At 36.3% G+C, this 144,179-nt stretch overlaps 2 protein-coding genes across 2 annotated transcripts; both read right to left on the bottom strand.

The window, feature by feature from the left end:
- Positions 1-45,557: 45,557 nt before the first annotated feature.
- On the bottom strand, positions 45,558-47,387 carry LOC134796991 (uncharacterized). The gene is made up of 2 exons (XM_063769185.1): positions 46,821-47,387; positions 45,558-45,584 (listed from the first exon to the last, which is right to left on the bottom strand). Exons 1-2 carry the CDS (start codon positions 47,385-47,387, stop codon positions 45,558-45,560), a joined length of 594 nt encoding a protein of 197 aa, XP_063625255.1.
- A 32,654-nt stretch (positions 47,388-80,041) lies between these two features.
- Positions 80,042-133,878, bottom strand: LOC134797165 (B-cell lymphoma/leukemia 11A). The gene is made up of 5 exons (XM_063769419.1): positions 132,941-133,878; positions 103,720-103,893; positions 103,001-103,204; positions 102,630-102,815; positions 80,042-83,781 (listed from the first exon to the last, which is right to left on the bottom strand). Exons 1-5 carry the CDS (start codon positions 132,975-132,977, stop codon positions 81,788-81,790), a joined length of 2,595 nt encoding a protein of 864 aa, XP_063625489.1. The 5' UTR covers positions 132,978-133,878; the 3' UTR covers positions 80,042-81,787.
- Between the last annotated feature and the right edge of the window lie 10,301 nt (positions 133,879-144,179).

The raw sequence follows: 144,179 nt of genomic DNA, 5'->3' as shown, positions 1-144,179 counted from the left end.
GTCCGGGCGCAATACGCGTCTTAAACAAATGCAAGAATGGCCGGTGACCTCTGTCGCGGTGTGGGTAAGGGTCTAAGGGACGAAGGGACGCTTACACTTACAGACGGTATTTGCAAATGCGGCCCTGTAGACCTATTAATCTTATAGAAGTGATCATTCAATTATTCGTGTCCACGAAAATGTGCCTCTTTTTGTATTAACTATGTACTTATATATCAAACTATGATATGTAAACTGATTGAATCTTATTTAGAAACTACACTCTACACTTTGTGATTTAGGTACATACTTGTATTTAATATAAGCAGGAGTGCGTTATTAAAACTAGTGTCAACCTTTTAGCCAAAGTTAGCCAATGGCCTCAGTCACCGCAACCAGGAAAGCGATGAGGAAAGGGCGCAATGAATTATTTTTGAATTAAAATAAGTACAAAAGGAATGTGAACGAATTAATATCTTTATTCACATAGGTAAACAAAGAAAGAAATAAAGAAACATACTAAAACTTAAAACCTACAGATAAAAAATTTGGCCCAGGTCGCCGTCAACGGGCAAGCAAGGCGCCCAGAAGGCTGGCCGTATTTCCCCGCTCTGTGGCGATACTACTACGCTGGGCGAAATAGTGGCCACCCTCGAAATGGATCGGGCACAATATTCACCGAGATTAACACAATGTCGTGTAGGTACACTGCACTAAGTTTGCAGCCAACGCAAATGTGGGCGTACATAAATATGAGTAGGTAACACAGAAAGGTCTATAGTAGCTGTTGGCAAGTCCAACAGAAGAGTAATTCCTTTTCATAGTTATCTATGGTATTGTTCTATACTTGAATTACATTACCATGGGAACGAGAATAATTTATACTTCACATCATTACTACTACCTAAATATGTATCTTGTGCTTTTATATTGAATACAATTATTCTGACTATACAAGACGGCTTTACTTATCTTCGCCTCAACGGTACCAGATCTATCCACCTCACCGCTGAACAGTAGCGGCGCTCTGTCAAAAAGGAGGGGAATAGTGTGAGCGTGCGACAGCTTTCTGGGCCATAGAAAAACAAAAAGGGCACCTCTATCCGATCATAGCGCTGCGTTAGCGCGTTAAGGCCGGCCGGGCACCTCAATACAATAACGCCCGCGCGGTCCGGCCCGACCCGACCGTCCGTAAGTACTCCTACTGGTACAGTCAGCAGCAGAAGTTGCTAAGCGGGCCAGGTGTTCAAAATGATCTAGACGCGACTTTATTGTTAAGAGAATAAGAGCGTGTCGAGGTAATTTTGAACACCTCGCCCGCTTAGCAACTTCTGCTGCTGACTGTACTGTCGCCTCAATGCGATATATTCTATTTAATTTAACAGGAACGTAAAACGAGTGAGATAGGACGTAAAAGGAGTTAGATTTATAGTTATCTCGTTACTTTGTACTGAAGTTAGACTTTTACTATAGATAAGTATTTGCAAATTATTAAATAAAATAAAATATGGCGTTGGACAAAATCTCAATCTCTCTCACTTTCCATATTGAGTATTTATCCTAATGTTATGTAGCATAATTATTTTTTTGCCTAATTATTGTTAGGCCTAAAAATTATATATCCTAACCATCATGTTACCTAATTTCACTTAGCCTATCGTTGCTTGACCTAACACTCGTATGCCCTAATTTTGATTTCCCTATTGCGTTTCGTTTTTACAATGGTCGCAGTTCTAACCTAACCTAACCCACTTTTGTGACAGCAGTTCGTTATTGCGAGGATCACAGTTCTAACCTAACCTAACCCACTTTTGTGGTAACATTTCGTTTTTACAATGGTCGCAGTTCTAACCTAACCTAACCCACTTTTGTGGCAGCAGTTCGATTTTGCGAGGGTCACGGTTCTAACCTAACCTAACCCACTTTTGTGGCAACAGTTCGTTACCATTCATTATGGAAAGTAATTGTTATGATAATTGATCAATAGGAAAAGTAACTGTTATGACGATTGATCATTAGGGTAATAGCCATTAGGTCAAAACAGTTAGAACATGTTATTTTATGCCAAACATTGTTAGGGATTTCGAAGAATATGGTAAAAAACATTAGGGATCTTGATAGTTATGGTACAAATGCTTAGGGCAAATGAGACTTAGGCTAACCATTACATTATGGAAAATAATCGTAATGACAATTGATCGTTAGGGCATGTGCCCATTAGGACAAACCAGTTAGGGCAAGTGACTTTAGGACAAACGTTGTTAGGGATTCAGAATGACACCCACTGGGGACTACTATGTTTGTATGTTATGTAATGGACTTAATTGAAAAAATGACCGAAACTGTTACCTACTTTCGCATTGTAAATGATACTGAAATTTTATCAGCAACATCCATTTTGAATTCGCCACTATTATATTATTCTTGTCTAAAACTAAGCCTCGAGCCTCCAACTTTATATACTTAAATAGGTACTCCATTTTAATTTAGTCAGTTCTTTTTAGCAGGAGATCTAAGGTCCACCACCTTGCATTTTGGAGACAAAGCAAACCGCTTGGAACAGGTGTTCCTGGGGGTGATTTGAGCTGATTAAGCCCGGTTGCCAAGAGGTTCCGCCCAGCAGGTGGGCAGGGGAGGGGGGGAAAAAGTGCCTCCGGCGCGCCTCACTCTAAGCTTTATATCTGCATACATCTCGCAACTATATCAAGTTTGGTGTCTTTTTCGTGTAATTCGAGGATGAAGAATTCATTTCTGTGACTAAATTTTCACTCACCCATACAAAAAAATCGAGAAATTCAAAATTAAAAAAAAATCTTTTCATTTTTTTTTTCGTAAATCCTCTAAAAATTTTAAACTATGAGGATTTGCTCTAGAAAAAAAATACATGTGAATAGCCCAGTTATCCTACTATACAGAATAGTAAACTTGTCCAACATTTTTTTCATAACTCTGTTAAAAAAAAATGTTTTGTGTCGCGCGGCGTACCTGCATTGTATATATATAGTTATCCATGCCGTAATCGGCAACGGCGACCCTAGCTAATTACGAGCGTGAGCTCTGATATGGCTGGCAAAGCCGAACTTACTTTTAAAAAGTCTGTCGCAGGTGGGGCAGTAAAGTTGACCAGAATTATTGTAAGTATAATTATAGGAGGGTTTCGGCCGGGATTTACGTATTTGACGTTTCGCATCAAGATCAGTGAGACGAGCGTCTTCAAAGTTCTTTACGCTCATCTTAACGCGAGAACGCCATTCTGGCCGCTGAGAAGCAAGCTCCTCCCATTTGTCAGGTGGTATACCGCAGGCAGTTAGGTGGCGCTTAAGCACATCCTTGTAACGTAGGTGCTGCCCACCCTGCTTCCGTTTACCAGCAGATAGCTGGGAGTAGAAAACGGCTTTCGGTAGTCTGCAATCACACATACGCCAAACATGCCCACACCATCTTAGCTGACCCTTCATCAAGAGTGCCTCCATGCCAGGCATCTTGCAACGACGAAGTACTTCAGTGTTGGGAACGCGATCTTGCCATTTTATACGCAGAATGGAACGTAGACAACGTAAGTGGAACGTGTCTAGCAAGCGAATGTCGCCTTGTAAGAACGGTATGCAGCGTTTAGGATTTTTAAGTATGTTTAGATGATTTCTGATAAGTTGTTATTCTTCTGGATGTAGATTGCATTAATAAATTACTTCTGGACGTGATATATATACAAATATAAATTAAATATATAAATATAGATGTTGGGAAAACCTTCGCCAACAGAGTTAAGTATTTTAAATGTGATAAAATTAACATTATTATTTGTATGTCTTTTCCATATCTCGGGACCATGGGGTCCCGGACCTTTGGGAGGCGTACGTGGGGCCGAAGCCAACAGAGCAGAGACCCTTTAAGGCACTTTAATCTAAAAGCAAGGGATACATGTGGTGGATACTATCCCCGAACGCACAATGTGATACATCCGGAGATGGTCCCCGCCAGGTGCAAAGACTATTGCAGTGCAGCACTTTTGTGCTGCGATGGGAACTAAGGTCATGGGCTATAGATTTGAAAGTTGGATGGACTGGATAATGGGCTATGGGAGAGACTAGCGGACACCTGCCGTGACAATCAGTCTCAAAATTGTAAATGACAGGTGGTGACTCGCCAACTCCTTGAGTGGGCCCCGCAATGGCCGCACGCACAATGCGACAACAGGGCAACACTTTGGAGTGGCTGTGAGGTTGTCGAGATGTGAGTCTGCGGTAGACAGATCCCGGTAATCCGTTCAGCAGGCCGCCGGCGTTATGACATTTTACACTTCCAACCTGGATCGTAGGTCCCGCTCTTGCGACTCCATTCTGGCCGGCCAATCAAGGCAAGCACAGAGGCGAGGGCCAGATGACAGGGGCCTCTGGAATAGGGGTCCGCGGTGTCGCCACTCACCGTCAGCTCGCCACAAGCTGCCCCCGCGGGACATTATTATTATTATTGTGGTGTTGTGGGCCTTTGAGTGATGCATTGACCAGCATTGATCTATTGTGACGGCCCTTTAAGTTCATTACTAATGCCCGTTGCATCCAGAAAGTTCCAGATTCTTTGGGCCGTAATGTTTTGTACCTCATAGGGTTGCACTACGTGTCGCCCTATGTAGGTACTCCTTTTTGACATTAGTGGTCCACAAGAACAGAGAATGTGCATTGCAGTCTCCTCTGACTCCTGACAGAACCTGCATGTCGCATCTTGTTTCTTGCCAATTTGAAACATATGTTTGTTCAACTTGCAGTGTCCAGTCAGTATTCTGGTCACCGCGCAGGTTTTGTGCCTTTTGAGTCCTAAAAGCTCCTTAGCAGTTTTGCTGTTGAACCCTTTGATCAGAGCTTTCGAGTGTTCTTGTCCTTTAACGAACTTCCACCAATCGATTGCTCTCGTTTTTTCTGTTGCTGAGCAGAGAATATGCATCTCGTTTTGTGCTTCCACAGAACGGTTCTGGGCCGACCAGGGGTGTGTCTGCGCCCTTTCTAGCAAGTTCGTCCGCTTCTTCGTTTCCGTTAATGTCGGAGTGCCCTGGTACCCATCTAAGTGTAACTTTGTTGGAGTAAGCCAGTGCATTTAGGTTTGTTTTACAGTTCTGGACTAGTTTTGAGTTTGACTCAAGGGATTCTAGTGCCAGCGGAGCAGCCTGGCTGTCTGAGTTGATGTAGAAATGCTGGTGTCTTAGGTTTCTATCCAGATTAATCTCCGCACATTTGTTGATGGCGAAGACTTCTGCCTGCAAGATTGAGGCTAGTGTGCCCATGCTAGCTAGAGCTCTGAGCTTAGATCTCTCACCATAGATCCCACATCCTACAACATTGCCTTTCTTGGAACCATCTGTAAGTATACCAGATGTGGCTTCCCTTTTCGACGTACATTTGGTTGTTGATCCATTTGTCTCTAGGAGGTATTTCTACTGTGTACAGTTTGGTGAGATGACATTCGGTGTGCGTGTCATCAGTGGGTATGCTAAGAGTTCTATTCGCAAAAACCCAGGCCTTTAGATCGGTTAATGCCTGAGAGCGCCATTTTGGCCTGTTTAGCGTGCATATTCTGTAGACGCACTGCTTGGCCTCCTTTTGCACCTGCAAGTGGAGTGGTATGATGTCCAGCAGTGCATCTAGGGCCGCTCCCGGTGTCGAGTAGTAGGCGCCTGTTACTGTTAAACAAACTGAAATAAATGTCATATACTAAGAAAAAGTGACCAAGGCCTCCAGTGCCCCAGGCTGGAATCGAACCAGCGTCCTCTGCTATCGCGGCAGGTGCCTGAACCACTCGGCCACCGGGCCACAGCGACATTAGTCAAATTTTCCAAGTATATGCACTTCCTACTGAAGGCTAATAGGCTGAGGGAAAATTTGACTAATGTCGCTGTGGCCCGGTGGCCGAGTGGTTCAGGCACCTGCCGCGATAGCAGAGGACGCTGGTTCGATTCCAGCCTGGGGCACTGGAGGCCTTGGTCACTTTTTCTTAGTATATGACATTTATTTCAGTTTATAATTTATATAGTAGTGTTTCTACTTGATAAAAACAAATTAAAATATTTTCTGAAAAATAATTTAATTTGTTCAAATACTTCATAGTACTGTTAAACAAGTCGTGCGTTGCAGGCTGTTTAGAGTGTCTATTGCTGTCTTTTGGCTGGTTTTGTTACACCAGACTGCGGAGGCGTAGGTGACAATTGGCCTCACTACCGCTGTGTATAACCACATAGCAATTTGGGTCTTAAGCCCCATCTTGCTCCTGTCATTCGACAGCATGACCACATGGCCATTTTCGCTTTTTGTATAATGTTTCTCAGGTGAGGGTTCCAAGTTAACTTTTGGTCGAAGGTGACCCCTAGGGGCTATTCATAAATTACGTCATTTCAAATTAGGGGGGGGGGGGGGTCTGGACATCGGATGATGGTAGCATGACGTAGGAGGAAACGGGGTCATTCGAAGCATGATTTTTGGATGATGTTAGGGGGGGGGGGGGGTCGAAAATCGTCAAAAATCGATGACGTAATTTATGGACAGCCCCCTAGATACTTGACCTCTGCCGAGAACGGTATTATTTGTCCATTAAGTCTTGGTTTTGTGAGTTTATCGAGCTTCCGTTTCCTTGTGAATGGTTAAATGGCTATTACAGTCTTGCTCGGATTAATGGACAAGTCATTTTCTCTACACCATTTGAATATTGTGTTTAGAGCTCCTTGCATTAGGTTGGATATTGTGTTGAGGCAAGGGCCTTTGACGATGACTACAAGGTCGTCGGCATATCCTTGTGTATCAAAGTCTTGGCCTGACATGATTGCAATTATTATTCCTTGTATACATCAACGATCTACCTAACCAAGTACAACATAAGTGCATAATGTTTGCAGACGACACCACCTTGGTAATAAAGTCTGACAATTTGATTAACTTCAATAAAACTATAAATGACACATTAGTTAATGTAATGCACTGGCTCAATATAAATAATTTAAAAATAAATATTAATAAAACATGTGTAATGCAATTTAGAACACATAGAGGCGTAGACATCGATTTGGATATTCAATATGATAACGAGAGTGTTAAAGAAGTAGAATTCACCAAATTTCTAGGGATACACATAGATAAATTTTGCAGCTGGAAAAGTCATGTAGCTAATGTATGTGAAAGGCTCGACAAGTTTGTATTTGCTCTAAGGCGACTTAGCAACATTTCCTCTAAAGCTGTGGCCTTAACAGCCTACCACGGACATGTCTCCTCCATCTTGAGCTATGGATTATTGATCTGGGGCAACTCTGTAGATGTCCATAAAGCATTCGTGGCTCAGAAAAAATGTGTACGGGCCGTTTGCAGTGTCCACTTTCTAGAACCATGCAGACCATTATTTAAATCTACAAAAGTTCTTCCATTGCCATGCATGTATATATTACAGGCATCTTTGTTTGTGAAAGAGCACCCTGAATATTTTGACACAAATATTACCTTTTTCCCTAGATCAACCAGACGTAAAAATCAAATATTCTTACCTAGAGCAAGGAAAAATGTGTTCAAAAACAATGTTTTCTCAATGATCATCCAAATTTATAATAAACTACCAAAGCGTATATTAGAATCTGAACCGAGGCTATTTAAAAATGCCCTACGTGAATGGTTATTATTAAAGTGTTATTATTCAATTCAAGAATTCATGTCAGACGAAAACCAATAAGTTTATTAATGACATATGTTGTTTTGACATCATCACTTAATAATTCATCATATTGACATTAATAATTTTTAATTGTAATTTTTATCATCCGATAATTATGACTGTATATCTTAAATTGTAATGTTTGCATGATTGCTTGCCGCTTACCTTGTATTGCATGCCTATCATAGAGTAGAACATAAGGACAACTTTTATTTTAAGACCTACGATTGTACCAATCAAACTCTATGTTCTCGCAATAAACATATTTCATTTCATTTCATTTCAAGAAGTTGGTCCACCGCTAGGGTCCATAATAGTGGGGATAAAACGCCTCCTTGTAGGCACCCTTTAGTGGTATAAAATTCATGGTCTATATATAGTATTGATGGTCAGAGTGGCTACTCTGTTCGAGAGCATGCTATGTACCCATCTGGTGGTTTCGTCTACTCCCTTTGATTTCATACCATTGAGTATGGTCTCTGTGGGTGTATTGTCGAAAGCACCTTCAACATCAAGGAACGCACATAGAGCGGTTTGCTTTTCCTCTAGGGTTTTCTGCACCTTGTCAACCAGGTTGACATTTCGGCGACACGGCGGTTTTCAGTTGTGTCGCATGTTCCGGTGTAGGATTTGGTCTATGTTTGGGGACAGATTATAGCCCCTCAGCAACAGCCACCATGCCCTGCTGACTGGGGCTGGTCCAAACAACATGGTTATTCGGAGCCCATATGGACAAGCCTACCTGCGGCGGCTGCTGCTTGTTTAGAGCTTATTCGTTGCCGCTGCAAAACAAAATGCGCAGGGAGGTGCAACTGCGTTAAAAAAAACCTAGAATGCACATTCCCATGGGCATGTAATGGCAATTACGAACAATATATATCTTATTTTAACACGCATTTTTTGTCAAACATCTCCTATGTTAATTTTATCACATTTATAATACTTAACTCTATTAGCGAAAGTTTTCCCAACATCTTTATTTATATATTTAATTTATATTTGTATATATATCACGTCCAAAAGTAATAACAACTTATCAGAAATCATCTAAACATACTTAAAAATCCTAAACGTTGCATACCGCTCTTACAATGCAGGTACGCCGCGCGACACAAAACATTTTTTTTAACAGAGTTATGAAAAAAAATGTTTGACAAGTTTACTATTCTGTATAGTAGGATAACTGGGCTATTCACATGTATTTTTTTTCTAGAGCAAATCCTCATAGTATAAATTTTGTACAGGATTTTCGAAAAGAAAAATTAAAAGATTTTTTTTTGATTTTTCGTATTTTTTGTATGGGTGAGTTAAAATTTAGCCACAGAAATGAATTCTTCATCCTCGAATTATACGAAAATGACACCAAACTTGATATAGTTGCGAGATGTATGCAGATATAAAGCTTAGAGTGAGGCGCGCCGGAGTCACTTCCCCCCCCCCTCCCTTGCCCACCTGCTGGGGGGAACCTCTTGGCAACCGGGCTTAATCAGCTCAGGTCACCCCCAGGAACACCTATTCCAAGCGGTTTGCTTTGTCTCCAAAATGCAAGGTCCCCTTAGAAAACGGGACCTTAGATCTCCTGCTATTTAGCTTGTTTTGTTTACTGATTTCATTATTTAGTGCTTGGTTGTGGTTTATTGTTTACTTTGTTTATTAATTTGATTGCTCTTGAGTGTGTTTTATCTATATGAAGAAATATCTGCGTAGAACAAAAAAAACACGAAATAGGTAGGTAATGTAGGTATCTAATAATAATTTAGATAATTCGAATAAATCTTTATCTACCAAAATCTGCACAAAAAATGCATTGTATAATAAACCGACAAAACATTAATATTACTTACACGGCTAGGTATAATAATATTTTCGCGGACTGTACGACCCTTGCTAAAGTCGCCCGCCCCAGAAACAAATATTGGTACATTACTGTACCCTTACCCTCAAACTGTAATAAAAAGCCAGGACGTCTTGTTTCGACCACGTTTCTGTTATTTACTTTACTGGTCCAAAAAAATCCTTATCCTACAACTTATAAAACAAAGTCCCCCGCCGCGTTTGTCTGTTTGTGTGTTTGTTTGTATATTTTCATGCGGTTTTCACTTATCAATAGAGTGATTCTTTAGGAATGTTCAGGTGTATAATTTATTAACCCGTGCGAAGCCGGGGTGGGTCGCTAGTTAGTTATAAACCAGAATAAACTTTACTAAAGAACTCAGGACCGGGACAAGTGGCGTACTAGAAGAGAGGCCTATGCTCAGCAGTGGGCGATAAAGGGCTGATATGATGATGATGATGATGAAAGAACTCTAAATAATGATCGTGATGTGTTGACCGTCGTAAAAGTACAGAGTCATTTGCATGCTCTTTTTATAAGTTTTTATTTAAATTGTTACTGTATTTAAAAAAAATTACACTATTTAGAAATAGAAATAGAAATAGAAAATATTTATTTGGCGTAAAAAAAAACATACATTAGGTAAGTACAGCATAAAGTTAACAATACAGTAAACATACACCAAATAGGATGCCGCTCAGCATAAACAGTGTCTGTAAGACACTGCGCTGGTTTTCAGGGCACCCAAAATTAAAAACTAAAACTTAAAACTAATAAACAGAAACAGAACACGTGTATCACAGAAAGAAAGAGAGAGAGAGAGAGATCACAAATATTTCTGTCTTTCTTATGTCTACTTATAGTTTCAACTATAACGCCATCTACTCGACAGTAGGCAAAAGGTTATGGCGCCATCGCTCGAAAAGATTGCATATCTACTTTCGAGTAGATGGCGTTAATTTCAATATTTAACAAATTAACACATATCAGTGAAAGAATAAGGTTCAAAGTCAAATGGCGTTCTAACAGTTTTAATCTTCTCTCGAAAGATGGCAGTGAATTTATTGTGGCTACATTTACTTTGACAATCCGCCTCTATTTCTAATTATCTTTGGTTAAGAGGGCCTTTCTTTTGAAGCTTGTTGTTAGTATGTATTTATGTAAGACAAACGGACACCATTACAAATGTTATGACGTGCAAGGGTTGTTTAGAACTGGGTCAACAAAGGGCCTGAAGTTCCTAACAAGGACAATCTTCTGATTGGATGTTTTAGGTAACGCTGAGTAAAAACAATGTTTTTATTCATAAGTTTATTATTCATCCTCGATGGAAAATGTACACTGATTAGTTGACCTATTTTCTAACTACCTACTTACATCTATTGTCAGTAGCGTTTATAAGAGAAAATAACTATTTTTCAACTCCAATTTACTATCTTGATCATCTGTGAACAAATGCATGTTGTTGGCATTCGAATTTATCTACTCTCAAATAAAACCATTGAAATAGTGAAACATAATGTTTGTAATAATTATGTAAAGAATTACCAAGTAATTTTAACAATTCCATTGTTCAGCCAAATCGCTGATTCAAGAAAACGTAACAATTTGTTAATTCAATCCAACAATCGTAACAATGGATGGGTACAGTAGATACGATGGGTACGGGAGCGTTCCTTTGAATTTGCCCAGTAGCTAACTAAATACGCAAATAAGGTTGGCTATTTAATCGTTACGAAAAGCTTTGGATATCTGAGCCTAATGTATGCGAGCCGGATGTATCCTTCGAGATGCGTTTGGGTTTCAAGTGGGCTTGCGAAAGTTTTCAACCCTTTGACGAGCAAGTTACTTGAATTCTATATTTGCACGTTAATGTTAGCTGCAAAAACATTCGGTTTTTCTTACTTACTTCTTATGTGTGGCGTGGAAAAAGGTAAGTTTATTAGTTCTTAGCGAAAAAAACATTTATTTAAGTACCTACGTACATCCTTTTATGTTAAGAGTTAGTATCAGAAATATATAAGTCCAAACAGATCCAGAATAATTAAAAAAGTTGTATAAAACGCATAGTTAAAACGGTTTACTCAGTTTCCCGGTAGATGTCGCTTTTTATGTCTACAACTAGCGAACGGTTGTCTATCGCGGATTTTATAATATTTTTAATTTATATTTTTAAGTTATAAGATTCCTTCACACAGGTGCGTTTTCCGGGCGGGGCGTGAGCATTTTATATGTAAAACGCCTTCTACATAACCAGGCGTGGCTGCCTCCGCGATTTCGTCGCGTCGCAACAAGTAGCTACAAGTACATCCATTCCACACCAGTTTTGGTGGCTATTAGCCATAGGCCACGCGTGGCGCTGGCGCCATCTAGCGGTCATATCTGGCCTAATCGTAACAGACGCGTTTTGTTAGAGAGTGAATCTTTTGTATCTAGTACTATTATTTATTCTGTGACATAACATACACTGGTGTTTATAATAAAATTAAACGAGGTGTTTGATTTAAGCTTTCCCTTTCGAGACAGTTAAAAATTGTACAAAAGTATAGTAGACTTTTAAGCAAAATGTAGGTAACACTTTAAGATAGCTACGTCGATAAAAGTTTAATATACCTACTACATTTCATTACAAATTTTGTAATAATGGGCTTGCATATTCCTGTATAGATATTTGAGTTACCAATTTATTCTTAGTCTTTACAAAATAATATATTGCATTAATATTCCATACGCGGCAGTAACTTGCCCAAACCATTTAGCTCACCCGTTCAAACGCAGCACAAACCGGCCGACCCTTTGCGGGCAGTTCTCCCTAGCTGTGGGCAGTACACCCTCTAAACAACCTTTTGTACTTTAGAGCGACGTAACTCAATCCACAACAACATCTAAATTCAACCCTATAGTGTACTATGTTAGGTTCATTTCTGTGTGATCATAAAGTTATTGGGCAGTAGGGACTAAGTGGCAGGGGGCGGTCGAATCGACCCGTGGCTACTGTACGATTGCGTAGTTTTGATTTCCATTCTGTTTGTTAGCTAAGGAATATTAAACTTACCTTTTTGCTTCGGCAAATATTGACGGCGAGCAAAGTTGGAGTATGATTGGGAAAAGTTTGTTGATTTGCATTTCAGATTTACTGGTAGAGACCTATTGTTGGGGTAAATCTGTATTAGTAAATTTGGACATATGACGAGTGATCTAAGAACAACATAATTACATAATACATTATTCCACCAGTGTCGCCTTCTATGGTTACCCTTTTAATGTTGTTGAAAATGCCATGAAACAGATTTTTGGTACTTACTTACCATTATATTTCAATTCATTATTATCAGCGTGTTTAATACTGCCAGAACGTTAATCAATTGCATAAAACTTTAGCTAATATGATATATTATAAAGTACCTAGTTCTGTAAATACAAGATAAATCATTATAGTACCTATTTTCATAACAATTATTATTTAAACCTCCTAATTTAAATGATTAAATTCTTGATTATATGTATGAAATATATTGTGTGTACTACCTATCTAATCTCTTTCAATTTTTATTACTTAGGAATAATACGTACGAAAGTTTCAAGGGATACACGGTTTTATATGAACATTATTAATTAATCATAAGCAAAGCATACAAATCCTGTCATGTAAAAAGAATAACACTACCGCTAATTATAATTCAATTTCATATTCGCGTAAAACTATGTATGAAGGTGAAAATCTATATTTAACAGGGACCGTTACCGGTATAACTAATATAAATCAAAATATCTCATATCATTCACAATATTTCTTTGATATTATAGAATATATGTTTAGGTAAGGATAATGGTTGATTAAATTAGTTAAATTAAATGCATAAATATAAGTAGGTACCTACATAAACAACCGCGATACCGAAATTGAATACCGGTTTTTTTTATGAAAAATATACCGGTATTCGGTCCCTGATATTTAACGAAGTATTTCCTGCACACTTCCTGCATAACCCTCAAACCGCTGTCAATGCAAAACGTGACCATTTGTATCGACACGCTGGAAATTGCTTCGTTTTTTCTGCCCTGACAGTGACACTGTTTACATAGGTAGCCCCGACTCGAAGAAATATCCCCGCGTGTGTTACTCGCCTAACTTTGGGGTACGGGCAAGTTGGGAACTTGTAGCGTTTTAACGAGGCATAAGTTATTGATCCTAAATAACTATAATTATAACCTTATGTTTTATCTTTCCGTAAATGTATTTCTGTTTATATCGGAGTGCTATTTTATAGAATAAGTATATCAGAAAGACAAAGTGAGAAAAACCGGTAGGTGCGAGTTGGATTGCTAGGTTGTGCTAGCAAAGAGGACACAATCTTGCGATCCGCACCGGAGCGCAAAATTGTAATACAAAAATAGCAAATAAAGCCATAAAAGCCCGAGAGCTCTAAAATACGATAAAGTTTTCAATAAGTTACGAAATATTATATTATTGTTAAGATTTTTGAAGTCGGAGAGGAAAAAAATACAAAAACCTATCGTATAGATATATCATCATGAATAATTTTCTTTCTCATAAATCTATTTCTACATGATGTCTTTGACTAAAATGTTACAACACACGGATGATCTGACGAACGGAAGATCTACACAAAAAGATCAAAAATAGGTCCCTAGTTACCTATCGTAAAACTTGAATTTTTATTTTATTTACATACCTTCTTAGTACATTTCTACTACCCATTTCTGTCTCTCATAAGAAAACACTGCGTCAGCGTTTCATTAACCTTAATATGTCTTTGTTGCAGGAACTCAAAACTACAAAAGAAAATACAAATGAAAAAAACGTCAAGAGTTAACAGATGACGCAAGAAACGTGCCACGGCAACATTATAAGTACAAATCTCCAGACCGGAACATAAACATGAAATCATTCTCGGTCACGCTTCCGCTGCCGCTTATGACTGAACTACCGGCAATGTCGGACCTCGAGCCGTGACAGCGTAAAGCGGGTCCGGCCGCTTACCCCGCTCAGCCACAAATAGGTACATTTCCTCCAGAAAACCCCGCTCAAACAACTTTACAATTATTTTTACAAAACTTTTCACTTCACTCTAAAAGGAAAGTAACGTTTCCGGGAAACTTTTGTAGCTATTACGATTCTATCAGCTACGTACGGTACAACTTATTGGAATAATATCGTATAAGAATATTTCTTGTTTAAACAGTTCACGTTGTTCACTAACAGCATCTGATTATGCAAAAAATCTAATAAGAATGGTGAGCGTTGAAACAGCGCCATCTCGTGACGAGTAGCACTTTCTAAGTTTTCACCCCGCCAACTTCTGTTGGCGCTTGCTGCCACAGAGGGCGCTAGTAAGCTAATTATTTAGAGATGATAAAATTCGACGTTTATGATTTATTACAACACTAAGCAGATGCATTTTATTTAGATTAGATTCAGTTATTTGGCAATTAGAAAAACAATGCAAGCTTAGAGAATATAGTTGCGGTAGTTATTGGTATTTTTTTTATTTAGTTTTAAATTACGTAGAAGTAGGAAATAATCGAAAAAAACCGCTGACTTTTATAAAGAGAGCTATCATCTTGTTTATAAACACAGATACTTTCCGACTTTTAAATATTGCGAGAGCTTTGAAAGCTTTATCTTAAAGTTTGCCAAGTGAAAGTTAGCGGGACGGGGAGTGAAAAATGCAAGCAACTTTACAGAAAGTGAGAGCGGACTTCTTGGATGAACTTCTACTTACGACATCTAGGGATTTGGAGTTCATTGTAACTGCAAGATATTTTTATTTGCATTGCGGGTACGGTGCAGCCAACTTTAAAAATTACACGGCATTACAATCATAAATATCAGACCAGCTCTAACGGCTCTATTAAAAAAGTTGTGTCAGACATTTGAGCAATTAATCGTGTTTGATATTTATGATGGGAGTAAATAAATTAAAAATAGCTAAGAGGCTGTCCATAAATTACGTCATCGTTTTTAGACGATTTTTGACCCCCCCCCCCCCCCTAAAATCATCCAAAAATCATGACCCCGTTTCCTTCTACGTCATGCTACCATCATCCGATGTCCAGAACCCCCCCTCCCCTAATTTGAAATGACGTAATTTATGAATAGCCCTTAATTACAATTCTACAGCTTGAAGTAACCAAAGAATTTAGTACAAAGCGCATTTCGAATAGCATATCGTATTAACCAAGCAAAAATCATAAAAATATTTTAATATGCGAAATATGTAACATGATTTTCCGTTTATTTCATTTAAATATCTTTACACCAATAAGAAATAAGAAACTTATTGGACATTGTGTGTAGGGCCAAGATATTCTAGTCAAACTAAAGCACTACATAGTAGTCAAATGAAAGCACTTTTTGCTGTTACGGCAATGTGCGAAGCTAAAATTAAGGTTAGGTTTAGTGAAATATAAAAATTATGATTACATAATGCTTTAAGTTGTTCGTATAGAACAAATTAATACTATAATAAAATAATAAATTACTAAGCCAATTAGTTTGTTTTTATGTCTGGGATGATATACTATGGGAGAATATGTAAGTAAGTAAGAAAAATCTTTATTGGCGTTACACTATTGCAACTATGGCAAATTAATTGTGCCTTTGTTAACTAAGAGGATATAACCAACCGGAGTAGCCATTAACAGGCATTTCCCTCTGTCGAAAATAGGCGGCCAATGGTCATACACATTGTATGGACTGACGTTTATCTGACATGGCTATTTTTACGTTACCTTTACATTTCACGTGCCCCACCCCCGCAAAAATCGGCAGACTGTTTTGTACAGTCAACTGTAAAAATATGGGTGTACAAATCATCTCAAAAATATGTCCCATAACTCAGTGAATTAAGAACTATGGGACATATTTTTAAGTATTTTTACAGTTGATTGTACCTAAAATTACAGACAAGGCGTCTCCGTTTGGTTATATCCTCTAAGTTTGTTAATTACACTATGTATACTCGTTATTATATTTGACTAATAAAATACAGATGCCACTTTTAATCAGTAAACTCGAAAAAGTTTTTGTGTTGTATTTACGTACATATTTATTTACTGACTATCAAATAAGCTTGTAAATAGAATTCCTGTAAGCCTGGCCGAGCCAGCCTAGACTTATTTCCGGGCCTTATCCGTTTAGCTGCAGTTAAAATGGGCGGGCGGCGCGGCGGGCCATATCCGGCCGGTGGCGCGCAGATTGATCACGATTGATGTGTGTACGTACAGATGATGTTCGTCAATATAGGCGTGATGTATGTGCTCTTGGGATATGTCTTCATAAGTAAGAAGCGTGCATCGGCAAGATCTTCCAAGCAGTGCGATAATTAGATCGACAGGTAGCTCTAAAATTCGTTTTTTTTAGCATTAGAAAGAACTTGAAAGAAGGTAAGCGATCTTGACATGTCTTTTAATTGAAAAATGCTTTTTAAAAATCAGTAACTATTACTTATGAAAGCAGAAGAATATAAATTATCGTATTAGATTCATAATTGTTACATATTTGCCTTAACTTATTTTTAAAATGTGTTTTTCAATTAAAAGACACATCAAGATTGTTTACCTTATTTCTAATGCTAAAAAAACGAACTATAGTTACCAAAAGAAAGTGATGGTCCTTTTGGTAACTGAAAATACCTATCGTAAGAACTATTTTGTGTATTTTTTTCAAAATTGTAGACCTAGTAGTTTCGGAGATAAAGGGGGGGGGGGGGAATTGTCATTTTTTTGCTATTTTCTGAAATAACTTTGAACCTATGTATTTTAAAATTATAAAAAAATATGTCCAACTTTGGGTCACAAATTTACATATGTGTACCAAATTACAACTTAATTGGTCCAGTAGTTTCCGAGAAAATAGCCTGTGACAGACTATAAGGGTTCCGTTTTTTCCTTTTGAGGTACGGAACCTGTAAAAGCACTAACCCTAATGCTTCAAGGAAATAATTTAATGAAATGTTGGCCATAAATATTAATGATCGTCTAGTTCAAAATGTAGGACCCTCTACGTTGTGATAAAATATTTTTATGAAATCGACGTATAATTAAAATTGAAATAAATTAATTTTAATTTCCTAATAAATAAAACGAATGAAGCACAACTAATCAAAAAATGAAACAACCGTTAAATAAAATAAAATGTCGCAATAGACATCCGTTTATAAAAAATATAATCGCAAATACGAAATAATAATTATAAATATTCGCATAAAACAAATGCTTATACTGACACAAAATAAACCGTCAGTATTAACCGTCCGTATTTGAAAGATCATCCGTATTTCAATAAATTTGTACGTAAACAAACAAAACGAAGTAACGTAAAAAATTAAATTACCCGTAAGCTCAAAAGAAATAAGAGAATAAAATCTAACTACATAAATGAACATGCAACTCACCGAAAACAGCATGGCTAAGGAATATAATTAATTAGGTAGTTGACTTAATTACCTGACTTTACATGTAGATTTACAATGTTGTAATTTAATAACTAGTAACATACTTCTAACTTAAATATAAGCTCGTCACACAGCAAAGCGACAACGATCTGAAATAAAAGCCCGACTTCAAAGGGACCTTGTGAAACAGACTATAGGTCTAGAATGGGGAACCTAAGTTATTACTTTGTTTTTGAATGTCCAGGGGCTCCCTGCCATCCTACACCCCTGCCTCGCGTGACGTTGAGAATGGAACATGCCCGTCTACGCGTCCTTCAAAACCGTCAGGACACAAACCTAGCTAAACCAAATAACAACCAAACCATCACACCTACTCATACTTCTTCATTCTTCGCTTTCCTGACGTTCTTAAAATATATTTACGCACAATGCAATTTTAAATTACGCTAAGCAATCTACGCGCTGCGGTATTTACGCTTCCCTAACTCGACATGCAGCTCGCGTACTTGTGACGAAGCTAGTGAGTGTGTTGATCTGTACAAGGTGCTCTGAATATCATTTATACTCTACAACATTCACTGTACTGCGGATCCCTTAAATTGGCCTGCATTGTCACTCTACTTCCACTAATCGACGCAGATGCCGAAGGTCCGTATAATCGAGTGATTACATCCCAGAACCCACAGAGCGATATGTTGCAGAAAATATAAACAACTCAGGCCTTGGTTGTGTACCTAATGTGTAGTGTAGAGGCTTCGGACTTCTGAAGCACTGACACGTCAGATACTTCAGGCCAAAGCCAGTTTCGGCGTCCAGCCGGCAGGAGCTACTCTCAGCCACCGACCTTATTCCGAGTGTACCTAAATGTGTGTATGCAAATAGACTAAACGTGTGGTGTGTCAGCTGTGTATGTGTAAGTGTAGTGTGGTGTGTTTCGAGTGTGTGTACATGTTTTCTGTGTGTGTGAGGCACAAAATACATGGTGTGTGTTAAATAGTTTTTTATTGTGGTTCACTATCTCGTCACAAATAATAGGATCAAAGAAGCAATTAAATGCGTGACACTACAATTTCGTCATTCTGTCGGAGAGAGCCAAATTATGGATTGTATTGTATGGTATATGGTGTTAAATTAAGCTCTTCCTTCAAAACAACTACACTGCAATGTCAACATTCAATTCGTACAAGCAGATCAAGATAAAAGTGATTTTATGAGTGTTTTATCCGCTTTCATACCAAATGTAATAAATACTATCTAAATAAAGAGATACGAATGTAGCCAGAAGGGCTCCCTATAATCTTCTTCTCGTTCGCTCGCTCGCTCAGCTCAGGAACATTGCAGAAGAGATCTATTATGTCCTACGTACAAATCGTCCTCTGCATGACGACTTCCCTAACCCTTTGAAACACGCTGAACTCAGCTAAAAAATACAACGAACACCCGACGTGACGACCTAAGGGGATAAAAGGATTAAATTACTCTTAATAACTAAATTATAGATAAATATAAACACTTCCTGACTTCACTGACTCTATTAGACAATAAATACACTTTATAAAAGAAATAGAGTTTTAACACTTAAAATCTTTACACAGAGTTTATTGTCATTATAAACCACTTTTACTAGAACTACACTTTCAAAGCTAAATCTAATCTACATATGCAGATTTTATCTTACAAATATTTAATTACTGAACACACAAATTAATTGATTTCTGGCTAAATGTCACGACGCGTATTCAGCCAGTCCTTTCGAGCTTCAAATCCCGACTGCCCTCCTAGAGGTCTATTTTTTAAAACAATAATATTCACACGAAATAATTCACTATACAGAAAGACGTTATGTACGTACAATTTGTATTAACATACGTCATTTATGAATTCGATAAGTAAAAGTTTTTAACTAGACGACGTATGTGTCACCTTATTATAATTAACCTATGCCCTTTTCATACGCATTTGCAACAGAACTCTTTGTTTTAGTTAACGTACTTATGATAAGAATCAAATATCCTAAGAGCGGCGCCGAAAAAGGGCAACATGAAACCAAACCTATGATTTTGTGTTTATATTAGGTCGATTTCAAAGAACTTGCGACGTGTGAATATATTTTTAGAGATCCGCATTAAAATACTAGCTCTTTTAAGAAACCTATCCTAACCCTGTAACACTGATGTTACAGAGCGCCCTCAGATAGACGATGCAATTTTGGAATCGGAGAGTTTAAAATTGTGAGGATATCTAAATAGGAATTTTGAGCAAGAATCATACAACAATTATTAATCGGTACCGAATCTGAATGTAACAGTAATCTATTTTACGCCCTCAATTTCTTTAGACCGATGTCAAAACGAAAATCATCACTATTAATAAACAATATAAACACTCTTTAATTTGCACTAGAATCGAACATACGCCCTCACGTTCCAAAGAATATTGGTTATTAATTATTATAAATTATTTTTTAGTTACATAATGAACGATTTTATAACTATTTGCAAATATTTTAGAAAACGATAACTCAGATTCGTTCTCAAGTAATTAAATTAATATAATTAATTTAATTTTTAATGACTTGAATCCTGGTCACGGCACCACTGTAAAAGCACTAACCCTAATGCTTCAAGGAAATAATTTAATGAAATGTTGGCCATAAATATTAATGATCGTCTAGTTCAAAATGTAGGACCCTCTACGTTGTGATAAAATATTTTTATGAAATCGACGTATAATTAAAATTGAAATAAATTAATTTTAATTTCCTAATAAATAAAACGAATGAAGCACAACTAATCAAAAAATGAAACAACCGTTAAATAAAATAAAATGTCGCAATAGACATCCGTTTATAAAAAATATAATCGCAAATACGAAATAATAATTATAAATATTCGCATAAAACAAATGCTTATACTGACACAAAATAAACCGTCAGTATTAACCGTCCGTATTTGAAAGATCATCCGTATTTCAATAAATTTGTACGTAAACAAACAAAACGAAGTAACGTAAAAAATTAAATTACCCGTAAGCTCAAAAGAAATAAGAGAATAAAATCTAACTACATAAATGAACATGCAACTCACCGAAAACAGCATGGCTAAGGAATATAATTAATTAGGTAGTTGACTTAATTACCTGACTTTACATGTAGATTTACAATGTTGTAATTTAATAACTAGTAACATACTTCTAACTTAAATATAAGCTCGTCACACAGCAAAGCGACAACGATCTGAAATAAAAGCCCGACTTCAAAGGGACCTTGTGAAACAGACTATAGGTCTAGAATGGGGAACCTAAGTTATTACTTTGTTTTTGAATGTCCAGGGGCTCCCTGCCATCCTACACCCCTGCCTCGCGTGACGTTGAGAATGGAACATGCCCGTCTACGCGTCCTTCAAAACCGTCAGGACACAAACCTAGCTAAACCAAATAACAACCAAACCATCACACCTACTCATACTTCTTCATTCTTCGCTTTCCTGACGTTCTTAAAATATATTTACGCACAATGCAATTTTAAATTACGCTAAGCAATCTACGCGCTGCGGTATTTACGCTTCCCTAACTCGACATGCAGCTCGCGTACTTGTGACGAAGCTAGTGAGTGTGTTGATCTGTACAAGGTGCTCTGAATATCATTTATACTCTACAACATTCACTGTACTGCGGATCCCTTAAATTGGCCTGCATTGTCACTCTACTTCCACTAATCGACGCAGATGCCGAAGGTCCGTATAATCGAGTGATTACATCCCAGAACCCACAGAGCGATATGTTGCAGAAAATATAAACAACTCAGGCCTTGGTTGTGTACCTAATGTGTAGTGTAGAGGCTTCGGACTTCTGAAGCACTGACACGTCAGATACTTCAGGCCAAAGCCAGTTTCGGCGTCCAGCCGGCAGGAGCTACTCTCAGCCACCGACCTTATTCCGAGTGTACCTAAATGTGTGTATGCAAATAGACTAAACGTGTGGTGTGTCAGCTGTGTATGTGTAAGTGTAGTGTGGTGTGTTTCGAGTGTGTGTACATGTTTTCTGTGTGTGTGAGGCACAAAATACATGGTGTGTGTTAAATAGTTTTTTATTGTGGTTCACTATCTCGTCACAAATAATAGGATCAAAGAAGCAATTAAATGCGTGACACTACAATTTCGTCATTCTGTCGGAGAGAGCCAAATTATGGATTGTATTGTATGGTATATGGTGTTAAATTAAGCTCTTCCTTCAAAACAACTACACTGCAATGTCAACATTCAATTCGTACAAGCAGATCAAGATAAAAGTGATTTTATGAGTGTTTTATCCGCTTTCATACCAAATGTAATAAATACTATCTAAATAAAGAGATACGAATGTAGCCAGAAGGGCTCCCTATAATCTTCTTCTCGTTCGCTCGCTCGCTCAGCTCAGGAACATTGCAGAAGAGATCTATTATGTCCTACGTACAAATCGTCCTCTGCATGACGACTTCCCTAACCCTTTGAAACACGCTGAACTCAGCTAAAAAATACAACGAACACCCGACGTGACGACCTAAGGGGATAAAAGGATTAAATTACTCTTAATAACTAAATTATAGATAAATATAAACACTTCCTGACTTCACTGACTCTATTAGACAATAAATACACTTTATAAAAGAAATAGAGTTTTAACACTTAAAATCTTTACACAGAGTTTATTGTCATTATAAACCACTTTTACTAGAACTACACTTTCAAAGCTAAATCTAATCTACATATGCAGATTTTATCTTACAAATATTTAATTACTGAACACACAAATTAATTGATTTCTGGCTAAATGTCACGACGCGTATTCAGCCAGTCCTTTCGAGCTTCAAATCCCGACTGCCCTCCTAGAGGTCTATTTTTTAAAACAATAATATTCACACGAAATAATTCACTATACAGAAAGACGTTATGTACGTACAATTTGTATTAACATACGTCATTTATGAATTCGATAAGTAAAAGTTTTTAACTAGACGACGTATGTGTCACCTTATTATAATTAACCTATGCCCTTTTCATACGCATTTGCAACAGAACTCTTTGTTTTAGTTAACGTACTTATGATAAGAATCAAATATCCTAAGAGCGGCGCCGAAAAAGGGCAACATGAAACCAAACCTATGATTTTGTGTTTATATTAGGTCGATTTCAAAGAACTTGCGACGTGTGAATATATTTTTAGAGATCCGCATTAAAATACTAGCTCTTTTAAGAAACCTATCCTAACCCTGTAACACTGATGTTACAAACCCTAACAATTTCTTCTGTCATGTAATTTCTTATGTCATTTCGGTACTAGTGTAACACTACCTACTTGCCAGCAACAGTTGCTGGCATCAGAGATTTCACAGATGAATTGATATATTTTGGGTTTACAGGAAACATATTTACACGGAGCGGTGGTGGCCGAGTGGATATGACGTCCGACTTTCAATCCGGAGGTCGCGGGTTCAAATCCTGGCTCGTAACAATGAGTTTTTCGGAACTTATGTACGAAATATCATTTGATGTTTACCACTAGCTTTTCGGTGAAGGAAAACATCGTGAGGAAACTCTGCGAAGAAATTCAAAGGTGTATGTGAAGTCCCCAATCCGCATTGGGCTAGCGTGGGGACTATAGCCCAAGCCCTCTCGCGCATGAGAGGAGGCCTGTGCCCAGCAGTGGGACGTATATAGGCTGAAATGATGATGATGATATTTACATGCGTATTTTATTGGACGAAAAAAAATGCCTATATTACAGTTCTGCGGTTATAATTACAGTTTTAAACTTCCTACTCGCTAGTGCCTATCTATGTAGTTCCTGACGGCAAATAGTTAACGACTGATATGACTACTACCTTATAAAACAAAGTTTCCTGCCGCGTCTGTCTGTTTGTACTATCGCCCACACTGTTAACTGTACATCGGTGGACCTTATGCATTTTGTAATAAGGTCCACTGATGTATAGCCAGGAGTGTTGATGTGTGTATGTTCGCGATAAACTCAAAAACTACTGAACGGATTTTCATGCGGTTTTCACCTATCGATAGAGTGATTCTTGAGGAAAGTTTAGGTATATAATTTACTAACCCGTGCGAAGCCGGGGCGGGACGCTAGTGTAATATAGAAAGCTATCAACTGTACCGTATTTCACACACACAAATAACAATTAACTTCCAAATTCATTTTCAGCATCCCCTCAAATAAATGAAAGAAAAACTCAATTAACAATTTATAATAATGTCGAATAGGTGCTGAAATGTCGTTAGATATTCGTCGGCCGGTAATGCGAATATACGCCTTCTTTAACTCTCTTACCGACCCGTTATTTATTTGTAGGGTTCGTTTCTTCGTTTGCTTGAGTGAATTATCAGTGGTAAATTACTTTGGTGTTATATTGTTATATATTTTAGGGGGTAACATACATCTCAAATCGGCGCAGAAACAGCCTAAATAATTGAATTTAAACGGTTGCAAGTCATACTAACATAAATAGTGAATGGTTTAGTTTAATCTGTCAATCATAAAAAATTACAAAAGAAAACCATATTAGTTGCTATTAGCAAAGAGAATAGATAAGTAGGTATAGAAGGGTCCTGTCATCGTAAATTTGGTAGTCACAGTAAATTTACTGCCATCTATCGACATACGACTAAAACTCAAAATGAAAACGTATAAAATTATCAAAAAAAAATTATATATATGTATAAATGATTTCATTATTTTTATATCATTTTGATCCATGTTCATTCACTGATATCTATGTGTTAAAATTGTTAAATATGAAACGGTGTCGTCACGCCATCTAGCCGAGCATAGGCTAAAGGTGTGTGTGCCATCTATCCGAGAATGACTTTTTCTTGATTTCCAAGGCACGTTTTTTCCTTAGGCTTTATTCATCTTAAGTATACGAAGTTACATAATATGTCTTTGCTATTAGGGAGGTTTGTTAAAAATAGCATTGTTATTGCTTATTAAATTGTTATGTTATGAAACTTTACATTAGGTCTATTTATTACGTTTATTTCCAAAGCATCACGTGATCACCTGTCATGTCATAGAAAAGTAAGCCCGGAAGCTCCGGCCCGGACACGGCCCGGTCTAACGCAGTAGCGTGCCTAGGTTTCGCAGTAAGGCAAGCCGAAAGATATGTTTTCGTAATAAATGTCCAATCTCACTCTTTGGACTCAAATGAATTTGCTAGCATATCGCGGCGAGCTATCATAGCGCACAGGGCATACTAGGTACTACTATAACTACTAGATAGAATTTTACAAACATATCAGAGGGTCTACCGCGAACACTGAAGTTTGCAAATTGCATGCTTCTTTCTCTGTCACTCTAATTACGCCTTTATTGGAGTAAACCAACAATCCTTGTGTTTTGTAAACGGCCGTACAAAATTGTCTCTTAATGCGACTGACTTATCTGAGAATACACAAGTCGGGTGTTGGTTTTGGCGCGGACATGTATATCCGTTTTTCTACAAAGTTAGACGATTTTACCTTGCCTTCGTTGAGTAATACGTGGACGCATCTCATACCGTCACAAGGAACAACTTCATCAATTGTTAACACTTATAAACGTCACAACAAACTAACAAATCCACATTTACTACTTAATTCAAATTCATGTAAATAAATTGAGCTTTCGTTACTTTCGACTCGACTAAATAATAATACACTTGAAGTAAACGTGTGCCCGTGCGAACTTATATGCAGCTAACTTCACACCAAAAGTCAGGCCTCGCCTTATAAAATTGCTATACATACCAACAAATAGTTACATCGTTCTATGGCGGTTTGTAGGGTAAGAGCGCCTAGAGCGGGATGAAAAAGCAAGCCCGGTTGCAAGCCGACGAGTGCGAGCAGGATAGCTAGAACATCCTACGCCTGATTTCTTTCGCGCGGACGAGGCGCCACCACGGCAAAAATTTACAACACGCTGGCGCCGCGGTCCGCGCGCTTTGGCTTGAATTTAATAATACGGGTTCATTTGGCGCGCGGTTTAAAAATAATCTATATTGATTATTGATCTTATCACTACGTCATTTCGGTAAGGCAACTAAGGCAAGCCCGGCTTTCTGGCTTGTATGGAAGTACCGCCACTGGTCTAACGTGAGTCATCCTTTATTTTTATATTCCATATTTTTAAGCTATTCAGCACTTTTTAGGATATTATTGCTTTAAGTAGGTAAGGCAGTTAGTTTTTAACACGGTATACTTACATTACAAAACATTAAAGTAGGTAGGTACCTACATGAAACTAAATATTTTAGCATTGAGCTTATAATTTTACAGTTCTTAACAGCTTCAGTCGACAATGCATTGAACAAAGAGACCAAGAATTTAATGCCCTATTTATAAGCCATTGTAACAGAACGTTATCAATGAGATAACTTTTGAGTGCCATAATTAAAAGATGCAATAATATTATTGCGTCGCAATGCGACTTAAGCGCTAGCCGCCATAAGGTACCTTTTGCCGTGGAACGTCACATATCTTTACTATTTCATATCTAGTGAATCTCTAATTTCATTTCCCGAATCGCGCCGATAGGAGGTAGCATCCAAAGTATTCAAATAGTTTGGTACGCCATACAAATTATATGGTGTACCTACCGAACTATTTGAATACTTTGGATGCTACCTACTATATGACGCTGATTGTACCAGTGTTATTGGAGAATGTCAGGTATAACATTTAAGTAAAACTATTTAAGCGTATTATGATTGTTGTAATTTTTGGATATTTTTCAATGAATAAAATTTTATCTTATCTTATCTTATGTCAAATTTCAAGCTTTAGTTGATTTTCGGTAGCTTAAGGGTGCAATTTTCAGTCCTTACTAAAAATTGCTAAAAAAATATTGTCTTAAGTTTTTGTTTTTTCTTGTAAACTACATGAACATTTATCTTTATTATTTTATTGTATTTACCTACCAGTAATATGCTCGACATGTTTTAATGATTTTCGAGCAATAATGTTACCTAACCACGAGCTTTACGATAGCTACAATATTAATTTTATCAATATTGTTATAATATTTTATATGCTTACCTCAATTACATCTCTGAGTTAGCCGGTACTTTTTAGGGTTCCGTACCCAAAGGGTAAAACGGGACCCTATTACTAAGACTTCGCTGTCCGTCCGTCCGTCCGTCCGTCCGTCCGTCCGTCCGTCCGTCCGTCCGTCTGTCACCAGGCTGTATCTCACGAACTGTGATAGCTAGACAGTTGAAATTTTCACAGATGATGTATTTCTGTTGCCGCTATAACAACAAATACTAAAAACAGAATAAAATAAAGATTTAAATGGGGCTCCCATACAACAAACGTGATTTTTGACCAAAGTTAAGCAACGTCGGGAGTGGTCAGTATTTGGATGGGTGACCGTTTTTTTTTTTGCTTTTTTTTTGTTTTTTTTTTGCATTATGGTACGGAACCCTTCGTGCGCGAGTCCGACTCGCACTTGCCCGGTTTTATTGTTTTTATTTAAACTTAAGTTACACCAACTAATTTATCCCTAATAATATTGTAAATGCGCATGTAACTCTTTCTGTCTGTTATCTCTTCATAGCGGGCCGTAATTTCAGGTTTTAGGTTAGGTTTCGTTCATGTCGTCTCGGATATGGGTGAATATGGTATCGATGCATTCAGTGTAATGCCCTGAACACAAATATATGAGATGACAAGCGCGAAAGTGGTGGGGGTAGTTGCTGTGGCGTCATAAAGTCTGCAGTACAAACTTTTTTTAGTTTCTTTTAAACATACCATGTGGGGTACCAAATGAAAGGGCTTTGTAAGTAGATCACAAATATATAACATACTGTAACATTTTTAATACTTGGCCTAACAAATTATTAGAAAACGTTCAAAAATTTTACAATCCACTGTTGATCTTCAAGTGCTGTAAGTTGAAAATGTCTGAATGGATTAGTCTAAAATACATACCAAATGACTGTGAATATTCTATATATAATTGTTAAAAAATAATTAACCAGATATATCAAAAAATAAGAAAAGTGCATCAAGTTGAAAAAGTATAATTATCTGTTACATTAAACTGCAACTATTATTAAAACAAACAAAAATCCCGACTGTTTACATATATTTTTGAAATGGTCTTTTCACTAGCTTTCATTTGGTACCCATATTGCTATAGTAAGAAAAAAAACACAATACCCCCCTCCATTTTTTTATTTAGCCGGCGTCATTTTTGACATATGAGGTGTGGTTGAATTCGTCAGAATTGTGGTAGTGACAGGCGGATAGAGCTGTTACTGCGTCCTGCCGCATTTTTTTCTCGTCTCAATAAATTTTCTTTGTAGCGAGTAAGTAGTTGGTATCTCATTATTCCTGCTCTCTCGCGTGTAAGCGATCTGCTCACTTTCAAGTTATCTAGTAGTCTGCTGCGAAATTTCCTAAAGTAATGCAATATTACATTGTTAATATTTTACATATATTTTATATACTAAAACTGTCCTTGTTTTGAGCTTATGTACCTAATTAATACATTCACCACTGAGCTGTGCTCGTAGCGCTATGTCGTAGCCGATAACATGAGTTTCCCGGGATGTAGCGAAAATGCTTCGTAGAGGCAAAACGATAACGTGTGGTGATTAGCGCTGAATGGGTTAATCAATTTTTCATGAAGCAGTTACGTAAATTCAGATATTTAGCTTTCCTTTCAGTTAAAAATTCTTATGTAATTAGCATACCTGGGATAACTCGGGGCATATATACGAAAGTGATGTAGCAAAATATTTTTATCGACAAAAAATATATCGATGTTACTGTCAACATCTAAATGTTATTCGACATAAATAAATATTACTTATTTTCTCCTCATTTTTAAATAAAAAATAAACAAATTAAAACGTGTAGGTATTTATATGTTTATTTTAAAATAGTTTTATAATATATAATCATAATTTTTTCCATATTCGTCGGTATTAATGATTGCCGTCTAGATGAAAATATCCACTTTAAACTGCTAAACGTTCTTACTCTAAGATATGAATGGTACTGACAGTAAATTGTCATTTTCATTGAAATGACATCCGCATACTTTTATTATCTCAAGAGGCTCGATATTAGATATGACATCGAACCTTTTTATTGTAATCGAGAATGTTCAATAATTTAATTATATCGACATCTTCTTTATCGATATCAAATCCCTAGAACTTGCCCCGAGTTATCCCAGGTATGGTAATTAGTCGAAAATTTGATCCCTCTACCTACGTGCTTACAAAATGTAAACGTATATACGATTACATTTTTATGTGTATTGTTTTTCTTTGTCTCTTCTTTTACTTTGTAGTTTCACAGTGCCTTGGTTTTATACTGTAATGCTGTGTTACTTATTTGATCAATAAATAAATAAATTATGGTAGTATTTAATGTCACACGTTACATATTTACATTCTACGCTTCATTTACACAATCATGTGAATACTTTCAATATAATTATATTTTCACAAACTAAACTTGGAGCGATTACTAACTATTAGGTACCTATATGATAGAAGCATCGATAGGTAATCGATAGAGTTAATCCTGTCATTAAATTTTGCCCCCAGTATCCGATGTCTGTTCATAATTTTATCACTTCAGAAAAATTATAAAAACAATCGAATAGCGGATTATCTTAATCCTTTTATCTTGTCAAGTTCCTAAATTGTGAAATAAGTAAAAGGTACAGTATCTTACAATGCCCGAAAACATAGCGAGGGCGAAGTAGGCGTCACATACGAGTAAAAATAGAAATAATGTATATTACGCAATGCCACCCCGTGAGGGTCAGCACAATAGGCCCGAGGGAGAGGGAAGATCGTTAATGAACGGACATTAGGTGACGTCATTGTCTCATAACATGGCGGTGTTATTGACATGCTTGTTTGAGTGTGGAACAAAAGAATAAAGGAATACTTTGGACGAGAAGACACTGGACTGGTGTAGATTTTGATATCGTTCTTTGTGAGAGTCTTATTTTAATGACTTCTAGACTACTTCTGAGGACAAAGAAGGAATTTGGTAACACTTACCAAACATTTACCTAAAAACTTTTATCATCCTTGATAAAATGAGTGACAGAATGAGCGTCATAATCGCGGCAGTAACACGGCGGCGAACGTCACTCATTTTATCAAGGAAATTGTCAGATACAGCGGCGGCAACCGCAACGCCGCAACAGTAATGCAGCTGCAGTTGACTTACGAACGTCACTTTATCCCTCTAGTCCAAGTCATATCATAAAAAAAAAAAAATGTTTAAATTTGAACTTGAACATATTATGTCAATAGAGTTCAATGTTATAACTGTCATATATGGCTTCGTATGAACTAGAGGGTTAAAGCCAACAACGGTACGTAGGTAAAATCTTGAAAACTCACCTATATCAATTGCACAAATAAGTAAATAAGAATGGCTGTAGTAATACAGTAAAACAACAAGTTATAAACACATCAACACCGCTCTGTATATTTGTACAAAGTACATATTTGTACAATAAATGACCCGCGCGGATGATTAATGCGCGGAAGGGTTGATGTACATAATTTTATTTCCGTGATGAATGGCACCGCTATGATTCGTAATCGTTTAGGTCCGAGTTGAGATTATGTTTTGTTTAACAAGTTTATTTACTAAGAAATTTAATATTTAATAAAAATCGACGCTGATGAGATTTTATGGACAACTATTTTCGAAACTAGGCTCACTGCTAGAGTATACCTGCCTAATGTATGTATGACCGGTACCCTCGACTCCTGTTATAATATAAGTATAGGTTTAAAGATACATATGACGAACGTGAAAAAATATGATGAAAATTTCAAGTAGGTAAGCATGGACGAAAATAATATTACAACTCAAAATTCAAAAATTAGTTGGCTTATTTTCTTGTTGTTGATAAAATATAAAACATTATCAATCATGGGTTATTATTTGATAGAACAATACATGTTATAGTTATTAATACATTTGTAAAACTTGTTGGAACACCTATAGTAGCTAAATACTTCAATATGGCTTTAAAATAGTTTGATAGCGTACACCAATTAATGTAATAGTTTAGAGATAAGTGATATTTAATGTAAAAATATACGCCCGGTTTTAATATTATCGCAATCAAACTATTTCTTAATCCTCGCTACAAAAAATCTCTTACTTAGGTATTATGTTCAAGAAACTGTCACACCCACTTCGCATATAGTCCACACTACACAAGTTTGGATTAATTAACAAAAAGCCCGTCTCGTTCAGATTGCGGGGGCGAGAGGGGGAGAGATTAACGAGCGCCGCTGTCGCATGATTAATACGTACCCACGTGTGATTGCGGACTGAGATAACTGTTGTTTATTAAGCTGTGATTTTTTTTATTGCTTTTAGGAATTTTTTGGCAATATTGTAGAATTTATAGTCATTGTTCATGATTACCTGGTACTAATTTAAAAAGAAAATCCCCTTAGTTTTAATATTAGGCACTTACATTCAGAGGAAGGGCATTTTTAGCGAAGAGTAGTATTTGAAGTTGAATGTATGGTAGTTATTGGTAGCTATAATTACTAAAAGTAAAAATTCTTCCAGATTTTTTGTGCCTTTTTCCAAACTGACCTAAACTTCGGAAAGGTTTCCAAATTGACACCTAAGTTGACATAACTTCTTAAATTAGGTGATTTGAAAACTCGCAAATAACCACTAGGTACACCAGAAACACGTTATAATTTATTCTAATGAAACGACAGTCATGTACTTATATACTCGTAAAATGCCTAACTGAGGCATTTAAGAAACGAAAGTGTTGTTAAAAAATAAAGCGTTTCAAGAAAAAATATCTTTAATTACGATTTACCAAATTTTAAACTTATTCAAATGCACCTTAGACTTAAAAGTAATTATACTCCACGCAAATTGAAAACGCGAATGCAACTGCACCACGCGTTTATTCCTGACTAAAGCCACGATTGCATTCCGTACACCCCCCACCCCCCGCTGGAATTTCGGTGGTCTGCATTCTGCCTGGTCATCCTTCGAGTCATAATTCTGGGGCGACAGGAGCGCGCGTAATTGTTTTTTGGTCGAGTTCTTTGGAGTCTGGGTTTGGAAATGGGAAAGTTGAGGTATGTGAATACTGGTTGCTGTGTGATATTATATACTTATGGTACCTAAGTACTTACGTTGTTTGTCTCTCGACGTTAAGCAGTAGGCCTATTCATATTTTAAGTCTTTTGATGTACTTCAAAAGTTTCGTATTCGTAATTTTACCTCATTTGATTAGAATTTCGTGCCAAAATGAGTAAGTAGGTATGTTTAAATAATAAATTACATATGTCACCGCTAAACCCCGTTTTTGGTGAAAACCCGTTTCGCATATTTAAAACAAGTTTTCGAGTTTTTACGGTAACATCCATTATATTGTGTATTTGGGACATTTTGCGATTACGCGCTAATACAAGTCCAATAAGTCGTTATAAAATCTAATTAGGATATATTATAACATGATTTTTGCTTGCATAAAAGTCCTTCGTTCTGTTCCACCCGATATATGTTACATAGAAACAATTGACTATCTAACCATGAGAAAATTATTACTTCCTCAAGAACATGTTTAATGGTTTACCTACATGTATAGTGGAATATAACGTGGAAAACTAATATCGAAGTTACTACTGCGACTACATAAACTATAACAGCTAGTGTTCCATAACCATAGACCGTTCTCGGATGCAACATGGGTAAAATAAAGAATCTAATGCCTATCCGAGCGCTACCACTAGGCGCTAGGCATGAGCCCTAAAAAAATCCAAGCGTATTCGCTCGATGCTGCTCGCATCAGGCGGCCTAGCCAAGATGAGAATCGCTTGCGTTTCGCCATCAAATCGCTTTGTGTCTCTCTATCGCTCTTCCATATTAGTGTGACAGTGACAGTTGCGGTTCGTTCGCTACGGATCGATAGCGCTCGGCATGTTGTCTACGGGGCCAGCTTCGATAACTATGCATTTATGCAATATTTGTGAAAAAGTGGTATTAAAAGCGCATTTTCCAATTTACTTATTCGTCTTTTAATTACCCAAGCTGTCCGTGAAACTACGCCGCAATAAACGTACGTAAGGCCTGAAAAGTAGTGCTCTATGCGCGGAATTTTGATGCGTACAGTTCCGTCTGGTCATTGTCGTTTTCACAATTTCACTCCTCCGCGACTCTTCAATAGTATGGAGTAGGCTTTTGTTTTTGAATTGTAATGTAAGTTATAAGTAAACAGTTACTTAAGTAGTAGGGTAAGCTGGAGTAGGAGGACGCACTTAAGGTTCAAAGTCTTATAAATCAGTTCTTATTTTATTTCAGAGGGCATCAAATATTCTAATTAAATTATGAGTTACAACCAAATTCTTCTATAAATTCTCGAAAACGAACGAACAAAATCACAAAAGGAGATATGTGAACTCTTACACATACCATAGTTTACGAATTCGCATAGGAATAACACAAGAGGAATAGTGAAATTCACAAGTTTGACACAGATAAAGTTGCTAATATTTTTATAATTGGTGCACTTCTCGTGCCACCGAGGTTTGTGTTAAAGCACTGGATCGAATCCTTTTATTTTTTCACGTTAAATTACTTTTTCACATCTTTCTTCAGCTATACATTTTCATTTTGTTAATTTGCCGATGAATATCGCTACAAAGAGGTTTATATACAATATGTAAGCGCGAGGTCTACAGCTCACAGAGCCACTAGTATGTAGTTAATTTGGTTTATTATTTGTTCCAGATACTATGGATAGAATGGTGGTACGAAATCAGACAGTACCCTTATCTCGACAGAACAGACCTACCTGTATGAAACTAATAAAAAATGGAAATAAAGGTTCGTATGAATCAAATTTGTTTAATAATAAATTTCTTTGAATTGTTTTTGTACGAGTAGGTACATAACTCATGCGCGCGACTTCAAGGAATTTACAGCAATGAGGTTGGCGGCCGCGGGTATACGCCCGTGCGCCGCCTCCGGGCACCAACTTTGGGCGCGGCGCGGGGAGCATAGTTTAATTTTGACTCACACTTTCTTAAATTATTTAGCAGATACATTTTCAACTTTTTAACGCAAACTATATGCAAACTATTTTGAGAGATTCCGCCTCTATACCACACAACCAGAAATGCCCAGAATGTGGCTCTCACTTGATATTTTATGCGACTCGTTTTAAGGGGCTGTAACACGCTGCAAGAATAAATATCATGTGTAGTAATTACGTAAGTTTGCCTCTATTTCCATTTTCCTGGGTTTAATGTTGTAATTTTGACTATAAACTTACTTTTATTACTACACCATTTTAATTACAAACATTATGGATAATAGGGAATATTATGCGAAACTCTGTGTAGGAGGCGCCACTACCACTATTATCAGTCACAATAGTCTGGGGGTCTACCGCGAAACAAGAAAATCGAAATTTCGTTATCTAACCTCTCTATCACTCTTGCTTATTCGAGCGATAAAGAGGCAGATAACTAAATTTCGATTTTCGCGTTTCCCGGTAGACCCCTGTTAATAAGCCAGCTTGATGCATCAATGTCATATTTTATTGTAGGTATGTGAAAACTTGTCAAAAAACGGTTTAAGGCACAGTGTGTATAAGTTACTCTATGGTTTACTGGAGAAGCTAGTGCTGCACTCTGGCGGCAGAACATTATCAGACTTACGATAATTTGTTGTTAACTTGTTAGTTATTATTGTAGTTTTGATAGTGTGATCTCTATATATGGGTCTTGCTATTTTTTTTTAATGGTAAACATTTGACCACAATGATATTATTCGATAATAATATTATTACACATTCTGATGAATTGAATAAAATCGCAACTACAGCAAAAAAATAACTATCGTTACCTACCTCACTGGACTTATTATGTTACCTAAGTACTAAACTACACTAAACTTTTTCAAGTAATGCTGTAAATAGTAACACACACATCTTATTGAAGAAAACGTTTAGTTGAAGACTGAATATTGTAAATGCTTAACCTGACCTGAAAATAAAAGATAAATTACATTAATATTTAAAATGTTCATTAAAATATTAAGCAACATAATTGCCAGACCCCAAATGAAATTACTAAATTTACCACATATTCCTAAGATATATGGCCCAACATTTTTGACAAAGTACAACATAAAGGGGCCGACGTTTGGCCAGACCAAGCCAGACTAATTCCGCCGCACCGTACTAAATCACGGTACCTATTATGTGCTTATAGATGCCTCATCCGCACCCAAAACCCACTTCAGACAAATGTATAAATATTCTAAATATACGGAAATTTCCTAGTAGATACCGGCGCAACCATTACTGTGCTAACTGACATCTGACTACAACCAAAAAACACTCTAAAACCTAGTAACTTAAGGTTTAAATTGGTCTGAAGTGTATTGTAATATGGGCTATTTTGTCGTGGACATCAGAAGTCCTCACAATCCTTTCTGTTAAACTATTCTCTGTGAATAATTGCCGCATGGACCTGAAGGGTTAGAGCCCATATTAATGTTGTTCCTACCCGTGCGGTTAGGGTCTAGCTAGTTAGAGCGGGACGGGGCTAGTCTGGGCCGGACAATGGCATTGTCGCACAAGCACTTCACTGCGCTTATGTATTTTGAGAGTTGAAAAGAGATGGAAGTATATTTTTGCACATTATATGCTTTTCCTTTGAGCTTCTGGTCATTAAAGTCTGTCGTCGTCATATTTTTTCATGTAATTACATTCGTACACCTACCTATACTTACCTATAAAATGTTGTCAATCACTATTTAGCGATAAACCATCATATTTTATCTTTACGGGCGTGTGATTGTTGAATTTAAACCATTTAATGTTTTAAATGGATCAAATCTGCAAGAAAAATGAGTAGAACAATGTTTTTGTATTACATAAATATGTGGACCAATACGATGTTCATACCTTCCCATTTTCCGGTGAAAACTCCAAGATGCCTAAATACAAAAGCAATTTTTTGGCTTTTTTGAAATTTTCACATAAAACTGTCTAGATTACATTTTGTGTTTGAAATTATTAGAACCGTCTTGATAGTACATAGTTTTAAACGAGGTAATTTTCATTATGATTGAAAGAGGGAAAACCGAAAATTTTTGTAAGAAGTTATGCATTGCTGAGCGACAAAGTCAATTTAAGGTAAAGTCAATTTAATTTACAATTACAAGTTATACTTTTTTATTATTACGCCGAAAACGTAATACATATAACAAAATACAACGAACAAAAGATAATAAGTAATAACTTCACAGACGTAGACCAATTAATGTTCCTAGGAACAAAGCACAACGCGTCACGTCCGACAACTTACAACATTAAATATAGGACATAGGTTATTCAGATAATAATATTGTCTTTAAAACAAATTATTACTTTACCTATGCTCGCATAATGGAACGCTGTGCCAACAATACCAAGCTATCATTTGTGAAACTGGCGAATATTCAGAATGGGCCCAAATAAAGGATGACTCACGTTAGACCGGGCCGTGTCCGGGCCGGAGCTTTCGACGCATCGTTTTCTATGGAAAGCATCACGTCATCGCCTGTCATGTCATAGAAAAGTAAGCGTTGGTAGCTCCGGCCAGGACACGGCCCGGTTTAACGCGAGTCATACTTTATTATTTATAATAGCCTACAGATTCCTTAAAAGAATAATAAATAATGTATAGGCGAAAACAGCTTAGTTTACGACACCTATATATTTGTTTAAATAGGAGGAAAGTGTCCTGTTCCAAAAATCACTGTAATTTGTCAATCATTTTATACTCGTAAAATCTTCAGCAATACGTGGTAAAGTCTTTTGGGTTTTTATTTAATTGTCAATACATAAGTATATTTAATTGCCTCTGCAGGTATTACTACACGTTATAAAACAAAGTCCCCCGCCACGTCTCTCTGTTTGTGTGTTTGTATGTTCGCGATAAACTCAAAAACTACTGAACGGATTTTCAGGCGGTTTTCACCTATCAATAGTAATTCTTGAGAAAGGTTTAGGTGTTTAATTTGTTAACCCGTGCGAAGCCGGGGCGGGTCGCTAGTATATTATAAGTATATTTACGAGTAAGTTTATAGTAAGTAAAACAAAAAACACAAAAATTACCTACTTACATAAAATCCTAAATTGCATTTTTATTTCATTCATATGTATTCAGATACTCGTGCAATCACGTTTATGCACCCCTTTCACGAGATAAAACCGGTCTTAGACCAGCTTCCCGGTCCCCGTGATCTCTGGACCATAGTGTGACCTGTCAAAGGTCGACCTTTCAAGAGATCATATCATATAGGTAATGTGATGTAAGGTCGATCTGGTCAGTAGGGTCAGTTAGGGATGCTGTGACAACATTGATTGGGTAGGTTGAGGTCAATGGAATTTTTAGATTGAATAGAGCTGGGTGAAAGGGTAAACACCAAACATATAATAAACTTATTACAGTGCAGTTTGGTTAGTGGCGAAAATTTATAATTAAGTACTTATTTTGTCTTTCGGAATTTATGTCATATCTTAGAGGTTCCAAATGAATGGTTAAAATGCGCTTAAAATGCATAGTATACGCAGCAAAATGAACTGGCAAAAAAGCAACGCTTTATAACAAGAACGTCAATACGCTGCGTTAAGGCGACAGTAGCGTTGGGTAAAATTTCAGATTCTGTCAATTTACCCCATTTCACACACAAGCGCACTTCACGCACACTACCTCACTTTACTGGGACAGGTCAGTGACCCATCATGTTTTTTTTAAGATTGGACTTTTAGTTTAGTATTGACCAGCCTCCTTTGAGGGTAAAAGCGTTCCATTGAAAGATGAAAGAGAAACAATGCATTTAATCTTGCTTTCCTTGTCTGTTCATGTCACACGTGACGTACTTACCTATTTAATTAATTTGATTGTTGACTGTTTTACTACCTAATATTGCTTTGTCGAGATACGCGTTTTGTACAGTTAAAGCGAATAAAACAAGATGTCATTAAGTCAGATGTAAAATGTTATTTACTACTCTATACGGTTTTTCATAAGGTGCAAAATCCATTCAATAGGAATTTAAATAAATAAAGTTTCAACAGGGTGGCAATTCCATTTTGGCGGATAAAGCGAAACAGAATAGTTCTATCGAACCTGCTTACAAATTTTCACGAGAATCAGTTGAGAAATGTGATCTGCAAAGGAGAACATACAAAAGCATTTTTGCCCAAGCTGAAACGGAGACCTTTGCTAACGCTCGGCCAATGATGGTTTAGGTACACCTATAAAAAATGGTTGTCCCTGCTGTAATTTTAATATCTTTATATTTCAACGGTATAGTTTTGCCTTCAAAAATAATCGGTATCGCTAAACAATAGCGGTACCTTACTACTTATACGTTCACGAAATCGGTATCTGCATAACTTGATTGTTAGTAAACTAACCTGAAAAATAATCTCAAAATCACCGAAACATTTATGTACAGTCACCTGCAATAATATGTTACGTCATTAGCGCCAACTTTGCCTCCAGGGAAACTTTGCCCAAAACGACAATTTTAAACAAATTCGTTAATGTAGAAAAAAATATAATAGTTATGGCCACCCTGCTATTTTTAGTAGAAAATAGTTTATATTTCTGACAAAACTATATACCAAACTTGTGCATAACTTGACTTGGGAATTTAGAGTTTGAGCGAGTTGTCTAATATAGGGTATATTTCGGCGGGCAAAAAATTGATAAATAATGAATGCAAGTAGAAAAAATTGAGAACCCTTTGACAAATATTTCCGGGTTTGAGTTATAACACATGAAGCATAGATTATGTCTATTGAGATTTAAACTAAAAAGGCTTAAATACACAAAAGTTTTAGCGGTGGGCAAAGTAATCCGTAATTTGGCATCTATACCAACATTGCCCACCACCAAAAACGGATTAGGGTTGTCACTTTCATCTAATTTACCCAACTTCGCAAGTAAAAGAAGGTTATGTTTGTACACTAAAATAAGTTTATAAATATATACTGTATTTAATTTGTCTTATTATCCTTTATTTAGATGTTTTATCCCGTTAACCACTGACTTAATATTAGAAATAGACACACAGAGCGGAACAAAAATGTCAACAAAATGTGGATCAGAATGACATTAGCTGCAAATTTGCATTGATGATAAAAACGCTTACGTAAATTTTGAGTCAAGATAAATGTTTTGTACGGAAAAGAACTTACTGTCGTAAGCATTAAGTGTCAAATTTGTAAACATTATTACCAACACTGTTAAAACTTTAAGTCCGATGGCACTAAACGTAACTTCACCTTTGTATTTACGTCAAACAACGTCAAACGAGAATAATGAACGAATGGAGTCCCTTTGGTACATTTTAATAGGTATTACTGTACAGAAAAACCGAAGTAATAAATGAAACAAATTTAATTTGATCGGGAGTTCAAATAAAATTAATTCATGGTAACAACCCGTGTAAGTTATCATAAAATAAATTTATAAATTTATTATATTTTCCTTGAAATAAATTCAACTTATTAAATAACTGTGTATTTTAGATCTACATAATACTCTTCGCACTTTCGTTCTTTGCAATAATAGTGCACGGGGACATTCAGGTCGCTACTGGTACTGATTGGTTATGGTCTTTATCAAAAAAATCCTGTGGTTGTCACTGTGTTCAGACAGGTTTAACATTTACAGTTAGTCGATGTAAGCCCTTATTGGTCGTGTATATGTCGGAAACAGGGAAATGCGCCGAACACACAAGTGCCGTTTTGCCTTGTTTAAAACTGCATCACCCCTATCTCTTGCTATAATAGCAGTCCACTCTGCACGTCGCATAGGTTTTCTTGGAAATCTTGAATTTAAACATAATATTATATCTTACGAATTCCATATAAAAATAAAAAAGTATTGGCCTCACATCGACTCATTAGATTTTTGTTCCTTCACATCCCTTCTTTGGTACTAACAAAATAATTTATTCAAAATCATGAAATTACCACCAGATTACATAAATTATGTAATGCTATCCAAAGAACTAACCGAAAGAAATACATTCCATGCTTTTTTCCTCGTTTTATCATTGTTGTTTTTGCATATTTTTACGACCATTTTACGACATTGTTGACAACTTCACATTTGAGCGGTCCATACAAGACTAAACGAAAAAGTAACGCGTGATCTGTTTTAACGTTACTTTTGCGGGGCCATTTTTTGCGGCTGATTGGGTATCCAGTTCTTATTCTATATCAATGCCGTTAACGAATGAAAAACACAACAAAAATCATATTTTTGGCCATTAAACTATTGTAACAGATTTTCTCAAAAGTGACAACCCTAGCCTTTGTAAAATGCTTAGGCGAGCCTTATTTGGAAATGGGCAAAAACGGGTAGGCAACATTGCCCAGCAAATTTATTTTTAAGTTTTTACACTTATCGCTAAGTTATTAACAGGGAATGGTAGGATTGCCCAAAACCTTTAAGTGATCCTTAGACATCATCATCATACGAGCTGTATTTGAATACCAAATTGACGTGGGCAATGTTGGCGAAAACCCCGGATATCTTTGCCCGCCCTCTAAAACGCAAAAAAATGAGTAAAAACACGATAAAAAATATTTTTTTTTTTCAAATAAACTGATGCGTTTGATCACAATGGACGTGCTGAGCAAAAAAAGTCATATGATGTGATGTTTTTTGAGAAATTCGTTTTAAAAAATAAGCGGGCAAAGTTGGTGATAATGACGGTACCTACTCTTTGAAGGCCGCAAAAATATGTGACATGGTCTTATGGTTCTACAAATAAGATCGTGTCAGATATTTTTGCGGCCTTCGTTGTGTAACATAAATTGCAGGCGACTGTACATTTGGAATAATTATTTTATTTAGTTTCAACGAAAGTTTCAAGTTTAGTACGAAAATACTTCAGATATGCAATATGCACAAAATGTAGACCTAATCGAAATAAAACATTGCTTTTTATAGGTAATTTATAAAACATTCGATACATAGGTATACATAACAATAACTAGAGCGCTATTGGCCTGTAAGCTTCATCTCGGTCTCCAAAGCCGCAAAAACTCGCTAGTACTTAGTGCTGGTCTAGCCGTTATTTTTTCTTGAAGATTTTCAGAGAACAGCACGTACACGCATTATACATATAGACGGAACGAACCGCATAATCATAATCCTTTATTCGTCGCAATCCATGGTATTACAGATCTAGGTACAAGACTTTCAGGTATTACTTATACGAATTACATAACTCTTCCTGTTAATAGGCATTATTTTAAGATAAAAGTTCTATAATATAATACAAGATTACAATTGTCATCAAAATTCATTGACGTACAGAAGTCAAATACGTTTTTAAACTGACGCAAAATGATACCAGCATAATAAAAATTGATCCCAATCAGTAAAGATGAGTCTTTAAACTTTTTTCATTTTAAGCGAGTTTTGAAGGAACATAATACTTAAATTCGACTGTAATCGTATTGTTTTAAGATAGTTTACTGCGGTTATCAACCATTATAACAGCAAATCAAATTTAAATGAGACGCGAGCTGATATTTATGTACCCTATTTTTTGAAATACAATTTATCTACTGGTATACTTTCTCGTGTGCGTATATGATTTAATGTCAATATAATTGTCAAAAGCAAGAAAATCAAGCTGTCATTTTCATTTGAAGAAGTACACGTGTGCTCCGGTGTAGCCCCAACGGGCATCTGACTTGAAGAAGAATTTTGAGTGATGTCGTCAATGTATGGAAATTGTTCGAAAGTTTACATTTGAGATTGAATTTCTGTGTTGTCTTTGTGAGTAAAAATATAAATCGATAATAAATTGGTAGCTGAATTATCTAGCTTTCAGAATCATACAATAATTCAATTACTGTCAAAGACAAAATTGTTTTGCTTCTGTCTCAAACGGAACTCCATGTTTTGATTTTTTGATACTTTTAGTGTCGATTTGTAGAGAATAACAGCAAATTAAAAATACAATGGCATGAAGAGTCGGTACACGGTTTCTTCGTGAACAAATTTACGTGTAATTTAATGCAATTATTAAACATTTATTGAACAAATTATGGTTACAAAGTGAGGTCTAAATCGAAAACGTCATATACCGGCCCCTTAAGTAACTTTGAATACCTACTTAATTTATTTTCCTGCCATTTTTTTTTGTAAATACTAAATGTACCTATCCAATAAGGCCTAGTTTCACCTCTGGGTTGGAAGGTCTAATGACAATGGCTTCGTAAAAACTAGTGCCTACGCTAATTCCTGCGTTTAATTAGTTACCAAGCGGGCCTCATTGGCACAGGCTGCCTCAGAGCCGAGCCGTGGCGAAAAGCCGGCGGCACAATCACGAGGAATATGATGTCTAAATATACCTACTTACCATTTTTTTTACAATCAACATATACGCTAACTTTGCTACCTCACTTTTAATATAGACAGCTCTTCGCAATATCAAACGTACAAGAAACTTGCCTTAGCAACATTTAGCCACTATTAGATCTGATATAGTGCAGCCAATGTACGCCTTGATGCGCATTGAACATAAGATGTCAAACATATCTTAACGCTTTTATATCTTACTCCATCGTAATAAGGCGAATAATGTATACATATCTTTGACGCCAACTGAACATTGTAAGAAACTTCCTAATTGCGTATACGGACTTCATTCGACGCTAGTTGCCAACTCTTCGCTTCAACTTGTTCGCAACTTGTGTGTTTCTCTTCAAAATGCAACTTATTTGGTAATAAAGTTTATAAAATTTGACAAAGAACTGAATTCCACAAAATACTATAGAATATATTTTCCCATTCATTCATTATTTTACTAAAAATCTTAAGTCTTGGTCAAACTGCTCTTTCCTACGTAATAGTAGGGGAGCCCACGATGCTAAATCGGGATTTACTCGAGCGTCATACAGACCTATTGGAATCGAAATATTAGATGATAAGAAGAAAAAAAAGTTATATAAAGTTTTTTTTTTCAACGAGCCGGTAAGCGTCTACAATTTTTTTGTCCACGTTAATGCTATATTTTTTCTATAACTTAATATAACACTCATTTGTAGGCATTTTCTTAATCTGACGAACACAAGTTTGACGCCTAATTTTTACATTGTAACCGTCAGATTAAGGAAATGCGTGCATAATTATCAGATTTAATAATAGCACAATTATAGCGTTAATTTGGACTAATATGACCAAATCCACAATCTGCTTAACAATTTGTTGAACCCCCCACCAACCAAGGGCTCAACATAGACGGCTAAAAGGGGTACTTAAAGGTAGACTACACGGGGTAGCAAGATATCATTCATATATTAATCTGACGCGCTCGAGTAAACACAAAAATCTCCTCTTGGGCTCCCCTACCATAAGTACATTTATAAAATGTAAACCCAAAAAAGTCATGAAAGCTACTTAAATTTTTTATATTCCGTAGAATCGCTAAAGCCAGTTGTGTGTTGGGTCCATGGTGATATTGCATCTAACTCTGTCCAGTTTCTCTTTGCCCTTCTTTACTTATTATTATTAGTAGGTACATAGAGAGATATAAATACAAAATATTGGTAGCCAGATCGCTAAGGCCATCAAAAAATATAATAAATAGATAATTACATAAATGTTATACCTATACATATGAAAGAGTATCTTATGTTTATTGTAAAGATGTTATAAACTAACAGGCTTCAGAAGATACATTTTTAAGTAGTATGTATTTAGAATCTAAATCTAAATTTTAGATACATAGAGCTTAAGTCAGCTTAATCTCTCTATTTTAACTTAACTTGACTTAACTTAACACAACTAAACGACCGGACTTTTATCATCAGGTCATCCAATTCAGCACGCTAAGCAGACCAAGGCACTAATTACAAAAAAGAAAATTGCAGTCTACAGGTCGTGGTACTAAAATGTCTGGGCATTTTATAGAGTCGGTGCCCGGGCAGAGACGGACTGAGGTTGTTACCTATTATAACCAGTAGTTTCAAAAAGATTTTGTCAACAAGTCATACGAGAAATTGATATACGTCATCACGCTCCGCGATTGTTGCGCCATTTAGGTTCCTAGCTAAATTGGTTGTTCAATACTTACGCTATAGAATTTCCAATTTAGCAGGAGCCCTAAATGGCATAACAATCCCGTGTGGTGACTGTACATATGTGCATTAATGTACCTACTTGTAATCTGGAAACATTATGAGTGTCTAGGCTTACCGTTGGTCACTATCCAGTATATATCAAGTATATTTCAATATAGTATTATTTACTCTTACGAAATTATAAGACGGTAAGATATAGTGCGACATAAAAAAGTATAAATTAAATAAAATGGAACTAAAAAATTCCATACTAAATTATTGCCATGTTTAAGCATTTTACGTCAAAAATGTGACAATTACTAGGAAGTGGCGCCCTTAACAATTTTCAACAGTTTATGTCGGACTACATTATTTTTAGACAATATAATTTACAATTTTAACCTTGCATAGATATATTCATAATTATAGCTGTAGGTAGGTATTTCATAGAACAATTATAGAAATAAGAGAATAGCGTAAATTGTCCGTAATATTTAATCCTAAACAACAAACAAAGCCACAACACTAACGGCTAACCAAACCGAACACTTGTACAACTTTGCCAACATTTCATTTCTAAGTTTGGTCCTGCGCATTGGCCGAACCCTCCCCTAGTCCCGAATTAATTGCAATCAAAAGAGAAGGACACGAGTGTAGTCCAACCCTAACTTTGCCATGCTGAAAATTTGCCCGACGACTGTGTTTGTGTGAGTGCGTTCGTGTGTGTCGGTGAGCGTCCATTTTGTTAACGTCTGCGATTTCATGGATATGGAAATTGCGAGGTGCGTTTTTGGTGATTAATTTGGGTGTCTGATTTGTTAATTTATTATACAATTTTTTTATGTAAGTTTGTAGGTAAAGTAAAAGTTGGTTATTGGATTTCATTGTTATCATGCTTATTGCTAGATTAGTTGAACCGCACTACTGTTTTCCCAAATGATTGGCATCTTCAACTATGTTTTGACAGCATTGGTGACTTTCTTACAAAAGTGTTTGTTAGAGTTAGGAGTATACACAACATTTTAATCCTAGGTACCTGTCGCTATCGTATTTTAAAAAGAGGTGTAAAATATTTTTTGTTAATTAAATAAGTAGCTGAAATTATACACACAAGTAAACACAGTATAGATATAGAGAATAAAATTCTAAATTGAAATGGACCATTTTAATATCTGCCTATACGTTCATTCATAAGTTAACTTTTCTTATAGTGAAATACCTATACCTATTTATTACTGTTCTCATCTTGAAATCAAAGGTATGATACGACCAAGTTTCTAGACTGTATAATCACGTATAACTATCTAGAAATAGCCAACTGATTACTAATTCTAGACATACCCATCGACCAAAACTGTGGGCAAATATCGCAAAAGCATATACACCAGTCATATATGATTCTGTGAAACTACATTAATATTTCAGGGCCCGGGTACAAGTTGGGGTCCTTTCTAAACAGCCTTTGGTCTTCTAAAGTTATTCCAACTTGGGAGGGCCTATTCTGGAGATTTGGCGGTGTGAATCTACAAAAATGTGTTTACATTTGCGATTGTTTTGAGAAATTAAGTAGTTCAGTATCATTATACAATCGTGGTCCCCATTTTCCTCTCAGAATAATAACATTAGAGAATTTTTTACGCAATTTGATGTATATTTACCACAGCTCTGCTCCTTCGTTTGTTTTTGTTTCGATTTCTTGATTACTTAGTAGCTGTAAGAGTTTCGACTGTTAGGAGCTTTTAAAAAATTGTGTGGAATTTGTTTTTCTTATGATAATTCGATAGGTAATTAAATAGATAAGTTTTTATTTCACAGTACTCTACATAACTACATCTAATTTGACAAAAAACCATTGCACTGTTATAGAGTTTGTTTTACCTTAATTAATCGTCCTTGAATGTACAATTATTCCATATCAAATCTACATAATGAGAATGAGAACAAACGTATAAAATATTGAATGACAGTAATTCCTTCTACAAAAAAACTGATACCACTGACTTAATACTCGCCAGATTTACACCGAAGGTGTCAAAATCAAACACCGACCCCATTATAATTTAGCCACAATCAGAATATCACTCCAGAGTTTAGGGGCTCAGCGCGAGTAAAGATTACTTTGTATGGAGGGAGGTGGCCTTATCTTAAAGTTTTGTCTTAGTTCTTGCTTGTCATAAATTTAAAACTCATTAGCGTGTGAGGTCAGATGGGTTTGAATGTGATTGAAATTTGATGATTTTTGAAACACGAGGCTTATATTTAATTACACAAACGGGTCTACCGCGATATAATTTCATTGTTTTTACCTTTAATTCCGACGTTTCAGCTGAGTTGCACCAGCTGTGGTCACGGAAAGACTGACGTCCCAACAAATGTCAACGGAGATATTAATAAAACACCACTAAACTACCCGAAATTAGTTTATAAAAATGTTCGGGGTAGACAAAGAAATTGCAGCTACCCGTTAAAGTTTAATGTTTATTGTCCACGGCACGACACGCAACACTCACAGTATCCGTACACTGGTCCGAAGATATATCCGCTGGTTTCAACATTTGAATCACTGGTCCCCAAGTAGACGATAATTTGTACCCGTCCTCACGATTGAAATTTTTAGGGTGTTTTTTAATTTCAATCGCCTCTCTCACGATCCGCGGATAATAGTGTCGCTCGTTGGAGAGGACTTTGGGTTTATGTAGCTCAATCCAGTGATTCGTTCCTGTTGTCAGCAAGTGCTCAGCTATTGCGGATTTGTTTACATGGCGATTTTTAACAGCTGCTATGTGTTCCTTCACCCTCTCTTGAACGCTGCGCTTAGTTTGGCCAATGTACGCACTTCCACAACTGCATTCTATCTTGTAGACACCCGGATTCTGGTACGGAATGACATCCTTTGGGCTGCGTAAAAGACTTGCTACTTTAGATAACGGCGTGTATACAGTCTTAATGGAGAATTTCTTCAGTACTGATCCAACTTTGTCCGTTATCCCTTTCACATACGGCAAAAAGGCTGGTTGCCTACTAACCTCCGGATGTCTTTCTTTTTTTCTAGTCGTGCGTGGGATTTTCTGCAAGTACCCATTTTTCCTTAGCGCTTCCTGAACATGGGCTAACTCATTATCTATGTGTTCCGCGTCACATAAGTCTCGTGCTCTGTTAACCAGAGATGTGACCACGGATTGTAGATGCCTCGGATGATGGTGGGAAGATGCTTGTAGGTACCTGTCAGTGTGTGTGGGCTTCCTGTACACGGAGTGTGCCAGGGTTCCATCTGGTTTCACTCTTAACTTTACATCCAGAAAGGGTAAGGATCTATCGCACTCCATCTCAAATGTAAACTTTACCTACCGGTTAAAAATCGCCATGTAAACAAATCCGCAATAGCTGAGCACTTGCTGACAACAGGAACGAATCACTGGATTGAGCTACATAAACCCAAAGTCCTCTCCAACGAGCGACACTATTATCCGCGGATCGTGAGAGAGGCGATTGAAATTAAAAAACACCCTAAAAATTTCAATCGTGAGGACGGGTACAAATTATCGTCTACTTGGGGACCAGTGATTCAAATGTTGAAACCAGCGGATATATCTTCGGACCAGTGTACGGATACTGTGAGTGTTGCGTGTCGTGCCGTGGACAATAAACATTAAACTTTAACGGGTAGCTGCAATTTCTTTGTCTACCCCGAACATTTTTATAAACTAATTTCGGGTAGTTTAGTGGTGTTTTATTAATATCTCCGTTGACATTTGTTGGGACGTCAGTCTTTCCGTGACCACAGCTGGTGCAACTCAGCTGAAACGTCGGAATTAAAGGTAAAAACAATGAAATTATATCGCGGTAGACCCGTTTGTGTAATTAAATATGTGTACAAAACGCGAGAGTTTAAAGTGTTATATTGCAAACACGAGGCTTACTTTTTGACACGTTGTACAGCTGCGAAATTGCATGGAGAAATTATGAATGAATGCATTGATAAATTAGCCATTCACTTTTACGGCTTATGGTACAATCAACTGTAAAAATATGGGTGCACTCATCATACTCACAAATATGTACCATAGCTTTTATGTCAGCGAATTAAGAACTATAGTTGTATGTACCCATATTTTTATACTTGACTGTACAAACAGCATTCAAAGTAGCGTATCAGACTGTGCGTCAAAAGTACTTATGTACCATTCCTTAACAAAAAGAACTATGTATGTATCTACCTATACAATATGATACTTTTTGTGTGTTGTTTCATCGTCACCTACTACTGATGCTGACTACATACTAGGATATGTTTAGATAATATCATAAGGTAAGCCATGTTTTAGACGAGATGGTAACGGTATCAAAAGGTATCAGAAATGAATACCTTACATTAATTATTATTTACGAAAACGGGACCTTATCGCGCATCCCGTTTTAAAATTACCTCCAACATTTCGAGGACAGCACTGAAAGAGTCTTTCTTCCAGACCACGAGAAAATGCCGTCCGTGAAAGTTAAATAGGTACCTTATGCTTTTAACCAATAAACTGATTCAACACCCCATACTCCTATTTTGTCTAACCCCAAGTACACTCGACGATAAATAATGTACAGTGAAGCACATAACTAATCTAAGCGGAGTCGATAATGGAGCATATTGTTAGTTGTGCTCCCGAGATGGTATCTTTCTAGCCGGGCGTAGGCAAATGCTGATACCACTCTTAGCTTTGGTAATGGGGTGGCCATGTTACCAATGCGATGTGGAAATTTCTTGCAACATAATTTGTAAGAATGCGGTCCAAAAATTGTATTATAGTTAGGGTGGGATATTATATTAACTAGTTTTTTTCTTTGCACTCGTAGAGTCTGGCTAGCCAAAAATTGTTGACAGATATTTCGTTGTTGTATTACCAATTGTCTATGATTAAAAAAAAAAGCTAAAAGTCAGTTGTCAATTTATGTCATTCATTCAAATTGTTTGCGGTTTATAATGGGTTTATTTTAAATAATATTAATAATGTCTATACTGAGTGAGGTTCGCAAACTATTATTTAAGCTCGTAAATAATTACGACAATGTGCGAATTCGACGTGTAGCGTTGTATAACGAAAAACTGCAATGTTTACAACTCCTAAACAAATGTAAACAAATTAGGAGGTTGGTGCTCTATAAATAGTTTGATACTTAGTATTTAGCATATTTGGCATAGTATTGAAGTATTTTTTTGGTGATGGATTAATATTACGGTATTATCGAGCTAGGTCTTATTTACACTTCATTTCATTTTTCGCCTTGTAACAATGGTATATGGTGAGAACGTGTTTACATATGTGTTTATTGTTGACTGTACTTTACATAGTGGTAGAAATTATGTGAGCTGACTTTGAGTGCACGTCAACGTATATTAAACTTATATCCTTAGGTACCTTACGTGTGCACAGAATATCAAAAATATTTTCTAGTATCTAAACTATAATTCCTACTACACAAAGTGTGACCAGCCCAAGATTTTTTGAATTTCCCGCCAAACATTTGTGTAATATTTCAGTAGCCAGACTCTAGTAATTAAATATGTTCTATATGACATCAAAGTTCTCCAAAGGGCCTCTACGTGTTGGATCTATATCCCCACGCAAGCCTATCAAAAGACCGAGATTCATAGGCCCGTGAAATCCAAGGAAATATGTTGTAATTTGTAATTATTGGGGTCCATACAAACTTTATATCGGCTTAGCGAGAGCCTTTTTCTTAAATACAATTACAAAAAAAAATTACACAGTATTATATAAATACACAATTTTCGCCAAACTGCATGACAGTTTGTTGGCGAACAGGTAGCACTCGTCATTCTTCCTTATTATCTACTACTATTACACAGCGGCTATGCTAATAAGCATAACTTTTTTATTTTCTATTATTCTGAGACGATAAATATTAGGTATTCCAACTTTAAGTAAATATATCTTATTATTAACCAAACAATGAAATATGTATCAATTGATATAAACTTTTCTAGAAAAAAAATGGAGAATTGTTCTACTAAGAGCTAATTTTGTTTTATATTGACATTTATTGGACTTTATCCTCAAAAACCCCTACTCATGGCCATACTACGACTTAAGTATACGTGAGAAGCCAACAAGATCTGACCAATTTACAGCGTGCCAAGTGTAAAGATAAGCCAATCCCCGCCGAGGGGACTCCTATCGGAAAACTAATTTTGCATAAATACACTCGTGTGTAACGGCCTAATGTTTATTAATACGTATCTACATATTATGTCTCTGTCTGTGAGGAAGTGATGATTCATTTTAGGCAGGAAGCGAGGTGCGATCTATGGAGGTAATGTTGCCAATTGTTGTTATGAATTGTGCCGATATGCTTACATAGATGCGATTAAAGCTATTGTTCTCATTTGATGATTAAATAAATTGAATTTTCTTATACAGGTATTTGTATTTAGCCTTGTGTATTTTAACATATCAAAATTGCATAAAAAATAGATGCATACACGATTACAATCAATCAATCAATCAAAGCATTTATTTTCAGGCTAATAAGGCCCATAGATACATATATATATTACGCGTGCTTGCTCTATTAGCATGTGACTATGACATTTTAATAATTAACTCACATTTATAGACGGGCCATCGCCAATTTATTTTATTACCTTTATTTACTGACGTCGAAACCTGTGTCGAAATATCGGTAAATAAAGGTAATAAAATAAATTCGCAATAGACCCGTCTATAAATGTGAGTTAATATGTGTTCAAAACGCGAAAGTTTTAAATATTTAATTAATAATTATGTAAACCAGATTTTACTGCATTAATACCAGCGAAACAGTAAAGTAGATAAGGTGTATTCGGGTAATACCGAATGTCGGATAATTCCGAAATTCAGATGAAAAGCACCCTTAATTCCATCATAATAAAAGTCTCTTTTCGGAATTATCCGACAGTTTTCGACATTCGGAATTACCCGAGTAAACCTTACAATATCAAACAAAGAATTTACAAAATTACAAAAAATTGTTCTGAAGATTTCGTGCTAGATCTATCATATTATTTTTTAATATATAATTAATCGTTTTCTATAGTTACCCTATGTCACTTTCGGAAATAGGGAATCTAATGACACTTCATAGGAAGACGAATATGTATAACAAATTCTGTCTGTAGGTTCGGCATCCGAGTAAAAAATAGCATAGTTAGGACAACGCCCTGCTGTCAGTTAATACACACAAATATACAATTATACATATTAGGCATGTGAAAGCACCCAATATATTTCTATTAAAAGATTAAGTACCCATAACACCAACCTACTTCAGAACTTCAATTAAACCTGATTATTCAAAAACGATCTCCAGCCTCCCATCAACGCGAACAAACACAAACTTAACATATTAATTACAATAAGTAAACAATATGGCGGAATTACTCACTGGATATTCGACATTTCTTATCCCATCCACTTTAAACAACCGAAGGGCAATGGGCCCTTGGAGTGTCATTCATCAAGAACTTGCTTCTAACTTTGTATGTACGGGACCTCTTATTATTTGCCACCCTGCACTATAAAATTGGACCAAAACCATCCTTCCTCACCCATCTAAAACCAACTCTAACTACTTAAAATAAAGCTTAGATTGGCTTGTTTTTTAAGGTTGTTACACAGTCGTTTTAGAGCATTAATTACGCCTTCAGCCCCCAGTTTTAGGGCAACCCTTTAGGAAAATTTCGTCCCTTGCTGGTCACCCCTCGAGGTCCAAGCGCGTGTCTGGAGTCATTAGGGCCGAGGTATGCGGAGGTCCGCAATTTCGCAGTGATCTTTATGTACCATAAGATGGGACTGAAATTCTGGAACAATTGAAAATATAGGTATGTATATATATAACTGGAAGACATAACAAAAAACAATAATAGTAAAAAAAAATTATATACATAGCTGTATTTTGTGAACCGCTACTTAGTTTCGATCATAGATCGTTTAGTTTAGTTCGACTCATCATTCTCATCCACAGGTTCTATAATACTTAATTAATGATGACTAAAAGTGGAAATTTTTTTTGTAAATAAATTGTGTTTTTGAACCAATCTTTATGCGTGGTTCGACAAACACTGTCGGTTTTTTTTACAAAAAAAAACCCAAACCTACCTACCTAATGAAACATGGTTACCCTCCTAAGTCGCAAATGAGACACAAACGTATCATAATGAATAAAGGATGACTCACGCTAGACCGGGCCGGGGCCGGGCCAGAGCTTCCGGCGCTTCGTAGCACTACGTGATCACCGATAAGCCGTCATAGAAAATGAGATGTCGGATGCCTCGGCCCGGGTCCGGCCCGGTCTAGCGTGAGTCATCCTTAAGGATGCAGTTTTAACAGTGAAACACAAAATATTACAATACAGCTTTAATCAATTATTTTGGTCAAATATCAATCACCATACTATACTTACCGTAAAATGGGGTGAGTAGGGTCAAAACTGAAATTAAAACCTCGATAACATTTTATTTTTACATACGAAAACTGAATGATGTATATTGTATATAATAAGTGTTCCGGACGTTTGTATTTTAGTTTTTATTTTATTTTGGGTAGTTCCATTTTATAACTTTGGCGATAAAGAGGAAAACCCACCTCACCCCGTAGTGCCTCGTATTTGGGGTGAGAGGGGTTTTCATACAAAGGTGATTTTGGAAGATTGTTGGATCGTTTTTTTTTATTATGCGTATTACTATAGCTCCATTTTAAATTGGAATACATTATTTTTGTAGCAGTAGGCTTAAAATCTCTTCTCACCCCCCTCTCAAACCTTCTCTCCCCATTCATAACCCACCTCTCCCCGCGAAACCTACTCACCCCGTTTTACGGTACTTACTATAATACTTTCCCACTGCTGGGCACAGACTTCTCTCATGTAATACCAAAAAAGTGTACAATAATCATTAAAAATAATGATTTAACCCGATTCCTCAAAGCCTGAACATGCCAAAAACGATCATTATTTTTGATGTAAGACCGCCATATGGCAAGGGATGGATTAGACTCGCTAATCATCATAGTTCAGGCCTACAGTCCCTGTGTCCATAATCCAATCGCACTTCTGGAAAACCAATATAACTCCAACTTCGAGATCCATAGTTACAATAAGTAATGGGGGGTCATATTTAGTCTGGATGATATATACTATTGGTGGAATCGATTGGAATGAGAGTCCTGATGAGTTTTACTAACGGGTTCCCTTGATTGGTTGGAAATTTGAAACTGTTGTTAAAAGGGTTGGGATGGGTCGGAAAACAGTTTTATGGATAGTTCTACTATGTCGTAGTGTTCCTTAGTAATGGAACTTTACTAAGGAACATATAGCTTTTTGAGTAGATATATAGGTATGTATATATTTTCTACTGCACCGCCTTACATGCGCATATTTTATCCGGTTTGATTAGCAAAAAATGCCTCAACCTCCTCAGAAAATGTTATTATAATTTTATGAAAATCTGAATAAACTTCACACCTTATTCTGTCACTGATGGATTCTAGTAGGTATTGGGTATTTTCTTAACTATACAATTTTCTGCAATAGGTACCTGGGATTTTTAAGAGTACATAAAGGGGTTAAGAATATGAAATGACTAGGTGCTTGGAATTTAATAAAAATTTGAGTGGCCAATAACTGACATTTTATTAATTCCCCTTAAGTTACATTACGGTTGTCTATTGAATATAAAATAATATAGGTACATAAACTTATCTACATACTAAAAATCAGTAACGCTGGTTTTAAGAAATAAAATTTAATAAAAATGGTGTCAATTTCTCTGGACATCTGATCTACTTGAGATCAGGCAAACTTGTATACCTTGTGACTGTGCGCGTTGGAGGGTCTGCGATCTTGTGGCCTAAATTGGAAACATATGTGCACACGTACATTGCCAAAGCAAGTGCTAACATCTACTGTTCTCGTCGGGACGTTTCCTTGTGCATAGTAGGCTCTGCCATCTTGTGGGCTACATCGGAAGCATAAACGACACATTTACGCCTCGCGCCAAAAATCTGACGGCTCCTATGCTGCCCCCTATAGTTCATGCACGGGGCCTATACCACGATAAAAGCATTAAATATAATTATAATATTTTAGTATAATATGCAATATGTATACATAATGTGCTAATGTGTTGCGCTAACGAGGCATCGGCTTTGATAGCGATACTGCTGTCCTTAATTATTCAACGTCGTATAATTAATGATGGAGCATAGGTATCTTTATTATCTACCCGTAATGGCACACTTTCCATACAGGAATTGTTATTTTTATGCAATGATATGGATAGCTCATACCATATGATGACCATAAAATGCCCTTTAGGTACAGAAATGTTTTTTTTTAAATTACATAGTCATTAGTTAGAGAGTTAGAGTAACATTTACTGCTTAAGACCTACGCAGTCGATATCTAACTAGAAATATTGTTAGTTTTATTTTTCAAAACATCCGGGTTCGATTCCCGAGCTGAGTATCTACACATATTTTTTAAATGTATGAATGCAGTTTTTCTTGTTACTAAAACCGATGACATGGTTCCTAGGAAGAGATCGTCGTATGTCTAATAGTTATAGATTTTTCTATACTGACCGATCTAAATGGGCCACCCTGTATATATTATGTATGCAAAAATAAAATCATTTTAGGTACTTAACAAGATGAGTAAGTTTTAGCTTACCTGAAATATTTTTTTTTCTAACATATACTGTACACAATAAACAATTTTTACAGCCTTGAAATTTCGCCAAACTGCAGAACAGTTTGTTGGCGAATAATTATTTATGATAGGTAGCCAATTTAATTTTCAAAAAGTAAAATATATACTTATAGTCGAATACCTTATATACCTCTATTAGGTAACAATGATTGTTACCTACTCACTGTTGAAGTCAGAAAACAGGCTGGTGGATATTACCTCAATTGTACTTTGATAATAAATCCTTAGTTCTTTTGCACAAACAGTGATCCATGTTTGCAAAAACCCGTAAGTGTAAGGGTATAATATGCCTACTCGTACATAAAACATTGTATTGTACGTATATATGTACTTGTATCCGGCTGTAGCCTACCATGGTGACCGAAACAATCCATCTCCGAATGACTTCCCTCCCACAGCTCAATTTATCAAGATGATGTTATTCCGCCATTAAACGCAAACCTTGCTATCAGCAGCACCATACAAACTCTGCCTTTATACAACTATGAAAACCTAATGACCATACGTCAAGCAAAATACCTACCAAAACAATGGAAGTACGCGACAGAAATTAATACATCATTATGTCAGACCCATGTACTGCCAACCCTCACACTTCACACCCATCCCACTCTAACATATAGCTGGGTACATATTTCGTCCTGCTCGCCAGGGGTGGCAAACTTTGGTATGAGAATGCAAATCTCCCGTGATTAGGATTTTGTTAATCTTCGCATGAAACTTAAAATTGTGTATGTGGAATTCCTTTGGGTAGTGTTCGTTAATTTGTGTTAGTTACAGTTGTTGTGCCACTTTGGCTCGAATTTCGACTTTCATAAATTAATAAATTAAGTAAATTGAATATGAATATGGAGTTTCTTGAAATTCAAGGAAACGTCTACGGGTGCGTGTTTTTATTTCTATGTACAATAAACTATATACATACATACATACAATACATACATATATGAAACAATTTAAGAGAAGTATATTCTAAAAACTTGTCGACATAAAAATCCAAATGTAAATATTAATATGACCGGCCAGTCTAACCACTTTTGTTTCGAAATTGATCTTAAGTAAACAGAGAAAAAAAGAACTATAAAAATATTTCGTATTTTCTACAAAAAAAAAACCTGAGTCATGTGCCATGAGCGTTACACGCACGAACGCCAATTGGCTTTTTCCCTAAAAAACCGTAATCGGCAAATGCACGAAAAAGCAGGTACAAAAACCTGGCACAATACCGCACGCCTCGTGTCTTTGGAGCTCACATCACAGGCTAATTTGCGCGAAGCCGCACAAAGAAAAATGTGCTAATTAAAAAGCGAGGTACAAAGTGTCGTCTAACGGAACGGGAGCGGCTGTTTGTTGTCGTATCTGTGGTTAGGGTTGCTTTCCCGCGCTTTTTACTTTTGAGGTTATGTTGGAGTTTAACTTTCAAGTTTGAAGCTGTTTCGAAGATAAAAGGATATGATTCGTAGCTGCTTTTTAAGCGACGGTTATTAAATTAATTGAAAATGCACTTAACAATAATAAATAAAATGTAGGTACTACCGGATTTAGGTATGTAGAAATAAATTCAGTTACCTACTTAACTTACTACGTGGTTAAGGTAGTTTGTAGTTTGGTACCCTTGGTACTTAAACTATCCGAATGTGAAGTAACCGAAGCTAGGAATATTATAAGGAAAATACACGACATGAGCCAATGGAATCTATTTATTTAAATACCAAAAAAAAATTGGTAACGTAAAAAATCGTGAGATTATTCTGTCAAATATTGAATTTAGTCTGTATGTCTGTTCCTTCATCTCGATCGTGAATAAAATATTGCTTTTTATTATAAATATTGTATTTTAAAACATATTTTAAACACGATAAAAACCTTATCCACGTACATGCGTGTGTACAGTAAATGTTTTACATACATTGTGTCCTCAATGTTCATTTATTCTTACAAAAAAATATAATTAGCTACAAGAATACTCGCAAGCATTCCCTTTTAGTTTATTCAACAACATAACGAGGCATTTCTTAACAAAACGCTAGATCAAGGATTGAAATATGGTCCAAAGGAAGCCCCTAGCGTAATGAGCTGATTCCTGAGTGAATGCATGTCACTGTTGCATGCCAACAAAAGCCTTTACGTACTTGGTTTTCAAAGAGAAAATATACTCGCATCTCTAATGTGATAAGCGTCTCATTGGATTTGAAAAGACTGGGCCTATTATCAAGAATAAGGGTTGCTTTTTAAAATATTATTATTGTATGTTCTCTGCATTTCGTCAACATTATTTGGCAAATAGATACTGGTAATAAATTAAATTTGGACTCAAAATCTTGCTCTTAACTTGAAGTGGAAGGTATTTTAATACACTGAGTACCGTAAACTGGGGTTACTTTGATTCGTGGGGTAACCTTGATCATCGCTTTTTAAACTATAAGGAGTTGGTTTCTGAACACTTTTGTCATGTATTTCTGTTAAGGTCGCCAACCACATCATAAAATTCTAGTTCGCGTTCAAAAATCAACTGCCTATTCCTCAAAAATCCATGATCAAGGTTACCCCACGAATCAAAGTAACCCCAGTTTACGGTACACGATTTTTTATACGATCACACAAATCAATAATTTACAGGTAATTCGACATGTTCGACTAGTGTGTATATGTAGTCATTGTAATATTTTGTATTTGTTCCAGATTCCAGATGGGTTGGGGCTGCATCAAAAATTAAAAGCCTTTTAATGACGACCGCCTGCCTCCGGCGCGGCGGTGACTGCTGTCTGCAATACGGACTCAACAATACTACTTTTATATTCATAAATTTATATTTATTAAGTTACGAATTAAAAACAAGAATTGCAAGGGAAATCTTTTGAACAGGATGAATCGAAAAGATAAAAATGTACTTTAATTCTCCGACATTATTTTTTTTGTTTTTCTTAGCTATTTAGATTAATGAAGATGTTTTTCATTTTGACCGGGTGCAACAAAAAGATTTCCAATCTTTTAATTAAATTTGATATTAAGATGTACCTAGGTAAGTATATTTATAAATTATACTTAGTTTTTGTATTGATTATCACAATAACCCATATTAAAACTATTTAAAACTCGAGACACCGAGTTCAATACTTACTCCGATTCCGAGAGTTCAATACACAGAATCAACAGTGTTTCAAATCATGGGATTAGTTGTCAAGCGGACCCCAGGCTACCATGAGCCGTGGCATAATGCCGGGATAACGCGAGGAAGAAGAGACACTTCAATACACAGAATCAACAGTGTTTTGGAAATAATTTTCATATGTAGTAAGAAAATGTTAATTTAAAATAGTGAAATGTCGTTTCGCAAATCTTAGGTACTATGATTTCATAGGTACCTACATTATTATTTATTGGAAAGTCAGTCAACATTTTTCACAGAAACCCTCGAAACCTCCGAACAAACCCCCTCCCTCCTCCTCCTACTCCTCGAAACGTCGGAGGTAAATCTTAAAACTTAAATACGCGATTAAGTCCCGTTGTGCAATTTAATAACGTTTAAAAATCGTGAAAGTTTAAATCAGTATTTTTCACAGAGTCAATTCTCGCATAACACCGTCCCAGTAAGTGCTTCGCTTCTTAAAACCATAGGTGGTTTTATCGACAACCGCCGGGACAATACTTCGATCAATGTTCCCGATGATTGCTCTCATGTTATATTCAGACGCTTTCTGCAAATCAAATGCCAAGCAAATCTCCGTTCTTTTAAGAATACCTAGTGGACTTTTTAGCATACTTTATTGTTTTTATAATGCTTTGGAAATATGACAAGATGATGTTTTTGTCAGATTGGTTGTTTGTATGAGTAAATTGATGAAAACACATTCTTATACTTAACTATGAAAAAAAAATGAAAATTACTTAAGGGTGGTATTCCACCTGTCCAATTTCTTTGTCCAATGTGCATTGCGTCTCACTCTCTCACTAAGCAAAATGGGAAACGCAAATACACATTGGACAGATGGAATGCTACCCTAAGATACTAGTTGTAATTTGTAATTGTTATTGTTTCATGGCAAATTATTCAACACATTATTTGTAGAGTACATAGGTTGGAGAAAAAATAAATTATATATTTATCAAAAGTATTTATTGCAATAACAATAATTCAAACTGTACGTGGTTTTTCGTTAGATAACAATAATTATCTTTTTTTTTTCTTTTTTTCGTCTCGTTTCGGAGGCCAAGATTCTCTTTGGATCGCTGAGCCAAAATAGTTAGTTTTAGTTAGTTTTTATTATTACTAAGTTTTAAGTAGGTACTATCGCAACATCGATATACAAGTCTATAGAAACCCTCTTTTTTTTGGGACCATGAGCTTGAAGGCTTATTATTTTTAATGGCAATCGTTTGCAAATATGTTTTATAACATATAATAGTTGTCCAATTAATTATAATGGCACGTATTGGCCTGAAATTAAACAGTTACATATTTATATAACAGAAAATAATATACAATATATTAGCTAATAACTATACAAGTATACAAACCCCGATGAATACTACCACCCACTCAAAACATTTCAATTACGCTACAGGGCCAAGTGCTACGTCGCGTCACAGCGTCACTCGCGTCACTTTTTCAAAAGGCTACAATAGCGATCGTAATTGGCATCGGCAATACGTGACGCGAAGTGGCAATCTAGGGCTGCTCTTGGCGCTAATTAAGCCCTCACAACTAGTGGGTCTAGCTAATGATAGTTGTTTGGGGTTCCGCTAAAACTATTATGTGGCGTAGAAATTAAATTTTTAGTTATAAAGTGTAAGATAAGGAATATTGTCTTTGGTTACCGCGATAGTTACTCATGAAATAAAACTATTGAAACTGATTATATCGCGTATATTGAATACATACTACATCCCGACGTTTCGAACCCTTTACTGCGTTCCATGGTCTAATAAAACATGGTCTTCCATTCCCAGAGTGACACGCGATTACGTCACAATAACATTGCCACTTTATTTCAACATAACATGTTACATGGGTACATTATACCTATGGTTAATAAGTTAAAATATTTCTTTATAATTTTATAATTTTCATTTATATGTATTTTAGCTTAAATTTTACAATAACACGTCATTTTTAATTACTCGTTAGCAATATCTTCCGATTCACGAAAGAAATTTCAGACTTTCGGGTAATTCTGTTTATACTACTGGCAACACAGGATAGCGCTGGGGACATTTGACAATTCGGATCTAGATAACTTCATGCCCTGACCGTCATCCTTGTCGAACGCGTGTTAATTGTTATTTCCTTCTCGCTCAGTGTCAGCAGTCGCAGTGTTTTCCAAACTTTTCACGTCGTAAGCTTGGTAATTAATGTGTAACTGTGAATTAGTTTTTTAAACGTTTGTCTTGTATAGATAAATAAAGTTTAATTTAATACATTAGATTTGTTTTATTTTACTATGTTTCTACATGAATAACTTAAAATTAATGCCGTTAAAATAATTTTCACCGTTGGTTAAAATTCTCCCACATTTCAAAGTTTGAGAACCTGTAAACAGCATGATGACGTAGGCGCGTGTCAGTTAGGTCATACGCGAATCTCGGAATGGAGTACCAGGCGGAGTATATTATTATACCATGCTGCGTTCGTAGTCATAGGGTGACTGAGGAAAAATTGTACTGTGCAAAAACTACCCACTTACAAAATAATGAACCATCATAAACTATAAATTTTAAGGCCAGTTATACATGCAAAATTGGTTGAAAAGGTTAGTTCTACATTACAACTATTTTCAAGTAAAGCTAAAAATACGCGATAAAAATATGCCAACCACGAACGCTGTAAAGGGTTCGAAACGTCGGGATGTAGTATGTATTCAATATACGCGATATAATCCGTTTCAATAGTTTTATTTCATTTGTAAGTTAAGGAATTTTTAAATGAATAATAAAATAATTAAGCGCCATAATATTTGAAGTAAAATTAGTCAGTTCCATGAACGCTTTCGCTGCAACAATTGTCACATACCTACTTTCATTTTTGAGGGACACTTTTTGATACATGGCTAATGTATTCCTTACCTCTACCTTCCATGCTGAAAACCTATACTTGTCATTATTTGCACAATATTTTATCTGTGCACAACAGCTATCGGTACGCATGAGAGCGCATTTCTAATCAACGTCATCTCTCATCACGTGAGATGAAAGGCACATGGGATAAAAATTCAAAGGGAGGCTTCAATGCAGCTTCCGAGCCTGGAGCTTGTAGGTAAATGTTCTCAATTACAATGTAGTGTATACGTGGAACAATTGTTTAAGTATAACTATATAAAATACTGACATAAATAGAGTTAGACCAAGAAAAGTCTGCAGCGATTTTGACAGAATACCTACGCAGTGCAAGTATTATTATACGTCATAATTTCATAGAAGTTTGACGTTTAAAGTAACACTTGCACTGCGTGGGCTATCAAAATCACTGCAGACTTTTTTTGGTCTAACTCTAGTTGAATGTGATAGAAAATGCTATAAGCAAGTTTGAAAGTGTCAGTATCAAATGTGTAAACGTCAAAATGCCAATGAATATATGATGTTTATTATGACATTTCCATATTTGTGTCTAAGTCGACCCTGTGTTAGCTTGGTCGGACTATAATGTCGTTTTAGCTTAAACGTTGAAAATCATAAGAATCATAGTAATACATTTTCGTCGACGTAGGGGTGTTTAAAAGTATTTTTTGTGTAAATGCTGATTATCGTGTACCTATTTATGTACAGTCAGCAAAACTATTAGCAGTATGCTCGGATGCCAAACTACATAATAGCTTTGCTAACTGAAAGTCGTGCTTCATAACTGTATAACATAAGGTGTATTCGGGTATTACCGAATGTCGGATAATTCCGAAATTCAGATGAAAATCACCCTTAATTCCATCATAATAAAAGTCTCTTTTCGGAATTATCCGACAGTTTTCGACATTCGGAATTACCCGAGTAAACCTTATTGCAAATTATGATGATGGAAGAAAATAATATTTTATTGAATACTGGCGTTCAAGCGACGGTACACACACCTATCATGAATTCATTATGTAATATAAGTCATTATAAAATATTTCTACCTAAAATATATTTACGTGGGATTTTGTATGTACCTAATGAGGAGTTTTTCTAAGTTAGTATCTACCCTCATGACGTAATTTTCTAGTCACATAGTTGCTTTGAACCGAGCTTGCCGCACCTGAGCCCAATCTCCATACTAATATGACCATTACGCGATGCTTTGGCCACAGATGTCTTTGGGGATGGGTCATCGCTTCAGTAAAGATGGTGATTCTATTTATTTTATTGTTAACGGTAAGTTTATGGCTGATATACGTAATTATTAGCCGATTTAGCATGGTTTAACGTCCGCAATTTGCAATGTTGTTTTGCGGTGATTAAATACAAATAAAAATATGTAAGATGTGAAATTAATACAAATAAAAATATGCAAAATATCTGAACACATATATTGAGTAGTTTTATTTTTGATTGGGCTAAGATTTTTTTTTTAATTTACCGCAAATAAATAAGGCAAAATTAGCAAATTATAGTCATTAAATTAATTTAAGTACATAATATAAATTACCGATTAAGGAATAAAACACAATGTAAAACATAAATTTATTTGTATTATAATTATGTATTTTTACCTGAACGAAAAAATGCAGTGAAAAAAAAATCAAACAATAGCTGACCAATACCAATCAATAAAAAAGACAGAGTAGGCAATTTCAAAACATAACATGAAATAGGTAATACCTACATGACAAAAATTTACTGATGCCATAAATAAAAAAAAACCCAAACATCAACACTGGCCAGTAATAATTTGTCAAATTTAACCCTCCACAGCTCGCGACCCATCGCGCCTTGTGTTGACAAAACTTTATTACCGAAAATTAGACAATATTGGCCCAAATCGGGTAATTTTTTTTTGTTGGCCCACCGCGCAGTTGGTCGCTCGATTCAATGGAATGATCTAGTTCTGTGACCCCAGGCCGCTTTGAAAGGTGACAATGAGAACTAGAATTTCTGGTTTGTATTTAGGGTTTTATAATAATGTAATAGAATGAAATTAAATGGTGAAAGGTAAGTAATTTGGTTACAATGTAGTGAACTAAGTAAATGCAGTTTTTTTTAAAGTTTTAGATTAAGGATATAAAAAAGTAAGACTTCATCACATCATTTCTTTACAGAAACAATAAAATTATCTATTATTGTTCCTGTAAAGCTCATCTCATCATTGTGATCTTGATTACAATTAATAGTAGGTACCTACATCATCGCCTTCCGATAAATTATATTGGGAGTGGCCAATATACCTAAAGGATATCTGGACAAAGCATGCTCTAACGCCCCATCAATGTTTGGTTGTTGTGTTTCAATATTTGTGAGCACTTTTGCTACTTCGGCGGCGACTTTTATAAAGGTTTAATAAAAAATAGTCATCATCATTGCCACGTAAATTTAATTGTTAAAAATGGTGTCTAGATACCACAACTCTAGAGTTTACTACAATTTTAAATGAAAATATGTATACGCTTCTACGGCTATTTTCCAATTTCCAGCTGGCAAAATAAAAAAATAGTTAACTCGTTAAAGGAAAATGGAACACCTCCACTTACTATTAAACACTTCGTCATAAAATAATTAACAGATTAACGCGAACACGAATGAAAGATACTGCGAAATAAAAAATGCAGGCATTAGAAAACTAAAACAATGGCTACATTCGTTCAATCCGGACACAATGGCGACTCATTGTTCCAGCGTCCATTTTAAATGAACAAAATGGCGGCCGCTCCGAATTCAGACGTTGGGAAACTCGGAGATTTGAAACAATGCTCGCCTAATCCTCATAAAAGGGTTAAATGCATGCGATTGGTCAACGCGACCCCTACTTTTGCGGGTGTGTGAGTGAGCTTGTGTGCGTGAACGTTGATGAAGTGCTTTTGTAAGGTGATTCTGTGGAATATTATAATTTTTTAATTTCCTTGTTCTGTTAATTATTACTGAGTTTGACTTGACCGCATCGCTATTCATGATAATGGAATACTTGGTGTGATGTATTGTGATGTGAATACTCGACCTAAATATTAAGTATCACATGAATGTATTCAATAACATGTTGCTCTGTTTAAAAAAAAACTTAAAATAAAAACTCAAAAGTACAATTTTTTCTCATGGAAATTTCTCATAATCTCTTACCGCATTTTTTTGCGAAATTTTAAATGAAAGGTAGCTTCGTAAGTGTTTTAAAAATTAGTCATTTCGCTTAAGGTACTATTTTTAAGATAAAAAGGTAGGATTTTTAAAACACCGTGTAACACTCAGTTATGTAATAATTAATAACAACCATTAGCAAAACATTGTGCGCCCATCAATACCCCGACACTAAGTGGGTACGTACAGTCGGGTACATTATTAAAAGTGTCCAGAACTCGCGAAGGTACCAATTCATCGGGCACGTCAACCGTGACAGTCGGCGCAATCAAAACTTCCTTTGCGTACCCGACATTTGTGTGGAAGGGTTGAGCGTATTAAATACTCGTGGGCGGTCTTTCGGTACCAAATACTGGTTAGGCCATGTATTTTGGTGTGATAAAATACTTGCGGCCCGATTCGAACTTTAAGTGCGTTTCTTCAAACAAAAACGTCACTTTTGACACTGACATATCCCGACAGTGACATATCCTTTGACACTGACATATCCGATCCATGTAGTATCTAGACCTAATATTTATTTTGTACTTGGATTTCTGTTAACTAATAAAAATATTATTTTAAATGAAGTGGCTGATTTGTAGGAAGGTCTAATAAATGTTTTTATAAGAAACTAGTACTTGGAATTTTACTTTTAAATCGTTTTACTTTAAAAAAAGTATCAAGATGTTAAAAAAATTATGGAGTTCATTTGTCTGTAGCCGTCGTAGCTACTACTACTTGCTACGAACCACGGCACGCTACGAACGGAGCAACGCAGTAAAAGTTATTGATAATTTTAAGTTGCAAATATGTTATTTTTGTTAACAATCAAACTGTATTATTTTATATTTACAAAAATATTTTTATAAGTACATTGTTATTTAATTATGACTAAAAAAATAAACTACTAAAATATATTTAATATCTTACCGTAAAAGTATAAAAGTTTGCCCTTTAACATAACTTTGCCCACCGCGTCACAGTTCAGTAAAAACGAAATAACTTAAAAGTAGTTACAGATACACTTTCTGAAGAAAGTTAAGAAAGTGTATCTCTAACTACTTACATGCCTATTCGGATTTCAAGATAATCGCAAGATCTTGAGACGATTTATAGATCAACTAGATCTACATTAGATATCGACTAGATGTGACTTGGATATCTAAGTCATAACTTGTCGAAATCGTTCAAGAGGACCTCCAGAATCGCGGAAACGTCAAATACACATACATATCTATCTTACAAATATCTTTAAATTATCCGTATCGTAACTTGTTGAAGTCTAGTAGAAATCTAATTAATTTTCCGAATCGAGCCGTTAGTTATTTCGCTTTTACTGAACTGTGACGCGGTGGGCAAAGTTATGTTAAAGGGCAAAGTTTTATTCTTTTACACATACTAACCTAACTAAATACTTCCCAAAATACCAGTTCCCACCGCCACCGCCCTCACGTCCCACTTTTCTCCAACGACTATTATTTGAATGTCTTTCAGGCCGTGAGTAGGGTCCACCCCCACGCGAGCGCGTGTGCCGTGCTGATAATGTAATTAAAACAACACCTTTATTCTGAACACTTCACTGTTACTGTGCCGCGATTGAGATGCTCTGTTTTAGCGATTTTTCACCTTTGTTAGGGAAACATATTTTTAGTAGAATTATATAGACGTGTGATCTGTTAGTTACTTTAAGTGTATGTCATTAACATTCACTATTTTGTTGTACTGTGCTATAATGTCACTTATTGAACAAAGAACATCTTGTAATACCATGCTTGCAATAAACGATTATGATTATAATTAATATATTCATAGGTTTTTTTTTTGTAATTTGTGTGAGTTTTTTATAGGTAAGTATGTATTTGTCCACATGAGAAGCAAGGAAAATTGAAACATGGTTTTTATTAACGTAAATCTAGGATTTGTGTCCGATAGCTATAAAATAATACATTTTGAGTAAAATATCAGAAACAGAATTTCCATCTAATATTATGTTTAATTTGAAATTATGTATTTTAGAAAGTATTCAAGGTATTGTACATTGGTCAGTAAAAATCCAAAGCATCTTATTGAATCGCCCTGAAAAATACGGCTCAAACTAAACCAGAACAATGCATAACGTGCCACATAAAGAAAAACTTAAACTAAGAACAATGCATAACGTGCCACATAAAGAAAACAAAAGACAACATTAAACCGGGATTTTAAAGGCCCGGTTGGGCGAAATTTTCGGGTAACATTATACCCGTACATTAGGGCTAAGTGATACCGTCACATTTGGTGGATTAATTCATCATCTGAATTGCCGTGGCCAAACTGATGGCCCGGAACCCCCTCCTACTGGGGGGAGGGGGGTATGTATGAAGGCTGATTGTAATTTATTTCGAACCTTACTTTGAGAGAGCCGTGGACATTTGGCGGTTAAAAGAGGGTGTTGGGTTAACTTTGGCTCGTCTGCTAAAATGATTGTTTAGAAAGGTAAGTACCTAACTTGTGAGAATTGATAGTCGGTAGAAAATATAATCTTGAATTACTGAGGTCAATTGTTTAAAAAAAGGGTCTTTATTGAATTGATGTCAGTTTTTCTCGTTAGAATTCTGTTGTCTCTTTTTCATTTTAACTTTCAGTTTAGGTTATTTTTCAATATGGATATAACTATTCTGTTGTTGTTCTGGTGTTGTTGTTGTGGTGTTGTTGGGCCTTTAATTAGGTAAGGTTAGGTTTTTTAATTTCATTTTAAAATTGAATACTTTAAAATTAAATTAAAAAACCTAACCTTACCTTTAAATAAGCGAACATAACTTTAAAATTTGTAGGAAGGTCTAATAAATGTTTTTATAAGAAACTAGTACTTGGAATTTTACTTTTAAATCGTTTTACTTTAAAAAAAGTATCAAGATGTTAAAAAAATTATGGAGTTCATTTGTCTGTAGCCGTCGTAGCTACTACTACTTGCTACGAACCACGGCACGCTACGAACGGAGCAACGCAGTAAAAGTTATTGATAATTTTAAGTTGCAAATATGTTATTTTTGTTAACAATCAAACTGTATTATTTTATATTTACAAAAATATTTTTATAAGTACATTGTTATTTAATTATGACTAAAAAAATAAACTACTAAAATATATTTAATATCTTACCGTAAAAGTATAAAAGTTTGCCCTTTAACATAACTTTGCCCACCGCGTCACAGTTCAGTAAAAACGAAATAACTTAAAAGTAGTTACAGATACACTTTCTGAAGAAAGTTAAGAAAGTGTATCTCTAACTACTTACATGCCTATTCGGATTTCAAGATAATCGCAAGATCTTGAGACGATTTATAGATCAACTAGATCTACATTAGATATCGACTAGATGTGACTTGGATATCTAAGTCATAACTTGTCGAAATCGTTCAAGAGGACCTCCAGAATCGCGGAAACGTCAAATACACATACATATCTATCTTACAAATATCTTTAAATTATCCGTATCGTAACTTGTTGAAGTCTAGTAGAAATCTAATTAATTTTCCGAATCGAGCCGTTAGTTATTTCGCTTTTACTGAACTGTGACGCGGTGGGCAAAGTTATGTTAAAGGGCAAAGTTTTATTCTTTTACACATACTAACCTAACTAAATACTTCCCAAAATACCAGTTCCCACCGCCACCGCCCTCACGTCCCACTTTTCTCCAACGACTATTATTTGAATGTCTTTCAGGCCGTGAGTAGGGTCCACCCCCACGCGAGCGCGTGTGCCGTGCTGATAATGTAATTAAAACAACACCTTTATTCTGAACACTTCACTGTTACTGTGCCGCGATTGAGATGCTCTGTTTTAGCGATTTTTCACCTTTGTTAGGGAAACATATTTTTAGTAGAATTATATAGACGTGTGATCTGTTAGTTACTTTAAGTGTATGTCATTAACATTCACTATTTTGTTGTACTGTGCTATAATGTCACTTATTGAACAAAGAACATCTTGTAATACCATGCTTGCAATAAACGATTATGATTATAATTAATATATTCATAGGTTTTTTTTTTGTAATTTGTGTGAGTTTTTTATAGGTAAGTATGTATTTGTCCACATGAGAAGCAAGGAAAATTGAAACATGGTTTTTATTAACGTAAATCTAGGATTTGTGTCCGATAGCTATAAAATAATACATTTTGAGTAAAATATCAGAAACAGAATTTCCATCTAATATTATGTTTAATTTGAAATTATGTATTTTAGAAAGTATTCAAGGTATTGTACATTGGTCAGTAAAAATCCAAAGCATCTTATTGAATCGCCCTGAAAAATACGGCTCAAACTAAACCAGAACAATGCATAACGTGCCACATAAAGAAAAACTTAAACTAAGAACAATGCATAACGTGCCACATAAAGAAAACAAAAGACAACATTAAACCGGGATTTTAAAGGCCCGGTTGGGCGAAATTTTCGGGTAACATTATACCCGTACATTAGGGCTAAGTGATACCGTCACATTTGGTGGATTAATTCATCATCTGAATTGCCGTGGCCAAACTGATGGCCCGGAACCCCCTCCTACTGGGGGGAGGGGGGTATGTATGAAGGCTGATTGTAATTTATTTCGAACCTTACTTTGAGAGAGCCGTGGACATTTGGCGGTTAAAAGAGGGTGTTGGGTTAACTTTGGCTCGTCTGCTAAAATGATTGTTTAGAAAGGTAAGTACCTAACTTGTGAGAATTGATAGTCGGTAGAAAATATAATCTTGAATTACTGAGGTCAATTGTTTAAAAAAAGGGTCTTTATTGAATTGATGTCAGTTTTTCTCGTTAGAATTCTGTTGTCTCTTTTTCATTTTAACTTTCAGTTTAGGTTATTTTTCAATATGGATATAACTATTCTGTTGTTGTTCTGGTGTTGTTGTTGTGGTGTTGTTGGGCCTTTAATTAGGTAAGGTTAGGTTTTTTAATTTCATTTTAAAATTGAATACTTTAAAATTAAATTAAAAAACCTAACCTTACCTTTAAATAAGCGAACATAACTTTAAAATGGCAATTTAAATACACACTACTATTACTGTAATTTATTTTTGTAAACCTGTGTTGTGTACAGTGTACAATAAAGTGATTACTACTACTACTACTAAATATTTAATATCCGACCTATCTATCGTTATAATTATTTTGGCCATCGAAAAGTATCTACCTGCATAGATCTTGGATACCTTATTATTATTAATACCTACTATGACGAAAACAAAGACAAACTCTTTTTTTAATTATAACACTTCCGAAATCAAAGATCAAAACAAATGTGTAAATCGTACAAAAATCTCACAAAGGGGCAATAAGAGCTACATCGCTTAGCTGTTGCCCTTTGCCCCCCCGAATTAGTCAGCCCCCCTCCCCCCAGGACGAGTGTAAGGATAAATGGGTGGGCTGGCTCTTCGGTTAAGTGTAGATTTTCCGAATGCGGTGTTGATGATGGTGTCTCGAGTTGGAAGTTTATCGATAGTTTTGGTGTCGATAAAACTTGTTCGCTGTACAATATTCGGGTTAGGGGAGGTTGGCTCTTAAATAATTTTGGTTAGCAAATTACAAGCAGGTTACAGAAAATATTAAAATTGGCCGTTAAATAATAGAAAATTCTAACTAAAGTATGTTTGTTGAGAAACAAAATTCTATATTGATATGGTAGGCAGCTTGAACTACATCGATTATCCCGTGACAGTGAGACAATAGAATTCTACAAAGAAAATAATAATAGGAATATAGCTATATATTACAGACAAAAAACAAAAGACATGTGGGCGTGCGATGTTTCAGTACACGACACGTCCGATCGCGCGAAGTGGAGAGAAAAAACCAGAAAAGCAGACCCCACAATCAGATGGGAATAATAATGCTGAGGAGAGAGAGATTACAGACAAAAAACATATTTGATAGTTGAAAGTTTCCTTTGACTTAAGCAAATACATTTTAGCCTTCTAGGCATCTTACCAAGCGATCACTATGGCTATTTTTGTTATTTAATTATTTATAAGTTTTTAATTTAAGTATTTTATAATGCTCTTACCCACTTGTGTTTCATTGCACCAAACAAAGTAAAATCCCATTGTTAATTTTATATTAAAGAAAAAATGGAAAAATTCACCGCTTCGGACAAGACTCGAAATTGCTACTTTGTGGAATACCTATCCGATTGCTCTTAATCAAGGTATACACAATTACACATCTACCTAGCTATGTGAGTTTTGAACTATCCGTGCTAGTTCATTAAATTAGAAACAAAGTAAAATGTAAAAAATATCGATATTCAGATCAGTAAAACCTAAGTCAAGGGAATTTTTAGTAATCCAGTTTATTCCGTGACATCGCTTCAAAAATAAATATACTTTTTTATTATTGTAGCTTTCTGTTTTATTTACATAAATAGATTTACAATTTGTAACTGAAAATACAAAATTATACAAAAATATGCAATGTTAAATAAAACCTAAACACAAAGGAAATCCATCGATAAAATAAGGGCAGCCCTAACTCAGCAATTTTCCGAGACCGTTGGACAGTGGGGTTCTAAATACTCGTGTAAAATTGTCCACATTCCCTCCCGGAACCTTTTGTGCTATATATTTCTTTGTTATTTACCCCGGGGGTGTCTACCTTTGTATGGGTGGATGAAATACTAATGTGTAGGACCGAAGTAGGTAGCGGTTTAGAAAGTTAAGATTAACTGTATGTTGATGGAAAGTAAGAATTTATTTTGATTCAGATTTTTTTTATGCGTCACGCTTTTACGAATGTTCTCCACTACGCTTGTTTATTCGAAATATGTAGGTATAGATATTTAGGTAGGTATAGTCAGCGTCAATAATTAATCTAGTCACAGAAAAAAATGTCAAAGGGGTAGAATTACAGACACCCACGTGTATTTGCACCTTTATTTCAGTTCTTACAAGTGACGACACTTTCAGTAGGTTGTACCTTGTACCTACTTACTAATTAATAATTAAATTATCAAAATGTGCTTAACAACAAATAACCTGAAAAATTTGTGACAGTTAATACAGTGCTAATACTTAGGTTAATAATATACTTACAGAAAACGAATTACTAAAGTGTTTCACAAAACTGGACTCAATTTTATTCAAGAAATTCACCACAAAGGCTCCAAATTGTTCTTAACCACGCCTCAAACATTCAAAATCTTCATTAAAAACCATTCTGTAGAATGTAATCAAAGCAATAGGCAAGATAGGTGCGCATAGTTACAGACACACCTGCGTAATTTGACCTCTCTAGTCTTGCCAAAACTTAGACAAGCATATTAGAAACAAGGTGACCAATAAGACGTGAGAGCTCATTTTAAACTGGTCAAAATCAGAGGGCCTACCGCGAACCAACTTCGACGTGTTGCCTCTCTGTCGCATTTGTAAATTTGTACGTAAGTGTGACAGAGAGGCAGCACGTCGAACGTGGTACGCGGTAGGCCCTCAGTGCTACAATCCGAATCAAAATTCAAAACCGCGCTCTCTCTTAATCCGTGTTGAGGATCACAATAAAAGGTAATACATTTTAAGTCCCCCAAATCTGCCTCAGGAGTTTGGACCTTGGCTCTATGGCTAATGAGATTATGATCCTTTGAATGGCACGGAAATAAGATTACCCAAGCGAAAGCAGAAGGTGAAAGGGAGACATTTTGTTGTAAAGTGCGGCGCACAGTTGACGTGGTAAGGATATCTACTCATTATCATTAAGATTGAGCTGGTTTAGGCATCTACTTAGCTCAATAGCAAAATTTTCAATTTATCTAAGGCGGTTGTTTGACTTTATAGTTTGTATAGAATGGATTCATATATTTCTTACTCTTTACAATGATCTATGCTGAATCTTAAAAGTCGGCTCGATTCTGCAGGAAAAACGCACGTTACAATCCCCGTCGCCCCATATAATGTCAAATGTATTTCTACTCGTGTACCTAACCGTAAAAATCACATTTGGTATTAGTTAGATGTCTTAAGCTAGAAAAACATCGATCAAGTCAGGTCACCGACACATAGACACTTCCCTTTAGTTTACCGACAACCGGTAACTTAACCCTTCGCACGGCTTTTCCCGCATTCGTCCGCCTTTGACGTAAATTTTCAAATTCACACAAAAATCACGTAAACTTTAACAGCATTTTTTGCGCAGCGTTATACAATAGGGTAATTCGCCAGTAACTGGCCACTTTTAGTAACTGGCCGGCCTAAACTAAAAATGAATTCTATTCACCTATAAATAGAATTCATTTTAGTATAAGGTGGCCTGAAAGCTGGCCAATCGTAACTGACAGATAGGCCAAAAGATTGGCCACGTTTTGTAAAGTAAAGGACGCTTGTCAGTGTAAGGTGCGGCGGTCCAGGCGCGGTGGCTGCGTGACGCGTCTCATTTGCACCGGCAATTACTGCGGCGTGGAGCGAATGTCTGAACTAACGCTCAGACTGAGCTCAAATACTGTTTGACTCTAGTACTTACAAGGTAAGAAAAGTCAAGCAAAATTCACAATAGTGATATTTATTTCGGGCTGGGGTGGTTAGTAACTCAACGAATGCAAAACGATAAAATAAGCGCTTGCCATTGTTGCTTCTTCGCTCTAACCAGTGGCTACGAATTAAAACCCGTCTTTTTTAATTGTCGAGCTAAAAAGTTTATATATATCAACATAATTTGTCGCTTTAAAGCTTAAGTAATTGTTCAATAACCAAAACAGTTTGGAATCTAAGTAGCTTACCAATTTGTTAATTTTTTTTGAAAAATAATTTTGGTATAAAAATGTATAAAGTCATATGAGGCAAGAAGAACATCAGGGCAAGAGGAACATTTGTATGGAATTTGCATACTTTTACTGACTTAGGCAAATTAAACCTGAATTATTTAACCTTACAGGACTAAATGCTAGTGCCTGTTACATGTAAACATTGTAGGTATATTACGTTCTTATAGTTATGATACATATCTCGTCTCGTCTACTAAATAAAAGGGTTATCGAAATACTTGTCATCTCGATAATCGTTAAAAATAGTAGGAAAAAACAAAACTTTATGGCAATACTACAAAAAAGAAAAACTATAGAAAAATAACTTAGATACCTACAATAAATAAATCAAAAATGCTTATAGGTAGGTAAATACGTTAGGAATATACATAATACACCACTCTACCCGCTCAACCCACGCGCTGCCACATGGCCAGTTGGGGCTCAACCCTTTCCTTGCGCCCCTGCTGACCCCAGCGACCCATTCCCGTTTTCTGTAAACGCGTGCCCTAAAACGGTATTTTCTCATAATAATACTGTATTTGTGAAACATGTGTCTCGTGTTATTTTTATGGTTAGTGTTGATGTGTCGATAAGTTATTTGTTTGGAATGATGTGTCATAAATGTTGAGTATTTTGTAAGCGGGTTACTGATTTGTTAGAAATTGCATAACTGCTTATATTATTATTAGGTAATACCTGCCTATGATTAAATAAGTTTTCTTATTTGATACAATACGTCGTTTGAGGAATAATTAAGAAGTTACCCTAATAGTAAGTAATTACCTTTAATTAAATTATTTAAAGATTTTGATAGCCAAAGAATATATTTTAACCCTATGTAAGTTGTCGTATTTCCTTATTTAAAACGTATTTGTTTCAATGATAACGGCAAATAGTGAATAGAATCAGGCGCTGCTTTGCGGAAATCCATATTTATTAAAACCAAAATAGCAAAGATTAGCAAAGTAATATTTTGGTTTTAATGATAATTGATAACGGCAAAACTTTATAACTATGCTTAGTTATTTTTACAGTCCACACTTTAATTCAGTATATAGGTAAGCATTCATAAATAACCGTTTAGTTTTGCACACCTACAGAAAATGTTTGTTCAGTTGGTGAAATATGAGAGTCAGTACGTAATAAACGAATCTATAATATTTGAATAAGTACTTGGATTCATTTGAAAACCGGTGCCTATGTAAAAGTTATGAATGCAAATATAAAACAGGTTTTTTAGTAACAACCCTTGTAATGTTGCAAAAACCATTCGCAAAAGCTGCATTGTTAAAATAGCAGATGGTCAAAATTCATTATTATGAACCGATGCAATAGATTTTACCATAAAATAATAATAATAAATTTGCAATGTTTTTAAAGCTTGTTAATAAAGTTTCGGGTAGGAAACTGTAGATATATTCTTCAATAAATGTTTCAAGCAAGTTTTTATTTTTATATCGCGAGTTTGATCAAGATAATTTTACAGTTACATTATAGGTACATATTGTAATATTATTAATAACTCTTTCCTAAAATCTATATATGGCTCGTGTACCTATATGACGCGAACAAGTGTAGGTATTATATGTTATAGTAGGTATATTTTTTATAACTTAAAAATATTGTTTTAAGATATATTAGGTAACAATCTAACAATGTAATACATTAAACACACCTTGAATTGTGTTTTATTAAACACCTTTTGATACACTTCACCCTTACCTATCGATTAAAACTTTCTGAACTAAACGCAAAAATCAATAGAACTTTCACTGATACACTCCAAATATTAAAAACTAATTCAACCCCAAATGGCCCCCACTGCCCGTTGTCCAGCGGGGCGTGGCTCTCACTGTCCAATGCCCCGTGCCCATTGGTCACTCGCACACGGGTTATCGGGTCTTATCGGACGATTGGGTGTTTATGTCCAACTGGAATTTCCCTCGGGCTATCGAGGGGTTAATATTCTTGTTGGATTTTTGTCGTATGAGGAGTTAAAGGGTGGCGGGGTGTTTATAATGAGATTATGTTTACTTTGATGTTAAATAGGAAATGTATTGTTATCTGTCGTATTATCTCATTACTACATAATAATAATATAATTATAAGTTGTGATTTGAAGATCTCTGAGCGGTAAAAACTTAATAAGTAAGTTAAACCAATTACGAAAATTTTGATTTATGTCAATCAATATTACAAATATTTAGTTGCATATCGTTCCTATTAAGTTGGATATACCTTTGGTACTGTACCTAAAATAAAATTCTGCACCTCCCTAGGTGTATGAGGTATGAGAGTTGAAATCATTTGTTTAGAATCAAAATGCTTCCAATTAAGTGCTTGAAAGTTTTCCTATTTGGAAATGGAAAGTTTCTGTCGTCATAAAAAATAAAGGTAATAGATTCTTTTAACTATGGATGATTGGAGATCACTCTAATAATAAAACTAAACTGGCATGTCTGAGTGGATTGAGTAAGGGAATAGAACTTCTACCCAGTTGTATTTTGGCCACACAGTTTTGAATTGAATTCGCACTTAAAATAAATATAATCTTATTTTCTATTTGATCTGATGCCTGTATTAAATATAAAAATTATAGAACATTTAGGTACTCCAGCATACAGCCCGTCTGATGGTAAGCGGTCATCGTAGCCTACACCTGCAACTCCAGGGGTGTTACGATACACTACTTTAACATAAAAGGTATTAAGGATAGGTTACAAACAAGCACTGGCTAAAATCATTTAAGTATTGTAATATCCTTCCTTTTAGTTTTGCTGGAAAAATGCAGATAATCATATCTATTTATTATTTATTTTATCTAGTATTTTTATCAGTTTCCTTGAAAATAATCTTATTGCTGTTTTATTGCAATCTTATTTTCTGAGACTAACTTCAACTTCCATACTAGCGACATCTAGTATGCAATAGACAATGTATTAATTACGCCATCTACTGGAATCTGATAGTACTAATAGGTCACCAATCGATGTGCTTAAAAGTTTGAACCTTAAAATCTTATAAGACTTGGGTAATTTCTAATAAACCAAATTAAAAGTTTGAAAAAATGTTTACCACTAAAACTATCGACCTAGAAACATTTGCTACAACTTTGGTACCTACTTGTTTTATTATGAATTCCATTTTAATATTTGAAAGAAAAGGGTAAAGTTTTCATTGTTTTTTTAACTGTACGAAAGAAAAGGGGGGGAAAAGTAAAACAAAAGTAATAATTATAATGTAACATACTAAATAATTATAGGTACCATGAACGGTAGCTTAAATAATCAAATTAATTATTATGTATCTGATAATAAAAATAAAACTTAAATTTTTAATGAACATATAGAAATATAACGATAGGTGTTATGAACATACAGAAATATAACATGTTAATAACTTATTAATAATTAAAAGAAGTTTAAATTTTCTTAATATTTTTTTATAACCTACCTACTATATATATTTATTTCTTTATGTAAACTTTGTTAGACAAATATACAACAATGTGCAAATAACAGACTTAATGCCAAACGGCATTCTTTATCAGTCAACCATAGGGCCCAACAGAGATACACAGATAGGTACTTACCTACATACAATGGATATAAAAAGTTATCGAATGACTTATAAAAGCAAACTTTGTACACTTAAAAACTAATTGTACCAAACGAATAAATAAGTTATTGTATTATCTTATCTTAGGCAAGTCGCGTTTTACTTTGGACCACGCGCCAAAACTTTTCCAACAAGTTTCAACCCTCCGCTAGTTTCCGCTACTCGACGGTAGATGGCGCTAGTAACACCGAGTTGCAAGCTCCGTTGAATGTCTTAGACTTTTCAAACTGCTGAATGAGGCTATTCATATTTTATTGGTGCCTAGTTTTACAGTAATATAGTTAATTTTTATTTCAATCGAATAAAGTAAAAAATGTTCAATGTATATTTGTGTAGGTACTTATCTATTATTAAAGTTATTGAGTTATATAAATGTTCGACTTCACAGAATTTTGGTTATAGATTATTATTATTCAAGATGACGTGAATACATTTTCCGAAAAACTAAAGTTTTATAACATTATTTAAAGAACAACCTCCTGAAAGAATAAGGACTGTTCAATTTATTTTGTAAAATCTTCAAGCGTATGATGCTCTCCAAATGTTTTAATTATTTGGTTCACGTTTAATTTGAGAGATTTGTACATATTTACGATTTTTCGCAGTGAATACTAGCCTGTGCACCGTAATTGCAGAACTAACTTGCAATCGGCGCGATTCGGGAAATGAATTAGAGATTCACTAGATATGAAATAGTAAAGATATGTGACGTTCCACGGTAAAAGGTAACTTACACCTACCTAAACTATACTAAATGTACTATTTAACTAAACAGACTTGTAACAATTGTTACCAATAAACTTTCATTTTCATTTTTTTTTTCTTATGGCGGCTGGCGCTTACGCTATTATTAACGCCGCTCCAATATTCGCAGCCGCAGCCGGGGCAATGGTACCTTTTGCCGTGGAACGTCACATATCTTTACTATTTGATATTTAGTGAATTTCTAATTCATTTCCCGAATCGTGCCGAATGTTCGGGAAAAATATTTGACTATTAGGGGACAAATATGTAGCAATAATTGATGAATAAGGGATTGATAATTAATATAATTATATTGTTGTGAGCTGTACGTCAATTGATTTTAAATTATTTAACCGATTAAAAGAGGTGTAAGAGTGTCCGCTTAGTACACTGAACAGTCCTTAGGTAATCTTAATCAGTATAAATAGCCACAGTAAGGGCCAGTTGCACCAACCTCTCGAATTAAATCTTCTCGGGGCAGAGGTGTACGGTTGGATCCGGTAAAGGTTTATTTGACGTTCATAAGCGCATTGTAATATGCCTACTTGAATAAACTATTTTTTTATCTTTATCTTTTATCTTTAACCACATTTAACGGACTGATTAACGTCAATCAGCAGTGTAGTATGAAACTCCCCATACAATAAAATTTAGCGAACGCTTTAACGGTGTCAGGCGGTTTGGTGCAACCGACCCTAAGTGAGACTGCTACCATATATGCTGCTTCGCATAGGTACTCATGAGGCCAATTCAAACTAACATGTTGACATCAAAATGATGTCTAAATCATGTGTATTTCGCTTACTTGCCGTATATTTATGTTATGGCGCGAGCGAGGCGCCCGGGCGACTGTCAGTCCTACCTACCTTTCATTTTGATATCAGAATTTATGTCACTTTCATTTCGAAAATTGTATATATTTTTATAAACTACGTCGGTGGAAAACAAGCATACGGCCGTACTGATGGTAAGATGTCACCGTAGCTAATGGACGTCTGCAACTTTAATCGTGTTACATGCGCGTTGTCAGCCCTGTTCAACAGTTGTATGAAATCGAATTTAAACTGTTGTGAGACATACTAATATATTATTGATTAATAACATATACTAATATTGAAACATGTCGCGCGAGTGACTTAAAACAAGTGTGTCTAAACCGTAAAATTATTCAATAATAGTTGTATGAAAACTGAAAAGCCAGGTCCCATTCTATGAGAGCTTGTCACTTGATTTTATTAACAATCGATCGTTTTTTTACATATTTGATTGGATTTTTGTTTATTTTACAATTGCAAGCTTCTGAAGGCTTCTGGGGTTTCTTTTTAGTAGGTAACCTAAGGAGGTAGGGCCCGATTTCGGAAAATGTTTTTAATACAGGGTGATTTAGAAGACGTGAGCAGAATCAACCCTACGCATTACGTAAATGATAAACTATACTGTTTCGTACCAATATTAGATTTTTTTTTTGTATTGATAACAAAAAGTTTTAAATTATTGACAACATGCATAGTCACCCTACAATTAGAATACAAATATCGATACTCTTTACTTTATCCGTGACCAGTGTCAAATTGAATGTCATCAGTCTGGTTAATTGCTGTTATAACGGTTAAAAAGATAAAAAGGTATCATCTCTATTAATTAGGCATTGTAGGGTGACCATGATTAGACAATTAAACTTTTAGTTCATAAAAAGTTAAAAAACAGGAAAAAAGTGTGGTATCACTTAAACACGTTGGAGAACGGTATATTCACATTCATCGAGTGTGTAGGCTTAGTCCTGCTCACGTCTCATGAATTACCCTGTATATTGTTAAAATAAGTCCAAATTCCTTTATTTAATCAGTCATATGACAGCACTGCACTGCACATCATTTTTAATTTGATTTTCGAATCTACGAGCGAAATAGAACCTCTAATACTGCCTCTGATTGAGTCGTTTAAAATTGCTGTCTGTACTATGTTTGATAAATTAGAGCATACCTATTCCTGGTCGTCGATCGGGCTCAGGCATAAATACTCACAAAAGACTGGTGATGATGCAGTATTATGATGACATCGAGCTGATTCTGATGATGGATACCGAAGGTACAGCGGGGGAGGGGCAGGTATAAAACAACAACAACGGAACGTCATTAAGGGCCGGGCCGAGCATTAACATTGTAAGGTACTAGTGCTCGACATGCTAATGCCCAATAGATGACACCCTGCTGTCACCTCTATTGACAATGACTTCAGTTTCAAGATGACATGTACTGGGACCGCATCGAGCACCAGTACCACCACCTTAATGTTTGGGGACAATCTTACACAGATCGGCCGTACCCCAAGTACCCCAACTAAGCAAGAACCAAATTGGTTCTAGGTGACATACTTAGATTTATATCATCTATAACTCAGAATCAAAATACGTATTCGTGATTAATATGTACAAATAAATGACTTCACCAGGATTCGAACCCGATGAAATAAAAATTACTTTCAGACCATAAAGAACCGAGGTAGTAGAAAGTCACATTTGAGAGATCATTCCTAACAGGCCAATTCGAACGTGCACTGCTCCGAGTGAGTACGTATTATATTATTTAGTGCACTGAAATCAAACCGATATTAAAATGATATTGGAATCATATCAGTAAGCCGTCGTTCGCGCGGGCGTCTCGCTCGCCCTAATACTTGTGCGGAAAAGTCTGAGCGAAATGAACTCGCGAATGACAGTTGTGATTCCAATATCATATTAATAATATCGGTTTGATACAAAAGATACAAAATGTGATTGGATAGATCTCGATTTTCAGAAAGAATGAGGCAAATTTTGATTGGTCACGTTACGAGCTAAAGGGGTTAAATGAAAACAGAGAATTTGATTAACAAATCGTGGATATTTATTGAAATAAAAATAATAAAAATGAAATATAATAAAAACAGTTCATATTTCACGTTGTTACACAATAAAATTTGTCTTAGTGTTTTTTTGTTTTACTATTTTGTCTCCGTATGTCGTTCATATCAAGGAAATTCAATACAGTGGTATTTTTTTACATTATCAATACATGCTATCGATTTTTACTGTTTTTTTGAGACCGTCAATTTTTCAGGGTTTTATCGTTAGAATTTGATGTGTGCTTTTAATTTGATGTTTGAAAATTTGTCGGTTTCAAAAAACGAGATAATATAAGCTCCAACTACCTATGTGATAACTAAAATATTGAGCAAGCGGTGTATGAAATTATGAGTCAGTAAATAAAGCTTTATTTGAAAACATATTAATTTCGCTACATAAAAGTTTTATTCACTGACTTATTAAAAGATCTTTTATGAAGATTAACATCGGGAAATGCAAAGAGTTATTCTAACAATGTACCTAAGTGATAGAAATGACAGTTTGACTGAATGTAAGAGAAAACAGAATAACGTGCCTAAGACCTGTCCAGACAAGGTTTGCTTCAAATCTTAACATAATAAGATCAAAAACATCAAACCAAGTAAACTGAAGAGGCCTTAAACAATTTGAATACCATAGACATCACGACTGGAGACAAAACACTTCTATAATTTCCTTACATATTTATCTAATATAAATTCTATCATAATTTACATTAAGTACGTATACTGAAAGATTTCACACTTGGACTAATTTAGGTACGAGTGAAAGGTTCCATAAATCACGAAAACGTCTTTAAAAACAAAACTGGAATTATTTTTCAGTCTTAACAAAGAAACTAGCTCTCGTCGGCTCGACTCGAACATGAAACTAAGGTCTAATGCTTCTCCCATAGATTCATTTTGATTAATTTAAACACTAATTAAATTTAGAAATACGCAATTACTAATAACACGTAGGTACACTTCAAATCGATTCCAATTTTGCTTTCTACAATACTTAAAATATCGATTACAGGAAACTCACCGTATTTTCCAAATTTCGTTTATTTATTTTCTATAATTTCCGAAACATCTTGTCTTCTATAAATATGAACATCAATAGGTACTCGATTTACATATTATACTTATATCTAATATTTACAAGGTCTTAACTAAGATAGGAAACATTTGCTTATTATTGTACAGTAAACCCGAAAAATACCAAACAACTTACTTCCAAACACGTACATGCTACACCGAACTATGAAGATCCTAAGAAAATACTGGAAAAATCTATTCATAATTGACACTATACAGCTTACAACTAAACCATACATTAAATCAACATAGCTTAACTTTGGCATTGGTTTCCACATTTTCTATAAATTAAAACATGTCAAACAAAGATCAATCGAATGTAACATTTAAAGATCATTGAAAATGAACAGTACAGCCTCAAAATAAAAACATAATTCGCAAACTAACATTAACAATGCAACGGGAACTGCTCAACACTGGTTCAGCTCAGGCCTATACGATATGTCACTTAAGATATAAATAAAATTAATGCCCTTCGGTGCGGAAGCTCTCGGGCTAATATTGCAATCATTCGCCAACCAATTCAATTCTTAAGACTAGAACGTTAGTGTGATTCAAGCGGTAAGAAACGCAACGATTTTAGGCCTAAAATATCTGGCTGGGCGGCGCAGGCGGCGGTAGGCGGAGACCACCCCACGGGTAGAGTCACGAGGCCTCTTCTCGACACGCGTTCGAGTCGTCGGACAAAGCTAATGGTGCACCGTTACTCTGATTCACGACGCACTTACGCATGTGCTTCTCGAGTGTTGACGGTACTGAGAAGGGCATCTCACAAAACCGGCAGCGGTACACGTCCTTTCCCAAACGACCGTGCGTCTTCATGTGTCTGGTCAACTTGGAGCTCTGAGCGCACGCATACGAACATAACTCACACTTATAGGGTTTTTCACCAGTATGAGATCGCCTGTGGACTGTCAGATTTGAGCAGTTCTTAAATACCTTCCCACAGTATTCGCAAGTGTCATTTCGACGTCCTTCTTTTGACTTCAAGAGAGGGTTTTGTAAGAGACCATTGGTGTTTTTGAGGCCATCGAAAATATTTTCAGGTGGTCGTTGTGCGTGTAACGTTGGCAGCCACCAACCCTCACCTCGTTCCATATCTAACTTCATCCGCTTGGAAGCATCAAACGGATTTTCAAAAGGATTAAACAAAGGGTGTGGTTGCGGCGGCATTTTTGCGAATTCTTCTTTTAGCCGTAATGCAGCAGTGGGAGGCATGCCGTTTGGCTTGTCGCTGGAAGGACCATTGTTATTGTCACGGTCCTTTGCCAGTTGCCATTTAAGCGAGTTTCCCGATTCCTGTAATGCCTGTTTGAAAGCTTCGCTGTATTGAGCAATGTTTGATAAACCGAATTTATCCATTAGTTCACCAACAACGGAAGCGGAAGGAGGATGAGCGGGTAGAGGAAGAGATTGTTTTCGGGGTGGTGCGGAAGGAGCACTGCTATTTGATACAGTTAAGTCCTCAGCTTCCTCAACGTCCTCGCCATCCTCATTCTCCTCGTCTTCCTCACCATCTAATTCCTCGTCTTCTAGATCTTCATCTGAGTCATCCTCACCGGTGTCACCACCCGACTCTCCATCTTCTGTATTGGCATCAGTTCCCCTATGCACTTTCATGTGCCTTTTTAATTTGGAAACTTTCTCAAACGCTTCATCGCATTCACTACATTTGTACGGTTTCTCGCCGGTATGTGTGCGGCGATGCACCATTAAATTATTCTCGAAGCGGAACTTCTTTCCGCAGAACTCACAGGAATGTACAGCCTCGTCATTATTGCGTTTTGCAGACGGAGTCGAAGACGGGCGATCGGGAGGCGCGTCCGCGATCGGCGGCTCCGCGCGGCGCTCCGGCGACGTCGAGCTATGAGGCCTCGAAGCGTCGCGGGGCGCGTCCACCGTCCCGGGTCCGGCGCCCACCGGTGGAGTCTGGCCGACTCGGGAGGGCGACGGGGAAGCGAACGGCGGCGAATGCTTCCTGGGGCTAGGAGAGCTCGAATTGCCTGTGGCCGCCCCTGGACTGGTCGTACCGGCCAGTTGCCGCAAGCGCTGCGAGTAAAAATCCAGCTGGGGTTCAAGTGATAGTGGTTGTGATACTGGAGGTACTCTGTCCCGAGAGGAGACCGACGTCGGTATGACGGGTGGTCGGTCTGCCGGTGACGGGAACGGTTGGTGAGGTGGGAGGGAGTTGGCCGCTACTGCTGCCGCGGCCGCAGCCAAATTGATCCCATGGTGGCGAAATTGCTCTGATACCAGTTGCTCCATCCTGAACCTATGGTCGTGATGGTTTGGTCGCGCGAAAAGTGGTGCGGGAGGAACTGAGGGATGAGCCAGCGGTGGTAAGCTTCCCGGGAGTGGCATTCTTAAGAGACCACTGACTCCGAAAGGCGAATGCATATCCGGAGGAGGTAGTAACGGGTGGTGGCGAAGCGACGGTGGCGGGAGCGGCGCGCCAGTTGATGAGCACCCCGAACTCGAAGAAGATGTGCTCGACGAGGAATGGTTCTGCTTATTAAGATGTTGCTGTGGAGCGTTATCCACGTATATCTTGACTCCATGGACATGCTGCACGTGCTGCAGCAGCCTCCACGCCGAATGCACGCGCGCCTTGCAAGTGGAGCACACGTAGTTGCTCGGCTCTGTGGGCAAAGAAAACAAACTTTAAAAATGTGAAAACTAATCTCTTAGGGGAAAGGTTTCCAATAGAAGATTTACAGCAATATTAACACGGGCAAAGTGTCTAGTAATAGCTCTCACATATCGTAGTGTTGGGCCTAGGGAGTGTGCGTGGCGCGCATGCTAATCAGAAGGTCCGAGGGCCGGGTACGTCGGCGGCCGTGAATGATCGCTCCTCCGTGTCCCGCAAGATTCATGCACCTCTAAAATCTTATGAAATATAAGGGGCCGGGATCACGTACCGGCCCACTGTTGATATTGAAATCTATGTAACATTATCCCGGATGAGAAAAAAAAAAACGCCTGAGTGTTTAATTTTCATATTTCATATGGTGTCTGGAGATTGTAACATGTGCAGTTTGGATTACCAGTGATAAGTTTAAGAATTTCATTTTATTTAGGTTTACGAGAGAAATATAAGGTACATATAACATGCTGAATAGGACCAAAAAGATCAATTACCTACTGTTTATTATTCCTTACTAGTCTTTTTTTACTTGTAGGTACTGATCTGCTAACAGTTTGTATGTTTACTTTGGATTCAATTCAGTAAAATAAAAGGTACACCTATAGACAAAAAAAATTTGATTCGCAACAAGTAAGACTACGAAACATGTAATATATCACTTATGATTAATATAGAAACGGATAAAAAAAAATTGATTAATTTAATTCGTTTAGTATCGACTAGTCAAAACAATAAAAAAATAAACTATTGTTTCCTAATGTTCAAGCTCAGAAGTTACGCAGTGGACGCTTGGTCAAGCACCGGCCGAGCAAGGCGGAGTTTTGACAGTAATTTGATTGCTCATTGTGAGCGCGGGCCACATTTTATTGTGGAGACAATAACGTTCTCAACTAGTGTTGGGACATAATGTAACCTATTTTTAATAACACATTTTCTATGGTAGTTAAAATTAGTTTTTGAAAGGAAACATTTTTGGTAAGTATCAAAAAGCAATCTAGATACAGTTTAGATTAAAATTAGTAATTACTTAGTAACCAAATAAAGGTAACGTATTAAAAGATAAGTTGTTACCTAATTTTCTTATTGTCAATATATGGATTTACCAACACCTACCACAAATTCTAATAAACGTAATAATTAAAATTATGTCCCTTTGCAGAATAACTACACATTACAGTTCTGTTGATCCAAAACTGAGTTATACTATTCGTTGCGTTAGGATACCTACCATTAGTATTTTCAAGATACCGTTTTTATGCACACTAGTCTTCCTGCTTGTTAATTTTTACGATACTAATTGATTTAATAAAACTGTTTTGCACAATAAAATAAGTACAATAGAAGTCAGGTACTTGTGCAAATTTTATTGTGGCAATGGGCTCAAATATCTTACTCCTCACTTAAAAAATCTTATCAAAGAAGCCGGTTTCAGCACTAAGATGACTAATACGCGATACCTTATAAATGCGTAATTTTGTATCGATGTGCCAGTTCCCAACGATAACAGCACTAGTGGGCGCGGCGATAACATCGGACTGTTAAGATGCTTATTGAATTGTAACGGTCAAATTGGTGCCGGCCAGATTTTCTTGTACCATTGAATTAATGCTTCGAATTTATTTTTGGTAAATAGGTAGGTACATTAGGCGTTATGTATCTATTTGTTTCGCTTTAGAGCGCTTGAGAAAAATATTGTTTTAAGGCAGCTTTAATACCGAATATTATGATGTTTATTGATGTTACACAATAGGTATTTATTTATTCAATCCAATGAAAAAAGTGAACATCGGTAGGTAACAGTATCAGTAGTTGTTAATTTAAAAAAAATTACCCTATTACAGGGTGGCCAAAAAATAACTGCATTCCCGTTACCAGGGAGGTTTTGGGATTAAACTGAGCAACTTTTACTATGGGACCAACCCGAAAATCGTGAAAAAAAAATTTACCCTCCCATAGAATATGGACCGGCCAAAATGTATGAAACAGCCAAATTTTTTTTTCGCGATGGGGATTGGTCCCATATTAAAAGTTTTCGGCCAGCCTGTATATTATCGCCACTTACATTATTTATTGATTCAGTTTAATTATTTTTATTAATAATTGTAACAATGAAGTAGCATATGCCAAGTGCTGAAAATACACGTACAAAAATCTATAGGTATTTATTAAAATTTTACCGTTCATAGAAATACAACTCATAAATATTATGACCTTTAATAGCATTGTTCATTGTGTCTGGTCATCAAGGTAGAGACTGCAGAAAAAGAAGAATAAATTCTCATTTCCGTGACTTTCCATTTCCCGTCAATTCGATTGCATTTTTCTTTTGAATAATGTATAAATCAATTTTCTTACTTCTACCTACAGCGTTAGCATACCTCAGTTTATTTTGTTTTACAGCACATTACATTGTTTTATTATATGATTTATACTTCGTGTAAAATATGATGAAGTTTTTAACTACGCTGACAAAATTGCACGTTAGCAATAAAGATTTTTATGGAATCCTAATTTTAATTAATATAAAATTGGTAACGCGTTGGCCCGGCAATCCAAAGATGCGAGTCCGTTGACCAGAGTTGATCATTGTTGATTTTTTAATTGTGATTGACATCTCTTTATACAATTTATAGATAGTAATGTGGTACGTCCCACAATAAAGAAGCAAATATATTAGCATTTAAGAATACTATATTTATTTATACACTAAATGTTCTAGACAAGCTAGTAAAAATAAGTAAGTAAAATACAGTTACAGATTTTTTTTTTTAAACGTCAGTGTGTCTTCTACCAGTACTTGTCACTTTAGACGTGTGTCGTAAGTACGGTCAACAACGAACTTAGTAGCGGTCCCGGCTTACAGCGATCGATGCCGGATTACACCGATTACAGACCGAGCCGTAATTTAAATCGATTGTTCGATAAGATCTTCTCGCCTGACCGTACTTTTACAGGACGGTTTAGTTTTTTAAAGTAGACTTGTAATTTGCTTCTGATTTGTTTTGAATAGGATTATTGCATATTATTGTATAGGGTAATTCGACAGTAACTGGCCACTTTTAGTAACTGGCCACCCCAAACCAAACATGAATTCTATTCAGCTATAAATATAATTCATTTTTAGTATAAGGTGGTCAGTTATTGAAAGCTGGCCAGTTATTGAAACCTTATACTAAAATGAATTCTGTTTATATGTGAATAGAATTCATTTTTAGTTTAGGGCGGCCAGTTACTAAAAGTGGCCAGTTACTGGCGAATTACCCTATTTTAACAATTTAGCATTGATAATTCACTTTAAATAAATTAGAGTCCGTCTAATTAAGCTAACTTTGCACCGATTTGAATACAACAAAGTGAGAGAGTGTCATTATAATGTGGAAATTTTACATTAATGGTGACATGGACACACTTTGTCGTTGCAGAGTTATCGTGGTCCGACTCTAGAACTATTTAATTTTGTTGTGATTACTTTATTAGTTTTTTTTTTTTTAGTTTTTTTATTATTTTTTTATTCAGTTAGGTACGTATTACGGAACAAAAATAAACAGATGCTGAGAATATATCATAATATCTAAATACAATTTGAGCACGGCCTGTATAAAACGATTTAATAGTGATAGGTATGGATAATTGATACGATTGAATCTTGATAATATTATGGACTAGTGTGGGTGGTCAATCACGGGCATTAGCTGTCATATTATTTAATTTAGATTGAATATGAATATATTCTACTGATTACGGCTTAATGCGTTTTGGTAGTGTATCTATGTATGTATCAATATTATTAATCTGTGATAGATACTTATTCGCAAGTCATGGACTGTTAAAGGATATAATATTTAAAACTTTCGCATTTTGAACACATATTAACTCACATTTATAGACGGGTCTATCGCGAATTTATTTTATTAGCTTTATTTACCGACGTTTAGACACAGGTTTCACTGGTCGTGGTCGCGGCTAACTGATGCGTCGGTAAATAAAGGTAATAAAATAAATTCGCGATAGACTCGTCTATAAATGTGAGTTTAATATGATAAAGGATTAGTTTGGCTACTTTGTATTGTGTATATCTAAAGCGGTAGTATTAATTATTTAGGCAGGCAGCTACTCCAAGAGTGATAAATCGATGTAGACACAAAATTAACAACTCTAAACATATCATAAAAATCTAAATCGACGTTCTAACAAAGTATGTGCGACATTCGAAATTCAAATTTTCCCAACCAGCCAGCGACTGTTATGGGTCACAATTTGCACCATTCGGGTTATAACCGGGTGGGTGGAGGGGGGACGGTCATTCAGCGCAGCGGCGCGACGGACATCCGCCGCATAACAAGTCGATGGTCGCGTTCTTATTTCGAAAGATACGAAATGTGAATTTGCGGTTTTTAATGGTGCGTGATTGGTTGTTCCTTTTTTAAATTGTTATGATGACGGTATATTTGACTACTAAATCAGTTTCTTTTTTCGAACTTGTAACAGACTGACATCGTACGTTCATTTATTTACTCTCTCGGAAATTACTGAATCTGTTAGGATTGAATTTCCCGCGTTATATTGGCACTGTTAATGCGACAGTGAACTCGGAGCGCCATCTGGCTTTGAATCTGTAAACTTGTAGGTAGCTTTGTTTTGATTCACGGTTCACTACCCTGCGAGATTATAATATTATTATAAAATTTAATGTTTAAATAAAAAAAATAATAATATTCATTTACTTTAAAGCAATATTTATTGTTTAATTAATTGAATATTATTACTACATTGTGCTTTTTAATTTATCCATGTTATCCTTAGAGATGCCATCTGTTGTAAGGAAGATGAATCAAAATACGCGGGAATGAAGTAGACTAATCATATGCAAGGGTAGTAAATGTTAACCAATCAAAACTTGGGATTTTGGTTCGACCTATGAGGAACTTGCATTAACATGGCAGTTTAGGGGTTCTCATAGAACCCGCGAGCGAGGTTATTTAAGGAATCGAAAAGAGGAATCGAGGCTTTTTCCGTCAGCAGAGCGTCGAGTCAATAAGGAGTCCTGTGAGTGTTAGTTTGTAAGGAAAACCATGTGTTAAGCTTGTTTGCAGATATGAGGATTAGCTGCTGTCTTCACGAGTTCAAGATTTGGACAAGAGCCAGCAACCTCCAATGGGCGAGACGCCGCTGACAGCACCTGGTACCATGGTTGAGCCATGGGCGTGAAGACCGGGCGTGTGGTCACCGCGGGGCAGCTATCAAAAGCACTGCATCTTGCAATCATCGAGCGAAGCTTCACCTGGACCGTGGGCGTGTAGAATTACACGAATCCATCACGTGTCTGCTGCCAATCAACTACTTGTCACGGTACGTTAATTCATTTAAACTTAATTATTTGCATGTCATTTTATATCTTGAGGAAACCTACATACATGTTGCATTCGTCCATAGGTTGCATTGATGGCATACTATCCGTAGGATTTTAGGTTTGTTTGATACTGGCGAGTTAAAAATAGAATCATTATTTTTATATTATCGTCGTGTGAATAGCGGGTAGTTTGCATAGATCGCGTTAGATTATACCCTCCATTGTGCGACAAAAGTACAATTTTATTCATGGTTAATGCAAGTCCGATCCTCGTACGTTAGTGTATTTTAATACGTATAACAGACTGGATTGCAGTGTAGTCTATTCAATTATATTTGTGCAGTGAATACCTTAATCATATATGTGCTGGGGTGATTATATTAAGTCAAATTGAAGTTCGTGTAGTGAACGAGCGTTCTTAAGGTTATGGATTAACCGACTACGAAGGGAATAGGAACGATAATGCGTTAGTTATCATCTATGAGTGTATGTAAGTGTATTTTATGTAAGATCGTACTCCCATCTTAGATGCTTGCAAGGTGCTTGCAATCCTTCAGGTGTTGAGGTTAATTCGTCTGCACATTTGCTTTCTATATCATTACCATACTTAAATTGTATTCAATTTCCAAATACCGCATTATAAATAGATTGTTCAGTAGTTACCCTTAATCGAATTATCTATTACTATCAACAGAGAATTAGAGGAGTGTGTATGTATGTATTTTCCCCGTTTTATTTAAATGGTAATGTGAACGCGTCTTGATTTAGATATAAATTAAATAGGTAGATGTGTTCAATTAAGTTGAGTTAGTGTTGCATTCTACGACTGTATTTTTGTCGTTTACTGTAAGTAGTTAATTACTTTAGGTATCCATATCGGTCATAAACTTCGATGAATAGTATTGGGCGTAATATTAACGAACGTTGTAGATTAAATTGACATGTTTTAACATTATAATTATACTTAAATATTTATTCTTGGTTCGATAGTAAAATCCTAATATTTTGTAGCAATAAATTATAAATTATTTTCAGTATAAGAGATCCATTAACCTTCATTAATTTAATGATATAGAATATATCAGCAATTCTAATTGAACTTTACAATTTATAATATTCATAATTGAAATAATTGTCCCTATACATGCTTAGATGTCTTTGTGCATATAAATCATTAGCTCTGTAGGGCGTAAATATTTAGTTACATTAAAATTAGGTACCTATTTAAACCAGTTACTTAATACTTTATTAAACACTATTTTATTTCTCAATTTCCGGTTCACGAGCGGGTGCGGCAGCGAGCTTTGTTCCATCAGCGGCTTCGGAGTGTCTGTCTCGGAGCATCCTCGTCGGAGCCTGATCAAAGCCACTACTACGGGCGCCAGATGCAAGTCCTACCTTCTACATGAAGAAGCGACCGGCAGCGCTATGCCACATCTGAACTTTCACTCTACTCATTGGATTCGGTGCAGTAGTCGCCTGCGAGGGACGAGACTTCTCATCACGGCGTGAGAGCATCGAAGCCCCGCCAAGCAGATCCTAATACCTAAACGGTGACGTAGATCATTACCAATTATGTTAGGTGTACTACAACGGTTAAATAGGATTATTGATTTATTACGGTGTTTATCTGTAGGTAGGATTATGTAGGATATTAGCCATATAGGTACGTTTATATTATTACGGATTCTGGTTTAAAATGTAGGTACGGATTATATTTATTTACGATTTAGAAATCTAGTCTATGATTCTTATGACTATTTGAGAAGATTTATCTGAAATTAAATGACTCTTTGACGATGTGAGATTTCTAGGAGTTCCGGTAATGCCATCTGTGTGATAATTGATATCTATTTAATGATCGTGATTAAATATTCATATTTTAATGCAAGTATTCACTAGTTCATACAAATGTATGACTTTAAGTTAATCATATACATACATGTATCTGTCTCCTACGATCTGGTTCAGCTTTAGCTGGTTGCGAATCATTATATCAATTGTAGAACATTATAATTACATTCCTAGTGCGTATCATTTATCTTCTACTATTGATAATATTTGCTAAACAGATTGGTATATTTCTTATGGTCTTACATATTATACTTGAGCTACGAGTCCGTGTGATTCGCAAACAGCTATACATATGCAAAGTTCAAGAGTCATGAAATGCTATTGTGGGTGTATATTTTGACTATTTGGTATATAGTTTGACCTATATCTAGCCAATATTTTACACTTGCCCCAAATTCATTTGTCATATTGAATCGTCATTTGACTAGTGTGGTTAATACCTACTACCATTTTGGATTACGCCAAGTGAAAGTATATTATATTTATTTACTAATTGTAGTTGTTGAAACTTGTCACATATAAGTGGCTGCTTTAACAATGAGGTACTTAGTTATATCTGGAATTGACGTCACATTTGATTTTTCCAGTTATGACAAAAGGTTTCAGTATTACCCAAGTTCATTTATTTAAGATATCGCTAAGCAATGGCTTTATACCAGGTTGATGAAATACGTCCATGTGTTTTATTATAGGGCCTGTCCTTGTTTCTATGAAGGGTGTCCCGTCTTTGGTCACACCCACTGAAAGTGATCTTTGAAAAGGGCTTGCTTCAGTGGTGTAGCACGGTCAGTGGAGCTTGCTAAGTCTATTGATTGTATTAATCGTATGATTCATGCAATACGTTTACTAACCTCCCCTCACTTGAGGGCCGTGTATCCCGGAGTGCCAAATGGCTGCTTATCGAAATCTGTTTGGATGCGTGTAAATTACGTATATATATATATCCTTTTAGATTTTTATAAGACGTTTATTAACCTCCCGTGGCGAGAAGTCTGTATTGGTCGTTTGCTGGTGCAAGCCATTAAAGACTCTCTATACCATATATAGGACGAGGTGGTTTTGTAACAGAGTCAACGTTGATACAGATTATTGGCGGGGCGCTAACCCCTTTGCCTTTTCATAGAAATCTGAATCATTATTGGGTCTTACTTAGGTAATGCTCAGTAATGAGGACAACTTAGATATAAGTGTGTTTATTTAGTATGATTCAACCTGGTTTTGAACCTGTAATGCGAATGCTTAGCCTTATTGTATATTGGGTAAAGGTAACCAATCCTAATTCCACTGGCTTCTATTCTACTTTTAGTAGATCTATTATACGTTCGAGTAGACTTAAAATAAAATAATAAAATGACTGGTCTCATGATATTAGGGGCGACTCTTATATCATTGCTGTGTTTATGGTCTCTCTTGGGCACTATTTGTCTACTAATTAATCACTAGGGTCTATATCTCCGTATCTGCTTGTTAACCTGATCCATCAGTGTGAAATACTCCAATACGCAAATATATTGGTTGCATTGCATGAGTGGTTGGTTGATAGGGTTTTACCAGAAGGTAGTACAGTCAAATACACGTCTAACGCATGAGTTGCATAATATGACGAAACCAATTTGGTTAGCATGTTCGATTTTATTTACCCAAGGACAGCATTTTATGCCGGTCACTAGGTGACTTCCTAATTGGGTTAGTTGTTAGGGGCCCAAGGGACAGTATTTTATACCGGTCACTAGTTGACTTCCCGCGGGATGGTTAGGGACCACCAAAAGGGTTGAGTATTTGAATGTACGTCCACGTGACTTTTACTTCTCTGGTATTGCGTGGAGTGAATCACATTGGGACTCTGTTTGACATAGTTGCCTATAGTAGCGACGTATGCACAGTAATTTTGTAAGGCACACAAAGTGGCCTTATGGTTGATTGCAATCAGTTATTTTATTTTACAATGCTATTTTATTGCAGATAAAATCGTAAGACGCCAGACCCCTCCTTTGTCCATTTCTAAACTTATTCACAACATAAGCTAATTTATTATTAAATATTACCTATAGGTATATATATTCTAATATTTAAAATATCTTGACTGGAATCCCTTTGAACCTTTAATCTGCTTTCATAGTTTCAGACACCCCTCTTATATTCTAATTTATGATTATTTTGAATTTAATAAAACCGACAATAGCATTTTATAGGAAGAAGGTAGGTTTTATAATATTTGTGTTTTTAATAAATAATACTTATTCAATTATTTCGATAGGATTTTATGAATTCTACCATCCTCTAGGAGCGTTACCAGTTATTTCTAGTTTCTTGAGGTTTAATTTATTAGGTAATACTTGAGTTTTTTTTTATTAGGCAATATTCAGGATCCTTAGGATATATTTTAATTTCGTCTTATTTTAGGAGCGTTTTCTGTTAAATCTCTTATTTTAGGTTGTTAGTTACATATTAGGAAATATTTAGAATATGTATTGTGCTTGCTGGAACATATTACTGACTTTGTTCTGTTGTAACATGTCTCACACCTCAGAGAGCTTTGGTTATTACTTGTCATAACGTTGGTCTGTAATTCCCAATTAGATGATCTTGCCGTACCTTGCTTATATATTTACATAAGGTTTTATTTCCCACTGTGACATATTTTATTATGTTTGTGTACAGGTTAAACTTGGGCAGTCAGGTTTTTGTCCCGTCTTGTTTTCCTGACTTAGGTATTTGGCCCTAGCAATCAAGGCGGTATATCCCAATGGGTCCTAATCAGACTTCATTGGATATAGAGCTTATAAATTATTGAATTAATTTAGTTTACATACTTAATCGATTCGAATGCAATAAATCAAATTCATTAGCATTCAATACCTTGTTTATTTTATATTTCATTCCCTCTAGCTTAGACCCTTATTTACTTAGTATTATTCTCCAAAAGTTTCAATAATAGAAAAGGTTGAGGAAAGTTTCAGTATTTCAGGTTATAAAGCTTCTATAGCAGAGCTTAGGTTGGGGAAGACATTACAAACTGTCAATAGGATTTGCTACTATGGAATTTATATGAAATACTAGTATGTGACGTCACGATCAAATTACCTACTCTTTATAGTTATATAAGGGGTTTTAAAATAGAGATCGTGTCTAAAAATAACTGCTGTCTACGTTTATTTTAAATACAGACAAATACCCTATTGTAACAATTAATTCAATTTAGTACATAAAGTTACAGAAATAAAAATAAAATGTATGCTACACGTACCTAAGTTTTTCACGCGGTTTTGACTGAGCTGCATAACGATTTAATAGAACATTATGCTGCTTTTAAATACATCATTTTGAATTCAGTTCAATGAATATTGTAAGGCCTAAAATAATTTTTCTTACGTCGTTTGTTTTGTATCCGTAAATAACTAAGATTTTCCGAAAAAAACTCATTTCAAAGTGACACATTAGCTGCACACCACTATCTCAAGAGTTTAGCAGTTTGTAGTTCCTCGCGGTGTCCGCGCAAGGCGCTGGAGTGTTATTACAATCGCTTGCTGAGTCAATCGTTTAGACGATCCATTATAAGTACAATCTCTGATGTTACACGATTGTTACCGGGTCAGAGTTCACGTTATAATAGTCACATCGACAGCTCGAGTCACCTCGTACTCATAATGAAAGGGAATGGAAGGACTGGGGTGCGAACAACTGTCGGCGGCGCCGGATGCTGCGCGCCGGCTTCCGGCCGAGGGTAGTTCTCCGGTACAGCGTTTTAGGCTCGACTTTTCAAATCTTACATATTCCTAACTGAAACTGTTTAAGACGTGTCATTGGATTTTTTATACTTTAGTTTTAAATTTATATTCACTCATGCAGCGATACCTAACTAAGAGTCATATTTGTAAGGACTCTATGAATTTATTTTCAATTCCATGGTTAAATGCTGGTAGAGAATGCGGTAAGGATAATAAGTCCGCCACTTATTTTAAACTAGTTAATAAAATGTACAAAACTTTTACGGATCAGCGCTAAGGAATCAATCAACTAAGTACCGATAGAACATTTTCACAATCAATACGAACAGATTTTAAATCGAACTAGAACACTTTAAATTAACTAAATTATATCTTTTATTTGTACGCACTAAAAATTATTTGAGACTGAATAGTTCATTTTATAAAATAATTCACTCAGAACATGCACCGTCGGCGCGATTCGAGAAATGAATTAGAGATGCACTAGATATGAAATAGTAAAGATATGTGACGTTTTACGGCAAAAGGTACCTTATGGCGGTTTGGCGCTTACGCTATTATTAACGCCGCTCCAATATTATTGTGGCCATAAGGTACCTTTTGCCGTGGAACATCACATATCTTTACTATTTCATATCTAATGAATCTCTAATTCATTTCCCGAATCGCGCCGTGTATGGTCTTAACTACACTGCACATAGTGCTGTGATTATCACTCGCAAGCGTACTTCGCGACTGAGCGTCTCTCCAGTTATACACCCGAATCTATACTCTACCTAGACCGCGTCTATAAAACCTACTGTCCACGGAGCAAATAAAGGATACGGTGGACCCCCCCTAGAGGGTAGGGGGTCCAGACGGGTGGTGTTTAAAAATTTCACCCCCACTGCCTTCAGCTTCACAATGCTGTAATCAGCGATTGCCTTTTGAAATCGAAGCTTGTGCTTAATTTTTGTTTTAGTTTTGTATGTAGCCAATAGGGCGTATTTATCTGCGGTAGTTTTGTAAAAAAAATCTTGTTCATTTATGAAAAATGGTTGCAAATAGCTCTTGCTAGCTCTTCTATCAACATTATTGAAAAATGTTCCAAAATTCAACCAACACAGCATATTATGACTTACTTTGGTACTACACAGTTAAATTAAAAGAGATGTATTGTAAATATGTATGTTTTAAAGGTCGTAGAAATAAATGCGCGGCAATACCTACAATCAATTCAATCAATCAATTTTGTGAAGTCCCCAATCCGCATTGGGCTAGCGTGGGGACTATAGCCCAAGCCCTCTCGCGCATGAGAGGAGGCCTGTGCCCAGCAATGGGACGTATATAGGCTGAAATGATGATAATGATGAATACCTACAATATGGAATATTAGGCAAAGCTCTGCGTAGGTGGCACCTTTGTGACACATACTGTAAACAAACCACATTGACACATCACAAGTCACGTCAATCACATGGCCTACCGCGAAACAAGAAAATCGAAATTTCGTTATCTAATCTCTCTATCACTCTTGCAAATTCGAGCGATAAAGAGGCAGATAACTAAATTTCGATTTTCGCGTTTACCGGTAGGCCCTTGTTAACAAACCGCCTTGATGCATCAATGTCATATTTTATTGTCTGTGAAAACTTGTCAAAAACAGTTTAAGGCATATGTATAAGTTAGTCTATGAATTTACTGAGTCGGTAGTGCTCTGGCGGCAGAACATTGCAGTAATATCCCCTAAATACATAAGTCATATTCAGTAGCTAAAAAAAATCTCGTTTGTATTATGTATGCCACGTGATTCGATGTGAAGGTTAAACTATTTTGTCAGTCAGTCTTTATATAATAAAGACAAATCAAATAACAGTGACTGTATTTGAGCGATTATTTGTTTAGTAAGTGATCTGTTATCTAATTTTAGAGGACAATTGCCTGATATTACTACACCTTATAACAGTTATAACACAAAGTCCCCCGCGGCGTCTGTCTGTTTGTGTGTATGTATGTTCGCGATACACTCAAAAACTATTGAACGGATCAATAGAATGATTCTCGAAGAAGGTTTAGGTGTACAATTTGTTAAGATGTATGTAACGCGTGCGTGCGCATTTCTTTAAAAATAAAGCTAGGTGGCATAATAGGTAGAGGTTGGCCACCTCGAAAGGATGGGTGAAGATCGGGCAGCCAAAAGGGCCTACTTGGGTCGACCAAGTGGACGCCGTCCTGTTGGTCGTCCTAAATACCGTTGGGCAGATAGAGTGGAGGCAGATCTCCGTGAGCTTGGCGTTGGCGATAGCTGGCGGTCCGATCAAAGTGGTGTGCTGCTGTGTGCGGAGCCTTAGATAAGCCTTATAATTATAACTATAGCTGATAACAATCATTTGAATACTACACTCCTCACGTGACTTCGTTCATGTGACTTTTACGTAGAAATGTGAAAACTTTACAAAATATTGGAAAGGTTAACCAATTACCTATTTTTAAAGTAATATTTTTGTTTCAATTCTATAATAATAGATGTAAGAATTCTATAGCTATTTTGTAAGAGTAAGTTCGGAAAATGTCCGTTGGCACATCTACCCACTTCTACGCTTGTATTGTAAATGCTTGATACTCTCTCTGTTAGTAGGTACCTATTACTAATGTTTAAAACTCATTTTCAACCTGATGATTACCGGAATTAAATGAGCCATAGGTATGTAAATTTAGATTAAAAATATATTTCACCAAATTTTTATCTAGATCATATATCATGTTATGTTCGAAATTTATTTTCTTTTTCTATAATATAAAAACAAACATTCACACACAAATTATCCCACCAAATGTTTTTGGTATAATTAATATGATACCTGACATATTATTTTACTGACTCATTAAACTCGCCAATGTTTAACAAGCGTCTGGGTCGTAAGTAGGTACGCAACTGTAATTGAATTTACGAGGAATGACCGATTTGACCGTCGCCAGGCATATGAATACAAGTGTTATGCGAAGGATACAAAAAGTGACCCCTAGACTTTGAAAACATAGTTCAGTTGTTTTCAGAGTGTACAAAAAGTGTTGGAGAAGAAACAAGAGTCAAAACGATTATCTACATGTTCGTTTCAATACCTACTTAATATTCATACATATAATTACCTATATTATTCTAATAGATACAACACAATCAGACAAACTCGTGGGATTTCAAAAATTAAGACGCACAAACATAGGTACTGTTGAAAATTCTGATGTAGAAATCGTTCTTAGGATTAAATATGTTAGGGACTTACAAAATTTACTCGACGCATCGTTAACGAAATCCCGAAGAATGCAAGTAGATACGAATATATTCTACGAGTAGCCCTTGTAGCCTTCCTTTACAACCATTATAATTTTTATAATTTAAACCAAGACAAAATGTTGGGGAAAATTATTAAAACTGACACCAATATCACGGCTCGGCACACAGGCGTAACCAATCATGGAGGGTGCGTACAATTTGTGAAATGTGATAGTTTACAGAAATCAAGGCAAAATGGGCGAAGCGGGCGGTGCCATGTTTTTTATTAATAATTTATTTTCCTGCGTTTAAGACAATCAAATGTCTGCCTATGTAAGGCAATGTAACTAATACTAAGGTAGCTACAGACAGCTAATGTGACTTTGAACATTAGAAAACGTAAGATTTGAAAACAATATGTCAGGTGTCAGTTGTCAAACTGACCTCTAGACAGCAAATAAAAAAAAGACATTGTTGGTGTGTGTGTGTGTATAGATGTCACCTTTTATGTTTTTATATTTTACTGTAGGCACGTTAAATAAACTTGAAACCGTATAAGTACTTTAAACTAGAGGTAAATATTACAGTAAAATCTTAAACAAACGAATTTCTAGAACATGAAATATCATGATGACATGTTTTCGTCCCAAATTTGTAAACTACATAACTTAAGTATAAACTTAGAAACCTTATTGATCCTGTGGACATCACAGTACAAAACGTTATTGCCCAAAATTGGCCCTAACTTAACACATGTGGCGGCTATTTTAAACTCGTAATAACGCCACACGTGTGACACACCCATTACCACATATTACAAAAAATGCGAGGGAAACAATAAAATCGGGGGATAAGTGGACGTTGTAAAATTGATTTTGAGAAAAGAAGAGGACATGGAGAAGACTTGTAATCAGCACGTAGTAAGAAATATTACTTAATATTTAACTTGTAGTGGAAAAAAATGTAACTACCAAAAATGTAGTTGAATACTACGATTTGGTAATAAAACAGCTACGTACCAAAATATTACTACGATAAAAACACCCCATAAAACGTGTTATTATACAACAATATGTATAAATTTACTACAGATCATACCTATAAGTTAAAAAAACATCAATCGCTTTGCCAATCAAATTCGCTTTTAATTAACAAATTCCCCACCGGTCACTCTGCAGTACACAAAGCAACCATGGGAGCTATTCGCCGCGACCCGTCCAATGCAACCGACACAACAATCCTTTAGATTCCTGACCTAGGGGACCGCAGATAAATTAAGCCATACTATTCTATAAAAAGCTTGTCAGAAAATATAGATAGCCCATCTCTACCCGTTGCGTACCCGGGGCAATCTATCACAGAAAATCTATGATATATTTACACACACTGAATGCATTATCGCCATTCCTAAATCAGCTATCAACGGACTCTTTTCACTAAAAGGGTGAGCTCCACTATAGAAAAGGTTGACCCCTCATAAAGACTTATCACTTCATATACAAAATAAGGCTATACTAATCCGAACTATCTCAAGCCAAATGACGTTTAGAGAAGCAGATCTTAAAGATCAAATTTCAATGTACTCAGGCCCGTAGATCGGATCTCGCCAAAGTTAGCGGTAGTTTTTTCACAACAATCTCCTCTTGGACTTAACTTACGTTATCGCGCCCACGAACGCCACGAGGAATGGAGCCCGCACGTACATAATAAGGACGATATTTCTAAAGAAATTTAAATTCACCCGCAAAGGTCCCGAGTCCCAAGATAGGATTAAAGATTGGGCGCAAAGATGGCCCTTTTGTGGCCGACCCTTAAGAAAACATGTCTTGATATGGAAATATCTTGAACGGGACGTAATCGAGGAATCATTTACGGGGGCGATCGCTTGTCGGAAGAAATTATCAGAATCTATGAATGCTTAGATAATTGGTCAAACTTTTAACCCCCGGGTTTGGGATGACGACGTTTATTTTGCATGAGCGGAGAAGTAAAAAGCGTATCATTGTTAAGTCATATCGGACCGAGCATTGCGATGCGGTAGAGCGTGCACGCTCACGTTTAAAAGGATAATTTCATCTGCGGCAGGGGCGCCGCGGAACCGACGCGGCTACAACTGTCCAGACCGCATAATTGTCATTGCACTGCAATAAGAATGACCCTGCAGGCGATGGACTCGACATGCAACCAGTTGGAAAAAACAACACCAATGCGTAAAAAACATGACGTCCGAACTAACAATTTTAACCCTTCACCAAATTGAAACGACGAAACAAGTAATTTGAATACGAAACACCTATATAGCTCGACAATCCTTCATTAATTTGTAAGCCAAACAAAGGATACCAAATACTGGACCCACCGTACACTTGAGCCAATATTTGTTTTGATACAAATAACTGACGGCCATCGGTTCTCGGTTTTGTGATGGTAATGACTGTGGCAGACCTTGTGGACACAGTATCCATATGTCATATTCTTTGTTAAAAATTCAAATGATGTATAAATATGGGAATCTTTATACATAAAATTCTTAGAGAAATAGTCATTGACACGAAATCGAATATCAGTTTGTTCTAAATTTAACTAGGAGCTTATTCAAAGGACACGCGATAGGCACGAGACAATCTTCCCCTCACCTTTACATGGCGACGTCACTTCTAAAATTAAAACCCACTTATTTTAAACCCGCCACTTAGCCACCTTCCCGTCTGTACAAAAACTAAAAATATCCCCGACCATTGTGTCACGCTCAAAGAAGTTCCATAGGTCACGGCAGCGCATGAGCATGTACCGCGTGTCAGGAACACGCCAAACATTTTTTATCTTTGAAAAAATTATAAAAGGCCGCCTAACAATAGACCTCAGTAGCATCTTTGACAATTATAATATCAGTCGGTCGTTTATGAAATGTCATTAAGGCCGTCTTGTTGTCAATCGATATTAAACTCTAAGCAAATAACAACAGGAGTTTAAAATGCCAGAACTGGTTTTGAGTATTCAGCTCGTCGTCATGGTTAACATAAGGGTCATCACAAAAGGCACAAGATAACAATGAACGCACGTCAATCGTGTGCTCATGCAAATATTTTTTTCTTCCGAAACCTTCCCCTTATCTGTTCATACAGCGATGGGGTTAATTAATATGTACAATATAATACAATTAAATTTATATTCACTTTTTTAAGTTGGCGCGAGGTCACGACTTACTGTCACCATTAGAATTATGTCCTTGTTTTGACAATACGATTCCATTTGAATGCGGTTTTAATGTTCTGTAGATTTATGGATTGAAGTCTTTTGTTTCTGGTTATCAATTTAATGCGATATTTTATTATAACGGAGCCCTCATGCTTTATTGAGCACGGCTGGTGTGACAGCTCACTCGAAGGGGTTAATATTAAGGTTTAGGATAAACGCAATAAGCCGAAACAACTGGTGTCGAGTCAAACCTGCAATTGACATTTCGATGATAGCGCAATCGTATTACGTTGCAGCACTATTTTTCCCGAGTTTTTATGACGGAATTTTAATAACTCTTTCATAACGTTTCCTGGTCTCAAAATGTGAATTGTCTGGTTTCAGTTAGCGTTAAACTTCTAAATCTACAAAGCGAGGTAATGCGGGTACAGAATGTTGTACGTTGCACAAATTCGGGTTTAAGAAAGCTTTTGTTGTGCAACGGTTTAATACAAAAGTGTCAAATGACGGCACATCTGCTCCCACAAAGGGTTACGCTCGGCTTTTAGATTATTTTCCGAACCACCCCCGCAAGATTGCTCGCTTATACAGATGTTCGTGATTTTAGACGTTTATTTCTATTAACTATGGCTTAAAGGATCGTTGATTTTTTAGACAAATTTTGAACATAATAAGTAGTAAAACTTTTAAACCAATTTCGTTTCATGGTCTACAAAGTTGAGTGCAATTTCATTCTAGAAGATGGTTTGGAAGGACTAAAATGTTTGTAAATTATGTTGTTTTTATTTAATGCATATACATTATTATGTTTTCTTTCGACGTTACTATTGGACAAAATTATATCTAAAACGATTTTTTTTACAATTGCAATTTCTTTGCCATGCCGTATTAGTAACTACGAAAAAAGAAATTCAGGTACACGTTCGGCCAGAATGAAAGCACCCCTTGCATCAATAAGCAGCTAAAGTGACGAGATATAACTACGGAAAGAAATATATGGACAGACGATGACATCAGCATTCCACGGACCAACATTGTTATTGTGCAACATCTCGCAGACGACAAAGGACACGATAAAATTGTCTTCAGCGGCCGAATCCTTTGACACAAAGCGATTACCTAAGAATCATTTATAAACTAAACATGACCAAACGGCGATGACGTGAAGCTTCTAAATAATAGGGAATTTGTCAGTCGCACGTGTCTATTTGGAGATATATTTGGCTGGAAGATATGCGTCATCTCTGTATAGGGTATTATTTCATATGTAATAATCCGGAGAAAAGATTAAGAACAAAGAAATCGTAATACCCTTTAAAAAGAAAGAACAATTATTTCCTAGATGACAGAGTAATTTTGTTGTGCGGGGCAGGTATCCTCGATTTTCGACATTAATTACATAGATAAAAGCCCCTAACACCAAGCATTAGATAGATAGAAGGACAATTGTTCGTACTTACCACTGTGCATAGTATTAGATTCAGCGTCAGCAACTTCCGTCCTAGATTTCTTTTGATCATCTGGCGAGGCTGAAGTATCCATGTGCTCTTGTTTGATCTTGGGTTTGATGTCTTCATCGGGGGAACTTGATGGCATTGGTGATGTTGATGCCCTCCGCTTTGGTGTTGATACACCAGCGTCAGCTTCTGTTGGTAACAATATTGTTTATGCTTATTAAAATCATAGAACATGCAGAAGACACATGGTCCAAAACATGTCAAGATAGAATAGTGATTGAGGTTTACCAATAGATTTTGCAATCATGTAGATTGATTTATGTGAGACCCACTAAGAGTCTTCAGTCGACCTTAAAGATTAGGAGACGACTTACCGTCTAATAACCGCTTTGGCGTGCTAGAAGCACCTCCATCTTCAATGAGATCAGGAGGAGCAATTGAAGGGCTAGCCAGCGGCGGTGTATGGACTCTGCTGCTGGGCGGTCTTCTGGCTGTTAGCAGCGATGGCCGCCGTCCGCTCGCGTTCGCGCTTGACACCTGGCCGGGTCGGGACCCGTCTTCAGGGTCAGAGTTAGGACCTACGATGAAGACAGATATTTGAAAAAGGAATTGAAGAGATCACTATATATAAGATCCACTTAGTTTGGCTGAAAATTACAAAGTGTAAAAGGATACATCGTCAGAGATTGACGACCGGTCTGGCCTAGTGGGTAGTGACCCTGCCTATGAAGCCGATGGTCCCGGGTTCGAATCCTGGTAAGGGCATTTATTTGTATGATGATACAGATATTTGTTCCTGAGTCATGGTTGTTTTCTATATATTTAAGTACATATTTATAAATTATATATATCGTTGTCTGAGTACCCACAACACAAGCCTTCTTGAGCTTACTGTGGGGCTTAGTCAATTTGTGTAAAAATGTCCTATAATATTTATTTATTTATTTATTTATTTATTTATAATACTATCAAATTCTTAGAGATAATCTCGCTAATGTTACCAGCTGTAAATTCAAACTCTTTTAAAATGATTAGTTACGAAATACGAAAGGTTAAATGCAACGTCGTCAACTACAGTGTGACATGAACTTACCTGCACTGTAACAGTGGTAGGACGTGAGATCCTTGTCGCACGACGAGATCTTGTGCTGGATGAACCGCACGATGTCGGCGAGTGCGAAGGCGCGCCGACACGCGCCGCAGGTCAGCGTGTCGGACATGCCCGGCGTCGGCGAGCCGCCGCCTTCGGCCGCGCTGTCCGCATCCGCTGAAAGAAAAGGGAAATTAAAAAAAACATAGACGATATCTTTATCATTGTTACTCACACTCTTCATTAAAGTATGTACCAGCCGACTACCGGCATTCAAAATTGACAGACGTAATTTAAACGTAGAAGTTTGGTGTTACCTACAGCTTGAAACGGGAAGGTTATTGTTTGAAAATGTACGAGTGTTTTCATTATATATGAAGAAAATATTTAAAACAGTATAATAACATTTTTACAATATGTATAAATGTCTACAATATTTCAGATTCTAAGTAATTTTTGCACAATGAGATTCTTGAAATTTATTTTCGCTTGTGATTGAACGGATTCTTAGGCATTTTTCTAAAGATGAAACGGTGTTTTTATATGTAAAATATTTTTAAATTATTCTGAATTGGCCAATGGCGTCACTATGTAAGTGTGTACTGATACATGGTCCGATCATTACTCACTGGTTCAATATTTAAACAGTTGCTTGGTGTACACCATAACATCATCTACCCTTGTAAAATTGCAGGTATTTTAACTAATTACAGTCTTAAGACCAAATTTTATTATTTAATGAATACGAAATGTCAATCAAAGATTTAGATATTTCATTTAGTAAAATATAATGATATTTAGCTAATACTGAAATGTCAGTGATGAGATTTATGACTAGCCTTACCACGACGGCCTTATAGTTAGGGAGGCGAATAGGGGAATTTTCGGCAATACTCGAGCGTGGCAGTTAAAGATATGAGAGATACCTTAGACCTAATAGAACAACCTTGTAAAGTATTTAGCTCTATATGTAGTGACGCGCGCCTAGGATAGACGATCAGATTAGTAAAAAAAAATGGATAGTCTGAAATACTCGAGCGCCTCAGATTAAGATATTGGGGGTTGATTTTAGTGTTTAAAGACTAAATTTAACTAATCTGACGATAAGTCTTTGACGCCGCCGAGTTATAGGGTCGCGAACTTGTAAAAAAAAAACGTTAATCCGGCATTCTCGAGCGCGATTTTTTTATTTTTTATTTTGAAGAATATAATCTAAAACTTACTAAAAATACAAAATCTGCCGGTTTCCGCATGACCGGAAGTGTGGAGGAGCCATTTCGTCTTCCTAAGAACGCGTTGCGGCATATAAGTCGCGAACGATACATTTTACAAAAAAAAAGTTTAAATTAACAAAAAAGGTAATTTTATTGTCATTCTTAAATTCCCCGTTTTATCAAGGAGAAAGAAAGGAAAAAAAAGAAACCAAAAAACCTTTTTCGGTCAGATTAAGAGAACCCACCAACATTTTTGTCAGATTAAAAAAATATGCTTTCAGGATACCGAGATAAACCTCCCCTATGAAAATCTGACGCGCTCGAGTATTTCAAAAAAACTTTTTTTTTTGCATTTTCAAAAATTCATCGTAACTTATCGTCACGCCGAAATCGTCAGTTTTTTTAAAGGAAGCTTCCTTGGGGCCTACTTAACACCCCTTCCGAAAATCTGACGCGCTCGAGTAAATTTTTTTTTTTTGCATTTTTGACTACTTTATATGCCTACCCCCACCACGCAAACCGGCAGATTAGTATACCGTTGTTATCAGAGGCACTCGGGGCATACGTAGTATCAATATCTGACGCGCTCGAGAATGCCCAAGTAACTGTTTTTTTTAACATTTTTGAAAAACCGTACACGCCAAACCCACCGCTAAAATGGTTTTTGCCATACGAGCTTTTCTTTTCGAAATTATTTTATCTTTCGATTTTGATAGGTCTTGACGGCGCCGTTGAATTACGCCATTTAGCTACCTCGCCTCCCTAACTATTAGCAGTGTCAAACTGACACATTCTATAACGTCTGCGTAACTTACTTTCTATACATCTCGCTCGCACTAATAGGTATACGAGTACGCTGCATAGAAGGTAAGTTAAACACACGCTAGCGAATATGTCAGTGTCAAGGGTGGTAGCCGTAGAAATTAGAAATGAATTTAAACAGTATTGTGAGATTAGTATTTACTTGCGATGGATCCCTATTAAGGTAAGGCAGTAATTACTACAGTTTGGTCATATTTTTAAAGATGCTATTGTAATAACTACAGTTTGGTCATATTTTAAAGATGCTATTTGTTTGGTCAAAAATGTCGAAATATAACCTGAATATATGTACACACAAAGCGTCAATTCCGTAATTGCACGTATTGTTTACACATTGCGGTCCAAGGAACATGTCGTCCGAACACAAAAAAGTGGTCCGCGACATATGGACAATGAAACTTTCATCCCTTTGAGTGTGAAATTACATTTAATTATGAGTTGTAAGTCACGGTGTTTCTTTAAGGTGTCAGGTGGTTTGACCACTTATCTCTGAGCAAAGGATAATGACAGCGGCTTGCGGTCATGGAAGGGTTTTTTGACTCTTTTGTACCAATCGCTTTCACGTCTTTTGAATTTTTAATAAGATGTTGCTCAACGGTGTCAACTTGATGTCTTTTATGTTAATAAATTGGCTCCCTAATTAGGGGGGGCTGCATAACAAAAAAACTGTTATGTTGGTAACTAATAATCAGACCAAAGGGCAAGATGATAAAATTGGAACCGTCAAATTTAGTTATGAGGCAATACTAAAACTCATGCATTTGAAATTAAATAATATGTACTTAGATAAAAACTACCAGGAAAGTGCCAAAAAAAAAAGATTTGTACATTTATTTATAGCGTAATAATTGAGGTAGTACATTAAGAAATAATTAACCACAAAGTAGTCAAACAATACCGCAAAAATATATATGTGCTTGATTTTATTGCACAGGATTTTGACAATTACAAAGGTGTTTCACACACGATTGGTCCGCGTTCTTCGGATCAAGGCGCTCTTTGGCTAATTTCACACAAGTACCGTCTATAACATTCCGTTATTATTATTTCCTTCGCCATAAAAGAAATGTAGGCCGTTCCTTAATGTACAGGGGTGAAACCTGAGTACTAAATTAATATAGGGAAAAAACGTGATTCGACTGTTTTGTTTACCGTTGTACCTGGGTTTGTACAGGGGGTTTATTATGTAAATGTGTCATTATTAATGGGATTTTTTCACGTTTGCTCAACGGTATGGCTCGTGGCAAATAGGTTTTGTTTTTTAATCTACCTTTTGGATTTATTTACATATAGGCACGCTTCGTTTTACATTTAATAGAGAAAACGGAAGTAAATTTATATTTCAAGACAAAAAACGATATTAATTAACCGATATGAACATATAGAAACATACAAATAACTAAGAAGTATAGCCTGTCCGATTTCTAAGATAAGAAGATCAAAGTTCGCATAGATTTACTATAGCGCACTTGATCTTAGAAAAGCCTAAATACCTTATTTTTGTTAATTTCTTAGTCCTCAAATACTATAAACATATATTATACTCTAATACATGCTCTAATCATAACCCTACTAAAGTACCTACCATAACATACAAACACCTACACCTAGTATCGACTAAATATGAACCCAATATCAACGACATTAGATTACCTATGAAACCGTTTACGTTCACGTAAATCCGTGATCAAATGCCCACTGGGCAGCCAAGCCACTCCCACCCCACGCGACTGGACAGTGGTCAAACACATGCGCCCTGGACAAAACTTTACACCCGAACTAACTCCACATTTCCGACCGGTGATTTATCGAAACTATTGAAATGAGGGTGTTAAATACTTTAAGCTTTAATTGTGTGGGCGGGTAGTTACACTTTACGACCACTTTGTGTACCTAATAAATAGTCTATATAACCTTTTATGACAATACATTTAAGTGGAAACTTTTCGCTTTATGTTATCGTACCGTTTGTTAGTATTTTATAACAAAGGACTACAGTTGTAATTGAATGTAGGTACTTGTAAGTTTGTATTGGATATTGTGTGGCTCTGGTTTATTGAAAGGCTCTGTCTAGCCGCAAGGATAGTCTAACGCCTCAGGTGACGGTGTAGGGAGAGCCACCCTCCAAAAGGGCTGGAGACCGAAAAGTTTAAATTAGCTCGTTACCACACACGCCGTAACACGCCAGTTTTATCTGAGTTTTGTTTTTTCGCTACAGAAAAGGTCACCGCCGAGTAACTTGTGTGTTAAAACAAACTTTCGACTTGGACGTCGCATTAATAATTAATTAAGTTTTGTCCCGACGTGCCGCGATTCGTACCCCCGTGTTAATTTGCTTGTCGGAATTATACGTGTTACAATTTGTTTTGTAAGCATCTTTTAGAAAATGTATCTAAAATTCGTCAGTTATTTTGGAAAATCTTTTGACTGCCTTTTGCGTCATAGATGAAACTTTGGAATCTATAATTTCTATTATATTAAATGATTGATAGCCGTTCTATCCATAATATGTCTAACAAAAAATGCATCCAACTCTGACATTTCGGTGACCACCGTGTCCAATATTAATTGGCAAGGGATAGTCTATTGTGCATGGAGCTTGAGCCACAATAGGTCGAATAAAAATAATAAGAATAGCTATCGAATGTTGCGGGGGTGTATTGTGTTGTATTCCGATTGTGGGTTGATTTTTGGTAATAATAGTGAAATTTGGAATAATTATATATGTAGCAGCAATTGAACTGGAGCGAAAGTTTTATTCCGAAAGTAGTCATTACTAATAATTGGATTTTGGAATGCAAAAATAAGATATTGAAATAAGTCTTGAAGTGATACTTAAATTGATGTTTTCGTTAACGATAGTTATGTATTTGTTTAGATTTATATTTCGTAAAGGTTTTTTTTTCATTCAGAGAAATTAAGCAATATTTTTTGTTACTTTAATTGGCTTATCGAATGTTCTTGATTTTATTACTACAACTATGTATACCTAATTATGCCTTCTTTGTATCTAATGTACATATTTATTATTATGCCTAACTGTATTATCCTAAATTAAAATTCCGCAGACATCATGTGACTCCGAAGTCCTCCGTTCTGTTTACGTTTTGTCTTTTGTGCATCTTGAATGGCGGTTTCGGCGTCTTTGACGACTTTATTCAGTGCTTGAGTTGGCCTGAGGTCGGAAATGGACGGGAACAAAGACTGTCGGTATTGCGCTTTAATAAGCAAGGTTTTAATAGAATTGGTCTTAAGGTCTTGATAAATTTCAGTTTGTCTGATAAGTTTATTTCCGTTAAAAAGTCTGTAAGTGTGCACAGTGGTCATTTTTTAATTTTGAAGTGAAAACTTCTTTAGCGGTGCACTTTTGTGATGGGGAAAAAATATTAAACTCGCGACAGGTCACGTGACAGTAAGATTCGTAAGACGTAAGACGGACACGTGACCTGATCGAAAAACTGTTACAATGTCGTTGAGTTTTCACTTCTGCCGGCACTCCCGAAATGCAACCCGCTGTTTTTTTTGTAAGTAGGTATACTAGGTACATGTAAAATGATATCGGAACCAATGCAAAGGAACAACAGAATTGAAGACTAACTATACTAAAAACATTTTAAATTGATGACATGCGTATTTAATTGCTGGTATACGGGCGATTCACTCGTAAAAAATACTTTGACGTTTCAATAAAAGGTCTAAATAAAGCGGGCGCCCAAAGTGTCCCTTATGCGAATTCATATATTTTTAATAAATGTAATTTTTCCAGCCTAGAACCGTAAATAGCCAGCATACCACGCCCATCTAGGCCTCCACTTGGCCATTCATAGGAGGCGGGCTGTGTCAACACCAACGAATGACGTCACACAACTCAATATGGCCACTTTCTACCCTTTGCTTTTTATAATTACTTAGCTAATAAACGGTTATGTGCCAAGTAGGTACATATAGGGTACGCTTTAAGATGTGGCTCAAGTACAGGCTAAAGTGTGCACCTTTGATTGGCTACGGGAAGCCATATTTTATATTACGCAGTCGGGCTTTTGTTTATGGAATTGTTTCTTTCATGTTAAATAATCTACGATTTTCTAACTTACGTCATTACGTAGAAGGCCATTGCTTTCTACGGTATCATGGAGACAAAAGTGATTTAATTATTCAACATTGCCTTAAAGAAACACTTCAGTGAAGAAAGCCTCGCTGAAATCTAGCCCAGGCGTTACTAGTACTTTTCATTGTTGGACAATTTGGGTGTGTAAACTTTAACAATGTTATTCAAAAAAACTAATTTGCTTGTAACAGTTGTAACGTTATGTTAGTCAGAATAGGTTTTGTAGCATGCTTAATAAATTATAAAATAATAATATTAATAATTATTTTTTACGGGACTATAAGTAAAAACCTGTAGTAAAATCAAACCAACAAAAAAAAAAACATTAAATAACTGCAATTATTCGTGCCATGAGACCAACATCACATCTAACATACCACTAAATAAAGTATACCTATAAATAAAATGGGATTATTTAAGGGGTCGATTCTCGCCCACCGTGGCTAATCAAATTACTCGACGTAATGCGAAGAGACAAAAACGGTTGATTATATCCATATTTTTTACCCCAGAGAGCAAAGGAGATCACTGCCAGATGCCAAATTGTTTCAAGGTGTTTAACTTATTAAATTTGCCCCTTGACAGGGTAATTTCTCGTCATTTGGAGTATTAAAGCTAATGAGTGTTAAAACGGGAAACTTTTTTTTTATTTGTATGATGTCGTTATTAAAGGCGATAGACACAGAGGTTATAGAACGGAGTATCATTCAGACTTATCATTTCACCCGAAGAAAAGTTAAAAGTTTTAGCAAAAATACATGTTACATTTACATAGAGTCGGTCCATAAAAAGTCTGCAGCGGATTTGATAGCCCACGCAGTGCAAGTGTCATTTATACGTCATAATTTCATACAAGTTTGACGTTTAAAATAACACTTGCACTGCGTGGGCTATCAAATCCGCTGCAGACTATTCTTGGTCTGACTCTAGCACCCGCTATCACTCTTATTCAGGGGTCGGAAACCGGTATTACCTTCATACCTACAAGTAACCGGTTAATGATTTCGGTTAATCGTAAACCGTGCCGTTTTTTGTTCTTTAAATCAATAATTTTATAGATTGAGGCTAATAAACACCCATTTTAAAATAAAAATAGTAAAATATTTAAAAAAGATAATCCAAAAATTGTAAATACCGGTTACCCCTGCTTTTATTCCTATGGAACTTATTTTGTAAACGTAAAAATTTAATTATTCATGTTAAATATTTTGAAAGAAAAGAAGTTTCTGTGGCAGCGATGACAAGTATGTACTCGTATGTTATCAAAGCCATATATTACATAGCAAGCAAATTCGTAATACCTACCACAAAGGTTGTCAAGCTCCTGAGGGAAACACGAAAAAACATCGGCCACTGATTACATTAGAGCGGGTCAGTAATCCTGTTACCGATATCTAATATCGGCTCGAATGTTCCAGATAACTGAAGGAAAACAGGGCCCTCCAGTGTATTGTCCTTCGTTAGAGGGATTTCATTTTTTTTTTCACGGTTTTTTCGTTTTAAGCGTGTAACGTGATGCGGCGGGGGTGGCCCCTTAATAGAAAAACGTCAAGTGAAAATTTGATGAAAATTTATTAATTTTGGACGGTGTCCGGTTTTATGGAGAAACTATTCCCCAGACAATTAGCTTAAAATGATATTAACCCGAAATAGCTACACCATAAGATGTGGGTATTTAACTTTCAAAAATATGATGTTAGCCATTAAAATGCATCTTTCTTGATAAAATATCTCATTTTTAATCTGACGCCTCCAATACCATAACCATAACATTAATTTTGGTAAAAATATAGCATCCTTCAATTAAAATTTGTTAAATCTACTGTATCTATTCTACATCCCAAAATCCAGCTGAGAACGCCTTAATCATCTTAGCGAATGAAGTCCTAAATAAGTGGTAGTAAAATCTACAAGTCGAATGCAAGCAGCCACAAAATGTGCTTATAAATAGCAACCCTTGTGCGAGAGTATTCTTTCTGGAGATATTTGTCACCGTACAAGTGTCAATAAAAACGCCACACCGGACTGTCTTGAGCTCTACGAGGCGTACTAGTGAGGGGAAATGGCGATTTTTTTTACGAATTATCGATAGAAAAGTAAGAGCCAGTTGATTACATAAGATAGAGCTATTGATAATTTAATGAACCACAAAAATTAATGGTAATAGTCATATCTATTTTTCTAAACTTATTTTAACCTTAGCCTTTAATTATTGTGCAGTTAGGTATTAGTTATTTATTTAATGCGTGTCATACAGTAAAGGTCGATGGGTTGGTGGTCGTCAGAATATTATTGTTCCGATAAGGGAAAATATGGATATCTACAATGGAGCCATAGAGCTTATTATTTAATTGTGATGGCTTAACTGTCCTCAAATAAACTATGAATGTATCAGAGATCCCAATAAACCATAAAAACCAGTTACTACTTTGGATTAGAAGTTTTAAATATAACACATAACTAGGAACATTTTTATGACCATATAAGCAAAGACCAAAGTAAGATTAGTAACCTGGAACACTTTTATACAAAATGTAATTACACTTAGGTCGTAATAAAATCCGTCTAAAGCTTATCGACATTTCGCCCCTCCCTAGCGCAATACCGTTAAAGCGGACACTTAACCCCTAATCCAGCAGTTCCCGGGCATTTACGGCAAAAATCTTAATTCCGCCTCTGTCCTTAACTGCCCGATAGTAATTATTGCCAGACACCTATTACGAGTGTATGTATACGATACATATGTGTATGCTCTGATATTTTTATGTTTTGTGAGAAAAATAGATAGGTACCTACTGCAAAGTTGAGTTTTTAATCTGATGTAAGTATGATTGTTAAGTAGATATGTAATTTTTTTTTAAATGTCCAATATTGATGCGGTTACTGTATAACAGGTAAATAGTTAACTAATCATTATTAGGTAACTATTTAAGGCAGCTGATTTCTATGGACCGATAGATAAGACGGTACCGTACACAGGTACAATACAGGTACGGTCAGTTAATTTATTTATAAATTGACTGACTTTGGGGTCACATCTTAAAACTTTTTTGCAGTAGAACATATGCGTTGCGAGATTTGCATACGGTCAGTTAATTTATTTATACACTTATTAATATTTATATTTATTAATTTAATTATAAATTGACTGACTTTGGGGCCACATCTTAAAACTTTTTTGCAGTAGAACATATGCGTTGCGAGATTTGCATTTTTTACACGACTGCCCAAAAAAAAGAGTGTATTGTTTTCAGCGTTCATGTTTGTATGTATGTGAGTTTCTTTATTCCACCTTAACTTCTGATAGCCTTAACCGATTTAGACGTATGGTACATCATTAGAATCCTTACGTCATCCCGGGTGACATAGGCTATGTGACGTCATTATAAAAACAATATGGCGGACTTAATACGCCATATTACGCAACCTTTAGAAAAAAATATCGTGCAAACCTATCGAGTAGGGTATCAAAATGAAGGGCTGTGAAAGCCGATTAATAATATATACGCAACATGTGGGTTTAAGTTTAAGTTTGAGAAAGTAAGAATTGACAAAATATGTTAAGAAAAGCTTATCTCATAAAACCAAATATTATTATTGAATGGGACATTAAAAAGAAGGGGTTTGACCGCTGATCATAAAAAAATATAATTTTATTATATTAGGTACAGTATACTACTCATAGTTTTTAATACACCTTCTAAATTGCGCTAATGGAATCGAAAAGTTTAAAATATAGCTTCTATTTATTAATCGATATGATGCAGTCTCTCTAAGCTAACTCTGCACCAACTTTGGTAGAACAAATTGTGAAAGTATCATAATAACCGTATGTTTTTATTTAATTTTAACATTTATGATGATGATATTTTCACACTTTGTCTTAGCGAATCATCAAACATCATCAAACATCAACATTTATTCAGCAAATAGGCCACAAGGGCACTTTTACACGTCATCATTGAATTTACATACAAGGAAAAATAATAACATCAACAATTTTATAAAATAAAACTAACAATTCAATCTAACGTATTACAATTACTAAGAGATGTATATGGTCTCTTAATGTCGAATTACATAAAAAATACAGATACAAAACACAAAAAAAAAAATCTATAATATTTAGAGGTGTAAATGTCTCTAGGTGTCAGAACTATAAGATTATATAGTTTATCAAGTTATCCTTAGAGATGTATAGGGTCTCCAAGAGTCAATATCCTGTATAATTAATACATTCATTAAGAGAAAAGAAACATACGAGAGCAGAATGAGGCGTCTCACTGTAATTAATTAATAAAAATAAAGTTACTAAGTATAATAGCTTGTGTTAGCTTAAACAGACCAGTCTCCACAAACAGCACCCGTTCACGAGTATGACGCGTATCTCAGCCATCGCCTCCCTCAACCTTCATTCGGGAATGCTATGCAAAGTCAGCTTGGTATTTTCTGGATAAATGATTTCTTCTAAAAAAAATTGTAGATTCTTTCCTAGGACGCCCGACGTACGTGGCGCGCTGTACGCGTTCCAAAACCGGGCGCCTTCGGTGTCCTCATACTAAAAGCGTCGGGCGTAGCCCGACGTACGTGACACGCTGTACGCTTACCAAAGCCGGGCGCCTTCGGCGTCCTCATACTCAAAGCGTCGGGCGTAGCCCGACGTACGTGGCGCGCTGTACGCGTTCCAAAACCGGGCGCCCGCATACTAATAGAGTCGGGCGTAGGTAGCCCGACGTACGTGGCGCGCTGCGCGCGGTCCAAAGCCAGGCGCCTTCGACCTTCTCATACTAAAAGTGTCGGGCGTAGCCCGACGTACGTGACACGCTGTACGCTTACCAAAGCCGGACGCCTTCAGCGTTCTCATACTCAAAGCGTCGGGCGTAGCCCGACGTCCGTGGCGCGTTGTACGCTTACCGAACCCGGGCGCCTTCGGCGCCCTCACACTTAAAGCGACGTACGTGGCGCGCTGTACGCGTTCCAAAGTCAGGCGCCTTCGGCGCCCGCATACTAAAAGAGTCGGGCGTAGGTAGCCAGACGTACGTGGCGCGCTGCACGCGGTCCAAAGCCAGGCGCCTTCGACCTTCTCATACTAAAAGAGTCGGGCGCAGCCCGACGTACGAGACACGCTGCACGCTTACCAAAACCAGGCGCCTTCGGCGTCCTCATACTCAAAGCGTCGGGCATAGCCCGACGTACGTGGCGCGCTGCGCGCGGTCCAAAGTCAGGCGCCTTCGACCTTCTCATACTAAAAGTGTCGGGCGTAGCCCGACGTACGTGACACGCTGTACGCTTACCAAAGCCGGACGCCTTCAGCGTTCTCATACTCAAAGCGTCGGGCGTAGCCCGACGTCCGTGGCGCGTTGTACGCTTACCGAACCCGGGCGCCTTCGGCGCCCTCACTTTTAAAGCGACGTACGTGGCGCGCTGTACGCGTTCCAAAGTCAGGCGCCTTCGGCGCCCGCATACTAAAAGAGTCGGGCGTAGGTAGCCAGACGTACGTGGCGCGCTGCACGCGGTCCAAAGCCAGGCGCCTTCGACCTTCTCATACTAAAAGAGTCGGGCGCAGCCCGACGTACGAGAACGCTGCACGCTTACCAAAACCAGGCGCCTTCGGCGTCCTCATACTCAAAGCGTCGGGCATAGCCCGACGTACGTGGCGCGCTGCGCGCGGTCCAAAGCCAGGCGCCTTCGACCTTCTCATACTAAAAGTGTCGGGCGTAGCCCTACGTACGTGACACGTTGTACGCTTACCAAAGCTGGGCGCCTTTGGCGCCCTCATACTAAATCGTCGGGCGTAGCGCGACGTACGTGGCGCGCTGAACGCTTACCAAACCCGGGTGCCTTCGGCGCCCTCATACTTAAAGCGTTGGGTGTACCCCGACGTACGTGGCGCGCTGCACGCGTTCCAAAGCCTGGCGCCTTCGGCGCCCTCATACTAAAAGCTTACTAAATCTGGGCGCTGGAGGCGCCCTAATACTAAAGGAGTCGGGCGTAGCCCGACGTATGTGACGCGCTGCACGCGGTCCAAAGCCAGGTGCAAATCATAAAACATATGGTTGGTTTAAAAAATCTAAAAAGTATAAAATAAAATAAATTAATTAAAAATTAAAAAACACGACTGCGAAAAAGCGAACTGAAAAGACAAAAATAATTTATAGTTGTGTTAGTTACCCAGTCACATGATTGATATTTTTCATTGACTGTACCTGTGTATTTTATTTCGATTGCAGTCGGGGACCTTTTAAATGGGAAAATGTCAATACATCAAGGTCCCCGACTGCAATTGAAATAAAATACACAGGTACAGTCAATGAAAAATATCAATCATGTGACTGGGTAACTAACACAACTATAAATTATTTTTGTCTTTTCAGTTCGCTTTTTCGCAGTCGTGTTTTTTAATTTTTAATTAATTTACATGTATTTTTTAATGGAATTGCGGGTTGACGTGATACTGTTAGGATATATTTATTGTGGCAAGCAAAAAAAATGAGTTAGTGGCCATATTTTGTTTAAGGTTTTAATTATAAATAATAATAAAAACTTTTTATCCAAACCTACCAAATACACTTTTAATTAAATTTTGGTCTAGAACATTGCTACTCCTTATAAAACAAAGTCCCCCGCTGCGTCTGTCTGTGTGTATGTATGTTCGCGATAAACTCAAAAACTACTGAACGGATTTTCATGCGGTTTTTAGCTATCGATAGAGTGATTCTTGAGGGAGAATACTTAAAGTATAATTTGTTAACCTGTGCGAAGCCGGTGCGGGTCGCTAGTGATGATGATGATGCTCTCCTGACCGATTTCGGCCACAGCGACTGTGTGCTCTGGAGTAGGCAATTCTTAACTCGTGTTATTAGAGTGCAGCTGATCCACTCTCTGGTGCGCCCTTAAGTGGCTCACGTACCCTATCTTCTTGCTAAATACTCGAGCGCACTTTGGGCACGTCAGCACACCACCTATATAATTGTAGGAAATTGAGGCTGGCGGCCGAGCCTTAAGCTCATCTCGTTTTTTGTCGAGCTCACTGCGGCGTTCAGCCTCAAAAATGCTAACTCGATCAATTCGATTCGATTGATTGGGTCGCTAGTTATATGTATGTAGGTATACATATGTACAAACTTATTTTTAAAGGAAACGAAAATTTGAAAATGTCACAATCTCAAATACTTTGAGGCTATTTCCTGTGGCCATATAATTTATGTTACAAATTTCCTTTAGTATTTTAAAAAATTTCGCGGACCGTAACAGTACATGGTACGGTTCGCGCGAAATATCGGCACTTTTCCGGGGTAATAAAAGAGGCACCGCGTCCGGCATGGAGGCCTGCCAGCACCCACCCTTTACTGCAGTCTTAGATTCTAGCTTTTATAGGATAGAGCAATTTATAATCAAAAGACCAGACACAAATACGAATTACGAAAATTTATACATTATGTTATTTTTTGGTAACCGTTCTTTATCAGTTACCTATGTACCTACAAAGATAAATGATGTTTTTCAAGTAACATCATTATTTTGTTACATCACAGATGTTTTACAGTCTTATAAGATTTTGTACAATTTATGAACTTGAATATTGTAAGGTTCAGTAAACTTGAACGAATATTAAAAACACAAGCACAATAATTCACGAAACGAAAACGGAGCACTGCGGAAATAAAATAGAATGTCCTAAATTTCTTCCAAAAGCTCATATTTAACTACCATATTCCATTGAAAATACAACTCTAATTCGTAAGTTTACAGTTTGAATTCGTATACCGCTATATTGACTCGAGAGTATTTTGAATTTATTATCCAGTATACGTTTCTAGTCTGGCCTTTCCTATTAGTTCGCGGTCATTATTTTGACAAACAGCCTCCGTGGCAAGAAATTTGTGGTCACTGCAGAGTTTGCACACAATTTTATCTGCAGTTGTATTTGTATTTGTACAGTGCCTTGATATAGTGGCGAGGTTTCTTGGCATACGACCCGTATGACTTTCTATGCATGCCCATTGCCTTAAGCAAAGCTCCATTTATGACTGTCGGTACGGAAAGAGTAGGTATAACGTTTATGGCAAACCGATACAACTCATAAAATATCCAATCTCGACGAAGTAAATAAATGAACTTAATTTGTGGTTCGGACAGATCTATAAGAATACATATAAATATAATATAACGTCCACTTACGTTGCCATTTATATGTTAATGTGAATAGCATCCGATTTCTTTAGATTCGTACAGAGATAGCTTTCGGGGGTAGATATCATTTTCACTGCCTTATTATTTTCCAATTTGTCTCCAGCATTCGTTATTGCCTCGTTTATTGCGGACCCACCCCCCTATTAACTTCGATACTTTAGCATTACACAAAAATATTCAAAATAAAAAATAAGTGAGCTCCAAAAATCAGTCGGAAATAAGTAGCAGTTATAATTTAAAATGGGTCAAAAGCTGATTTTGAAACCCACTAAATTACCTTTTCGCCTTAAGTCGATTCCAGAGTCGAAAAATCTTGACTTACTCCTCGTTGAAAGATCCATTCTTCATAAATATCCACAATATTACCACTATAACTTAACGAGAGCTAGTAATATAAGTTCCTTATCCTAATAGAGAACTAATAAAGTAAACTTAAAACTAAACTTAAGAATTCGCAAGTCCGAACGACCACTGGGCACTGTGGGTAGACTCCTTGAAGTCATAAAGCATGTGATCATCTTCGCAGATGAACACAGACTGACTGGCTACCTCGATAAACTTCGAGTCCCGAAATTTCAATGAAAAAAGAACCCCCAGAGTCCCAGGTAAAAAAATCCCGTATCAAAACCGCCATTTCCTAGTGACCCCGATCGCACTCCCATCCCTTTGTTAGGCTCCTTTTATTTATAATAGTACATTTTTTTCACACACGGCACCCCTAATAATGTGTGAGCAAAAATATGCGTAATCGTCTCCAGTGCCTATGAAATAGGGGACCCGCGAAAGTTCCATACAGAAAAACACAACTGTCCCTCCATTTGAATGGCAAAAAGTGCATGTCACTACGAAATGGCATTAGCGGATGAATATGATTTTGCACAGATCTGAATGGATGGATGACTTATAATTGTGCCGCGTTATATTTAGCATGAATTATTGGTTTGACGTGGTTTTTGTGATCGAATAGCTTAGCCAGGACATCCATAATGCGATGTAATTTCGTAAATTCGGGTTTATGATTAAACATAAAAACGTCAGATGAAATCATCAAAAAATCCTTTCTATATGACATAAAACTTGTGTAACAGAAACAAAAAAAAACTGTCTTCAAATAGAAAAGTTGCGATTAATACGAATTCGTACAATTATCACCATGAAACAAAAACATAATAAATGAAACGACACAATTAAGCCGCCAATAAGTGCGAATCCACCTTTCAAATCTAAAGCCAAATACTTCTGTTTATGACTGAACAAAAGACTTCTTTGAAAACTGGAAATAAAGTTACGACATCGGCTCCAAAAGTTATGAAACTCTTCTGTAATGAAATTACGACAATCATATTGGCGAGCAAAATGAGTGACCCTACATTGTTTGCTGTTTCTAGGTAAACAAACATGGAAGATTGACATCCAGTGTACATCTGGTATTCTGACGCAAATAATGGGGGATGCGATAAACAATATAATTTGATTTTCCTACGGACGGTCGGGACAAATTGCGTGTGGTATTTAGCAGGAAATGAGAAAACGCTTGTGATTTTTGGGGCTAACGCGTAAGCTTGTAAAGGCCATTTGAATCGATGACTATTCATTTGACCACGAAATGTAAATAAACGTATGTCCACAATATTAATGTTTGAATGCATTTTCAATTTAACTAGTACAACTTATTTTTTAAGGTGGGGCGTTAGTCAGGTTTATGTTACATATAACTTTTTGTTTTATAACGGCACATAAAATATTGACCAGTTTGAGGAGTACATCTTAATTGATTGGTCCTATTACAGGACACACCCAGTATAAGGTATTTACTATTTAACTCTCAGTTATGTGTCAACTGCTACCATTAAAGGTATCATATGATAATATGAAATTCTATATATTTATTAAGCTTAATAAACTTTTATTTACGTATTTGCCAGGTCAGTTTTACAGGATAATTATTTTACAATCCTATGACATTTAGCTTATAAAACTTTTTATGCGAGAAAAATAAAATAGCGTACAAATACTACCAAGTTTTGAAAGCTGATATAAGCTCTGTAATTGGTTGCTAGCATTTGAAAAACTTTGCTTTAAAATATCAGAAACGACCAAGAAATTTGACTATCCTATCCGGCAAGTATTACTTACAAAAAATGTTGACAGAATCGAGGGTAGAACAAAGTTTTTGCCACTCGTCCCGCTATTCGGCCGGTCAGATTGGGCTACCTGCACCGTGTGAAAACGGAACAGGTGGCTTCCGACCCGGCAATTACGCCGGACAATGCGACGCGTGATGCGCGGGAGTTGATCCAGTCGCGGTTTCTCTTGTGTGAATCCACTTGCAAACCGAAAAGAACCAAGATCCAAAGGAAACTACTGCCATTTTGTATTCTGTGGTATTGTTATACGATTCCAAATGGAATGTTATGGTTTTTGTAAATAATACGTTTTTCGAAAGTTCATTTCGAAAAAGTAGTGCATATTTTGTACTTTACTTGATTGTGGTTCAACAATATCATTAATGACATTCTTTAATATTGAGATAGAGACGGCTTAATATTTTTAAATTGTTGGTGTTTATGGTGATACCGTACCATCTTCAAATCAATATGATTTGAGTTATTGTATGAATTGAGTTCGCATTTTTTTTTATATTTATAAAATCATAGAGCAAAAAAAATTAAAAGCAAAATTAATTTAATTAGCTTCATCAGTAACAGACGCGTTCTAATGGTTACGCGCTCACGCATTTAAAAGCGGAAGGACCGTGGAATCAATTTATCATGTTTGCAAAAAAAAACTTTCCCAAATGCTCTGATTCTGGTCAAGGAATCTTTTGTTGGTATTGTGTAGGATTCTAAAAGGGTTGCGGTATCTTCGCAAGACAGCGTGGGACGTTTGCTGACATTGCGGTGTTATTTTACATCTGCATTTTTTTGACATGTCTTATTACTTATTAGACCAATATAAGTGCTTTGTAAATATATTAAGAATTCAAGTTTTCATTTGTTACCTGTATTTTTATAATTGCACATAATAAACAGTCGGTAATGCTTCCAAAGGATATTTGATTCTAAAGTTCGTAGGTAGGTACTTTGTTAAAACAGTATCCTTCTTAAATAATAGACACCTACATAAATTACAATTTGATGTTTTATGCCGTCGTGAGTGGGGTCCTATCCTATCCTTTCAGGCCTATTCGGATTTCGAGATAATCACAAGATCTTGAGACGATTTAGAGATCAACTAGATCTACATTAGATATCGACTAGATGTGACTTGTATATCTAAGTCATAACTTGTCGAAATCGCTCAAAAGGACCTCCAGAATCGCGGAAACGTCAAATTTGACATATCTATGTTACAAATATCTTTAAATTATCCGTATCGTAACTTGTTGAAGTCTAGTAGAAATCTAATTCATTTTCCGAATCGAGCCGTTTGTGTCCCATAAAGTTTTAACTCATAATGTATTGTTTATCAGATTATCATTAGTCCTAAAACAGAAACCGTTAACTTTTCAGGATTTTCGTAAGGTTATCCTATAGATGGGTTAGGTTAGGTTAGGTTTGTTTTATGGCAATCCTGAAAAGTCACGCGTTTCTGAACAAAATAAATGATGACTAACAAAAATGCGGACAAACAATAAAGACCCCGTCGTGAGTATTTTATAAACTAATGCTTAAGTATAAGAAAATGCTATACATACAAACTTTTACAAAGATTGTCTATACACTCATAAAAAACCTGAGGTCGCATCGTTCTCATCGATCATTTCCTACATCTCGATTAATCTTTCACGCCCAGCATAAGGAGGCCCCTAAATGTATCGATATTAAACTAAGCGCTGTCGGTACTAATGTTGACGGTTAGGGAGGGGTCAGATTAAGATGGTCGGTATGGGTGAGGTACGTTGATGAAACCAATTACCGTGGCGTGAATTAAGTCGCTTAATGCCTTGCAGTTCGCATCACAGAGTTAGGAATAGATGGAAAAGGCAATGGGATACAAATGTAACGAAGTTATATACGTACAGCATGTCTGATTATTTAGCTATGTAGGTAATATTTCAATGCAAAAAAAAAGGTTCACTTTGATATTCTTCTTGGAAGAAAACATCGTTTAGTGTAAAACTATATAATCTACTTAATTCAAATTTCTAGTTCTACTATTGACTTTTCAATTGAAAAATATGAATACTTATAAAAATATGATCGGAACAACGCGAGGAAGATGATGATGATATAAAAATATGATAATTTTTTGAAAATATGACTATATTATTTGGATATTTAAAAAAAAGAAAGCTTCTTCATCTAACACCCCGGGAACAACAATGACCCCAACGGATACCGCATTTAAAAATGCTTCCATTAAATTCAAAAGTTTCAATCCGTTCCCAACAAACAATGGCGGGTCAGTCGGCGGTTATCAGGCGATCGCGCATCGCGTCAAATTTATCGCCGCCCGCGCCGTTTTAGTTGCGTGAGAGTGTAGAACCGAGCTATTGCGATCACCAGTGTAACGTGATCTGGAGGTCCATGACAAACATACTTAATTAGAGATCCCTCTTATACTAGTTGATCAAGTGACGAACTAGCCCGCTAGGTGAGAGATAGGAATGATACGTCTGCGTGCTAATCTTATACTTATACTGCTTACTTTCGTATTCGTAAGTTAAAGGGATAGTTCAGACATAGAAGTTCTGGAGACAAAATTTAATTACTTACAGACAATGATAAATTCAATTATCATAATTTTTCTTTCCTATGCTGATCGCCCCCAGCTTGGATTGTAAGTGTACCTATATTTTTATAAGTAGGTACATATTATTTCTATCCTCTTGGGGTTCAATGTCCTAATACTAGTAAAAAAAATCTCCAAACCATGCAGGGATCAATAGTATATGAGAAAAGCATCGATAATTGAGTTTATCGATATAGGAACTCCCTTTATTTTTGCTGTTTATTTACTTAATATGTTTGATTCGTTATTATTACATTAGTTAAGTGATTTTTGTGCTAGTACATACTACATAGTATAGACTCGCAGAGTAGTAGTAGATATTTAGTAGCACTAATTAAATTATTTTTTCATATAACATGTTTAACGCTTGAGTTGCCTACTCTGTTATTTGTAGCTTCATGGCAATTATATAGATCGACGGATTGTAAGATGTCAGAGCAAAGTATTTGTAGGTATATTAAAATTAATAAACCAAAAATAGGTATATAGGTATATCTACTTCCACTACAATTAACATTTGAACTCGAAATATGTTTTTTTTATATTAAAAGTTTTAAGTAGGTAAGTTCTTACGAATGCAACTTTTAATTTTAGGGTTTTAAGAAATAACGGTTACAGTAAAACTTGTTGTTGTTTTTAAACACATTTTAGGTACTTTGAATATAACCTTTATTTAAGTACTGGGTTATATAACAACGGTTATTTTTTTATTGTTTATAACTTTTTCTTTAAATTCATAAACCATAAGAAAGTTATGGGTCATAAAGGCGCGAAAGCTTTGTTTTAAAGTGACCTCAATTAAACGGACACCGTGCACGAAGACGTAAGTGCAAAATCCCAGGTCATCGGAAACATGAGCGGTCACATCCTCAATGCCTGTCGAATGACCTGTAGGTAAATGTAAAAAAGAAACCCAAAATATAAATATTGTGCCAAAAGATATATTTTAAACAGTGCGATTGTGAACCGAACTAAAAATAATTTTAAATTTGATTGACCTTTAGGTTGACTGGTAATTTGTTATGGTATAAAAATCCATTTATTTACATAAAAGATATATACAGTGGTACTTAGTATGTTCACTTTGTATAATTTGTATAGGTACTTCTAGTTTATGATAGAGATCAATTTGAAAATTATATTATCAAAAAGTTCTGAATATAACCTCTAGACATCACGGCAAACTTAAACAAAATAATGCTTATTATCGTCACATTCAGTTCTGTGCGTTTTTAGCTAATAGTATCTTCTATATGCTGGGACAACGCGAGGAAGATGATGAGTATCTTCTCAAAGTAAATAATGCCTACTCTTCATAAAATTTCATATCTTTACGCCATTTTTACTAAACCGGTCATAAAGCAAGAAAGTTAATCTCCGCTCGCCATAAACGCGCGAAACCTTTGTTTCGTACTCACATGGCCTCAATTAAACAGTCATCGCACAGACGGATGTAAGTGCATAATCTCGGCGCAGGTCATCGGTAACAAGGCGAGCGGTCACGAGTGCCCGGTATGGGAAAGCTCCCAGCATACAAATGCAGTTACGACCGTATGCCGCTGGGGCGTAAGCGTGTGATGGAGCATAGATTCTGGGTGATTTTTACCGTAGGTTATTGCTAATTAACCCATTGAAAGGGCATTTTAAAAGCGTATAAAGAGTTTGTAGATTTTAAACACAGATGTCCTTAAAGAAGATAGATTTGCCTGCAACTGTGACCCTCTAACTAACCTCTGCCCATGCTAACTACAATATTGCGACTGCATACACTGTAGTCGGAAATGCACCTTTACACTCTTAGGAAAGGAAATGTTCAATGTCGTTCACACAGCGTCTATGCGGGAAAGCCGTGTGAACGATTTTTAACGTTTCTATAAGTACAAATTTTGCTGTCACTACGGTATTCGATAAAATCCCGTATACGGCATACGAGAAAAATTTACTCCGTGTGAACCTAGCCTTAGCTAATTAACCCATTGAAAGGGCATATTAAAAGAGTTTGTAGATTTTAAACACAGATGTCCTTAAAGAAGATAAATTTGCCTGCAACTGTGACCCTCTAACTAACCTCTGCCCATGCTAACTACAATATTGCGACTGCATACACTGTAGTCGGAAATGCACCTTTACACTCTTAGGAAAGGAAATGTTCAATGTCGTTCACACAGCGTCTATGCGGGAAAGCCGTGTGAACGATTTTTAACGTTTCTATAAGTACAAATTTTGCTGTCACTACGGTATTCGATAAAATCCCGTATACGGCATACGAGAAAAATTTACTCCGTGTGAACCTAGCCTTAGCTAATTAATCCATTGAAAGGGCATATTAAAAGAGTTTGTAGATTTTAAACACAGATGTCCTTAAAGAAGATAGATTTGCCTGCAACTGTGACCCTCTAACTAACCTCTGCCCATGCTAACTATAATATTGCGACTGCATACACTGTAGTCGGAAATGCACCTTTACACTCTTAGGAAAGGAAACGTTCAAAATCGTTCACACAGCGTCTATGCGGGAAAGCCGTGTGAACAATTTTTAACGTTTCTATAAGTACAAATTTTGCTGTCACTACGGTATTCGATAAAATCCCGTATACGGCATACGGGAAAAATTTACTCTGCGTGAACCTAGCCTTAGCTAATTAACCCATTGAAAGGGCATATTAAAAGAGTTTGTAGATTTTAAACACAGATGTCCTTAAAGAAGATAGATTTGCCTGCAACTGCGACCCTCTAACTAACCTCTGCCCATGCTAACTACAATATTGCGACTTGCATACACTGTAGTCAGAAATGCACCTTTACACTCTTAGGAAAGGAAACGTTCAAAATCGTTCACACAGCGTCTATGCGGGAAAGCCGTCTAGCCGTGTGAACGATTTTTAACGTTTCTTACAAATTTTGCTGTCACTACGGTATTCGATAAAATCCCGTATACGGTATACGGGAAAAATTTGCGCCGTGTAAACCTAGCCTTAAGATATTCCTAAGCGGCGATGTATATTATCTCTCAGTTTAACATTACTTCAGTGCATCAAACAGATTGCAAAATTTTTCACCTAGACTCCTACTTAACCCAAATGACTTCAAATAATGTTAGAAACACCACCAACTCTGACCCTCTAACTATCCTACGCTTATGCTGAGAGGAAAGTGGACGACCGCTTCTTAATACAAACGTAGTCCTTATTTTCCTCTTTGGATATTGACATCACGGATAATGTTTCTACACAATTAACCTTAGTTATGCCCCCTTTCGATGTTTTTCGGTTTTCAGTTATTGAGAAAAAAAAATGAGTACTAATTTTCGGAAGCTCCTAAATTTTATACTAAATAATTATTTAAACGAAGTTAACTCAAACTAAGGAGCATAACCGTGTATAATATAATTAAATGAAATTGTGTAAAAATATTTTCTATAATGTTAATATTCAGCGAGGAATAAAAGGACTACATTTGTATGGAGAAACGGTTGCCCACTATGCTCTTAACTACTAGAGGAAAGTGGACGACCGTTTCTACAATGTTGCGAGTGTTGCGACTAGCGTACAGTGTAGTCGGAAATGCAACACCTACGATTGGGATTCAATATCCTTTGAACCGAGTTATTGTTTGCGATTATTGGTATTGTGTAGTTCGAATTGAAGTTTTGGAGTCAAATTTACATTTATTTCGCTTAGGTTTTTGTTTTTGTATGCCTTGTAAACCTTCTGAACCCCTAGTGTGACGGACGTACGCGTTTGCGTTAAGTTTCATTTTGTATGGGATTGAACTGCGCGCCAAGTGGGACGTTTTGGAAACTCAAAAACCCATACAAAATGACACTTAACGCAAACGCATACGTCACGTCACGCCACCGAATGAAATTTACACTAGGAGTACTGTTCTACATTATTATAACAATTTTCCAGTTCCATCAGATCAGATCATACTAATACCATAACAATGTAAGTAAAAGGCTCCATTTTAAATATGAGAGACAAGAGTCAAGACCTTACGACGGCGCTTCCGATGTGAACTTCAATTTGAACTGTATACCTTGCTATTATGGTTCAAATTAAAATCCAACGGAACATGCAGTTGCTGCTTGCTGTCAGAAATGGAATATTACTTTAATATGTTGAGTAAATCTAAGAGGGTTTAGTTTCCAACCTCGTTTCTTCAAATATTTTAGCAATTGCTTTTGTGATTATTTAGGTTCCAAAAATGGAGATCTGATTTATGAAACAATGGTAATATATCCTTCATCACGCCTTCTAGATTCAATTCTATCACATTATCACAAGTTATTGTTTCGTTTAAGATAAAGTGGGTGTTAAAAATCATCAACACAGGGCCCAGTGAAAGACGATAGTCGATGTTCGCTTATGATTTATGTTGTGTTGTTTCGTGTGTTGTGTTGGTATTGTTCTGGTGTCGTGGGCGGTTGCTAGATTTATAATACTTTGCCCTATGCTTTGACTAAATACGATTAATGTTTTAGCGACTTGATATTCGAATGAATGATGTGGATTTAATTGCTTTGTCGTGCTATAATTTTGATCTATTTGTCTAAACTTAATTGGTGGCGGTTTCATGTTCGGTATCTACTTCAAATGTAACAGATTTTATTGGATCACTGTACTGCCTCTCTTGGAATGCTAATTCCTTGAAATAAATATTTTTGAATTTAAATTTAATAATTTGCTTTAATATATTTTTAAATTGTATTTTTATGAACTCTGGTAATAAGTATTAAGAACTTTTACGTATTAAACTTAGTGAACTCCAAAGGAATGCGGCACAAGACAAAAAATGGTTAGCGTTGGTTTGTTTACGCGCGCAAACTGAAAAAACATCCTTTTGCGAATCGAAAATGGATGTAATTCAATAGCGCGCTCTATTAAATACGTCCGTGACGTGTGGTGAATATCGCACAGAACACGATCCGACGTGGTATCAAAAGGCTTTGGACAAGGGTCAGGAATCCGAAGATCACGGGCGATGTAAAGATCAGGTAGAATAAAGAAAAAAAATCTGATTTCGTCGAATAATACTTGGATAAAACCGTAGAATCGGAAAGAAATTAGTGATCCCAAAGTAAAAGTTATGTGAGCAAGTGATATTTATGTAACTGTACAAAATCCTATACCTAAATATAAACTAGTAGGTGTTAATACAGTTAAGTTTAAGATAAGACTAGAAAATATTAAATTTACTTAATCCATATTTTTATCGATATAGATAAAGTACAGATTTGAATCAGAACGATCACAATCAACGAACAGAATAAACCTGAACCGTACAATACAGCAGCCGTCGATTAAAACACAATAGCAAAAAAATGTAGAAAGTGACACTTGTAAACCCTTTTCTAGTAAAATTGATGAAAGGAACGCATAATGATACACAATAGTTATTTTGCCTATGCTTCGGAAACCAAACCCCATTCGGCATTGTAGAAACGTTATCGGGCAGTATGTGGGTGTGTGAGCCTGTTTTGCCCAAAAAAAATCTTTTGACCGATTGTTTGTCAAAGGACCACTGTGTATTTTTTGTCGAGGTGTTTATAGGAGTTTGACCATGGGAAAATATTGGAGCTTCAGGTGCCTCTATCCGAGTCGGCCCAACCCATTGTCAACCTGTATGATTTTGATAAATCTTTACATCCTTTCTTTGGCTATTTGATGCGTTTTAAAATGTGTCCACTGACTTTTTTCTAACAGCCCAACTATATAATAAGCATAGTTTCGAATGACCTTTTTATTTATCAGCCTTTCAAATGTGTTGCAAGGCAGTGCTCCAAAAGCTGACACCTTCAATCTGTCGACACGTCTCAACCTAATAACACCTACCAAACTTTAAATCGTCTCTAACATTGAAAGGCCGACAATGACAAATTGGTATTAAAGCCTGACAAAGATGGACTTGAGAGACTGTCCACCCACTCCCGGCTATTGATCGCGGACTAACAATAAATTAATTCTTGTTATGAACATTTTTTATCCCATTGTATTTTGGCCGAGTATTTATTTTCGTAGGCCCCGTAATTGAGCCTAATGGGCGGACATTGGTCAAAGATTTGCCCCGGGATGAAATACAATGGCTTCTTTTAAAGCAACGCATTACGATAATTTGTTAAATGAGTCTGTTAGAATTTAAGAATGATTATAAGGATTACTATATTATACGCTAAATATAACGTCATACTGGTTTTAAATAAAACTAGGGAAGCTTTATATTTATTTGTCGAGACAAATCACCTTAATACTTTCTAATTTGATGATCAAAATCAATACTTCGAATAACTTCAACAAAAAAAGTGGCTACAATGAGCACCGATTTCTTGTACGCGATAAGTTACTGAAGGTGTATTATCATCCCGTTGCATCTACATCCCAAGATTAAGTCTAAACCGTTCACAAAGATGTTTAGCTACTGTTTTTATTGTTTGCAACACGATTTGTATTGTTAACAGGGGTAATCCTTTTCTCTGTCAATGGATTGTTTGTTAAGCCCAAATGTAAAACGTAACCTATTTGGTCATCCGATTTCCTTTATTTCCCGTGATGAATAATATAAATGTCGATCGATCGAAATACTATATCTTTTTAATAATGCCCCCAACGTCGTTTTGTACTGCTTAATGGGACCGGACTAATAAATCCAATTTAAATGTTACCAGGACCTCCATTGACATAACATATGTAAATCCATACGTCTTTATCTTAAGAATCACAAATGCAAAATGCCGATCGCTGCGGACATTTAAAATAAAAAAAAATATGTAGCCGGTCCACTTCGATCGAAATTCAAAACGGGTGGCCGCCGTCCGCTGAATCATTATTCTAAATTCGAAAATTAACTTGATTCCCATAATTTAAATATCAACTGCCAGTTCCCGGGTTGTCTCCTTTCTCCTGTCCCTGTTCCGCTCTAATGTAAAGATGTCGATTGCTAAATTTATATGTTCTCTTGACGAATTCAATTTATTGGTGCTCTTCTTCGACTTGCATTTGTAAGAGATGGGACTCTTGATTCTTTCCCACGATTGCGTATGAAGCTGCATAACTACATGCAATTTATAATAGGCGATCAGTTTCAGCGACTTTTTAAAGAGTTTATTTGCTGTATTTTTAAATAAGCCGTTTCTGGCCATGTTAAATATTCCCGTTGTGCAGTTTGATAATGTTAAATATTTTAAAAGATAGATTCATAAACTTTTTAGTTGAGTTGATCAAAAGTATGTTCATATTTTTTTATTTATTTACTATCCGTCTTAATTAACAGGACACAAAACAGAATTTTCCATCGACCTCGGTTTGTTGATTTTCTTTAGACTATACATACATTTCAATTGCAATTGTCAATACAAATGTTTTTCCAGTATTCAATGTAATTATTATCATAATTACTATAATTACGGTAAGGTCAGTGATAGAGCTATAAGTAACATGGCATCGTGATCGATAAATCCGGTTGTAATGCGATTCTGCGATATCCTTAATGAAGACATATTGAATCGCCAAGCGGGAATGGACAAGATATAAGCAATGTTTAAATTGACGTGCGGCTCTTTTATGTAGCATTCATTCAATTTTGTACCGCATCCAATGGCATCGAAACAATATACAACCAATATATTTAGTTGTTTTAAAGAGGTATAAATTGACCTATGAAGAAAAAAATGTTGGGTATACTTTTGCAATCAAAGTTAAAATGGATTTATCATACTTTCTGACTCCGTTTAACGAAGGAATATTCTAAAAGAAAAACATAACTTACAACAGTTTAAGACAGATGTGGAGAATACGGTCACAGTATGTAACAAACGATACCAATTAAAAGCCAGATATCCAAACAAAAAACCACATCAATTAGCGACAAGGCCCGTTGCAAAAAGGTTGTCCCACGTTTAATATTTTATTTGGCCGGGTCGCGCTCGCCGTTCTAAAGTTAACTTTGATTTTTAAAAGTTTGTTGAAAAGTTACCGCGGTGTCTCCCGTCTAGCCTCGTGCCTGATAAAGTGATTTTACGATTACTGAATTCACACTTTTGAGGAGGGTTTTAAAAAGCCGAAAGGTTTCGGTGTCTACCCTTAGGCCTAATTGGGATTACGTTAAAACCTGTCCCTGGATCGTTTAAATTTTTAATGCCCCATGACACGGTGTCATTTAGTGTAACATCCCTAATTAGAGTTAATAATGATAATGTATCCTTGAATTATAAAAAATATACCCTGCAATTACAACGTTTTTGTGTGCTATAACTATATATATAGGACACAAAAGGCTGGTTCAAGTATACGAATGGGGTTCGAGATTCCATTGTTGGGAACGGCAAAAACTGAGTACCTCGAACTTCTTACGTTCAAAATAAGAACAAACGTGTCATCGACGAAATGACGCGTGTCGACCAATCGGGCGCGACGGCCGCAGATGTCGGTGACGTCATGGTGGCAGCGACCAATGAGAGTGGTCCGTCGCCTCCGGTCAACTTGGACTAATTGCCCATGTGTGCGATAACAGCTTTGAGATGCCGTGCGCGTGCACACCGCTCCGCTCTGAATGAGTATTGCACGCAGAAATCATGGAATATTTAATTTTATGATGTCAACCTTCTAGCTTAACTAACTGGTTGTATTGCAAAATTATTTTTGCACTTTATTTATTATTTCCTTAATTCGTTTGCTAATTAAAGAAGATAATATTCCTGGTTATTGATATGGATATGGTCTTTGAGTGAATAGGATATTTGATAGAATTTAAGTTGATCAAAGCTTAATCTATCGCAAAATTCGCTTTAGGGCAAATGTTTAAAATCCCTGAAAGTAAAATTTTGAACATCCACAAATCAATATTTTTGAAAATAAAATTTTAGGAGCCTAAATTTTTAAGAAAATTTTGCTGTCTTTATCAATTCGATAACAAGTAACAAACTTTCTTTTCTCATGTCACAAATTAAAATTAAGCATCAAACCAACAATAACACAAAGCAGCTTAAACACAGGTTTGCACTACAAACAGTACAAACAAACACGGACAGTTACAATTTCCGTCAGAGAACGTAGATATATCGTCCGTTTAATTTAAGCTAAAGTAAAGCATGAGAAATCTTCAGTGCAACAATGTGCAATTAAAATATATAACTGTTGGCCAGTGGGAACGCGTGACAATGGTAAATACAAGTTAACGAAGTAAAACAGTATCTCGTGTTTGTAGTGGTCAATGGTTACTGGATTGTTATTTTACTATTATTTTTTAGTTTATTGCTTTTTTTGAATAAGCCTTCTTTGTATTGTATAATTTATTTATCTCTTGTTCATTTACCTGTTTGACAAATATTACTTTAGTCATTGTGTTTCTTAATTGTTCAAAAGATTAATTTTAATTGTTTCAAATATTGGCATGACTGTATTAAATATTGCTATTAATAGTACTTTAAATATTGTTTATTTTCATACCATTTCTCAGAATGTGTCCCCTCTTAAATTTATCAATACGTACGTTTATAAAACATTTTTCTCTCAATGCCTTTATTTCGAATATTAAGGAGACCTTGCTAATTTTTGCATTAGGTAATTATTTCCATAGTAATATTAAAGCACTTTTATTATCTTTGTTATTTGTTTATTCGCATAGGTATAGCAAAAATGTATTATTCTTTTGAACAGTTCTTTTCCCATATAATTTAGTTTCTTTTATACTTATATTTTTAGCTTTAAAAATCCCACAATTTCCATCAAAAAAGTTCCCGCAAACTTTCCACGCATTGACCGCGCACCCTTATCTCTTATAGCGAGCCAGTCAGCTGATGAAAGCCCTTTCAGCTCGGACAACGATGACCACAATCGTCTTGCGTCAATATTGACACAGGGCCCGGGTATTAAGTAGCTCGTTGCTCTGAATGGAGTCTCCGAGGTACAGTGTTTGTGTCGGCTGTGTGCGGTGTTTCGCTAAATTTCGTGCCTTTGACGGCGATTGTCTTATTAGAGATTTAATAGGAATCTTACTGCAAATATTTGTATGCCAAATTTAAATTTGGTTTTGCACTTTTGTTCAATGTTTATAGGGTTAAATTCTGGCCAGCAGTTTGTAAAAGATTGATTATCAATGGCTATCATTGATTATAGTGTTGATTGATTATCTATTTGTGAAATGTTTTGCGACTTACCTTGCGCGATGCGTACAGCTGGCATCTTGATTCTCATCTTGATTTGATCACCTATTTTTAGATCTTCAACAACTTCTTTATCAAAGAAAATTTTATCTAAATATCTTCGGTATCTGGCGACAGTTCGTCACTTCACATTCACAGCCCCGACGGCTTATCGTTCGGTGTTTTAAAAAGTTTTTGATAAAGGGGTCGAGATGTCACTGGATACTCGAAAGTCCGACGGCAGAAAACTTGCGTAAAATTTCTAGTCATCTTCGTAACTTTTTCATGTTTAGCAAATTATTTTGCACTTATCAACTTGCTTACTTTTTTCTTTTCATGTTGCTGCGCACCGGTTGGCCCTTCGGATGTTTATTCGCCAAAATTTGGTCATACGTTCTTATCAACACTTGAATGAGCGTCTCAGTGTAATCTAATCAATCCACACCTAGTGGCGATTTCGTTATTTGGCGAACGTGGCTGTTGGTCACACTTCAGATTTTATATCTTGATAAAACTTCTTCACTTTTCAGTTCGAAAATATTTGTTTGCACTGTCTTTCGCAAAGTTCACTAAAATGTTCAAATGAGACGGATTTATACTGTTTATTCAAGAAGATTAAAATCAACGATAAGAGAGTAAAACGTAATAATTTTCAGGAGTTGTATTTTCAGTTTACGATGTAGTCGTCGCGTTCGAGTACCGCGTGTGCGGAGCGGTGTAGCAGGTGCGCGGCCGACCGCCCGCTCGCGCCCGATGTCCGAGAGCGTCTGTCCTGTGTCCCTTCGCGCGAGGGCTCCGCGGCCTCCGCATGTCCACGACTCGCGCCATCTCGCTCGGCCGGCCGACGAGGGCGCGTGCGAGTCCGTACGGATAGCCAGGGGTTACTCGCGGTCGCAGCCGCCTCGGCTGAACGAGCGAGACCGAGCGTACCTCCCGCGCGGCGAACGCCCGCGCGCGACAGAGACGGCCAGCGATCATAAGTGCCGTGCGTTGGTGTGCGTGCGCGGGTGGGGCGAAGATGCAGCGCGTACAAAAGAAAAGGGATAATATTTGCTTGCATATTTCATGACTCGATTAGGAGATGGAATTTTTAATTGAACGGACCTGTGAAGTGCGGTCAGTCTCCGCTTAGATTTTAAAAAGTTCGGTAATGAAATGCTAACAATTGATTTTTATTAGACTCATCCTTTCTCCAATATGCAATGTATTGTACCTGTATTTAAAAACAAAAAAAATAAGGTTTAAAAATAGCAGTTTTGTACCATTTACCCTGAAAATATGGCTAACTCGATGGAAACGAAAATTTTACAATACTATTCTATTACGAATCAAATCGCTCCCCGTAGCGCTACGAATGCTACGCTCGTAGCAACACGTGTTCGTAGACGTCGCATGAATTGCATGTAAAAATATTACTTCGACTAGACTAGTGAAAGAAAATGTTTACTGAAAAATATCGGCTAGAATGTTGTAGTCTGAAATGTTAAAGAGTTAAAAATGTTGTCGATAAAATGTACTAAATAATGCACCTCTCAAATACGCACGAAGCTACGCTGCCCCACTACATTTTTCACTCTCACCCCGCCAAGTTTTAGAGCACATTTTTCCCGGCGTTATTTTACTTAAGACGCCACGAGGAACTTATCTCGGTCGGTCCTTGACTTTAATAAGTTTTATGAGTGTCAGTCGCGACTTAACTGCCGCGAGAACGCCGGCGAAAAAGAACTTTTTCATAATTGTTTCTGAACGAACTCTGGGAACTTTACGTTCGATTTTTAAATTCGTGAATTGTTTTCGCAATTTTGATTGATTGACGAAAATTTTGTCAACTGTTTCTGTGATACGAAAAGACGTTATTTTAAATTAAGGAAATGGCAAATGAAAACGTGAATACTTTTTTAACTACATTGTTTGGATACGAACGTATACATGTTTTATACGATTCCTTTGAATTTCCCCGTCGCTTGACCAAACACGCTATGATAGGCTGAAAACCCGTGGTCATCCAATGTCCAGTGTGTGATCCAACCTTGAAAATATCCCCATTCCTCTCTAATCTTCACATACATTAGGAAAAGATAGAGACAAATAGGCTGGTCCGTTTTCCGAAGTGAAAAGCGTGGGACATAATGACCGATGTATGTCTATCTCGGTCGGGAGTAGGGTTGCGAGGGGGTGGTGAAAGGGATGGTGATGTGTAGCACGCATGTGTGTCCGGTGCCGCTACTCGCCGATAGGGGGCGCGTGGAAAACTATGTCGCGTTTCGTTTAGAAATGAACCTTAGCAGAGGTTCGGATCAAAGTACGAGTATTAAGAGAAGAAAGGTTTTGTTATGACGCTAAAATGTTATTGTGTAAAATGTTGTTGTTCTCTCTTTTTCAACTGTTTTAATCTTTTGATTTGTTTTTCATTCAATTTAAATTATTTATTTATTTATTTAGTTTATATTTAGGTTTAGTTTTTAGGGTTCCGTAGCCAAAGGGTAAAACGGGACCCTATTACTAAGACTCCGCTGTCCGTCCGTCCATCCGTCCGTCCGTCTCTGTCACCAGGCTGTATCTCGTGATCTGTGATAGCTAGACAGCTGAAATTTTCACAGATGATGTATTTCTGTTGCCGCTATAACTACAAATACTAAAAACAGAATAAAATAAAAATTTAATTGGGGCTCCCATACAACAAACGTGATTTTTTACCGAAGTTAAGCAACGTCGGGCGGGGTCAGTACTTGGATGGGTGACCGTTTTTATAGATAATGGTACGGAACCCTTCGTGTGCGAGTCTGACTCGCACTTGGCCGGTTTTTTTATTTAAATCTAAACTGTATCTAGATTGCTTTTTGATACTTACCAAAAAATGTACCTTTAAAAACCTAATTTTAACTACCATAGAAAATGTTATAAAAATAGGTTACATTACGTACACGTAGATAATGGTACGGAACCCTTCGTGTGTGTGCGAGTCGGACTCGCACTTGGCCGATTTTAATTAGTTTTATGTTTAGTTTATGTGTTAGTTTAATTATGAAATAAAATTTTATTAATTAAATCAAATTAACGATTTATTTTCATATATTTTATTAGTATAATTTAGTTTTTATATAATATTATAAGTATTAGTTAAATTTTTAAGTAGGTTTATTTTAATTTTAGTTTAGTTTTTAAATCTTTAATTCATAGTTAGTTTTAATGTTGTTGTTTTTTTTATTATTATGCTCTACTTATTTTTTTCTTTTTAAAAATAAAATTAGCGATACCTAATGCTTTCATGATAAATAAGTATTTTTTACTGTCTGTATATTTACCTAAATATGTAGGTAGTTATGTGAATTGGCAGGTGTTGTAGCTTAAGCGGATATGAGGTTTTTATTTATATCTATTCATTATGAACGTATTTCTCTCTATTTATTTTTTGTGGATACCTAAAAGACTTTACTTATCTTATATTTTACACTTTTTTAACTGCATTTCATTTTCTGTGTTTTTTTAACTGTATGGTGCACAATAAAAAATATTTACTTACTTAGATATGTGACGTTTCACGGCAAAAGGTACCTTATGGCGGTTGGCGCTTACGCTATTATTAACGCCGCGTCAATATTATTACGGCCGCCATCAGGTACCTTTTGCCGTGGAACGTCACATAGGTAACTTTACTATTTCATATCTAGTGAATCTCTAATTCATTTCCCGAATCGCGTCGCAAAGCCTTACTGTCATACGGCGCGATTCGAGATATGAGAGATTCACTAGATATGAAATAGTAAAGATATGTGATATTCCACGGCAAAAGGTACCTTATGGCAGCTGGCGATTACGTCGCATAGCGCCGCAATAATATTGGAGCGGCGTTAATAATAGCGTAAGCGCCAGCCGCCATAAGGTAGGTACCTTTTTCCGTGGAACGTCACATATCTTTACTATTTCATATCTAGTTAATCTCTAATTCATTTCCCGAATCGCGCCGATAGTAAAATATAAATATGTGCCTATATGTATTTATTTTTTCAAAATGCTTACAACTAAGCAACATAACTTTTTCTGTCAACCGGTAGTTGCATAACTGCACGTTTCGTATTTTTTATCTTCCTCTCGTGACATGTGTGTGACAGGATACGCGGATTGCTTAATTTGAGACTTGTAACGCTATAGCCACGAAAGTATCGGATTCGAAGACGCATTCACTGAGTTTTTTGTTCGCGACATTTTCAATGTGTCGACATGATGTGCGTTGCGATATGTTGTTTCAACTTTGTCACCAGGCTAAGCTCTCGGTACATTTTTGTCTTCGAAAAACATATCACTGAAAGCTTTTCCTTCTCCAAAAATGTATGGACCTTTTAGTTTAAATAAAATGATTTGAATTTTATTTTTTATAAAAACTTAAAATTAAACTAAAAACAGAATAAAATAAATATTTAAATGGGGCTCCCATACAACAAACGTGATTTTTGCGCTGTTTTTTTGCGCAATGGTACGGAACACTTCGTGCGCGAGTCCGACTCGCAATTGGCCGGTTTTTTTTATAAAAATACCCCGCCCGCAGCCTTGAATATTACCCAATACACTATTTCTCGCTATTTAAAAAAGTGGCGATTGGTTAATTAAAATGTCCCATGTCTCGCGGAGTTATAATTTTGACGTTGTCAACATGCGCAATGCAGTTGAATTGCTTGTGGCATAATTCACGTGGGGTCATTTTTGAGCTAGACTCAGAGTTCTAAAGTTATTGTAAATAGTTCGTTGAGCCCAGTAAGTAAAGTAAAGCAAGGTTTAGATTTGATGTGTGTTATTTAATGTTCAGATATAAAATTGTACAAATGGCCGACTTAATGCCTTATGTTAGTCTTATTCTTATAACTTTCACACCTTCATGAAAACATACAGGATAACATAGAATATAACTCCCCCAGAAAAAATGCAACTCCACAGTTATTTCAGCCGATGTTTGGTCATAAATTATATGTTTAATTGCCATGGACACCCTTTCCCCTCGTCTGAAAATAAATCAACACTTACTTACCTAAGACTCCGTTCAAGGGCGTTTTGGGCACACGTGTGTAAAACTAAAATATGCTTTCACAATGTCAACATTATCTATAGTTGTGAAGTATTTTTGAGATTCCTCCTTTATTATTGTCTGTGCGATTAAAACAGCTACGTACCGATGTGGTAATATATATAATTTACGTATTACACTCGTGTAGGCTTTTCCACTTCCTACTAAATAAATAAATTTATTAAATTTCTATAAGTTTAGTACATGCCGAAACTATTTAAAGAGAACTTTAGGAAACTCTAAGATATAATAAGCAAAGTAATTATTTTATGTCCAGTATCAGTTATTTTTAAATAAATGCCTACCTACGTTTAAAAGTTGTAGAAGAGTAGAGCTTGCAATTTGTAAATGAAGCAATTTATTTCTATTGGCAACTTGGTAACACGTCAGTCACTTCATCTACAACAAGTGAAGTGACTTGACGTGAAGTGACGAGTGACCGACTAAGGTTGACTCACGCTAGACCGGGCCGTGCCCGGACCGAGGCGTCCGACATGTCATTTTCTATGACGGCTGATCGAAGCACGTGGTGCTTTCCATAGAAAATGAAGCTGCAGAAACTCCGGCCCAGCCACGGCCCGGTCTAACGTGAGTCATCCTTTAGATTTCTACAACGTGATTGCATCTTACTTTTAGGAGTTAAATATATGTTGTTATACTGACTTAACAGAAAGATTTTTTTTATTTAAACTATATTCATTTCCCGTCTACGTGAACAACCAATCAGAAATACACGCTCCTTCGATACTACAGCGTTCCTATCGATTAACAAAACATAACAATTTTAATTCGAAGCTCAATTGTTAATCGTCAATTAGGTACATATGCAGTGTATCAGGCAGATTACCTAAAGCTGAGTTAGTTGGTTGCACCATGTACAATTGTTATCCTTATTTCATACAACGAAAGAGAAAGGGATAAACTACATAAATGGTTTTTTTAGCGTACCTTTCACTCATAAAATAGGAGCAAAATCAAATCTCCGATCATTGACAGAATCCATTTAATCAGCGATTTCGTTTCGGCCGCATGTTTGGTGACCCCTTCCCCACAGAAAAACACGTGTATTTTTTGAAAATTTTCCATCCGATAGGTCAAGGGCTCATGCTCCAAAATTTTGTAAAATAGACTCGCTATTTTGAAGTGCGGAGTGAAGATTTATGTTTAACGAAACCGAGAAAAAGTAGAAATACTCATGTGGTAGGTATTTTTTCTTAGTTTCGTTCACTGTAGAAAAATACACGTGAGGTTTCCTTATACCCCCCTCCCCCAACGTGATTTTTTCGTGCCCCCGTCCCCCCTATCGAACCTTGCGTGATTTGTGCACAAGACCTTAGATCTAGGAGTCGATTCTAATTTAATAATTTGTTATGGGTGTGAACTGGTTTTGATACGACCTATATCGAATCACGCACGTCTTTCACTTACGCATGCACCAATCAGCGCGAGCGATCTTCAAGGTCGTATCAAAATAAAACCAATGTATGAAGTAATGTATTTAATACTTATTCCCCTGTTATTTGACGTAATTAATTTTAATTGTAATTTCATTTATTCAATTGTAATTTAGTGTAATTAAATTTAATGTAAATGTGTTATTTAATTTATTTGTTAGGTAAGTTGACATTTGTTTGTATGGTAACTTTATCTTGTATTATCTTGAGAGCGTTTTGGGGTCACCTGTAAGCCCGGAAGAGTTTTCCACAAAAAAAAAGTAAACTACTTAAATGGCTTTGTGATATGGATTGTTGAGTAGTTTTAAATTATTCGCATATAAGCAAGTTTCTTCCGGTAATGCATTTTTTGTGACTTAAATTTTCCAAATTTGACTCACGTTGTAGGCTAAATACTCATCACAAAAACTTCAATCAGAACTTCAGACTTAAATTATCACATAACAAGTTCCATTTTAATAGGACTTAAAACCTGAGCGACAAAACTACGCAAGCAAAAACTTTATTATCCCTGAAAACTATAGTCCAAAAAGAGCTCCAGAAGGATTCACCAGTCTATTCAAATACGACGTTTCATGTGTGTTTAAAATACATGTCCCAATGCAAAAGAACTTAAGTATATAGAAGCCACAACACTTTTACGACATTTCATGCCAGAGACAGCAATCCTTGGTAGGAAGCTCGATCTTTAGCGTACGCCAACGTGTAGATAAATCCGAGGAACATTAATTTCTGCAACTGCCTAATAATTAAGGAAAAACATGGCGACGCCGCACTATGACTCAGGACCTAATTTAGGTACTAGGAGATAAGCATAGGCGACTTTGATGTGGCAAGATTAGAAATTAATTAAGCGAGAGATTGGATATATATTTGTGAAAGAGATATGATAGTATTACTTGTTGTTTGTTAATCTCTCGGCGAGTCATTCTTAACTTGGTCCGTTCTTAGGCACCAAAATTAGAACCATAACAACATAACACATTTTCTGAAAGTTACGTTTTTATTGAATAACTTTTGGGAAAAGAAACTCCTAATAAGTGTAATTACTAATTAGTGATTACTAATAGCATGCACTATGATAAAGAAACATTTTCCCATCAGACACTAAACTTATTGTTTTCGATACTTCCAAACACCAACATATCAGGGTGCCCGTTTTGTGTCTCTTTATCACTCCTCCATATTAGTGCGACAGTGGCAGTTGCGTTTTGTTAGCTACGGGGCGTAAACGATTGGCATGTTGGCAACTGGCCCTAAATTAGTCAAAACTAGGTAGTTCTGAACTTTTACTGCATAATTTACATAAATATTCAAGACAGTACATTATATTGTGTTAAATAGAATGTGACAGATCAATCACCACACAATCTTGAAGCTAACATTTAACTGCATTTTGTAGTCAATTATTTATTTGCACATGAGTAAAGATAAGGACGCACCTGGAGGGGTATTATTTTAACTACATGTATTTTGTTTGTATTAGTAAAAATAAGCTAGAGCAAAATAAAAAGTAATAAAAAAGGAGTAAAGGGTAAATTTTTGAAGAGGGTGTTTTTTCGACATTTGTATGGTAATTTTTTATTTTTGGAAAATCTAATTTATAATCATAGTTTTAGGAAGGGTTTTTAACAACAAAAAATATACTGTACGAGGCACCACTCTACTTTTTGTAGTTAGTTAGATATGGACGTTTAAAGATCGAGATTTGTATGGCACTTTTGACATGTAGGTATATGGCATTTTTTCGACATTGTATGGCAGTATCAAATTTTTTATGCCACTATTTATTCTTTTTGTGGCATTTATAAGAACCTAGCGACATTTGTGTGGCACCTTTTTGACATTTGTATGGCACTCTGTCGACATTTGTATGCCACAATCGACATTTGTGCGGTCAAAATAGCCGTATAAATGTCGCCATATAAATGTCGCCAATAAAATTTTTTTGCGAAATTTCCTACACAATACAACCGATTCACTTATATATTTTACTATATATTTTAACACTATATTTGCAACTATTATTATAAAACACAGATTTTTATTTCGACTGTGTACCAACATATTAAGCGTCCATACAAATGTCATTGTAGTCGTACCAAAATATATCGAAAGAGATTCTTACCTGTTTTTATATAAATTAAACTGTTTCCGCGTCCACGTTCGATGGCAATCGACGCCCAACTAACCGCACTATTGCGTCAAAAATTTAATCTAACCGTTATTCAATAGACAAAGAAGATTTTGGGGGGTATCTTTAAGTCATAACAAAACAAGTGCCGCGCGGGACAACGATAAAAAGACTTCCCTTGTTTTATTAAATAACGCATTAATTTGATTTGTTAGACCTGTACCCCAAAGGCATAAAATTGTTGTAGTAATTCACCTAATCGCATTTCACCTCGATCTCATATTTAATTTTCGCATTGTGTCTCAATAGTTTTTTTTTCTAGTGGCTATAAGTTTTAGTCGCATTTCACCTTCTCTAGAAAATGCTCTTTATAAAAATACAAAGTTATTAATAATACGTTGCGTACATCCAAAGTTATGATTTTTTTTATTGGCCTATGCCGCCAAGGGACACGCGAAAAACGGCAAATTTCGCCGTTTCTGATATTTCACATGCGATTTTGTCAGACACAAATAATATTTAAGGTACAGTTTTACATTTTTTAAAGCTTATAATATATTCAATGAAAATATACATATACATATCCAGTCTTTTAGTCCTATGGACTTCGAGTTTTAGCCGTGGGACAACAAAAAATGCCAATTTGAAAATTGACCCTAAAAATAATTAACAACTTTACTCTTATTTGATCAAGGAAATTGGCAGTATATGACAGTAGCGCTCCTGTCAACGCCGCAGCAGTTGCCATCCGCATATCAACTTTTTAATGAATTTTCGGTGACCCATCAATCCCATCATATTTTCGGCCTCTTTATTCTTACAAATAGTTCTTCTATCTCCATCTCTGGCCGGTTGCTTCCGCTCAAGCGTTAGACAATGGATAGACAAATTTCGTAAAACAGACCGCGACCGTAGCCCAGGGCGCGAATTTACAAAAGCTATACTATTTCAGTCACGACTCAGATTCTAATAGGTGAGCTTTTGTTTATGCATATTACTTGACAATATCTATACCGTTTCAGTAAAAAGTACTCACTGAAATGGATTAGCTTTTGGCATACATATTTTCAAATATTATTTACGCCAAAACCTAGTCAAGTTTAGTAAGTTCAGTCACGTTTGAATGTGATATCAAAATTTTAATAATACTCATTTACTCAAATGGTTTACATTTTGTCGCGATATATTTAAACATTAATGCTCTCACAATACCTAGTCGAGCGGAGTCTCGCCGTCATTATTCAATATTATTCATCGAGTATTATTTGTACGACACTAAAGTTCACTGAATATTGATTTCAACAATTATTTTTTAACTAAATTACCTTTCACCTAGTATTCACGTTAAATTGTCAAAAAAGTAGTTTAGGTTAGTTTGATCTGCAACCTCCAAGAAAACGAAATGTTGCTGGAAAAGTGGGTTAGGTTAGAACTGCGACCCCCCAGAAAACGAACTGTTACCAAAAATTTGGGTTAGGTTAAGTTAGAACTGCGACCCTCAAGAAAATGAACTGTTGCCAGAAAAGTGGCTTAGGTTAGGTTAGAACTGCAACCCCCAGGAAAATGAACTGTTGCCAGAAAAGTCGTTCTATGTAAAGAAAAGTCGGTTCGCTGTTTGGTCGCAGTTCACCTAACACACTCCTCCTCGCTTCGTTCGTCGTCGCACCTATCTTGACTCAGTGAACTCTGTCAAATGACTAGACGATATCGTATTAATAATTATCTAGCAAATGGAATGATTTGACCAAAGAAATGACACTCCAAACCTTGTGCACATAATAATAATATACTTAACAATAATTCTATAAAGTAAAACATTGTCATGATGAAAATTTGGCGAATGTTGGTTGCCAAAGTAAATCATCTGCGAAAACTTGTCTGGCAAGTGAAATTCGGACACTAAAACTTCGGAGAAAAGGCAGAATAGCATAGTAAATCTTGGTCCTTAAATAAATCATCTACTTCATTATGTACCAATGTATTATAAAATACAGTCGACTTATAATTTATATTATGATTTCACACTAAACATGTCCTAATAAGAAATCTCAACTGATATAGTTGTTAAATGAAAAAAAAAAATTAGGCATTTTTAAGTAATTAGCACGAACAGTAATTAATACAATACAATCGGAGTCATTACTAAAATATTATTCAAGTTTTAGATCGCAACAAGCTAGCATTTGTAGCAACAATATCCATATTAATTTAGCCAACAAAGTCTATACGATTTGAGTAAATTTCTGTACTGTAATGGATTAGGGTTTGGTCAAGTTTTGTCCAAACAAAAGCTAATCCAGTTCAGTTCGCATCCGGACCTTATCAGTATAGGCTTTGTAAATTCGCGCCCAGGGCCTAGTATGCCCCGGCGTTAGACTCGGGCGCAGCTCTGCGCAATGCATCCTGCGCCCACGCGATCGATATTCCCAGGCTGACTCATCATTGCCACACCGATCACTTGTATAAATTAACGAGCGCACACTTTACGCGCTAGTCTGTCTTTTCGTACACGGTGGGCGTTTTAATTTGTACAATAATTATTTATTTACTTTATGCTAGCTGTAGTAAATTTTAACCGAGCGACCATGGAGCGCGAGCAGAATTTCT

The sequence above is a fragment of the Cydia splendana genome, chromosome 14, assembly GCF_910591565.1.
Source record: "Cydia splendana chromosome 14, ilCydSple1.2, whole genome shotgun sequence".
NCBI lineage: Eukaryota > Metazoa > Arthropoda > Insecta > Lepidoptera > Tortricidae > Cydia > Cydia splendana.
This window is presented reverse-complemented; position numbering and strand designations above follow the sequence as displayed.

What these genes read in the sequence shown, in the direction of transcription:
- LOC134796991 (XM_063769185.1), bottom strand. Translation starts at nt 47,387, where the DNA reads ATGGAGTGCGATAGATCCTTACCCTTTCTGGATGTAAAGTTAAGAGTG. An exon ending in CAGCTGTTAAAAATCGCCAT is followed by an intron (nt 45,585 to 46,820) that starts GTAAACAAATCC and finishes ACATTTTTGTAG; the next exon opens with ATTCACACCGCCAAATCTCC.
- LOC134797165 (XM_063769419.1), bottom strand. Translation starts at nt 132,977, where the DNA reads ATGAGAATCAAGATGCCAGCTGTACGCATCGCGCAAG. An exon ending in AGCTGTACGCATCGCGCAAG is followed by an intron (nt 103,894 to 132,940) that starts GTAAGTCGCAAA and finishes CTTTTCTTTCAG; the next exon opens with CGGATGCGGACAGCGCGGCC. An exon ending in GCCAAAGCGGTTATTAGACG is followed by an intron (nt 102,816 to 103,000) that starts GTAAGTCGTCTC and finishes TGTTACCAACAG; the next exon opens with AAGCTGACGCTGGTGTATCA.